The following is a 123,750-nucleotide window of genomic DNA, read 5'->3' as shown; positions in this document are numbered from 1 at the left end:
GCCCGAGCCTAATGGACCGTGGAGGAAGGATTGCGGGGAGAGGGGGGGAGCAATAGAAATAAAACATAAAATACAATAATCCCATAAAGTTTAAAATATGACAATGCACAAAGAAACAACGAAGGGCCCAAAACAAACTAAGATATGGCGGGTTTTTCAGATGTTTGCAAAATGAAAGCAGAAACGGGGCCATTTGTATCTCCTGAGTAAGGGATTGGGTGGGTGGGTGGATAGACAGAATATTCCGAATATTTGGAACTCCTGTGTTATAGTCACGGACCAATATCACAGGTAATAAATAGCCAAAAAAGGCAAGTGTTTGAGAAGACTAGCAAGGGTGATGAGGGGACTGGAGGCTAAAACATACTGTATGAAGAACGGTTGCAGGAACTGGGTATGTCTAGTCGTCTAATGAAAAGAAGGACTAGGGGAGACATGATAGCAGTCTTCCAATATCTCAGGGGCTGCCCCAAAGAAAAGGGAGTCAAGCTATTCTCCAAAACACATGAAAACAGGACAAGAAGCAACGGATGGACACTAATCAAGGAGAGAAGCAACTTAGAACTAAGGAGGAATTTCCTGACAGTTAAACAATTAATCAAGTGCTTTTAGAAGTCGTGGCTGCTCCATCACTGGAGGTTTTTAAGAAGAGAATGGACAACCATTTTTTCTGGAATGATATAGGTTCTCCTGCTTGAGCAAGGGGTTGGACTAGAAGACCTCCAAGGTCCCTTCCAACATTGTTATTCTGTCATTTGCACGGGGGGGATGGGGGGGAAGGGAAGGACCGTGTTTTTGTGTTTCCCCTCCCAAATTATACAAACAATGTTACCCATTTTACAAACTCAACCATATTTCCCAAACCTCAACCATTTTGAGAGGTGTTTGGACCTCAACTCTCAGAATCCCCCAGCTGGGCAAATATCTAGATAAATGGAAGCCCATCCATCTTAAAATGGCAAAGGTCAGTGTTCCAGAAAAACCCCACTCCGATTAAAAACTCCGAGACAGGCATTTTCTCAAAGTTTCCTTTTATTAGAGTAGTTATACTGGCACATCTGGGAAAACCTGAATCTGAAAGTTCCGGGTTTTTCCTCCAATAAGTAAAAAAAATTACAAATCCACCCCCTGCACCCATCATTCCATCACGTGCCCCAATCACCATCCGTTCCAACTTGAGACATTCCCCTCTACTACTTCTCAGCCAGGTGTAAAGATAACATGACCTTGACTTAGAAAAAGAATGTTATTATGTCTAACCACATACGCTCCATGAAATCCACCCCTCCCATTTTCCCAGGTTCAAGAATGTGGCAGCACAGAAGCTTCTGGTACTAATATGGCTTCCGAAGCTGACAGGCAAACCCAGAGAAATTCTGAACCAGAGTTTCGGGTGGATGAATCTTTTCAGAAAGCTCTCCCCCAACACCCACATCTATGCACAGGGCATGTGGTCAGAAAAGTCAAGATGGCAGCCAGCTGAAGCGCCCCCTGTGGGTCTTGATTTATTTCATTTCATTTATTTATTTATTTGTCAATAGCTTACAAGATAATAAACGTAAGTATAAATACAGGAAATGGGTACGAATAATTGGGGACAATAGGACTGGGACGATAGCAGAGGTGGGATTCAATTTTTTTTTACTACCGGTTCTGTGGGCATGGCATGGTGGGCATTGCAGGGGAAGGTTACTGCAAAATCCCCTTTCCCTCCCCACCCCACTAACCTGCTTTCCAGCTCCGTTCTCCTTTGCAGGGCAACCAAAGAAGACCCAGCCAATCAGCTGGGACTCGGGAGGCAGAGAATAGATGGGGGCGGGGCCAGTCAGAAGTGGGATTGGCCAGTTCTCTGAACTATTCAAAATTTCCGCTACCAGTTCTCCAGAATGGGTGCTGAATACCACCTCTGGACGGTAGGAATAATTGTGCGCTTATGCACGCCCCCTTACAGACCTCTTAGGAAGGGGGGTGAGGTCAATAGTGGTTAGTTTGAGGAAAAAAAGGAGTGGGCGTTTGGGGATGTGACAGTAGAGTCAGGTAGTGTGTTCCAGGCATTGACCACTCTTGCTGAAGTCATACTTTCCGCAATCAAGTTTGGAGAGGCGTACGTTAAGTTTATATCTATTGCGTGCTCTTGTATTGTTGCAGTTGAAGGTGAAAATGTCATTGATTGGTAGTACATTAAAGCAGATTATTTTATAAACCATGCTTAAGTCAAACCGTAGTGCGGCATAGTTCTAGGTTTTCCAAATTCAAAACCTCAAGCCTGGTGGTGTAGGGTATTCTGTTGCGAACAGAGGAGTGTAGTACTCTTCTTGTGAAATACTTCTGGACATGCTCAATTATATTAATGTCCGATATACAGTGTGGATTCCAGACAGCCGAGCTGTATTCAAGTATTGGTCTACCAAAGGTTTTGTGTGCCCTAGTTAGTAATTCAGTATTAACCAGAGGAGAAATTTCTTAAGATTAGATTTCCAACTCTTGAAGCTTTTTTGGCAATGTTGTTGCAGTGAGCTCTTGCGCATAGATGATGTGATTGTGATTGTCATCTTCGGATTTTTTTGGGGGGGGATGTTTGCAGATCCTGCAGCCCAGAGGACGGAAAATATTTAAGTCTCGCCCTGGCTGTGTAGCACCTGGCTCACCCATTCTTTTAGCAACTGTCACAACCAGCAAATTCTGCTCAAGTCTGGAAGTGGGAATCCTGCTGCTTCCTTACCATTCTGACTTAAAACTCTCACACACACAAACGTTATTTTGCAAATGTAAAACCAGCACTGCTATGAAAACAAATAATAATAGGCAACAGGGTTCCCTATTATTGATCACAACATGGGCTGTGTGTTCCTTTTGTCCATAGAGCAGGAATGGGCTGGCTTTTGTTTACAACTGATGTTACTGCTCTAATCTAGGATGAAAGAAAATAGTAAAACAGAAGGAAAAAATGCCAATGTACCTCGAAAATAAATAAACCCACCAACATAGAAGGAAAAAAACAAAATGCATAGGAATGAAACTGACATACTGATATTTCAAGGTAAGCACAGGACCACAATCGAGCCCCAAATTTCTGTTGCTAAGTGAGACATTTGTTAAGGGAGTTTAGCCCTGACCTTTTTTGCCACTGTTGTTAAGTGGATCACTGCAGTTGATAAATTAGTAACATGGTTGTCCCGTGAATCTGGTTTCCCCGTGGACTTTGCTTGTCAGAAGGTCGCAAAAGGAAACCACCTGTCTCAGGAACACGGCAATTGTCATAAATACCAGTCAGTTGCCAAGCATCTGAATGTTGATCACGTGATCATAAGTGTGAAAAAGGTCATAAGTGTGAAAGACGGTCATAAGTCACATTTTTCAGTGCCATGACAACTGAACCGTGGTAAGCCAAGAACTTCCTGGGTTTAGAGGCAAAAAAAAAAAAAGATTGGAAGCCTTTTCAGTATACATAACATTTTATCTTATTTTAAATGGAGTTGAAAACAGCTAATTTGGGGGGTGGGATGGATTGGAGGATAGGCTTTTAACTACCATCTTGGACAGAGCAGTCCTGGAAGCTATTTGTAAGATGCAAAATGGTTTTAAAAAAAAAAAAAAAAACCTGGTTTTTATTCTTTCTTTTTCTGCAATGTTCTTAACATCCTTCAACAATGAGAATGATAGCAAGAAATGTTCGGTATATAACTTGAAATCAAATTAAATCTTTATTACCGCCACTGTATGCAACGACTTCTTGTCTTTGTCCTTCCATCCCTTTAGAGTTGGGTCTAAATTATGTGTGCAAAAGGCCAGCACCAACACATAAATTGGAGCCCTTTGTAACTAGTAAACCTGCCATGAACATCAAATGATGCTTTCACCTGAAGTGGAATGACTCATGTTCTTTTAGCAAATAATATATAAATATATACTAATTCTGAATGTAGTGTATATGCATTCCTTACTTTTCCATTACCACCTGGGCATCTAGCCACACCTCTTTGGGAAGGGCAGGTAGGTGTTGGTTCATTTGCAGAAGGTTGAGTGGCCAGAGGTGACCACATACTGGTTTCCTGACATATAAAAGCTTGAATTTTCCTGGTGGTACCAGATTCGGTTTTGAACAAAAGAAGAGGAAAAATTGCCAGCCTCCCAGTGCAGAGAAAGCCACCTTGCTCAATGGACGGTGTACGCAGTAACCTTGGATGGAGAAGCTCCTGGTGGATGGTGCTTTGGGCAGGTATGGATGAGAACCTCGAGTAGCAAAGGCTGGATGTGATCTTTGGTGGAGGAATAAAATCCTCATTGTAATTCCTGGTGTATCTACAAGAGACAGAGACATAGAGAGAGAGAGAAAGAGAAAGACTGACACAGAGAGAGAGAAAGAGAGAGAGACAGAGACAAACAGAGACAGACAGAAAGAGAGAGAGACAGAGAGACAGACACACACAGAGAGAGAGAGAGACAGAGAGAGAGAGAGACAGAGAGAGAGACAGAGAGACAGAAAGAGACAGAGACAGAGAGAGAGAGAGACAGACAGACAGACAGTCAGACAGACAGTCTACATAAACAGTGTGTTGTCTGGGTGCAGTGAATTTTGAGAAATAGTAATGGTAATAATAACGATCTTCACAACATTTATAATAATCACATCATCATCATCATAGCATTTGCTTATCCATTTTACTAAACCTTTCTTATATAATTCATCATCCTCTTAAGCTTTTAAATTTCTAACTTCTGTTTGTTTGTTAGCCACTGGTAAAACACATCCCATGTTAAAAAGTATTCTGTTTCTTCCTTCGCCTTAATTTTAAGTGTTAATCTATCCATTTCTGCACATTCTAATGTTTTTTTAAATTACACTTTCATCTGTATCTCTTCATTTCATCTCTTCATTTTTCCACTGTTGTGCAAACAGTGTTGCCGATGATAATTATTATTGAGTCTCAAAATCCATGGAAGTGCCAAAGGTCTACTTTTCCATGTCTCAGAAAGCAATCAATGTTTTTTCTTCATTAACATTTAGCCGTTATAAGGTCCTCTGGTGTCATTAACCTGCTTTGCTAAGCATAGTTTGGGAATAGCAAGTCATGCGAACCAAGCATGGTGGTTTAACCCCAGTTAAACAAATTGCAAGGGTCACCAGATGTTGGGGTGTGTGGGTTAAATTCCTCCAAGTGTTAACCACATTGCTTTTTCGATTTTTTTTTTTTTAATTTGGTTGATATGGTGTTTTCTAATTTCTCCTGCAGGATAGCAAGGGTGGCTTTATTGATATGAAGATCTGTGATGGATCATGCAAAAGCATTGTGCAGAAACCTTTTCTGCAAATAAATTCTAGGAAGGGGTCTCCTTTACTTGATGAAATGTATTTTACTTAAGACTCTTTCGTTTCCCTCCCCCTATCTCTCTTTCTCCTTTCGACCTGCAGGCGCCGTCCTCCATTGTCGTTTTCACATGGCTCAGCCTCAACCTGAAGTGGTTCCTATTGAGGTTGATCCTCCAAATCCAACGGAGACAAAAGAGGTCCTGATGAGCCCACCAATTCCCTCAGATAAAATTAAGTTCTGCACCTGGTACCGTCAGCAAAAAGGGGGCGAATTGGAAGAAATCAAGACGGTGTATCCAAAAGGAGATGAAAACATACCTGAAGCAGGATTTGATGAGAGAATAACGGTCTACTCCAACTGCACCCTTCACATCAAGGAGTTAACAAAAGATGATAGTGCAGACTACGTGCTGGTAGAAGGAGGAGCTGGATTTTCTAATACGGGAAATGTCACCATAAAGGTTGGAGGTAAGACTTGCTAACCCTTCTTTGTTGTTGTTGTTTTTTTTTAATTTTGGGACAAGGTGGCCATTCAGAGTCCCCGTGTGTGGAGGCATCGGCTCAGCTACCAAGCTGGAAATGAGGACTTCTCTTCATCCATAAAGTCCTCCATGAATGAGGGCCTCCCTACCGGTGGTGGGATTCAAAAATTTGTACTACCGGTTCTGTGGGCGTAGCTTGGTGGGCGTGGCAGTGGAAGGATACTGCAAAATCCCCATTCCCTCCCCACCCTACTAACCTGCTTTCCAGCTCCGTTCTCCTGTACAGGGCAACCAAAGGAGACCCAGCCAATCAGCTGGGACTTGGGAGGCAGAGAATAGATGGGGGCGGGGCCAGTCAGAGGTGGGATTGGCCGGTTCTCCGAACTACTCAAAATTTCCCCTACCGGTTCTCTGGTTTCTACCACTGTGCAGTTTGCTGGTAATAATCATCTGTCTTCTGTCTGCAGATAATTTGCCGCCACCAAATGTGATCGTCAGGCCAGCCACTTTCCTGATGGAATCTCAGCCCGTTTGGTTATACTGCAATACAACCATCACTCAAGACGTTAGATGGTTTAAGGACAGCATTCTTCTCGACGAGGGCTACGATTTCACAGATTTCAACCGGAGCCTCCACATTGCCTCCGTAACCCAAGATAACACCGGGAAATACTGGTGCCAAATCTCCAATGGTATCATTACAGTGAAAAGTTATCCTGTATTCCTCAGTGTGATCTGTGAGTATTTGGTGTGCATCGCCTGCCGCTCAGTTTTACATGTCCCCTATAGAACTGTTATTTAAATTGCAAGGTCTCTTGTAGAGGACATGTTAAAATCCTTCTGACCCATGTAATGTCTTCTATCATAATGAAAACAAAACAAAAACCTATAGAGAGAATAAACTCTACTCTTTCAACAACAGCCTGGTCAAGGAAGGAAGGAAGGGAGGGAGGGAGGGAGGGAGGGAGGGAGGGAGGGAGGGAGGGAGAAAGGGAAGGAAGGAAGGAAGGAAGGAAGGAAGGAAGGAAGGAAGGAAGGAAGGAAGGAAGGAAGGAAGGAAGGAAGGAAGGAAAAAACTTGGCTTGAGGCTCATGGTTTAATTAGGGCAATCGTCAGAACATTGACAGAAGGAAGGAAGTGGATGGAGGGGGAAAGGAAAGGAAAGGAAAGGAAAGGAAAGGAAAAGAAAGGAAAAGGAAGGAAAGGAAGAGAGTAAGTGAGAGAGGAAGGAAGGAAGGAAGGAAGGAAGGAAGGAAGGAAGGAAGGAAGGAAGGAAGGAAGGAAGGAAGGAAGGAAGAGAAGGGGAAGGAAAGGGGGAGGGAAGGAAGAGAGTGAGTGAGTGAATGAGGGAGGGAGGGAGAGGATGGATGGAAAGAAGGAAGAGGATGGAGGGGGAAAGGAAAGGAAGAGAGTGAGTGAGTGAATGAAGGAGGGAGGGAGGATGGGAGTAAGGAAGGAAGGAAGAAAAAGGAGGGGGAAAGGAAAGGAAAAGAAAGGGAAGGGAAGAAAAGGGAAGGGACGGCAAGGAAGAGAGTGACGGAGTGAATGAGGGAGGGAGGATGGAAGGAAGGAAGGAAGGAAGAGGAGAGGGAAAGGGAAGGGAAGGAAGAGAGTGAGTGAGTGAGTGAGTGAAGAAGGGAGGGAGGAAGGAAGGAAGGAAAGATTCAAAGGAAGGAAGGAAGGAATATAAATGAAAGGAAGGGAGAAAAGATTATGGACGTGTGGTGAGCCCCAAAGAAAATTCTTTTCTCATCAAGGCTTTGGGCCCCTCAGAGGCGGTTTGTTTCCTTATTGCACCTGAGTAATTTGGTCCTGTCGTGGCACAAAAAGTGCTTCAACCTTAACTGGGGAAAAGGACATCCACAGTGGGAGTAAACATCCTCTGAACGTCAGAAGGGAGAGAATTTATGATGTTGGTAAATGCGGTGAGAAGAGTCGGCAACACCCAGCCTCTCGGAAGCTGGAGAAGGTGAGGAACAGGGCAGGGCGATCCAGCAGAAATCCAGGACCAAACGGAGCCCGTTCCCCTGGCCATAAAGAGAGGCAGCATTGCCTAGTAGCCAGTCCCTATCACCAACAGGGCTGGCCCAGTGGTGAGCCGCAACTGGTTCTGTGAGTGTGTGCAAAGTGCGCGCAGGATTTAAAAAAAACCCACCAATTTTAACTTCTACAGCTGACCTTCTAGGGCTAAGTAGAATAGCTGAGGTGCGGAAATCCATTGTGCCGTGCGGATCAGCTGAGCTGAAAAACACGGAAATATAGGATAGAATAGGGCGGGGCCAGCTGATCATCGGAACAACCGGTTCTCTATAACCGGTCCAAACCAGGAGCAACCCACCACTGGGCTGGCCCCAATGAGGACTTAGCTAGAGTTCCCAAAGGAGTCAGTTCTCTGCATTTCGGTTGAAACACAGCAGCTAAATTCATGATGGGCATAGGATGGTGGATGCTACCTTGCCCATAAGGAATTTTATTGATGAGGCAGCCCAATTCAGACATCCATTTGTGTCCTTAAAGATACGGAGGCTTCAAGGTGTGGAAGCTTCACAATGAATGTTGTCTGTGGAGATTATCAGTCATCCAGGTTGTGGTTATCCCAAAAGTACTTTTTTCAAGAAGCAACTGAACTTTCTTTGTTTTTCCTTGAAGACGTTTCGCTTCTCATCCAAGAAGCTTCTTTAGCTCTGACTGAATGGTGGAGGATGGAAGAAGGTATACTCCTTGCAGTCTTCTGGTTGTTAGTGCTCTTCCTGAGAGTGCAGGGTCAAAGAGGCCATACACATTAAGAATGAACAGCCCTCTCTCAAACAGAGGTGGAGGGATACAACACCACACATCTCCTGTTTACAACACGGCCCTTTCACCAGTTCCAAGAAGGCACCACACCCATTTGCACTATTCAGGTGACCCTGAGGGCACAGAGATAAACCTCCAAGTGGCCTCAACGACTCTCAGGAAGAGCACTAACGACCAGAGGACTGCAAGGAATATGAATCCTTTCATCCTCCACCATTCAATCAGAACTGAAGGAGCTTGCTGTCAGGGTTCCGGCGATTGCCCAATTAAATCATGAGCCTTGAGCCAAGCTTCAAAAGATTTATTAGGAGCGACATGTCGGCATTAACCTAAATGAAGCCAACTCTGGCATACGTAATTTACAGTCACCTGTGACCCTGTTCCCCCACCCCCGGTGTATCATAAATCAGATTCTTCAATGAAGCATGTTCATGGGCTGGGTGTCATCAATCACATTCTCCAATGAAGGATTTTCTCAGGCAGAAGACCTGGTAGCCTAGCTACAATCTTTGTTAGATAAGGGTGGAATGTTCTTCTGGTTTTAAACTGCCATAGTGCTCCTTCAGATTTTTCCACCCCCTTGTTTATGGCAACTCGAAAACAGCCATAGGGATGTTTTATGAGTTGACATTTCTTGGATGAGAAATGAAACTTTGTCAAGGAAAACGAAGGAAGTCCAGTTGCCTCTTGAAAAGGCACTTTTGGGACAATCAAGACCCTGGTTGCTCTTGCGTTTGAACGGCTGGAAGTATTCTGCCTAAGTTGCTCTGTTCAAATTCAAACTTTTCTGCCTTGCATCTTCATCCCTAGATGGTCCAGGAACACCTATCATCAGTCCAGTGGAGGTCTGCAATGAAGAACACATAAACATCATCCTCTCCTGTAAGGCTGATGCATTTCCCCATCCTCAGTATGCTTGGTACCGTGATGGTGTCTGGTTGGATGACGGGCACAAATTATTCATCCCAAACTTCTCTGAGAGTCAAGCCGGGGACTACGTCTGCGAAGCCACGAATGAGCTCCTTCACCAAAAGACGACAAGCGAAATTCAGCACATTCGCTTGAAGAAAAGTACGTAACTGCAGAGGGTTCAGCACTTGTGGCCCATTGTCACTCTGGGTCTGGTGTGTCTGAGCCCCCTTTCACCAGCATTGTTTTGTGGGACCTGCCACCAGGGGTGGGATTCTACCGGTTCGGTCCGGTTCTATAGAACCGGTAGCTCCAAAGAGCAGCTGACACAGAACTGGCTCTCTCCAAAGATCGTCTTTTCTTTGGTTGGGCCCACCTGCCTGCCAGTTGGGCCCACCTGCCTCTAGGCTGTCCTGTATTCTTACCTTAGTGGCTTTGCATGGCACAACTGAGTGCTGCGTGTCAGCAGGATATTTTATTTATTTATTTAGTCAAAAGCCTACCAATATAACAGAAACAAGAATAAACATAAGTTTAAATACAAGAAATAGGAACTGATAATTGGGGACAATAGGACAGGGACGGTAGGCACGATGGTGCGCTTATGCACGCCCCTTACAGACCTCTTAGGAATGGGGTGAGGTCGATAGAGGTTAGTTTGAGGGTAAAGGAGTGGGAGTTGGAGCAGGTGACCACAGAATCAGGTAGTGAGTTCCAGACATTGACTATTCTGTTGCTGATATCGTACTTCCTGCAATTGAGTTTGGAGAGGTTTATATTGAGTTTATATCTGTTGTGTGTTCTTGTGTTGTTGTTGTTAAAGCTACGTTAAACGATATGGTGATTGCTTGCAGGAGAAGTTGTTTGCAAGTACTGCACAAAAAGTGAACCGGTTGTTATGCCGGTAAGATCCCACCCCTGCCTGCCACAACTTAAATCTAGTGGCCCCCAATCTTTTGTGCACCAGGGACCAGTTCCGTGGCGAGAGGTTTTTTTGTGGACGAGTGGTTTCGTGCGCTGTCTGCATCCCACGGATGGGTTTCGCTTGCCCGGTTTCTGGCATGTCGTGGCCCAGTGCCAGTCCACGGACTGGGAGTTGGGGACCCCTGGCTTAAACCTCCAAATAGAAAGGATCCTTGGCTCCATTGGTTGAAAAAGGCGTTGTTTGTTAGAGATCAACTGTACAGGGAGTTGTTGACTTATGACCACAATCGAGTCCAAAATATCTGTTGCTGAGTGAGACAGTTGTTAGACAGTTGATCTTCTGAGAAGCAAAGTCAAGAGGGAAGCCAGATTCACTTAACAGCCATGTTACAAACTTAACAGCTGCAGTGATTCACTTAACAACTGTGGCAAGAAAGGTCAGAGAATGGGGCAAAATTCATTTAACAACTGTCTTGCTTAGCCGCAGAAACATTGGGCTCAGTTGTGGTTGTAAGTCAAGCAGTGCCTGTAATAAATACATGTATTTATTTGTTTGCTTGGATCTCGCCTGTATCGTTTTTACAAGGTGGGGAACATATCCAGCAACTCCTTCTTTTTCCTATTTTCCCCACAACAACAATCCTCCAAGCTCAGCCAACCATCTTTCATGCCTAAGGCAGGACTAGAACTCACCGTCTCCTGGTGATTGGCCCAAAGTCACTCAACTGGCTTTTATACCTAAGGCAGGACTAGAACTCACCGTCTGCTAGTGATTGGCCCAAGCAGGTCCCCCAACCATCTTTCGTGCCTAAGGTGGGACTAGAACGAATGGTCTCCAGCTTTCTAGCCTGGTGCCTCAACCACTAGACCAAACTGTCTCACCATTAACCCTCTCCATTCCTGCACTTTGCTTTTGTTGTGTGTCATTCCCAGGACCTTCTGCATCATCAACTCTTTTGCCCTCCTTGCAGGTTGTGTGAGCGGAGTGACCATCACTGGCCTACACGAAGGCACAGAGGGCAAAAACACCTCCTTGCACTGCACAGCCGAAGGTGACGATGTTGTGTATTCTTGGACCAAAGGAGACCAGCCCGTGAATGAAAATGAACATGTCAATTTGACACCTGACAACCAGACCCTCAATTTCAACCCATGTGATCGAAGCGATGCTGCTAAATATATGTGCCATGCTTCCAACAGCTTCTCTTCCAATGACAGCGATCCCTTTGACTTAGCTATCATATGTAAGTCTGACCTTCTTCTCTGGAGTCATGCCAAGGCAGCCAACGTGCCTCACTTTGTGTTTGGGTTAAGAGAGGAACAACCTCTTGTACGGAGGCTAAAAAAAGAAGGGTTGCAGGAATTGAGTATGTCTAGATTGATGAAAAGAAGGACTAGGGAGCGACATGACAGCAGTCTTCCAATACTTATGCGGTTGCCCCAAAGAAGAGGGAGTCAAACTATTTTCCAAAGTACCTGAAGGCAGGACAAGAAGCAAAGGATGGAAATTAAGCAAGGAGAGAGGCAACCTAGGAGAAATTTCCTGACAGTTGGAACAATTAATCAGTGGAACAACTTGCCTCCAGAAGTTGTAAATACTCCCACACTGGAGGTTTTTAAGAAGAAATTGGACAACCATATAGGGTTTCCTGCTTGAGTAGGGAGTTGGAGTAGTGGACTCCCAAGATCCCTTCCAACTGTTATTCTATTACTCTGTTATTCCTTCTTACTCCAGAACGGGGGGGGAAAACTAGGAAGTTAGGAAAAGGTCAGCAACTAGAAAATCCAGCCAGCCATGTGCAGCAGCAGCCCAAAAAGCCAATGCAATCCTAAATTGCATTAACAGAGGGATACAATCAAGATCAAGGGAGGTCCTAATACCACTCTATAAAGCCTTAGTAAGACGACACCAAGAGTACTGCATCCAGTTTTGGTCACCACATTATAAAAAAGATGTTGAGATTCTAGAAAGAGTGCAGAGACGAGCAACCAGGATGATTAGGGGACTAGAGGCTAAAACATACAATGAGTGGTTACAGGAACTGGGCCTGGTTAGTCTAGTGAAGAGAAGGACCAGGGAAGACATGATAGCAGTCTTCCAATATTTGAGGAGCTGCCACACAGAGCACAGAGAGGAGGAAGGGGTCAAGCTATTTTCCAAAGCACCCGAAGGCCAAACAAGGAATAATAGATGCAAACTGAACAAGGAGAGATTCAGCCTGGAAATAAGGAGGAACTGTCTGACAGTGAGAACAATCAACCGATGGAACAGAAGTTGCCTTCAGAAGTTGTGGGAGCTTCATCCCTGGAGGCTTTCAAGAAGAGACTGGACTGCCATCTGTCAGAAATGGTGTAGGGTCTCCTGCTTGGTGGGGAGTTGGACTAGATCAGAGGTCACCAACCAGTGGGCCAGGGAACATTTCCACGAGAAAATTTTGGAGGTCTGCAGAGAAATGTCACCCCCAAAGCAATTAATCCAGGCTGCGTGGGAACACAAGGCTGCGCTGGCCACATGGCCCACGGGAACGCAAGGCTTGCGTTGCTTGCATTGCGAACAACATCAGGTAGTGAGGGGAGGGGGGAAAGGGCAGAGGGGGAGAACTTGCCCATGCGCCCCACGTGCCCCACGTGCCCCACGTGCCCCACGCGCCTGGCCTAGCCACCAGGCTGCTTCTTTCTTCTGCTTTTGGCTGCACACAAGGAAAGCTGCAAGGCCTCCTGCTCCAAGGGGCTGCGCTGGCAAAGACTCCTTTCTGGAGGAGTTTGGGGGAGAGAAAGAAAGACTTCTGCTGCTTTCTTTGCATGAAGCCAAAAGTCTCTCTTTCTCTCTCTCTCTTCCCTCCCTGAGAACGGAGCAGGAGATGATATCCTGCGATCCCAAATAAAGAACGATAGATCGATAGGAAAACAGGGTGGGGAATGTTCCTGCAGACTTTTGGGGGGGATTTTCCCAGGGTCTCAGCCACTTTCTGCAGAGACCCTGGGAAAACGTCAGCAAGCCACCATCAGTCAAAATTCATATTAGTGGTCCGCGGGATTTAAAATTATTGAGTTTCGGGGTCCCTGAGATCCAAAAGGTTTGTGACTCCTGTTCTAGGTGACATTCTAGGACAGTCCCTTCCCCAGACCTATTACACAAAATGAAATGGGAGCATTTTCCTTTTTTTTCCCCCCAGAAGATCCCAAGGCCATAATGTTGAAAGATATTCTTCTTCCGTTAAAAAATGCACCTTTTTCTTGCAGATGGACCTGATCCTCCTTTTATCAATGAGACAATTGATCTCAATGACGAAACAATCAGCCTAACGTGCATAGCTGTTGCCTATCCTGCCACAACAAATGAGTGGTATTACAATGGACAGCTGGTTGAGAATAGCCCGGAGGTGCTCATTCGGAAAATCATCCCAGAGAATTCTGGGTATTATTCTTGTCGAGCAATGAATCCCACATCTAAGAAGACAGGCGAGACCACTCTGGAGGTTGACATGATAGGTGAGTAGAAGATAGGGAAACCCTAGGTAAAAAGCATGGCAAAAAAAAAATTGAGGGGTTCCTGCCTAGAGATGGAGGATGGACATACACCTAATATTACCTTGTGGTCTCTTTTTCTCTCATTAGGAAAACTAAGAAGCTTAAGACGCCGTTGAGGGACCTGTAAGTATGAGTTTTTCTCAGAAAATATTCAGGAATGGTTCATATTACCCTAGTTTTCCCAAGTGTTTTGATGTTTGCTAGACATCGGGGCAGGAATCCATGACTCTCATCTGGGATCTCCACAGAGTAGGTCAAGACAATCAAAATGGCAGCCACAGCGAGGAAGTGCCCCCTGGTTTTATCTGTGTAGCGTGTTCAATGCACATAAAAACTAGGTGGTGTAGGAAAAATGAGGACACCCACACACACCCCAGATGAAAATATAATTCGGAAAATATGAGGCTGTGCAGAGATGGTTAGATTGACATTAAAAAGAAAAGATAAAGAAGATACAGAATATTACTCAACATGGGATATGTTTTACCAGTGGTTAGATATAAGAGATAGAAATTAGAAGAAGAAAGGCTATTACTATGTGTAAGTAAAAGATGAGCTATTATGACTATGATTATAAATAAGTTAACATTATTATTATCATTATAATTACAACCTTCATTATTATTCTTATTATCAGAACATTTGTTATTTCTCTGTAAAACGAAACGGGCCCAGACAATGCACTGTTTTCAAAGTATCTATGCGTAATTAAAATATAAAATAAAAATAAAAGTCAGTGCTTTGATTACACCATTGAGGTTTTTTTGTAGTCCTTAACCAGGTAGTTGTTAAGTGAGTCATGCCAGTTTTTTTGCCATGGTTATTCAGTGAATCTCTGTAGTTGTTTAGCGAGTCCTTTGAATCATTTTCGTTTTCAAACAGGTCCCCAGAACCTGGAACAAAAACTGTGCTTTAACCGCCTGGTGTGTTCTTTCTTTCCTCTTTTAGGTTTCTACTCTCTGATTTCTGAAACAAGCTGAAGCTTCATCTGTTTTTACATCATTTTAAATTTTGATTTTTTTTTGAAAAAACTATCTACATTGAAGCCACCTTGTAGACTCCCTCGGGGCTCACCCCTGCCTCTCCATTACAAGAATGGATCATATCAACACCCATTTATCATTTGGCTTTCCCTAATGAAAGAATGTAGTGCAGTTCTTCAGATGGATTGAGAGCAGTAGAGAAATTAGCACTCAATAAATCATTCTCTTTGGCAATTGGCTTGCTTTGTTGTGGCGACTGTGTTGCTCTGTTGTTGTTCTTGTCAGCGTCCAAGTACAATATGGCGGACCTCTTGATTCTGTGGTGTCGGAGTCGGTTGTGTACACCAGCGTTATTAACTGGACTGGATTTTAAAAAAAAAATCTTTAGCAAGATAAAAAACAACCCTTAAGGCCCAAATTCACTTTCTTCTGCAGTGGTTCTTCTTTCCTAGCCTTTAAATCAGAGGTGGGCTGCTGGGGGTTCGCAGGGGTCCGGGAGAGCCCCTAGCTAAGATTCTGTGCAGTTCAGAAAGCCCCAAAATCCCACTCCTGGCTGGCCCCGACCACCCCTCCCCTCCTCTACCAGGAGTCCCCACATGACCCGTTTTGGATGCAGGTATGTGCAGGGTGCATTTGGAGGCTCGGGGAGGGCGAAAAACAGGCCTCCCAGAAGTTCAGGAAGGCCGGAAATAGGCCCGTTTCCAGCTTCCAGAGAGCCTCCGGAGTCTGGAAAGGCTGTTTTCACCCTCCTGGAGGCTCAAGGAAAGCCTCCGGAGCCCGGGGAGAGCAAAAACAACCCTCCCGCCGTGGTGCAGGTGACTGACTAGGCCACGCCCACCATGGCCACGCCCACACAGCAACCGGGCAGAAAACCCTTTGCAAAAAGTTTAAATGGTTTGAATGCCTTGGATTTTAACTCCACAGTCTATATATAATATCTAAATTATTGCTTGAAATTCTCATAAGGTGCCCATGTCGTACGCCTTTAAAAAAAAAAGGTCCATTATGACCTCATCTCCAAAACTTGGGAGATAATTTTAGGATTATCTGTAGGACCGGAAGGTTACTTGGAAGGAATTCTGCAGTGGCCCAGATAGTGTTGAATCGCACACCAATTTCACAAGGTCGATGTCAGAGTCCCAAGGAATACATTCATAATAAACAGAGCTCCGAGGCAGGTAGGTTCCTCAAAGAATTGGTTCGTTGGACATATCATATTGGCACAAACTGGTGAAAACCGACGCTGAATATTCCCGCAGTTTTCCCCTTATTAAAAACTAAACATTTCTCCCTTTTCCCAGTCAGTCAGTCACACGGTCCAATCAAGGTCCCATCCAGTTGCCAGGCGACGTGGCTCCTCGTCTGTACCAGCCACCGGTGGGAATGTCCTTGGTTCCCAGGAGAAAGTATTTTGTTTTGGTTACAAGCCCCTCTGTCTCTATTCCCCCTCAGCTGCACTGTGGCAACACTGAGCCTCAAAATGGTCAGGTCAGCTTCAGGGTTGACAGGCAACCCCCCACCCCCTTAATTGAAGAGGACTTCTTGCAAAGAAAAAAAGATTGCAGAGAGGTTACTCAATATTCACCTTAGCCTCTCCGCCCGTCCAACCCCAAGGGTCCCTTAAGCTTCTGGGGGTAGTTGTGGAACTGTTTAACCAACATGACTCCTTCACATCCCAGATTTTAACCCAAGTAGCCTGAGTCAGGTCAGCTTCAGGGTTGACAGTTATAACATCTCTACCCCAACATCATTCAATCTGCAACAAGACTTTGCATTAGTAGGGATCAACCACATTGGGTTATTTATTCTTTGCTTTATGGACATGTAGACCATTTCCCATTCTTAAAACCTTGAGGCAGTTTCCTCTGAGAAGAAATAGAAAACACAAAAAGTAAAGCAACTGAACATAACACAGGATAAACTGAACCACGCATGCAGAGTTCAGGATAACTATTTTACAGATACTCCGCGACTTATGACCACAAATGAGCCCAAAATTACTGTTGCTAAGCGAAACGGTTTTTAAGTGAGTTTCGCCCCATTCTACAACCTATCCTGCCACAGTTGTTAAATGGATCACTGCAGCGGTTAAGTTGTTAACACAATTGTTAAATGAATCTGGCTTCCCCATGGCCTTTGATGGACAGAAGGTCGCAAAAGGGAATCACATGACCCCAGGACACTACAACTGTTATAAATATGAACCAGTGGCCAAGCATCCAAATTTGGATCACGTGATCAGGGCAATGCTCCTTTGCAACAGTCATAAGTGTGAAAAACAGTCATAAATCTCTTTTTTCATTGCCGTTGTAACTTTGAACGGTCACTAAACAAATGGTTATAAGTTGAAGACTTCCTTTATTATGTTCTCCCAGCCAACTCTTGGTAACAATTAGATAAGGCTCCAAGGAACCTGGAGGTGTGGGGAACGGTCCTAGGACTTTTGTGATTGCGCAGTGACTCTAGACTAGGGGCATATTTGATCCCTCCTCCCTGCCAGACTGGGTGCTTCCCAACAGGGAAGTAAGCCAAAGTCCATTTTTCTCTTCCAAAAGACTTGCCAGAAAGTACCTGTAAGTTGGCATTCTGTGCTTCGTAACACACCCAGGGACCTCATCCTGGCCTTCTTAGCTGTCGGTCAACAACATGAGACATGATCAATCGGCTTTATTTCTAACTAGACAACCCTGTCAGAGGTGGTATTTAGCAGGTTCTGACCAGTTTTGGAGAACCGGTAGTGGAAATTTTGAGTAGTTTGGAGAACCAGCAAATACCGCCTCTGACTGGCCCCGCCCCATCTATTCTCTGTCTCCCGAGTTGCCCTGCACAAGGGAACGGAGCTGGAAAGCAGGTTAGTGGTGTGGGGAGGGAATGGAATTTTGCAGTAACCTTCCCTCAGGAGTGGGGAGGGTATGGAGATTTTCTAGTATCCTTCCCCTGCCAAGCCCACCAAGCCATGCCCACCAAGCCACGCCCACCAAGCCACGCCCACAGAACCGGTAATAAAAAAAAATTTTGAATCCCACCACTGCCGCAGACCCCTGGGGGGCTGTGATGTCATCATAGGGGGACCACGGAGGCTTGAAGAAGGAGCATCGCCCTGATCACGTGATCCAAATTGGGATGCTTGGCCACTGGTTCATATTTATAACAGTTGTAGTGTCCTGGGGTCATGTGATTCCCTTTTGCAACCTTGTGTCCACTCTGGACGATCCTGTGATGAGTTAAGAAAAGTATAGATCACAAATAGGAAAATAGTAGGAGTGGTAAATGCACTTCAGTAATAAATCAATATCTCCTTACCTGAACTGAGAAACAGAAAGACCACAGGTGGGGGAAAAAATAAATAAATCAATATCTCCTTACCTGAAAAAGTAATAAATCAATATCTCCTTACCTGAACTGAGAAACAGAAAGACCACAGGTGGGGGAAAAAAGCAGGTATGGGAGTGACTTCCGACTTCCTGTTGGCTTCCCCAAGGACTTGTGGGAAGCCATCAGGAAATGTCAGAAATCATGTTGTGCAATACCCACAACTTTGTGAATAAAGCTGATCTAAAATAGATCAGGAAATTGGAACAATTCTTCAAACCCATATATTGTCAACCAGTAGAAGATTGGGTGAGATGCTTCTAAAATACTCAGTCCAAGGCCAAATGATCACAAAACCTCATAAATGAAAAATGACATTGGACTTTGCATAGCCCTTTGTAATTAGTAAACTGTGTGACTCATGTTCTTTTAGCAAATAAATTTTTTACTGGTTCTAAATATACTGCATTATGGAGTTTTCATCCTTTCCCGTTACCGGATGTGAATCCAGCCACACCTCTTCGGTTTGTGAATCCAGCCACACCTCTTTGGTTAGCAATGAAGAAGTCAGAAGTCAAGAGGGTGTCCAGATCTGATTTGCCAAGCTCCTGTTGGATCAATCTTGGTCAGGATCTCTGATGGTTCCAGATTTGGGTTTTGAAACCACGAAGCCTGAAGATCTTCTGCTTATACAATGCAGACAAAGCCACCATACTTGATGAATGGAGTACATGGTATTCTTGGATGGAGAAGTTGGATGGTGCTTTGGACAGGTATGGATGAGAACCTCAAAAAAAAAAAAAAAATAGAGTCTCCAAGGATTGGATGAGATCTTGGTTGGAGGGTTGGGTCTTCATTAGAAATGTTGATGCATTTATCTGGGGTGTTGTTGTTTTTTGCAACATCTGAAGGGGCTGGATGTGCATGTAGGTGGACAGTTGGATCATCTCCAGTTTTAATGGCTGCTTAGTCCAACCTGTCTTGTTTAATTTATGTCCTTAATTGGTTTGATATAGTTTTATTTTTTGTAAGCTGCCTGGAGATCTGAATTGGCACCAGGCTTCAGTTGTTTTAACGTTTTAATCAGTTGAATGTTATAGTGTTCATAAGATGTGGAGCTGCCCAGAACTGGTTAAAAGACGAACAGTTGTTTTAATGTTGTAAATAAATAAATGAAATTAGAGTGGACTGCTACATTTAATCTAATTATTAATAATAATTCAAATTAGAATTGCTGAAGCTTCTACCAGGTTCCTTTTTTGCAGCTCTGCTCTATCGTTTTGACATTAATATTGGTCTTATATTGCAAAACAGGACTTTGGGGCCAATAATGGTTATGAATTGCATTCCAGTTAATAAACTTATGGATCCGGAGACTGAAATGGCTTGCTCGAACCTCATAGATATATAGCATTGAAAAAATAATAACAATTTGGATCATTTGAACTCCAATATTTTTACATACTCAAAGGTCCCATCAATTGTATATAAAGAAGATTGTCCTTTCAATGTTGTGGCACTCAAAGGTCTGGTGGGATGGTACCATCACAATTGCCTAGATGGCTACCTCTCAGCCAAGTGTGCAAAAAAGTTAAGAGAAATAAGACATTAGTGCTTTCGTGGGGTGTGGAGACAATAACTTGGTCCTCAACACCAATAAGACCAAGGAGCTTATAGTGGATTATAGAAGGAACAGATCAGACATCCAGCCCTTGCTTATCAATGGAGACTGAGTGGAGCAAGTGGCCAGTTTTAAGTTTCTGGGTGTTACCCTAAAAGAGGACCTGACCTGGGGTGCTCACATTGCAGCCATGGCCAAAAGGGCCCAGCATAGATTATACTACCTGAGACCTCTCAGAAAACAACAACTGAATGAAAAACTGCTGGTGATCTTCTACCGCTGCACCATAGAGAGTATCTTAGCTTACTGCACCTCTGTCTGGTTTGCCAATTGCACAATGGCAGATAGCATTGCCCAGAGGATCATGGGTTGCCCTCTCCCCTCTTTGGAAGAGCTTTATAGTTCTTGCTACCTTAAGAAACTTCAAAACATCCTCAAAGATCCAACTTATCCTGGGCTCCCTTTTTTTGAACTATTACCATCTGGCAGACGGTATAGGACAATAATAAAAACAAGGACAAATAGGCTGAAAAACAGCTTCTATCCCAGGGCAGGAGCTCTGTTGAATTCTACTATATGGTGCAATATTAATGCCATATCAGGGGTTTTCAATTCAATGTATAGAATGTGAAGGATGTGTGCTTTGTTTATTTTCATAGTTATAATGTACACTGAAGATGGTATTTAATTTCATTGTACCAGGTGCAAGGACAATAAAGTAAACTAAACTTTTAAAAAGTTACCATGATGCAGCTACCATGATGCAATTCGCACATTATATTCTATAATATAGCTTGTTCTATTTTGGTAGAGTACGCTTGGTGAACCCAGTCAACTATGCTGTATTGAATGAATTAAACTAAAATGTTCATTTAACATGATGTAGGCACCTGGTATTTCTGTGCTTTATATGCCTTCAGCTTTTTCTAAGCTGCTTTTTTATTAATCAGATTGATAGAGAGTTTCTAATTTTTCCTGAATATAGATTTGGTTTGGTTACAAGAATTCATTAAGTGACCATTAAAAGTTACGTCATCACTGAAAAATGTGACTTATGACCATTTTTAACCATTGCAGCTTCCCCATAGTCATGTAATCAAAATTCAGAGGCTTGCCAACTGACTCATATTTATGACGGTTGCAGTGTCCTGGGGTCAGGTGATCTCCTTTTGCCACCTTCTGACAAGCAAAGTCAATGGGGAAGCCAGATTCACCCATGTTACTAATTAATCAACCACAGTGATTCACTTAACAACGGTGCCAAAAAAAGGTCATAAAAATGGGGCAAAACTCTCTTAACAAATATCTGGCTTAGCAACATACATTTTGGGCTCAGTTGTGGTCGCAAGTCGAGGACTACCTGTATTGCATATCAAGCATGCAAGAATATTTGCCAACATTTGTTTCTATGCAAAAGGTAATTACAAATAGTCTGCACTTATGGCCACAACGGAGCCTCAAATTTTTGTTGCTAAGTGAGACATTTGTTAAGGGAGATCTGTCCCATTTTATGACCTTGCTTGCCACAGTTGTTAAGTGAATCGTAGCCGTTGTTAAATTAGTAACCCGGTTTGTTAAGTGAATCTGGCTTTCCCATTCAATTTGCTCATCACAAGGTCACAAAAAAGGATCATGGGATACTGCAACCGTCATAATTATGAGCCACTTGTCAAGTGTCTGAATTTTGATCAGGGGAACGCTGCAACAGTTGCGTGAAGAAAACAAAATCACTTTCACTACAGCTGCAAGGTTAGCTTATGCCCAAAGATGGAAAGCTAACGAAACGCTAGATGAGATGGAAATAATTAGGAAAATTTGGATGGGTGCCGAAATGGATAAATTAACTCAAGAATTAAAAAATAAGACCGATTCTGATTATTATAAAATTTGGAAGAAGTTTTACCACTGGTTGAAAAAAAGAAAAGTACAAGAATATACAAATGACAAAAGCTTATGTATATATGTAAATCCGTATTATTTTCTATATTTATTAATTAATGATGTAAGACAATCAGGTGTGTCAGGATGTATGCACCACGTTCATTGTTGTTTTTAAATGTCTTTTCTTTTCTGTATGTTTAATAAAATTTATTTTTAAAAAATCACTTTTCTTACTGCAATGGTAAGTTCAAACGGTCGCTAAATGGAATAGTTGTAAAGGGTTTCCTGTAATTCAATGGGCTTTTTGCTTAAAATTTATATTTGCTAAGAGCACGGGTGGTATTCAGCCGGTTCACACCGGTTCTATAGAACCGGTAGCAAACATTTTGACTGGTTTAGAGAACCGGCAAATGCCGCCTCTGGCTGGCCCCACCCCACCGCCACCGCTCTTACCTCTCCTATATTCTGTTATTTATTAGCTGAGCTGATTCATGCAGAGAGCGGATTGCCATGACTCAGCTGAGGTAAAAAAAAACAGCACAGCTCACCAGCATTGATACAGAAGGTGGTCTCTGAGCCCTTTTCACGCACATGCGAAACCTGCTGTCAGCGTTCCAGAAAACCAGCCAATAAATCCGAGACAGGCATCTTCTCAAAAGTTCTTTTTTATTTTGGATAGTAAACTGGCACAACTGGGGAATCCTGAATCTGAAAGTTTCGGGTTTCCTTGCAGTAAGTAAAAACTATGTTCGCAGATGATGCTACCATATTGGGTCTCATTACAGGTGGAGATGAAACAGCATACAGGGGGGAGGTTCAAAAATTATCCTCATGGTGCCTAGAAAACAACCTGAACCCTAAATATCAGCAAGACAGAGGAGATGGTGTTAGATTTCTGGAAGAAGAGAGAGGAACCCGCCCCACTTTACATTGTGGGGGGGGGCTGTGTGGAGAGTGTTTCCTTCTTTAAATTCCTGGGAGTCTACCTCCGCAAAGATCTCACCTGGAAAATCGACACAACTCAGGTGGCCAGAAAGGCCCAACAGAGACTCCATTTCCTGAGGGTCTTGCGAAAGAATAAAGTGGAATAACAACTGATGACCTTCTTTTACTGGTCCACAATAGAAAGCGTACTCACATATTGCATTACGATGTGGTATGCTGGCTTGACAGCCGTGGATGGAAAGACATTATAGAGGGTGGTGAGCACAGCACAAAACATCGAGGTCTGTTCCTGATACCACTAGATGACCTCACTAGGGCTCGCTGCCTTAGAAGAGTGAGGAAAATCCTCAGGGACGACTCACACCCCGGTCAGTACTTCTTCACTCTCCTACCATCAGGTAGGAGATAGAGAAGCAGAGCCAGCCGCGCCAACAGGCTGAAGAACAGTTTCTACCCGTGGGCTGTCAAGACTCCTGAACAGAAAATAACTTCATGTCAAGATAGTATGATAGACTTGCAGGTCCGGCACATTGTGCAATAAGGTCACATGGTGTAATAAGGTTGGGACTGGGTTAGGGACTTCTGTCCTCACTGTGAGTTGTGTTGGGTGTGTGTGTGTGCACAAAGGGAGGCTCAGCCAATCTCACTGTACACATGTACTCTGACAATAAAGGTAATAATAAAATAATAATACAAATCCATCCCCTGCACCCATCATCACATCACATGCCCCAATCACCATCCGTCCCAACTTGAGACTTCCCCTCACTTATGTGCAGAGATAACATGACCTTGACTTAGAAAAAGAATGTTATTAGGTCTAACTACATACGCTCCATGAAATTCCCCCCTCCCATGTTCCCAAGCTCAAAATATGGTAGCGTGGGAGCATCTGGTCTCAACATGTATTTGGGGGGTGCATGCACATTAGGTATGCCTGCACAGCTCATCAGCATTGATACAGAAGGCGGTGTTTGAGCACTGCACACACGCACACAAAGTGAAGCGAGCTTTCTGAACCGGTAGGAAAAAAAATTGAAACCCACCACTGGACTAAGAACCATTATTTTTCTCTCTCTTTCTCTTTCCTCCTCTACTGCAGCCACTGTCTTCCATTTGGCCGGAGCCGAAGACACAGTCCCTATTGTGTCAAATCTTCCAAATCCCATGGAGAAGCTTGACGTTATGTTGCATCCACCAAAACTTAGAGATGGGATTGTCTACTGCAGCTGGTCCAGGGGCCTGTCTCCAGAAACAATGCAGGAAATTGGAATAAGATTCCATCCCCCAATAAGTGGGTCCATGCAAGGACCGCAATATACAGGACGGGAGGACATTTTCCAAAATTGTTCCCTTTCCATCAGCAATTTAACCTTCCAAGATTCAGTAAACTACCTGTTGATAGAAGGAGGACCTGGACTCTTTATTGTAGGTTATGCAAACATAACTGTTGTAGGTATGTTTAATACCTTATTATTGCTGTTTCCTAAGATCTCGTGCAAATAACATGTGCCCATTTATGCAGGTGAAGGGCTTCTGCTCTGGCATCATAATACACATAATCCTTGGTTCTATAAAGCTTTTGTAAGACCACACCTAGAGTACTGTATCCAGTTTTGGTCACCACATTGTAAAAAAGATGTTGAGACTCTAGAAAGAGTGCAGAGAAGAGCAACCAGGATGATGAGGGGACTGGAGGCTAAAAGATACAATGAATGGTTGCAGGAACTGGGCATGGCTAGTCTAGCAAAGAGAAGGACCAGGGGAGACAGGATAGCAGCCTTCCAATATTTAAGGGGCTGCCACAGAGAGGAGGAAGGGGGTCAAGCTATTCTCTAGAGCACCTGAAGGCCAGACAAGGAACAATGGATGGAAACTGAACAAGGAGAGATTCAACCTGGAAATAAGGAGAAACTTTCTGACAGTGAGAACAATCAACCCATGGAACAGAAGTTGCCTTCAGAAGTTGTGGGAGCTCCATTACTGGAAGCTTTCAAGAAGAAACGGGACTGCCATTTGTCAGAAATGGTGTAGGGTCTCCTGCTTGGTAGGGGGTTGGACTAGATGACCTACAAGGTCCCTTCCAACTCTGATAATCTGTTAAATCTGATTCACAGCCAGTCATTTAGTGACCAGTGGAAGTTTCAACCGCAGTGGGGGGGGAAAGACTTATGACCCTTTTTCACACTTATGACTGTTGCAGCATCTGGACTATCTGGCTTACTCCAGTTTTACTCCAGTTTTATTCTATACCCCAAAAGAAACACTAGGGAAATTGCCTCCACAATTGATCCTCGTTTCCCTTAAATGTGATTTGTGCTGTACAGTTTTTCCCTTTTGATGATTTGGTTTTGGACAGTAAATTAATAAATGAGAAACTTTCTCTCCCTGTTAGGTTAAATAATTACAATTTCATAACACCGATAGAAGAGAATAACTCGGGATTGAACTGTGGGTTCCTTGGTGCCCTCTGAGCTTGGGTGTTTACTTGCAGACATTTCATTCCCCAACTAGGTAGTCATCAATGCTAACTAAGGAGTGGGATTTGTTCTCTGTTTATAAACCCCATTCTATTGTAGCACTGGTCACATTACTCAGTTGGGTAACAAAACATCTGCAAGAAAACTACCAAGCTTAGAGAACATTCAGGACACAATTTTTGTAATAGCTTCAGGAATTTCCAGAAGATACAATTAAAGCATGGCCATGGGGCTTTGGGTCGTGCACAAGGATTTCCCGCTAGAAAGGTCTAGAAACCAGGAGACTGGGAGTTCTAGTCCTGCCTTAGGCATAAAAGCTGTCTGGGTGACTTAGGACCAATTACCAGGAGACTGTGAATTCTAGTCCTGCCTTAGGCATGAAAGCCATCTAGGTGACTTTGGGCCACTGACCAGGAGACTGTGAATTCTAGTCCCGCCTTAGGCATAAAAGCTGTCTGGGTGACTTAGGACCAATTACCAGGAGACTGTGAATTCTAGTCCTGCCTTAGGCATGAAAGCCATCTAGGTGACTTTGGGCCACTGACCAGGAGACTGTGAATTCTAGTCCCGCCTTAGGCATAAAAGCTGTCTGGGTGACTTTGGGCCACTGACCAGGAGACTGTGAATTCTAGTCCCGCCTTAGGCATGAAAGCCAGTCGAGCGACTTTGAGCCAATCACTCTGTTTCAGCTCAACTTATCTCACAGGTTTTTTTGTTTTGGGGATTACAAGAGGAGAAAGTTGTATCGGATATGTTCACCACCGTGAGTTGTTTGTAAAAATAATAAAGGTGGGATTCAAATAAATAAATATATACACGTACATTTTAAAAAGCTGCTCGTAATAACACTCTTTCTCCTGTCTGCAGATTTTCTGCCCAAGCCAAATGTGACTGCAAAACCAAACAGCGCCATTGAGGAATTGCATCCAGTTCGTTTCTTCTGCAGTGCACCCAATGACCTAATGATTACGTGGTTTAAAGATGGAGAACTTTACACCAAGGAGTCCCATCTCTTGGACAATAATAAGACTCTTTTAATTCCATCTGTAACCAAGAGCGATGCTGGGGGATATCAGTGCCAAATTACCAACCACACCAGCACAAGAATCAGTGACATTCTCAACTTCAACGTTGTCTGTAAGTATTTGTCTTTCAAGATGTCTAGCTTGGTCTTAGCTCTCAAGTTCACCAGCTCTGAGTTGTTCTCCTACCCTCATCCCTCAGGGCCAGGGTGGGTGGGTGGGTAGGTGGCTTAGGGTTATGGAAACTCTACACCCCGTGGATTTCAGCTCCCAGAATTCCTGAGCCAGCATGGAATTCTGGAGGTAGACATCCATGGCCAATATGGAATTCTGGGAGTTGAAGTCCATAGACAGCATGGAATTCTGGGAATAGAAGTCCATGGCCAACATGGAATTCTAGGAGTTGAAGTCCATGGCCAACATGGAATTCTGGAAGTCCATAGACAGCATGGAATTCTGGGAATAGACATGGAATTCTGTGAATAGAAGTCCATGGCCAACATAGAATTCTGGGAATAGAAATCCATGGCCAACATGGAATTCTGGGAGTTGAAGTCCATGGCCAACATGGAATTCTGGGAGTTGAAGTCCACAGCCAACATGGAATTCTGGAAGTCCATAGGCAGCATGGAATTCTGGGAATAGACATGGAATTCTGTGAATAGAAGTCCATGGCCAACATGGAATTCTGGGAGTTGAAGTCCACTCCAACATGGAATTCTGGGAGTTGAAGTCCACAGATCGTAAAGTGGCCATAGTTGCTCTCCGCTGCCTCAGGAAGTCCTTGAGATGGGACCATTCTACTTGGACGCCAAGCATGGCAGTTGCCACAGGCAGGAAACCTTGGTGTTATATCAGAAAATGAAAGTATTTTTTATAAGAGTCACACAATTCTGTGCAGGGGGGAGAGAGATAATTTAAATTCTCTTTAAATGGGTAGGTGAGGGTTCTTATCAAGGGTTTTATGTCCTTTAATGAGGATTTGTTTCCCTTATTGCATATGAGTAATTTGGCCCTGCCTTGTCAAAAAGGGCTCTGCAAGTCACAAGGGAGAGAATTTATGATGTTGGTAAAAGTTGAGAAGAGAGGGCAACACCCAGCCACTTGGAAGAGCAGGTGGAGAAGGTGGGGAACAGGGCTGGGCGATCCTCCAGAACTCCATGACCAAACAGAGCCCATCCCTTTCCCATAAAGAGAGGCAGTGCTGCCTAGTAGTCATTTCCTAACCCGAACAAGGCTGGTCCCAGTGAGGACTTAGATACAATTCCCAAAGGAGTTTATTCTCTGTATTTGAGTTAAAACTAAATCTGGTGTATTGAGTTAAAATTCATCTTTAAGCTAAAGCATCAGGCTAGAAACTGGGAGATTGTGAGGGCATGATTTTGGGTCAATCATCAGGAGACAGGGAGTTCTAATCCTACCTTAGCCATGAAAACCAGCTGGATGATTTTGGGCTAATCACCAGGAGATGTTGAGTTCTAGTGTCGCCTTAGGCATGAAAGCCAACCGGGTGACTTTGAATCAATTACCAAGTGCTGTTCTGTATTTCTAGAGGCAACAATCTCTCATGTTTTCTTTAACTTCATTCATTTCTATGGGCACTGCAGACTGTCATATATATGCCCAAACATCCATGCATGGATGTAACCCCAAAATGACAGTGGGTAGAAATGACTGGCTTCCTAGTGGTGAGAACTAAGAATGGGAAGGGCCATCCTCAGAGTTGCGCACCTAGATTTTATGGGACACACCTCACTCCCACTGAGTTGCTGTTTCTGTTATTTTTTTTAATTACTTCAAATAATCATCCCTGTGTTCTATCTAATCCGGCATTTCCTAACTATGGCAACTGGATGAGTAGACTTCAACTCCTAGAATTCCCCAGCCTGCAAGTCTGGCTGGGGAATTCTGGGAATTGAAGTCCGCATATCTTCAAGTTGCCAAACACTGTTCTAATCTGTGAAAGGGTCTTTCAGACTGAAATAGTAAATGGAAGGTATGCAATTCATCTATATCTATATCTGTCTGTCTGTCTCTCTGTGTGTGTTAGAAATTCTGCTGATATATAGCACCACAGAGCAAACAAAGAACACAGTCACCATGTGCTTTACTGCTGAACTGTTCAACTGTAACAGGAAATAGGAAGCTATGCTTACTACAAAAGAACATAGAGTATATATCATAGATCCAAATTTGTAAGCACTGCCATTTACTGGCTGCATACTGCTGTAGTTGTTGCATTAAAAAATTCATCCCAACAATGAATTCCAACAATATATTTTCCCAAGATGGTCCAGATACACCTGCAATCCAGCCAACCCAACGATATTATAACGAACACATTAATGTTGTGCTCACCTGCAAAGCTGATTCATTTCCCCAGCCACGATATGTTTGGTTTCATAATGGAAAGAAAATAGACACCGGGCAAAAATTATTCCTCGAAGATTTCATGGAAGACAAAACGGGGAGCTATATCTGCCAGGCTGGAAATGATCTCCTTCAGACGAAAAGAAACAGCAGCAGCCTGGAGATTTACTTGGAAAAAAGTGAGTAACTAAGGTGCGGTTGAAAGTAGTTATCCATAGCCACTATAGGTAGTCCTTGACTTATGATCACAATTGGGACCAGGCTGTCAGGATTCCAGCAGTTACCCACAATTAAATCATGAGTCTCGAGCCAAACTTCCAAAACTTCAAAAGGATTTATTGGGAATTAACATACCCGGCACTGCCTGGGTGTAGCCGACTCTGAGACACATAGTTCACTGTCTCCCTTGACCCTGGTTTCCCCCCACCCCCTGGGTGTATCATAATTCATATTCTCCAATGGGACACATCCATAGCCAAGAGTCATCAATCAGGGTCTCCAGTTAGAATTTTGCATGGCAGAAACTTCAGTCACCTAGTTACTATCTTTGAAAAACTATTTGTGGAATGCACTTTTGATTTCCAGGCTGCCACACTGCTCCCCCCTCCCTTTCTGTTGGCAACTCTAAAAAGACCATAGAAATATTTTATGAGTTGACACAGACTTTCCGTTGCTATGTATGACAGTTGTTAAGTGAGCTGGATATGATTTTATGATTTTTCTTTTTGCTACGGTAGTTAAGGGAATTACTGCAGTTGTTAAGTGAAACATGCAGTCATTAAGTGAATTTCACCTTCCCCCCATTGACTTCACCAGGGGACGTGCAACTGTAATAAGTATCTGCCAGGTGCCAAGCACCCAAATTTTGATCACATGACCGTGGAGAGGCTGCAGTGGTTGTAAGGGTTGATGTGTCTGTGTTTTCCCTGGAAGAAGACAATCTTTTCCTTATGGAATACAGTTTGTCTTTGACTTATGAACAGAACTGATCCCAGAACCTCCATTGCTAAGCAAGGCAGTTGTTAGATGAGTTTTGTTCCATTTTATAACCTTTTTGTGCCACACTTGTTAAGTGAATTACTGCAGGTTGATAAGCAAATCTGGCTTCCCCTATTGGCTTTGTTTGTCAAAAGCCAGCTAGGAAGGTCATGAATAGCCATAGCAATAGCACTTAGGCTTATATACCGCTTCATATTGCTTTATAGCCCTCTCTAAGCAGTTTACAGAGTCAGCCTATTGCCCCCAATAATCCGGTCCTCATTTTACCAACCTCGGAAGGACGGAAGGCTGAGCCAACCTTGAACCAGTCAGGATTGAACTGATGGCAGTCGGCAGAGTTAGCCTGCAATACTGCATCCTAACCACTGGAGGGAGGGCAATAGCACTTAGGCTTATATACCGCTTCATATTGCTTTATAGACCTCTCTAAGCAGTTTACAGAGTCAGCCTATTGCCCCCAATAATCCGGTCCTCATTTTACCAACTTCAGAAGGAGGAAAGGCTGAGTCAAACTTGAACCAGTGTGTTGTGGCCTGTCAGCTGCCAGCCCCTCTAGCAACCAAATCAAAGGAGGAGGGGGTGTGGGAGTCAAGATCAGCATCAAGGCAATCTGAGAGTTCCAAGTGGGAAGAGGGAATAGAGCTGTCAGAGAGAGACAGAGACAGAGACAGAGACAGAGAGACAGAGACAGAGACAGAGACAGAGACAGAGACAGAGACGGAGACGGAGCCTGGGCTGTCTGTCAGCCCTCAGATGGAGAGTCAACAGCTTCCAGGTCTGAAGGTGGCTGATGAGGAAGAGGAGGAACAGCTGGGCCCAGTGCCTGGGGCATGGATGAGCAGAAGGCAGAGGAGAGGAGAGCAGTGGAAATCTATGGGCCGGTCCTTGGGACGGAAGAGCCACCGCTGCTAGCAAAGCCCCACACTAGCTCTGGGGATAAAAGGCAGGGGGCGGAGATGAATAGATGCGGCAGACACTGTTCATGTCCCCTGCTGGACAGACTTGTTAGCCTGAGGTGAAAGAGAAACTTTTTGACACGGCTGCTGGCGCTCCTAATAAAAGAATCATTGCTTCCGTTACGGGGGTTTGTCATGGTTGGGGAGCTGGGTCAGAACATGGTGAGGTTTGAACTGCTGAACTTCCGGCAGCCGGCAGTCAGCAGAAGTAGCCTGCAATACTGCATTCTGACCACTGCACCACCACGGCCCTTGTCGATCACATAACCCCCGGAAAGTGCAACTGTGATAAATCCACTTCAGTTGCCAAGCAGAAGAATGTTCATTGTAAGACTGTAGGGATGCTGCAGTGGCCATACGTGTGAGGACCAGTCATAAGTCCATGTTTTCAGTGCCCTTATAACTTCGAACAGTCACTAAATGAGGACTACCCGTAACTGTGTCCACGTTAGCTTCCCCGTCACTGATTTTCCCCGCATGACAACCGTTCGTCCTATCCACTCCTGAAATTTGCTTTTCATGTGCCGCTCCAGGCCTTCCTCCCCTGGTGAGACCTTCAACATTGGCGTTTTCCCCTTCCCACAGGTCGCGTGAGCAACGTTACCATCAAACATCCACCTGAGGCCATCGAGGGCAGGCTAATCTCCTTGCACTGCACGTCAAGAGGTGACAGTGTTTCATATTCCTGGACCAAAGGGGGCCAGGTGGTCCATGCAGATGGCCGCATCTCTTTGAAGAACAACAACCAGACCCTTGAGTTGAATCCAGGGTACCGAAATGATACTGCAGATTATATTTGCCATGGTAACAACAGCATCTCTTCCAACGAGAGCGAACCCTATCACTTGGACATTATCTGTAAGTCTAATCTTCTTGTCTTGAGTCATGGCATGCAGCCAGCGAGCTGTACATGATTCCTGAGTACTTAACCTTCTTCCTCGGTGGTCTGCCATTTTGTATAATCTCAATCCATTTGATTTGTGTGCGGGTCAGTTTAGGTCCCACAAACTGGGTTAATTCTGGGTTGTTTTTTTCTTCAGTTGGACTCAGTCAGTCTGGTTCAGTGTTTATCAAACTTGGCAAGTACATGGCTGGCTGGGGAATACTGGAAGATGAAAGCAACATGTGTTAAACTTGCCAAGATGGCTGGCTGGGGAATGCTGGGAGATGAAGTCCACATGTGTTAAACTTGCCAAGATGGCTGGCTGGGGAATGCTGGGAGATGAAGTCCACACATCTTCAATTTGCAAATATGGTGGCTAGGGATCTGGGTGGGAGCTGAAATCTTAAACTTGCCAAGTCTAGAAAGATTAGTCCAGTTGCTGACCACGGTAGTCCTTTTAACTGACACATTAAATAGAATAAAAAGAGAAGGTTCTTGCTACTTCAGAACGTTGCAAGGATGTTCTTTTGAAAATTGTTCCTCTGCTTAAAAATAATCCTAAATATGCTTGTCTCCTCCAGATGGACCTGACCCTCTGATTATCAATGAGACTATTGATGTCCCAAAAGCGCAGATCAAATTGACTTGCAAAGCTGTTGTGCATCCTCCTGCTGTTTATACTTGGTTTTATAATGGAACAGAATTGGATAATAGGATTTTGTTTCTGAAAATTAGCCCAGAGAATTCTGGAAATTATACTTGTAGTGTGATTAATCCAATCTCTTTCCTGAAGAGAAATACCACCTTGGAGATCAACATGAAAAGTGAGTAGTCAGAACAAGAAACTCCTGATCATTTGCCAAATACAATACATGCTGGCTGGAGAATTCTGGGAGTTGAAGTCCACAGTCTTAAAATTGCCAAGTTTGGAGAGCCCCCAGGCCAAACAGATTGAGGAGCCTGTGCCTTGGGACTGAAGATGTTTCCCCCTCCCCTCCCCCCAAGGTTGGAAGCACGTGGTCCCTTGGTGATACAAGGAAGGAAGAGGATTGCATTCCTTATAACATTGCTGAGGTCGCTTTCTCTTTTTCTCTTTTTAGGAAAGTTTAAAAGCCTAAAATAGAAATGAAGGATGGAAAGACAAGGGTGTAAGTATCAATTCTTCAGAAAATATTCAGGAATGATTCATTTGCTCTAGTTTCCCTAAGTTTTAGTTTTTCCTATCCATTTGGCTATCATCTATCCATCCATCCATCCAATTATCATCTACCTATCTATATCTTTCTCTTCATCTCTCCATCCATCTCTCCATCTATCTCCATCCAGCCATCTCTCTATCTATCCGTCATCTAACATTCTGTATCTATCTGTCTGACTATCTATCCATCCATCCATCCATCCATCCATCCATCCATCCATCCATCCATCTATCTATCTATCTATCTATCTATCTATCTATCTATCTATCTATCTATCTATCTATCTATCTATCTATCTATCATTCTATCTACCTACCTTTCATATCTATCTATCTATCATCTATCTACAGTATCTATTTATCCATTTGTCCATCTATCAATCAACTTTATATGGCCTCCCATCTCATAACAAGTGATTCTGGACAGCATATAGCAAAAAAATATAAAGTGATAAATCAAATTAAAAAGCTTTGCTTGCCAAAAAGGATTTTGAAGGTCAAAATCTTGAATTGAACCCAGGAGCAAAATGGGTAACTTAATAAAGTAACTAGTTTCATAAAACTCATAAAAACTTTCTTTGTAATGTCTTTCTTATATAAGAAATGATATGTTACTACAAAAGACAGCAACATGCTCCATTATTTCTTATTCAGTTGTAACTACTCCTCTTTTCTCTAATGCTAATCTTACTACAACTCAGGATACATAAAAGCACACCTGTAGTTAAAATCAAACTTTCCAGCGGAGAGTTTTAAAACCAAGATGTGGAATAAAAATTGTGCCTAATAGACTATTTTCCCTTTCAGCTTTCGTTCTCTGATTTCTGATGGAAAATTCCAAGGCAGAAAAATGTAAAAACAGCAGCCCGTTTGAGACTTCAGCTGCTTCAAAATCACTTCGATTTTTTGAAATCTGTACCTCCCTCTTTAAAGCCAAGTCCTTGGAGATCTTATCCATGCAAATATTAATTACCCTAAGTTAAAAACAAATCATGATCACTATGTATTAGGGTGGCAATTTTATTCTCAAAGGCATAGGATTCGGATCTTCTAATTACATTTTAAAAGTGCTTTGAATCATTGGTTATTCATACATGACAGAAGAATGTCCTTGCTTTGTTTACATTCTTATGAAAATGTATTCATTCCAATACTTGCCTATGATTTCTCATGTTCCCCTCTGGAAAGAAAATGTGTGCAGTTAATCACAAATGCACAGAGAAGCACGGAAAATTGTATTCAATAAATCTTTCCCATTGAGCTGTTGCCATTGTGCTGTATATGTTTACATTGTCATTGTTGTCGTGCTGTTGTTGTGGATCTCTTGCTGTTGGGGGGACAGTCACAAACACACTTTCAAATTAGCTAGGGCATATCCTATGAGCAATTACCCCACGGGATCAAAAACATCTTATAAGTTTAGAATAACAGAATTATTAGACGTCTTCTAGTAGTCCAACACCCTGCTTAGGAAGGAAACCCCTATACCATTCCAGACAAATAACTGTCCAATCTCTTCTTTAAAACTTCCAGGGTCAGAGAATTCACAACTTCTGGAGGCAAGTTATTTCACTGGTTAATTGTTCTAACTGTCTTCTTAGTTCTAGGTTGCTTCTCTCCATGATCACGAGTACCATTTTATAAAACTTTTGTAAGACCGCCCTTTGATAGAATACCGCATCCAATTTGGGTCACTACATTACAAAAAAAAGATGTTAAGATTTTGGAAAAAGTGAGATGATTAAAGGAAATGGCTATGGCTAGTCTAGAGAAAAGAAGAACTAGGGATGAAATGATAGCACACAGTTCCAATATTTGAGGGGCTGCCACAAAGATGAGGGGGACAAACTATTCACCAAACCATCAGAAGGCGGGACAAGAAGCCATGGATGGAAATTAACTAAGGAGAAAAGCAACCTAAAACTAAGGAGAAATTTCCTAAGAGTGAGAACAATTAACCAGTGGAACATCTTGCCCTTGGGCAGAATGAAAAAAAAAAAGGATAGTTTCCTTGCACAATTATTTGGACTCGTGTTCTTTTTGCAGATAAAATCCTCTCTGGTTCTAAATCTATTTGATTCTATTTCTTTTCCATTACTCTTTATGAAGATATAAGAAATATAAGGAAACATATGACAGAGCTTCCACCACTTGAATTCTTCACAGGGAAGAAGATTTCAGAAGAAGAAAAAGAAGTTTAAAAAAAACAAAACAAAACCACTCCAAATTTGATTGCAGAAAGGACGACTTCAGCAACAGAGTGGTCAATGCCTAGCAACAGACTACCTGACTCTGTTGTCATATCCCCAAACCCATACTCCTTTCCCCTCAAACTAACCACTATTGACCTCACCCCATTCCTAAGAGGTCCGTAAGGGGCGTGCATAAGTGCACAATCGTGCCTATCATCCCTGTCCTATTGTCCCCAATTATTCGTACCTACTTCCTATATTTATACTTATGCTTATTATCTTATCTTATTATAGTATATAAAATCATACATTGCAATGTCCTACCTGTCAACGAATACTTCAGCTTCAACCTTAACAATACAAGAGCACACAATAGAGACAAACTGAAGGTTAACCGCTCCAAATTCGATTGCAGGAAATACGACTTCAGCAACAGAGTGGTCAATGTCTGGAATACTCTACCTGACTCGGTGGTTTCTTCCCCAAACCCCAAAAACTTTAACCTTAGACTGTCTACTATTGACCTCACCCCTTTCCTAAGAGGTCTGTAGGGGGTGTGCATAAGCGCACCAATGTCCCCCCACCATCCCTGTCCTATTATTTCTTTTTATTTTTCTTATATGTATCCATTTCATGTATTCATAACTATGTTTATACTTACACCTATTATCTTGTAAGCGATTGACAAATTAAATAAATAAATAAATAAATAAGATTAATGTTGGGGCTATTGAAATCGCAGAAGGGAGAAGCGCTTTCCCAAGAAAAGGAAAAGAAATAAAGCAGATTTTGTGACGAAACAGACTTACCCTTAATTAAATAAAAGTATATCCTTGCCATAAATGTAACTAAATATCATTCTCTTTAAGGATGAGAACTTTTCCTTCCAATTTTTCTAGTTCATTTTTTGTTGCAAATACACATAAATCCGAACCGCAGCAGCTTCTGGAATTGACCGTTTCTGCAAATAGTAGGAAAGCTTCATTTTGATATGCCTTCTTGGCTTAATATACAACTCAGACAAGTAAGGTTTAAGGATTCCCGTGGGATTAACTGTGTTAATTTTAGATTTACTTACATATCTGCCAAAAAGAGTCTTTACTCTTTAGGAGAAATTTCTGTCTGTCCCTAAGCATCCGAATGATCCTTGTAGATATAGGCCATTGCGTAGGGGGTGTTGAGAACGGTCTGCTTGCTCTCTAAAGTTAATAGAAGTTCCCCATTTGAACAGTTATAGGAATGCTGGGCCTCTTTCCAACGCATTTGATTCATCTTCTTCATCATTTAATGAATATTTGGGTGTATTTCTGTGTACAAATATAGATATGCTTATAAACCTATATGTGCATGATTGGTGCAGTGGCTCAGAGTTGGAGCTCTCGCCTCACTATCGAGAGGCTGTGAGTTCGATCCTAGGTAGAGGCTGATATTTCTCTCCCTGGGCACGATGAGAATATACCTGCTGAATATAACCCCGCATTGGCAACAGGAAAGGCATCCGGCCAGTAAAAACTCAGCTCCATTCAGTTGCCCAAGACTCCACCCAACAAGGGATTATGGGCTCTTTAAAAGGAGATTATAAACATATATGTACATATTGCCACCTGTCTCACATACAGGCAGTCCTCTACCTACAACGGTTCAGTTAGTGACAACAGCACTGAAAAAATTGATGGATGACCGTATCCCCATGTGATCAAAATTCAGACACTTAGCAATTGACTTATATTTATGAGGGTTGCAATGTCCCAGGGTCATGTGATCCCATTCTGCGACCTTATGACGAGCAAAGTCAATGGTGAAGCCAGATTCCCTGCACAACCATGTCCCTAACTTAATAACCGCAGTGATTCACTTAACAGCTGTGTCAAGAAATGTCGTAAAATGAGCCAACACTCACTTAACAAATGCCTCAGTTTAGCAACTTGGGGCTCACTTGTGGTCATAAGTCGAAGTCATACTGAATACTGAATTCTTTATTGGCCAAGTGTGATTGGACACACAAGGAATTTGTCTTAGGTGCAAATGCCCTCAGTGTACATGAAAGAAAAGATACATGCATCAAGAGTCGAGAATCATAAGGTACAACACTTAATAATAGTCATAGGGTACAACAGAATAGAATAGAAAGCCAGCAGAGTTAGGGCCTCTCTGACCTTGGGAGGGGTGACGTCCAGAGGCCGGGCACCTTGGCAGGAATATCTCTCCATCTAAGCGTGCCACGTGACAAAATCCCAGCATATCCTCCAACTGGATTGGGGAAGACAGTGTCGGAGCATTTGCAGCGTGACTACTATTGTGAGACAACCCAGGAGCAAAACACAGCACACAGAGACTTTTGACATTTAACAGTGGTTTATCTACAGGACAGTTATATACAGAAATATACATGGTAGTCAAATATCTGACAAGCAATCAATCTTCTTAACTCTACACGGAGAACTCTGCAATGGATACAGGACACAAGGAGAGAAAACATGCCCTCTATAATGTCAGCCTTATATAAACACTTCTTAAAGGGGTAAAGACTTCTGAGAACTCATTCTTCATCTTAAAAGGGCAATACCAATGCTGATTCATCTTCAGTTGCATCAGCCTTACATTGCATCAGCCTTACAGCTATTAAATCCTATACCTTAACAGACAGGTAAAAAGAACCAGGAAAAAATGGCACCATAAATAACCCACTCCCAAGCCATTAAGGACTGTCAAGAGAGCCACTGATAGCCCTTGACTTACAACCAGTCATTTAGTGACATTTTGTATTGATTTCTGTGGAAAAGAATTTGAGGAAAGCTTCTTGCTATCTTGCATCAGAACCACTGATAATTTCACAGGAATTATATCCAAATATGACCTTTTCCTTTATGCCTGCTTGTAACCCAAGGCTAAATGACCTCTGCGATATGTACCGCAGATGCCATAAACCATAGACCAGTGGTCCCCAACCTTTTTTATGCCGCGGCCCGGTACCGGCATCAGCTGGGCGCCGCGGCCCGGTACGGCATCAGCTGGCGCCGCCATCTTGTTTTGATGAAAAAGTGCTTCCGGTGAGCTTTCTACCCGGAAAAGCTCACCGGAAGCACTTTTTCATCAAAACAAGATGGCGGCGCCAGCAAACCAGCGGCCCGGTAGGATTTGTTCCACGGACCGGTACCGGTCCGCAGACCGGTGGTTGGGGACCCCTGCCATAGACCTTTGTAACAAGTTACAAAGTTAGTTACCTGTAGGTGAGTTGGGCAGCATTTAAATTTGGTAAATCATTTTTTTAATGCTTTGAACTTGGTGGCCATGGTCCATTCTTTCAGTAATGACAAACTTTGTAGATTGGCTAGCACGTTTACACCTTCCTTGTTGTACATTAAAACTTTGTGAATCTTCCTACACCTGTTTGGAAAGAACAAGCTGGCTCTGTGTAATGATGTGGAGGCTGAGAGATAAGAAACAAACACCTCTCACCTGCCAGGTTCTTCAAGATAAAAGCTTGGTCAGTGGCCCTCCAGTTTCTGGAGCTTCTAGTGAGTTTCTAGTTTTCCAGTGCTGAGAAAGTCATCTTGCTCAATGGATAGTATATGCAGCATCCCTGGAGGGAAGCGTGCCTGGTGGATGGTGCTTTGGACAGGTATGAATAGGTATGAATAAATGGGAACAATAGGACAGGGACGGTAGGCACGATGGTGTACTTATGCACACTCCTTACAGATCTTAGGAATGAGGTGAGGTCAATAGTTGATAGTTTAAGGTTAAAGGAGTGGGGGGTTTGAGGATGTAACAACAGAGTCAGGTAGTGCCTTCCAGGCATTGACCACTCTGAAGCTCATATTTTCTGCAATCAAGTTTGGAGTGGTTTACATTGAGTTTGTATCTATTGTGTGCTCTTGTATTGTTGCAGTTGAAGCTGAAGTAGTCATTGACTGGTAGGACATTGTAGCAGATAATTTTGTGTACTACGCTTAAGTCCAACCATAGGCGGCGTAATTTTAGGTTGTCCAAGCACAAAAACTCAAGTCTGGTGGTGTAGGGTATTCTGCTGTGAGTTGTGAGTGGAGGACTCTTCTTGTGAAATATTTCTGGACTCGCTCAACTGTATTAATGTCCGATATACAGTGCAATATACAGTGTCCAATATACACTTGCTGGAAATTCATAGCATTTGGGGGGGGAAATAAGAACCTGAATCACTTGAACTTTCAGAAAAAAACTATCCTGTAATCTGCAACTCTTACACTGCAAAAACATATGGACGACACAACTCGACCAGGGCAAAGCAATAGACGCAATCTACATAGACTTCTGTAAAGCCTTTGATTCAGTGGTACACGACAAACTACTCCTAAAAATAAAATCCTATGGTATCTCTGGACAACTGAATAACTGGATAGAAGCATTCCTGTCAAACAGACAACAAATGGTCAAAATCGGGAGCGTACTATCAAATCCAGTATCTGTCAATAGTGGTGTTCCCCAAGGCAGTGTTCTAGGACCAACTCTCTTCATACTCTACATAAACGACCTGTGTGATCATATTAAGAGCAATTGCGTTCTCTTCGCTGATGATGTAAAGCTGTTCAATACCACAGACAATACTGCTACCCTACAAAAAGATCTTGACTATGTATCAGAGTGGTCAAACAAATGGCAACTTCAAATCTCAACAAATAAATGCTCTGTCTTACATATTGGCAAAAAAAATCAGAAAATAAAATACAAGCTGAATAGTCAAGATCTTGTTGATGACTCAAGCTCTGTAAAGGACCTTGGAATACTCCACCTCTAATGATCTAAGTGCTAGAGCCCACTGCAACTACATAGCCAAAAAGGCATTAAGAGTTGTTAACCTAACCCTACGTAGCTTTTCTCTGGTAATATCACACTACTAACCAGAGCATACAAAACATTTGCTAGACCAATACTCGAATACAGTTCATCAGTCTGGAACCCACACTACGTATCTGATATTAGCACAATTGAGAAAGTCCAGAAATATTTCACAAGAAGAGTTCTCCACTCCTCTACTCGTTGTAGAATACCTTATGCCACCAGACTTGAAATTCTAGAACTTGAAAACCTTGAATTACGCCGTCTTCGGTCTGACTTAAGCATGGTATACAAAATCATACATTGCAATGTCCTACCTGTCAATGAATACTTCAGCTTCAACCATAACAACACAAGAGCACACAATAGATACAAACTCAAAGTAAACCGCACCAAACTTGATTGCAGGAAATACGACTTCAGCAATAGAGTGGTCAATGTCTGGAATACTCTACCCGACTCTGTAGTTTCTTCCCCAAACCCCAAAAACTTTAACCTTAGACTGTCTACTATTGACCTCACCCCTTTCCTAAGAGGCCTGTAGGGGGCGTGCATAAGCGCACCAACGTGCCTACCGTCCCTGTCCTATTGTTTCTCTTATTCTTTTATTTTTCTTATATGTACCCATTTCATGTATTCACAACTATGTATACATTTATACTTATTATCTTGTAAACAATTGGCAAATCAAATAAATAAATAAATAAATAAACTCCAATAATTTAACATACTCCAAGGTCTCATCAATTGTTTATCAAGAAGGTTGCCCTCTTAATATTGTACACTCAAATCAACATGCAACAACATTTGCCAGAAAGGTTTGTTTCTGCAAAGAACAATTTAATTCAATGGGCTTCTTGCTTAAAAAATTTATTTGGCTCAGAATCATTTTTGTTTCCCCTCCCTCCCTCTCTCTCTCTTTCCTCCTCTACTACAGCCGCCATCTTCCATCTTGCAGGAGCGGGAGACTCAATCAATATTATGGCCGCTCCTCAAGAACCCATGATAACAACTCAGGGACTCTTGGTGCCCCCACTCCCCAGGGATGAGATTGTCTACTGCAAGTGGTCCAGGGGCATATCTCCAAGTACAATGCAGGAAATTGGAACTAGGTACCGGCGCCCAATATACGGGACCTCACAAGGACCACAGTATACAGGGCGGGAGTTCATTTACCAAAATTGTACTCTTCGTATCAAACAATTAAGAAGAGAAGATTCGAAATTGTACGAGTTGATAGAAGGAGCACCTGGAATTTATTCCGTAGGCTATGTGTGGCTATCGGTTACATCAGGTAGGCCTTAATATCGGTTTTTCCCCCCCTTGTGATTTCCTGAGGTGCAAATAATATGTTAAGAGGCTGGAGCCATTTACGCAGGTAAAGGGCTTTGTCAGCTGGTGCTCCATTCAAAATCCAAGAAAGAAATACTTAGACTCTTTTAATCAGAGAAAATATATCTTTTACTGGAAATCAAGTGGTAGCAACAAAAGAATTCTGAATCTGAGAAAATGGGCGCGTAAATCACATATACAAAGTAATGGCAACGTTCCCACCCCCAATAGTTCAATTGGCTCATCCAATTAAAAGTTGTGTATATCATCATATGTAAAATAAACAGTTTAGCCAACATTTTCACAGATGGGATTTTCGGACAAGGTATGAAATGTACCTGTTTGGAAAACAAATGGGTTACTACCCAAATAACTGTATTCCCCCCCACTTTCAGGTAATTCCACTATAAAATCCATAGAGATTTCCTTCCATGGAGCCGTTGGTCTAGCCACATTTTGTAGTAAGCCTGCTGGTTTACCAGGAGGCCGTTTGGCTGAGGCACAAATAGGACAACTAGCTACATAAGTCTCAATGTCCTTTTTCAAGGTAGGCCACCAAAATTGCCTTTTAACTAAGTGTAAGGTTTTCATGAATCCAAAATGACCAGCAGCTTTAGAGTCATGAGCTTGCTGTAATATTTGGTTTCTCAGCTTCGCTGGCACATATAATTTGGCCCCCACCCATGCCAATCCATCTCTAACTGTCCAGTTATTTGAGTGAGCAAGGAACCAATCATCAAGTTTTAGAGCATCTCTTAACTGTGCAGTCAAATCATTTGATAAATCAACCTCCTTTTTCTGGGCTCTGGTAACCACTGGAGCTGCCAACTGTTTCATTGGGACAATCAGCCGTACCACTTCTTGGCAAGCACTATTATATTGAGGTAATCTAGATAAAGCATCCACTATGAAGGTGTTCCCCCCTGGAATGTACTTCAATGAAAAATTAAAGCGCTTAAAGTACTGTGCCCAGCGAACTTGCTTGGGAGACAGCTTCCGAGGCATTTTCAAAGCCTCCAAATTTTTATGATCCGTCCACACCTCAAATGGATGTTTTGCCCCTTCTAAGAAATGCCTCCAGGTTAACAGAGCCCAATGAACTGCAAAAGCTTCTTTTTCCCAGATGGCCCATCTTCTTTCAATTTCCGTTAGTTTATGGGAAGTATATGCACACGGTTGCAGAGTCCCCGTCTCGTTTGCTTGTAGTAACATCTCCCCAACTGCTACGTCACTCGCATCGGCTTGGATTACAAAAGGAGCATCCATGTCTGGGTGCCTGAGTACTGGTTCAGCAGCAAACAGTCGTTTCAGCTTCTCAAAAGCGGCTTGACATTCCATGGACCACTCCAGGGGTTTACTAGGCTTCGGTTTCACCTCCCCTTTGGTTTTTAGGAAATTTGTGATAGGCATTGCAATCTTCGCAAAAGCAGGGATAAATTGACGGTAAAAATTAGCGAATCCCAAGAAACTTTGAAGTTGTTTCCTGGTGGGGGGAGGGGCCCATTCCAAAACGGCATGAACCTTTCCCGGATCCATTTCTATGCCATCATGTGAGATGCGATAACCTAAATAGTCAATATTTTCCTGGTGGAATTCACACTTGGACAACTTTGCATACAACTCAGCAGCTCGAAGTTTTTCCAGAACTGACCGCACTAATTTCACATGTTCATCAAGAGTTTCCGTGTAGATAAGAATATCATCAAGATAAACCAACACCCCTTTGTATAGATGTTCATGTAACACCTGATTGATCATTTGCATGAATACTGCAGGGCCCCCCTCTAGGCCAAATGGAAGAACGTTGAATTGGAAACAACCATTGGGCAGTTAAAAGCAGTTTTCCATTCATCCCCTTCCTTAATTAGAACCCGGTAGTATGCTTCTCTCAAGTCAAGTTTTGTAAAAAATGTCCCTTTGGCCAAGTGGGCCAACATATCCTTCATCAAGGGGAGGGGGTACACGTTCTCCACTGAAATAGCGTTCAGGTTTCTATAGTCAACACATAAACGAAGGCAGCCGTCTTTCTTTTCACAGAACAATACTGGGGCTGCTACCTGGGGTCTAGCAGGTTGGATGAAACCACGTTCCAAATTCTTATCGATAAATGACCTTAGCTCTTCTAGTTCCCACGGTGTCATCGAGTACAGTTTCGGTTTTGGGAGTTTCACCTCGGGTAGAATTTCAATACTGCAATCTGTTGAACGATGGGGGGGGGGGCTCATCCAAGGCCTTTTCACTGAATACCTCCTTTAAGTCCCAATATTCCTCCAGAATTTTCTCCTCCCCCTTCAAGTTCTCGGTGCCAGTGGAGGCCAGTTCAGTGGGATTCTTGAGTTTCGATTGAGATTGCCCCTCCCCTTCTGGGCACTGGTCAGTACATATGCGCAATGATCCTCTCCTCCAATCAACGTGGGGTTCCATTTCCAGAGCCAGGGCAACCCCAGTACTAGGGGCCGCTCCATCCCAGGAGCCACAATAAAACACAAAGTCTCTCTATGCTTCTCCATCGTCATTTCTATTGGTTCCGTTATGAAATGTGCAGGGCCGCCCCCAGCTGCCGATCCATCCAATTGGCAAAAGGCTATGGGCGTTTTTAAAGTCTTCAGCCTTAAGCCCATTTTCTCCACTACCTCCAAGCTGATTACACACCTTGTGCACCCAGAATCTAACAAGGCCAGCATTTCCCCTTTGGCTCCCAATGTGGGTACCCTTAATCTCGCTGGAATGGTCATAGGGCCCTTGTTTGGACTTACCAGTGAGTCGTCTTCCGATTCGGATTCACTCTCTTCAGAAGAGGTTGGAGTTCCCAGCTCCTCTCCTTTCGGAGGGGCGATCTCTACAACCTCCTCTGCTTTAAGCGCCGTTTCGCGAGGCTTTGCTGGGGTTTTTTCAGGTTTTCTTCCTCCTCCTGGCACCCCCTTTGGTTCTAGCTTGGCACGGCAATCTGCAGCCCGGTGACCTTCCTTCCCACATCGGAAGCAAGCAGTGGTCTTGGCTTTTGCCGCCATTCCTCCCTTTTGAGGTTTTAAGGCTTCTCGAGGGCTGGTGGGGCAGGATTTGCTCCAACCAACACCCCCCGGTGTCTGTTTCGGGTCAGATCAATTTCCACCTCTGCCGCCAGCACATACCACAGCTGTAGCTCACTGGGGTCTCTTCTAGCAATACAGCTTTGATATACATCTTCATTCAACCCATCTTTAAAAGCTTCTATCAGGGCTCCCTGGGACCAGCCTCAAATATGACACACCAGCTCTCTAAATTCCTGGGTGTAGTCGGCCACTGATCTCCGCCCCTGAATTATGGTCTTCATCCTAATCCTGGCCTTACGTTCAGCAAGTGGGTCTTTAAACCTGGCCCGCAGCACAATCATGAACAGGTCATAATTCATCAGCTGAGGGGCATTATCATTATGCAAAGTCACCATCCACTTCGCACCTGTTCCCTCCAGAGCCCTGGTAACACATCTAACTTTGGCTGCTTTTGAGGAAAAATCCCCTCCACATTCCTTCATATGGCTCCAGACTTGTGCCAGGAAAAATCCTAACTCCTTGGGATCCCTCCCATATTTTACTTCCAACGGGGGCACCTTTGGAGTTCTACGTCTTCTGGCAATTACTCCTCCCACTGGGGGCCCCTGGGCTGCTGCTGCCTGTTGCGCTAGCCTGGGTTGATTTATGGGGGTGGCTGCTCTGATTCTTCTGGCTGGGGCTGCCTCCCCCTCCTCTCCCTCATACCTTTGATCAGTTTGAGGTTCTCCGATAGCTTCATTTAGAAGATGCATGGCTTGAGTTAGTAAAAAATTATTTCTTTCCTTCTCCTGTCATGGCTCCTCTCTTCCACGCCGACGGGAAGTGGTCACTCCTGGAGGAGGCTTTTCCTCAGGATCCTTCCAGCCGACTCCCAGGGACCATTTGGGTTTTACAGCTGGTTTTTCCCCAAGATTTAGTTCTGCAAACAAGTCGGCTTCCCCTGCTTCCTCTAACAGCAGAGAATCTTGTCCTCCAGTCGCTCCCAGGTCTTCTTGGTCGCTGGCTGGATTTGGCATTGTGTTCAGACCCCCTCGGAAGAAAATTTATTAATTCTCCGGGTGGGCTGGTAATGTGGAGATTCAGAATAATGTCAGCTGATGCTCCATTCAAAATCCAGGAAAGAAATACTTAGACTCCTTTAATCAGAGAAAAGATATCTTTTACTGGAGATCAAGTGGTAGCAACAAAAGAATTCTGAATCTGAGAAAATGGGCACGTAAATCACATATACAAAGTAATGGCAACGTTCCCACCCCCAATAGTTCAATTGGCTCATCCTGTAGCAGGAAATCTTGCCTCCAAATCAAGACCACGAAAGATTGGAGAATATAGGTTTTTATTTGTGCACAAGGTTCAGAGCATTAGCATGACAGATTCTGAACCCCCGGCTCTTCCTGAGGCATCACTTTTATACATTTCATGGCCTCAGCCTAGCCCGGGACGTTTCTCTTATTAAACTATACCAAAAAAGGAGAATAACATATATGCCAAAAAGGAGAAGTACATTTAATTATTCATTTTATCTTACACCATCTGCTATTTTCCATATCCACCCTTGTTTACTGGAACATGGCTAGTTCCTTGGTTCAGTAACTTTGTGGTTTTACACAATATTGTATTAAGCAAAGCTTGGGGGCTTGGGGGCTTCTGCTAAATGTAAAAAAATACTTTATTTGTAATTTTCTACTGCTTCAATCCAATTAAAAGTTGTGTATATCATCATGTGGGCATCTCCAGGTGGTGATGAGGCTTCTGTCATAGTTCTTTGACATAGTTTGATAAAGGGTTGCAGCTGTGCATAGCATAGGATAGAAACCTAAGCAAGAATGTACCCCGCCCCCCAGCTTATACAGTTCTGGTTTGTAACACCTCCAGCTCACTTCCCATAATCATTCCCCCCTCCTCCCCCCGTTACTTATGACAGCCGAAAGAAGCAAAGCAAAGGGAGAAAAATCTTGAAGGCTGACAGGCTTCCACTCTGGCATAATAATACAGGTAGGCCTGGATTCCAGGGGTGGGCTTCAAAATTTTTAGCAACCGGTTCTCTGCCCGGTGGCTGGGTGGGCATGGCTATGGTGTGGGCGTGGCCTAGTCGGCCTCCTGCACCACGATGGGGTGGTGGTGGCGTTTTTGCCCTCCCCGGGTTCCTGAGGCTTCCCTCGAGCCTCAATGAGGGCGAAAATGGCCTCCCTGGGATCCGGAGGCTCTCTGTAAGCCAGAAACAGGCCCATTTCCGGCCTTCCTGAACTTCTGGGCGGCCCGTTTTTCACCCTCCCTGAGCCTCCACGTACGACCTGCACTTACCTGCATCCAAAATGAGCCACGTGGGGACACCTGGGAGGGGTGGGTGGGGCCAGCCAGGAATGGGATTTGGAGGTTCTCCAAACTGCACAGAATCTTAGCTAGGGACTCTCCCGAACCCCCAGCAGCCCACTCCTGCTTGATTCACAACTACTTGTTTAGTGACGGTTGGAAGTTACAACAGCAGTGGGGGCGGTAATGACTCGTGGCCGTTTTTCACACTTACAACTGTTGTTGCAGCATCTGGTCTCTCTTGCCTTAATCCAGTTTTACTCAAGTTTGATTCTCTATCCCAAGAGAAACTCTGGAGAAAATGATCACAGCCTCCACTTCTTTAATGCTATACCGTTTTTCCTTTTTGATGATTTTGAGCCGTAAATTAATAACTTATAAACGTTTCCCCTCTCTCTCAGGTTATATAAAATCATAATTTTGTGTCACCACTAGATGAGGATAGTTGTAGCTCAGGGTTGAACTGTTGGCTCCTTGGTGTTCTCTGAGCTTCGTGGGGTTGGTTTTTTTTTGCAAACGTTTCATTACCCAACTGGGTAATGTCATTAGTGTTAGACGGGAGAGGGGTTTGTTCTCTGTTTATAAACCCAACTCCCTTCTAGCATTGAACATGTTACCCAGTTGGGTACTGAAATGTCTGCAAGATGTTTCCCTCAGGACAGAGATGGACAACTATGGCAACTTTACGACCTGTAGACTTCAACTCCCAGAATTCCATGGAATTCTGGGAGTTGAAGTCTGTAGACTGGCATGGAATTCTGGGAGTTGAAGGCCACAGACCAGCATGGAATTTGGGGAGTTGAAGTCTGTAGACTGGCATGGAATTCTGGGAGTTGACTGGCATGGAATTCTGGGAGTCGAAGTCCATAGACTAGCATGGAATTCTGGGAGTTGAAGGCCACAGACTGGCATTAAATTCTGGGAGTCAAAGTCCACAAATCAGCATGAAATTCTGGGAGTCAAAGTCCATAGACTGGCATGGAATTCTGGGAATCGAAGTCCACAGACCAGCATGGAATTCTGGGAGTCGAAGTCCACCGAACATAGAGTTGCCATAGTTGGCCATCCCTATCTCAGTGTTCTGACCCATGCCCTTTTCCAACAAATCAAACACAATCCAAAAGGAACAGAAACCTTGGAACGCTTTTACAAAATAATTAGCTGTGATAAGCACAAGCCTTGCCAAACTGTGTGAGACTTGCCAAAAGATAACAGACAAGAAATAATTTGCAAAATAAGATACTTCAAATACAAACTCAGGATACTGGAATATCCACGAGGCTGGAGTTTCAAAACGTCTTTGCCTTCTGCAAAGAAGGTTAGTTTCACAGCTGGCTTTTGTCTTCTTGAAGGAGGGGCCATTACCTTGCAGCCTTACTCCCAAGTCGCCCGTGTTGTTGCAGCTGCTCTTTCCTATGAGCAATCCTGCGTGCACGCGCACTTGGCACAGGCTCCTCGGGAACCTCCTCAATGCTGCTGCCAGCCCCCACAATCTCTGAAGGCAGCAGTCCACTCCCTAATGCTCCTGGCCCCTCATCTGAGTCCTCACTCTCCTCAGCCGTCTGCACCTGCTGCCGGCTAACCACAACACTCAGGAAACCCTTGAAACAAGGCTACGGTTTTTCTAGTTCTGTTTCACAGAATCACAGAATCGTACATATTGTCCTCAACTTACAACAATTCATTTAGTGACTGTTTAAAGTTATAACGGCACGGTAAAAAGTGACTTATGACCATTTTTCACACTTATGACCGCTGCAGCACCTCCCTGGTCACATGATTTACATTTTACCAATGGGTTCTCTGTCCGGTTGCTGGGTGGGCGTGGCCATGGTGGAGGCTTTCCTTGAGCTTCCGGGAGGGTGAAAATGGCCTCCCTGGGGCTCCCAAGGCTCTCTAGAAGCCGGAAACGGGCCCATTTCTGGCCTTCCCAAACTTCCGCGAGGCCCGTTTTTCACCTTCCCTGAGCCTCTGTGCGCGCCCTGCACTTACCTGCATCCAAAATAGGCCACGTGGAGACTCTTCGGAGGTGTGAGGCGGGATGGGCGGGGCCAGCCAGGAGTGGGATTTGGGGGTTCTCCCAGGGGTGGGATGCAATTTTTTAAACAACCGGTTCTGTGGGTGTGGCTTAGGTGGTGGGCGTGGCTTAGGTGGTATGGTGGCATGGTGGTCATGTTATTGGCTGGGTGTGGCCAACTCAACATCACTCACATCGAGGCACGCATCTCCTCGCCTGGCCTCTCGTGACTGTGGGGCTGCTGCAACAGTCGTAAGTGTGAAAAATGGTCATAAGTCACTTTTTTCAGAGCCATTGTAACTTTGAATGGTCACTCCACACAAGCAAAGTACCAGCAAAGGAGGGGGGAAAAACTCCAGAGAAGTTCCAGAGACAGGAAGTCCAGTCCTGCCAAGAATGTAATAAGGCAGTTTCTGTAAGCAACACCAGAATGTTTCCTTCCTGCCTTCCTTACAGGATTAGGCCAGTAATTTCTTCTAACCACTGGTTCTCCGAGCTGCTCAGTATGTTAACAACCGGTTCTAGCGAATAGGTGCGAACTGGTAGAATCCCACCCTGGGTTCTCTGAACTGCACAAAATCTTAGTTAGGGGCTCTACCGAACCCCTGCAAACCCCCAGCCCCTCTGCCAAAGGGGGGAAGCCCCATTATTCCTTGCTATTTTCAAGTTGCAACTACATCTCTTCTTCTTAATGGTAAGCTTACTACAACTCAGGGTATGTAAACGTATTCAAAACCCCCACCTGTAGTTAAAACCAAACGTCCCAATGGAGAGTTTTCAAACAGGTGGAATAAAAGTTGTACCCCTAACCATCAGGTATTTTTCTCTTTCAGCTGCCACTCACTGAATTCGGATGAAAAATATCACGGGAGAAGAATGGAAGACCAGCTGTCTATTTGAGGAGGTTTCGTCTGCTTGTCCATGGAGATTCTCAATCACCTGAGCCCCAAAGGTGCTTTTTCTAAAAGGCAACTGGACTTTCTTTGTTTTGCCTTGAAGACGTTTCACTTCTCATCCAAGAAGCTTCTTTAGTCTTGAAGAAGTTTCTTGGGTGAGAAGAGAAATGTAACTCAAAATAAAAATACAAGAAAGCCCAGTTGCCTTTTGAAGAGGATCTTGGAGAGCTTCATCCGCTTCAAGATTATTTTGATATTATTATTTTTTGAAATCTGTAAATCCCTCTTTAAAGAAAATTATTTAATTTCAATTATGAAATTATGAAAATGGATTCATTTCGATACAAGTCGTCAATACAGTTAATCAAATAGCCCTAAGAAGTATGGAAATTTGTATTCAATAAATCTTTCTTATTGATCTGTTGGCATTGTGCTGTGTTTGTTGTCATTGTTGTCATGATGTTGTCGTGGATCTCTTGGTATTGGAGGGCAGTCTCTCTCTCACTCACTCTCTCACACACACACACCTGCAAATTAATATATATATATATATATATATATATATATATATATATATATATATATATATATATATATATATATATATATATATATATATATATATGTTTTCTGAGGTTCTCATGGTATTTGTATGTGGATCTTTGGTTATTCGGGTTTTCTCCCGCGTAAGATTGCACTGCTTGCACTGGCACTAAGCCGAAAGCACCAGCCTGAAGATGGCGAGTGGGACCTCGCCGAAACGTTGCCTAGATACTTTGAATCTTACGCGGGAGAAAACCCGAATAACCAAAGATCCATATATATATATATATATATATATATATATATATATATATATATATATATATATATATAAAAAGAAAAAAAGGATAGATAAGTAGAAATGAATAAAGGTGGGGAAGAGGAACAGCCATCAGGGGGCGGTAGAATGGCTCTGTTGGCTGTAGAGGAAACTGGGGAAGGGCAAAGCCAGGCTGGGCAGAGCTTGGAAGAGGGAGAGAGGGTTTAGATGAAGACCGAGGTCCACCTCCTCCTCATCCTAGGGCACGCAGGGAAGAACTTAGAAGAGAGCAATATAGGTTGCATGGCTTATGGGGGAGGGGAGGGCCCTGATTCCCTTCACAAGGCACACCTGGGGATGGAGTTTAAAGGAGAGGCAGTTGGGAGGGGCATTTGTCAGGAACAAACACTGAATTCATCTAGGGAGTGTTAGCCTGCATTCCTGGCATTCCTCCTGTCTGTGTGAATTATTGCCGTGCTTCTGTGTGTTTATCTGCCTTGCTGGAATTATTGGACTCATTATCTTGCCCTGCTGGAGTGATTGATTGCAGTCATTCGGCTTAGAGCATTTGGACTGGAGTATCTGCAGCCAGAGGCTGTTGTAGGTTCGTGGGAGAGCTTTTATCCAAGCCAGAGAGTAACCGGGACGTTGGGGGCAATGTTCCATAGGTTGAGATATTCTCACTGTCAGAAAGTTTCTCCTTATTTCCAGGTTAAATCTCTCCTTGTTCAGTTTCCATCCATTATTCCTTATCTGGCCTTCGGGTGTTTTAGAAAATAGCTTGACCCCTTCTCTCCTCTCTGTGGCAGCCCCTCAAACATTGGAAGACTGCTCTCCTGTCTCCCCTGGTCCTTCTCTTCACTAGATTAGCCAGGCCCAGTTCCTGTAACTGTTCTTCATAGTCTCCAGTCCCCTAATCATCCTGGTTGCTCTTCTCTGCACTTTTTCTAGAGTCTCAACATCTTTTTTTATAGTTTGGTGACCAAAACTGAATGCAGTACTCTAGTGTGGTCTTACTAAGGCTTTATAGAGTGGTATTAGTACCTCCCTTGATCTCAATTGTATCCCTCTGTTAATGCAATTTAGGATTGCATTGGCTTTTTACCACTGCTGGCTCATATTTAATTGATTGTCCACTAAGACTCCAAGATCCCTCTCACAGTTACTGCTATTAAGAAATCTGGTTTCACTAGTCTATATGTGTACTTTTGGTTTTTCTTGCCTAAGTGTAGGACTTAACTTTTCTCTACATTGAGTTTCATTTTGTTAGATCGGGCCCAGTATTGAAGTCTGTCAAGATTGAAGAGATAAGTAATGTATACAAAAACATATGACAGAAATTCTTCCTCATAAGATTGTGGTTTGAAAAGCTCTGAATAATTGAGAAGGAAAAGAAAGGAGGAGGTGTGGATTTGTTAGAACAAAGAGTGCCATCTGAGTTAAATTCAACTTGATTTTTTTTAAAGACTCTGTTTCGTAAAAATACAAGGAAAATTGATACAATAAAACAAGGGTTTTGGAAATTTGAAATATTGAAGTAAAGAAAGATACAGGAAAATTCTGCCCTTGGATTAATTGTTGCTTCTGTTATGGACTTGGTATTAGACTAGCAGAGGACCAAATTTGAGAGGAAGGAAACAAAGCGGACTGTTGGAAATTAACTTTAAAGACACTAACTGGATTAAATAGAGGATTGTAAAATGGCGATATCTTTTCAGGCACTAAAAATGGAACTTGGATACATTAAAGAAAATTTACAAGAAAAAAGTGAAACTTTGAGCTTCGTTTTTAAATTTTTTGAAGAGGCGATTGCAGAGTATGAACAACAAAGGCAAAGTACAGAAGAAGAGGTGGAGCAAATTTCAGAAGGGGCCATCTTTAATCACCATCAAGAACAAAGGAATCCAGAATTTGGACTGCCATTTGTCAGAAATGGTGTAGGGTCTCCTGCTTGGGCCGGGGGTTGGACTAGATGACCTACAAGGTCCCTTCCAACTCTGATTATCTGTATCTTTATCAGAAGGAAAGAGAAAAAGAATTGGGAATAAATATTGGAGGTCTGGGAAATTGAATAAAGAGGAAAATACCTGGAAATAAAAAAGGGGGAAAGAATCAGCAGAAATTTGAAGGGCGGAAGGTAGCTAAAAATAGAGAGGCAGTTAAACACTGGAGTGAAATAATAAATGGGGGAAACGTTAAGGAAAAGAAGGGAAAAGAAACAGGATTTGGGAACAAAGGAATATGGGAATTTTAAATAAAATGGGGGTAAATTTCTTACACAGAGATAATGGCTGAATGATACCGGGAGAGGGGATTCTGCAAGGTCTTGGAGAATAATATAGATAAATTTGTTATTGTGAAATGGAGACATATAAGATGGATAATAGAATTGTTATTTTTTGGCAATGCTCTCTTCCTTTATGTTTAAGAGGTAAATACAATAAATATATGGAATATGTTTATTAAATATATTGAAATACTTTGATTGGAATGCTGATTTTCTTTTTTATTTCTTTTGGTTTAAATATGAATGGAATAATTAATGGAATATGTGTAATATAAATAGATTGAAATAAATGGAATGATATAGGAGGAAAGCTGAAATGAAATTGGCATTAGGGTTTAGGATTAAATGAGTAGATAAATATGTCCTTTTTTTTCTATGAAACTGTAGATAAATTTTATGGAATTAAGAAGGGGAAACCATGCTGAACAAGGAGAGATTCAACCTAGAAATGAATGAATGAATGAATTCTTTATTGGCCAAGTGGGATTGGACACACAAGGAGTTGTCTTGGTGCAAACGCTCTCACTGTACATAAAAGAAAAGATACATTTGTCAAGAATCATAAGGTATAACACTTAGTAATAGTCATAGGGTACAATAAGCAATCAAATCATACTAAGAAACTATGTATTCTACCTACCTACCTAATCTATCTATATCTTTCCATCTATCACCTGTCCATCATCTATCCACCTACATACCTACCTATCCATCTATCTAGGTACCTACCTACACACCCACATACCCACACATTATTCATAGATAGAATGGAATAGAATACTTTATTGGCCAAGTGTGATTGGACACTCAAGGAATTTGTCTTCAGTGCGTAGGCTGAAAAGATACATTTGTCAAGAGTCAAGAATCATAAAGTACAACACTTAATAATAGTCATAGAGTACAATAAGCAATCAAATCATACTAGGAAACAGTCAATATAAATCATAAGGATACAAGTGACAAAGTTACAGTCATACAGTCACAAATGGGAGGAGATGGGTGATAGGAATGATGAGAAGATTAATATATACAGACCCCTCACATCCCGGACATAAACTGTTTCAACTATTACAAAGTCTGCACTACTATTACTGTTAATCTTCTGGTCACTCCTTATCACCCATCTCCTCCCAATTGTGACTGTATGACTATAACTTTGTCTCTTGTATCCTTACGATTTATATTGACTGTTTCCTAGTATGATTTGATTGCTGATTGTACCCTATGACTATCATTAAGTGTTGCACCTTATGATTCTTGATTCTTAATGAATGTATCTTTTCTTTTATGTATACTGAGAGTATTTACACAAAGACAAATTCCTTATGTGTCCAGTCACACTTGGCCAATAAAGAATTCTGTTCTATTCTATTCTATTCCTATTTCTATTCTGTTCTATAATAAATAAGGAGGAATTTTCTGACAGTGAGAACAATCAACCCATGGAACAGAAGTTGCTTTCGGAAGTTGTGGAAGCTTCATCATTGGAGGCTTTCAAGAAGAGATTGGACTCCCGTCTGTCAGAAATGGTGTAGGGTCTCCTGCTTGGGCAGGGGGTTGGACTAGATGACCTACAAGGTCCCTTCCATTAATCTGTAATTATTATCTCCCGCTGGGAACAAACGCCCCGCAACTTGGAATTTACGCGAACTTTCCGCGTACCGGCGGAGGACGAAACGCGGACTTTCCGCGCCCCGCAGACGGTCCGAAAGATGCGGGAGGGTCGGGCAAACACCTGGGAAGGGAGAGAGGCATCCTCCCCCCCCCGCTTCCCGAGGATTCTCTAGCTCCGGGTTAGAGAACGGGGTGGCCGTACCCATAATCCGCGGCGGGCAGGATCGGGCGATGCTTTCTCCAAGCGGTTGGGTTGGTCGGCTTGGAAGGCGAAAAGTGCGACGGGGTCTCCGCTGCTTGGCACCGCCTCGTTCCTGGAAATCCCCCTCCCATATAATCCCCCTCCATCCCCGTCCCTTCCTGGAATCGCGAAGCGGGGTTGCGTCAGCCTTGACGCCTTTTAGCGTCAAGTTTTAACTCAGCCCGGTCTTAAGCAAACCACGAATGACGGCTTGCGGGGAGACGGGGGGAGCAGTGAATGGCACAGGGGGAATTGCTCGAGGGTCGGTGCGGGGTCCTTTAAAAGCCTTGCAGGGGGGCTTGTTATAGAAATTGGCTAGTTAATAGGATTGTGTCAAAGTAAAAAAGTTGAGGCTTGAAGTTAATGCCTGATTCTAATTGCGCCAAAGGGAGTCGGAAGTCAATGCCTCTTTTTTTTTTCTCCTTTTCCTCCTTTTCTTTCTCTCGTTTTTCCTCTCCCTTTTCCCTTCCCTTTTTTCCCTGCTGTTTACTTTTTGTTTCTTTATTTTCTTTCTATGCTATATTATAAAGTAATTTTAAAAATCTATTCTATTAAAAAATAAAGAATTCTATTCTCTTCTAATTTTTAAAAAGTATTTACAGATTACAGATTAACAGAGTTGAAAGGAACCTTGTAGGTCATCTAGTCCAACCACCACCACCACCACCCATGCCCAAGCAGGAGACCTTACACCAAGGGTCTTCAAACTTGGCAAGCTTTAAGACTTGTGGACTTCAACTCCCAGAATTCCTAAGTCAGCGTGCCTCTACTTCATCTCCCAGAATTCCCCAGCTAACATGCCTTGAAGTACAACTCTCAGAATTCCCCGACCAGCATGCATGGACTTCAACTCCCAGAATTCCTAAGGCAGCATGTATGAACTTCAACTCCCATAATCCCCTATACATGGACCTCCGCTCCAGAATCCCCCAGCCAGCATGCGTGGACTTCAACTTGCAGAATTCCCCAGCCACTGTACTATCTAAGGCAAGGGTCTTCAACCTTGGCAAGTTTTAAGACTTGTGGACTTCAACTCCCAGAATTCCTCAGCTAACCTGACTGGAGGAGGAATTCTGGGAATTGAAGTCCGCAAGTCTTAAAGCTTGTGCCAAGTTGGAAGACCCTTGCCCTACACCAGGTGTGTCCAAACTTGACAACTTTAAGACTTGTGGACTTCAACTCCCAGAATTCCTCAGCCAGCTGGCTGAGGAATTCTGGGAATTGAAGTCCACAAGTCTTAAAGTTGCCAAGGTTGGACACCCTGCCCTATACCATTTCTGACATTTTAAAAAAGTCTTGGTGGGTGGGCAGCTACTAATCGGTGACGTTGCCACCTAGCGCTCCCCAGCTCACATTCAAACCGGGGTGGGTCGGTGGAAGGGGGGCTCATCCCTCGTTGCGCGCAAAAGCCCAAGCGGGGCTCGTCCCTCGGAGGTGACCCCGAGCCCCGCGTTTCCTTGCCCCCAAAATCAGCCTTAGCGCAAGGCGGGGTGGGAAGGGGGAAAGAGGGAGGGAGGGAGGGAGGGAGGGAGAGGAAGGGAGGGAGGGAGAGAGAGAGAGACTGAGTGTTACTTCTTGGCCAACTGCGCGTTTCCAAATCATCGGCCGAGCCAAGCTGGGCAGCCAGCGGAATCCCCGAGGGGAAACTGAGGCCCACAACCCCTGGCAACGGCGCTTCCCTTCGGCTCGCCCAGCCCAATGACCTCCCAAACCCCCAAGACCTCGGCGAGGCGGTGGTAAGGCAGAGAGAGCCCCGGAACGTCGCCGATGGGCTCTCGCGTCTTCCTCCTCTCTGCCCGGGATCCTATCCGAGCTGCGTTCCCCGGGCTGGCAAAGCGGACGGATCGGGTCCCCGTCGCTGGGGGCTCCGCCCCCCCGAAGGCGGGGCAAGCCGAGCTGGGTGGGGCTGGGCGCCCGTGGGTGCCTCTCTCTCGGCCGGCGGTGGGGGGCGCAGAAACCACTAGGCGCGGCTGCCGGCGGGTGGGTGGCAGGCAGGCAGGCGAGCAGCGCGGGTGGACGGCGGAGCGGAGGTTCAGCATGGAGTGGCAGGCAGAAGAGGGGCGCCGGCGCCTTCGGGACCCTCCCGGATGGACGCCACCCTGGCGGGCGGTGCTCCTGGCAGGTAAAAGGGTTGGAGAAGGTGTGTGGGCGGGGGGGTTCCCCGTCGGGTCGTCCCTTTGAAGTTGGAACTCCAGATGTTTTTTGGGGGGAGGGTTTCTTCTTCCCCGGAAAGGTCCCTGGGGAGCCTCGAGATTCCCGACAATCCTTGTTTTGCCGTGGAAACGCCGCCGCAGGTAACTGTGGTTTGTTCCAGGTCAGGTGCCTTCACCTCCCCACCCCCCCCCCACCCCCAAGCTGGAATCTGACCAACTTTCCGGAGCCTTAACCCAGATCCCCCATCGTTGGTTGTGCTGGCTGCCGATCCGTGAGAGTGGAGGGAGGGTCCCAAACATATCTGCAAAACAGCTGCCAGAGAGAGTATTCCTGTAATCTTCGCAGGAATCTTGAATTCCCATCCGGCCCAGACTTTCCCAGCAGAGTCTGCTGAGAAGGGAATCCTTCGGTTTTTCCTGGAAATTCTCTCTCCTCCCCGTTGCAAATTTAAGATTATGCAGCTGTTATTCCTTTTCTCTTACCTGTTGTCTGCGCTGGCACTGTGTTTATCTCTACAGCATTCTTCAATCCGTTTGTGCAAGAACAACCCCCAAAAATAGACAGAGCAGAATAGAAATTTGATTCAAAACCCAAACTTAACCCCTGGGGACCCTGTGCCCACCCTGTACCACAGTTTGGGGGAACAACCAAGTTTTTAATCCTTTCCGGAGCCCCACAAACAGTGGGGAGAAGCAGGGGTGCCATGACAGAGGGCATTCGGGCCTAAGACCTAACTCCTAGGCTCAGCTGAATAACAAAACATAGGTGCTAAATTCTCATGAAGTGCTGTGCCTGGATATATATAAATCAAAAGATGGCTTAAAGGCAACACCTGGTTCACCCAACCTGCTAAAATGTTGAACTAGGTGCCCACAAGATGCTGAAGGCTGCCAGCATAGTCAGGGCTAGAAATCAGACAGAGAGACAGAGAGAGGGGGGGGAGGGAGGGAGGGAGGGAGGGAGAGAGAGAGAGAGGGAGGGGAGGGAGGGAGAGAAAGAGACAGGGAGAGAAAGAGACAAGGAGAGAAAGAGAGAGAGAGAAAGAGAGGGAGAGAAAGAAAGAGCGAAAGAGAGAGAGAAAGAGAGGGAGAGAAAGACAGAGAAAGAAAGAGAAAAAGAAAAAAGAAAAAGAGAGAGAGAGAGAGAGAGAAAGAAAGAGCAAAAGAGAAAGAGACAGGGAGAGAAAGAGGGAGAGAAAGAGAGAAAAAGAAAAAAGAAAGAGAAAGAAAGAGAGAGAAAAAGAGAGAAAGAAAGAAAGAAAGAAAGAAAGAAAGAGAGAGAGAGAGAGAGAGAGAGAGAGAGAGAGAGAGAGAGAGAGAGAATTCTTACCCTGGTCTATTTGAAGCCAGCCATTCAAAGAATGAACCTAGCACCCATTTTTAGCCATTGTTCCTGAAGGCATTAAAAAAAAAGTATTAGCAAATCCAAAAGTATAGATTTTCTACTCCGTAGACGTGAGTATCTGTTAATTGTGTGTAGCAGAAAACCAACGTCATGGTTTTGTTTTCAAGCATCCGAGTGTTCTATCAAGGAAAATCCTGAACATTGTGGTTGTTTTTTTAATTTCAAAAGGTTTATCAGTTGATCAAAATATAAAACTCAGGAATACGAAGGAAAAATGAAAATAAAACGCTCAAATAAGGGAGGAAAGGGGGGAAGAGAGAAATGTGTAGGGAAGAGGGGGGAGAGAATTAAAAGGTATGGATTTCCAACTGATTTTTGTGCAGTAGAATATGGTAACAAATTTTTAAAAAATTTACTCTTATATAATATAATTATTACAATTAGTAATACAATTACAATTAGTAATACAATTGTACAATTAGTACAAGCCAATTTTATAACAACAAACATAGAAAATCCTGAACATTCAATGTAGAATCTTCTCCGCAAATTCTAATCCCAGATAAAATTTAGAACTAGATCTACTGATCTCTTTTCTAGGAAAAACCCCCTGTGTGAAAGTGAAACATTTGACTAGGCTTTCTTGAAAATAATTGTCAAAGATGGATACAGTATAAACAGGCTACAGTCTCATTTCCCCCCTGGTTCAATTTCCAGAAATCTTAGCCCTGGGAACGTGATGAGTTGCAGGAATTAAGTTCCACCATATTTGGAAACGACCAGGAGGAAGGAATCTATTGTGAAAAGAAGATTGGGGGTGGAGGGGAAATACACTGGATTTTAGATCCTTTCCCTCAACTATTTGATACACATTTGCTATGTCTTATGCACTATGTTGCATTTTGTTATACTGGGTGAAATAAATAAGCTCCCCTATCATTTTTTCTTATTTTTAATTTTTTTTTTTCAAATTTTTATATTTCATAATTTTCTAACGAATATTTAGAGAGATGGCTGCCTTCCTTCGCATCTTTATGGTGTTCCTCGCCGTGACTGTTAGGCTTAAATTTTGAAGATGTTTCGCTTCTCATCCAAGAAGCTTCTTCAGTGCTGAAGAACTCTTCTCTTCTGAAGAACTGAAGAAACTTCTCAGACGAGAAGCAAAACGTCTTCAAGGAGAAACATTCTTTTGAGGATATAACTGTGATGTGGACAAAATGGATCGTTTTGCTTGAAATGAGCTTTTTTTCCCCTCCTTTTTCCCCCCCTTCTACTTTCTAGCTTCCATCCTCAGTTCTTCCTTCCTGTTGGCTCAGGGCCAACTAAGTACCACAACCTTTTACAACATCTCGATCTCCAGGAATCCACCAGAGACATTAGAAGGGCAGACTGTCAATCTGACACTCGAATACCCCACCACCAACTTTGCTCTGTGCAACTGGTACCGAGAGATCGATACGAAAGAACACCTGATTGTTACTCTCTACCTACCGCCATTAGCTGGAAACACCACTGGGCCTTTCTACACCGGGCGTGAAGTTGGAGGCTTCGGCTGCTCTCTGCTCATTAAAAAATTACGTTTGGACGACACTGGAACCTACGTGGTCACCATGAATGGACCTTCGGTGGACGGAAAAGGGGATATAAAGATACAGGTCTTAGGTATGGTTTACCTTCTCTAGTTCGGTCAAAGCTGTTTCTGCTAAACCTTGAAAGAGCTGTCACCTGTCATTCCAAGTCCTGTTGGAATTCTTCTTCCAAACTACTCGAATCCTCTCATTCCTTATTCAGAATAACAGGGACCTTGGAGATCTTCTAGTCCAACCCCCTGCTCAAGCAGGATGCGATGACCCAAAGGGGCATGGCACAAAAGCAACGAAGTCACAAAAAGTAGGTCAAGGCCCTTTAATTCCTCCAACTTGGCCTCCAATGTTCAGTTATCATCGGCTGGAGAAAAAAAAAAATCTCCCAAGAACAGCTTTTAAAGGGAAGAAATTCGGTCTGAACCCAAAGTACATATAAATTATAAATAGAAACCAACACAAACCATGCTGCAGCAATTAATGAGACAGGGCAGGATAAGGAATTGCAGACTTCCAAAAGATAACGAAACACACACAGTTGCGAGGATGCCAGAACCCAGATAAGACTTGACAAAGATAATTCACGCTTTGCAAGGTGCTGTGTGCAAATGCCCTTTTTAAATCCTGTTTTCCCAGCTGCAGCTAATGAAGGGAATCAGGGCCCTTTTCTCCCCCATAACCCATGTAACTCACGTTGCTCCCTTCTCCATTCCTCCCTGTGTGCCCTAGGATGAAATGGTCCTGGGTCTTCCTCTGAATGCCCAGCCGGACTGTGCCCTTCCCCAGTTTCTTCCACAGCCACCGGAGCCACACTCCCAGTCAGCTGCTCAACCTCCCCCTCAGAATCAGATTCCAACAGGGGCATGAGACAGGAGATCCTATACCAGGGGGTCTTCAAACTTGACAGCTTTAAGACTTGTGGACGCCAAGTCCCAGAATTCCTCATCCAGTCATGTTAGCTCAGGAATTCTGGGCATTGAAGTCCACCCGTCTTAAACTTGCCATGTTGGAAGACCCTTGGCCGATATCATTTCAGACAAATGGTCAATCCAAATCTCTTCTTGAAAACCTCCAGGGATGAAGCTCCCACAACTTCTGGAGGCAAAGTGTTCCACTGGTTAATCGTCCTCGCTGGCAGGAAATTTCTCCTTAATTCCAGGTTGCTTCTCACCTTGATTAGTTTCCACCTGTTGCTTCTTGTCCTGCCTTCAGGTGTTTTCAAGAATAGGTTGCCCCCTCTTCTTTGTGGCAGTTCCTCAAATATTGGAATACTACTATCATGTCTTTTCATTAAACTAGACATCCCCAATTCCAGCAACTGTTCTTGATATGTTTTAGCCTCCAGTGCCCTAATCGTCTTTGTGGCTCTTCTTTGCACTCCCTGCATTCATCCAGAAATGGGCTAAATTAGCTTGGTTCCAAGACCTCGTGCCTGGTAGAGATATATGTCTTTTTCAAGATGTTTCTGCAATGGGTTCATCCTTCTCCCTGAGCCATATAAGGGCCTGCTTGATTTTTGATTTAGCATGGTAGGTGAAACCAGCCAAGCTATCATATGTAGTTTGTTAACAGACACAGTTGTTAACAGACACGGTTGGCTGGGTTTGTATGCTGTGCTAAGCCATCCACTCTCATTTACAATGACTTCCCATGACATACTACACCAGCTAAACTAAAGAGAAGGACTTGAAATGGTATAGGGTTTCTTTCCAGAGCAGGGGTTTGGACTTCAAGACCTCCAAAGTCCCTTTCAATTCTGCTATTCTGTTACCGTTTATTCTGTTATTACTCTGATGGCAGGTTTCCAGTACTTGAGCTGTTAACAAGGAAGAGAGGACTGACTTTTTCTCTACCACTGAGGGCACGTTAAGAAGTAATGAATGGAAGCTAGTTAAAGAGGGTCCCAACCTAGAATTAAGGAGTGTCATGCCCTTGTTGGAGTCTGATTCTGAGGGGGAGATTGAGCAGCTGACAGGGAGTGGGAGTGTGGCTCCGGTGGCTGTGGAAGAAACGAGGGAAGGGCACAGTCTGGCTGGGCCTTCAGAGGAAGACCCAGGGCCACCCCCTCTTCATCCTAGGGCACGCAGGGAGGAAGGAGAAGGGAGCAACATGGCTTTCGGGAGAGAAAAAGGCCCTGATCCCTTTCATTAGTTGCAGCTGGGAGAACAGGATATAAGAGGGGCGTTTGCACACAGCTCCTTGCTGGAAGCAAAGCTTGCATTATCTTTGTTGAGGCTTATCTGGGTTTTGGTGTCCTCCCAACTGTGGGTGTTGCGTTATCTTTTGGAAGTCTGCAATTTATCATCCTGGCCTGCCGTGTTAATGACTTCAGCATGGTTTGTGTTGTTTTTTTTTTATTTCTAATTATCTTTACTTTGGGTTCAGACTGCATTTCTTTCCTTCATAGACTGTTTTTTGGAAGAGTTTGATCTCCAGCCAAGGATAATTGGACATTGGGGGCCAAGTTGGAGGCATTCAAGGGAATTTGTTCTACTTTTGTGACTTTGTTATTTTTGTGTCACACCCCGGGGTCATCACAAGGAGACATTTCCTGACAGTATGAATACAAGTATGAATACATACAAGATCCACCATCAACATAGTATGAAACCAAGGCAGGCTTGGGGGAAATTGGACTTCTTGCTTTGGTTATTCAATAGTACTTGATTTCCCGCACGTGTGGGCGTCCACTGAAAAGTGTTGTGTTGGATGTGATTTAAGTGGGATACCAGACTTCTTTTCCAATCAGGTTCTTCATGCAAGGTGTTAATTTATGTTGCTGTCCTTCAATGCATGTGTGAAAGGACGGACAAACGCACCCCAAGATTGCGTGCTGCTTGAGCAGATTCTGTGGAGGTAGTTTGACTGGACCCGTTAAATTGTACTGGTGAAACCCCTGGTCGCTTCTCGGTTCTGTATTAAATGCTACCTTTGTTGCTCTGAGTTTTTTGAATCCACAAAAATGGTTCTTAAAACACTAGACTTTGGAAAAGGCCCCTTGGGATATTGAATCTGGCTTCCTGGTCAATACAGAAAGCCAACTTCAGATATCCTTAACAAATGGCTGTCTAGTCCAGCATTTTCCAATCATGGCAACCTTTAAGATATATGGACTTAGAATTCCCCAGCCAGCATGCTTGGACTTCAACTCCCAGAATTCCCCAGCCAGCATGCTTGGATTTCAACTCCCAGAATTCCCCAGCCAGCATGCTTGGACTTCAACTCCCAGAATTCCCTGGTCAGTATGCTTGGATTTCAACTCCCAGAATTTTCTTGCCAACAGCTGGGATTTCAACTCCCAGAATTCCCTAGCTACCCTGGCCATGGCTTAGCTTTCTTGGAGCTGAAGTCCACATTGGTCTGTTCCTTGCTGGAGCACATGAAGTGCAGGGGAGCTCCCCATTTTTGTAACTGGATCTGCCATCCACCTGTTTTGCTTGTTAGGCGGTTTTGCAGCATTTATGAGGTTGAGGTCCCCTCCAACCCCATGATAATATTTCACATCCAGTTTTAGCAGGAGAAAAAAAAATTATTTTAAAGAAACAAAGGAAGACTAAGGTTAGGTATTTGCCTCACCGAGCATTCTGCCAATTTTGAGGAAGGACAAACCCAAATATAATTGCCGCTGTTAGTTTTGGATTAATGTATAAATATTATTTCTTTATGATGGAGAGAGAGCTTGTTTGAATATTTCCGGATGGGTTGACAAGACCAGGAGATCCCTGCTGTCTAACACTAGATCGTGTTTCTTGAATTGTCTGCGTGCATTTGTGAAGTTGAAATCATCATCTTTTAATGACCCCATAATCCCTTGCGGGGTGGAATCTGAGCAACTGAATGGAGCTAGCAGGGTGTGTTTTAATGGCCGGATGCCCTTCCTGTCACCAAGGCAGAATTTTGTTGAGCAGAGGTATTCTCAGCGTGCCCAGAAAGAGAAATATCTGCCTCTACCTAGGATTGAACTCACAGCCTCCTGATGGTGAGGCGACAGCTCCACCTTTAGGCCACCGCACCCCTCATTGGTGAAGTTGAAATGTGAGTCGGTAACTCTTTTGAGTGGGGTTTCTTTAGCCAAGCCTGGTGCCCTGGATTCCCTAATGAACCTGGGTTTTTAAACTCTAAATGTCTCATCTGTGAATCTGACAAGAGCTAAAATGTTTGGAACTGCTCACGTGCAATTTAAAAGAGCCTGGAGTAATTCCTCTCTCTTTGGAAAGGCTTCTTCCTCTTTCCACGCGGCACCGCTAAGCTCTCTTCCTTACTGTCTTAATCAGAGGTGGGGAACTATGTCCCTTTTATGACCTATGGAGTCCACAAGTCATAAAAGGGACATAGTTTCCCAGCCTTGATCTACATTGTCTGTTGGCCTCCTGCTTCTTTTCCTCTTTGGCTTTGGCCATGGCGCTCCTGCCCGACTTCTTTCTTTCCTCTGCTTTTACAACACCCTCCATGCAAGGTCACCCATCCAACTTTCATGACAAAGGTGGAACTACTAGAGCAGGGTGTCCAACCTTGGCAACTTTAAGACTTGTGGACTTCAACTCCCAGAATTCCTCAGCCAGCTTTGCTGGCTGAGGAATTCTGGGAGTTGAAGTCCACAAGTCTTAAAGTTGCCAAGGTTGGACACCCCTATACTAGAGCTTGCTGTCTCCTGGTGTCTAGCCTGGTGCCTTAACCACTTGACCAAAGTTGTCCTCCTTCCATCTTCTTACTTTGCAGCACAAAATCCAGCCCTCCCCTGTCTATCATAAAGCTGTTTCAATTTCTACCAAGGATGGATAGCGAAGAGCAACAATGGAAGTGTGGGTGTACACGTTGGGTGCTGAGGGGTGTGTGTGTGTGTGAGAGAGAGAGAGAGAGAGAGAGATACAGAGAGAGATACAGAAAGAGAGGCAAACAGACAGAGAGATAAAGAGACACAAAGAGAGAGAGTCAGACAGAGATAAAGAGAGAGACAGAGACAGACAGACAGAGACAGAGACAGTGATACAGAGAGAGAGAGACAGAAAGAGAAGCAAACAGATACAGAGAAAGAGTTAAAGAGAGAGACAGAGACAGACAGAGAGAGACAGAGACAGTGATACAGAGAGAGAGAGAGAGAGAAAGAGAAGCAGACAGATAGATACAGAGACAGATAAAGAGAGACAGACAGAGAGACAGAGCGATACAGAGACAGAGACAGACAGAGATACAGCGAGAGAGAGAGAGACAGAGAGACAGAGGCAGATACACAGAGTGAGATACACAGAGACAGACAGAGAGATTTTATTTGTTGTATTAAATATTGTAACAGACCTTGAGTTAAACACACAGCTTTTTGGGTGACTTTGAGCCAGTCAGTTTTAAACCCAGCCGATGCTGCAAGCTTGTTTTGAAAAAACAAAGGAAGACCTTGGGTTTTCTCCTTTCAGATCTCAAGAAAAAGTGAGGGAATTGTGCAAAAACCCAACACTTTTATTGCCTGCTGCTTTAGATAAGGCAACCACCTCTTCAGCATATGCTCTTTTTAAACTTCCAATATGCTGAGCCCTTTAGTTCCATGGGCCTCACTAATGGAGTCCCCTTTTTTTCCTGCCTTGTGGCCTCTGTCCTTCCTGAGAGGGAATCTTCAACTGTTGTTTGGGCTGCCAGGCGCAATGTAAATATGAGAATTGTTTGGTTAAACAACTGATGTCCTTGAACCGACTTAATTTCCCTGTGGGAACATTCTGTCTCTTGTGAACCAAGGAAGAATGTTTGTAGATTTTTAGTTTTTCTTCCCAGCAACCCCAAGGTGTGAAGGCTGAGACCCACAATTTCATTGTACTTTTTCATTAGTTATTAAATTTATATGTGTCTGTCCAGTGGTGGGATTTAAATAACTTAACAACCGGTTCTCTGCCCCAATGATTTCTTCCAACAACCAGTTCACCAAACGGCTCAGAAAGTTTAACAACCGTTTCTCCTTGAAGTGGTGCGAACTAGCTGAATCCCACCACTGTGTCCGTCTCACTATCCAAAGCAACTCTTTTAATAGCAATAGGTAGCTTCTTACTGTGCATCAGCCTTTGCCGATTTGTCAGCCTCTGGGTGTGTTGAGTTCCAGTCCCGTAATCCTCACCCAGTGTTGCTTTTACGAAATTTTGTGTGGAAGTTCTGAAGGGTTGCATTGTTTCAAACTACTTCCGGTCTAAGGTCATGAAAGAGCCAATTTGGTCTAACGGTGAAGGTGATGGCCGAGAAACCAGGAGGCTGTTGAGTTCTAGTCCTGTTTCAAGCATGAAAGCCGACTGGGTGACTTTGGTACAATTACCAGGAGACTGGGAATTCTAGTCCCACCTTAGGCATGAAAGCCAGCTAAGGGATTTTGGGCCACTCACCAGGAGACAGTGAGTTCTAGACCCACCTGGGTGATTTGAGACAATCACCAACCCCTATCCCCACTTACTCCCACAGAGATGTTGTTACGGGAAAAATAGGAGGAGGAAAATGTATTAAGTATGTTTGCCATCTTGAATTATTTATGGAGGGAGGGAGGGAGGGAGGGAGGGAGGAAGGAAGGAAGGAAGGAAGAGGAAGTGTACGGACCCAGCAGTTTCCCTGAGCCACTGAGATGCCAAAAAATAGTGAAACTCAAAGACGAGGCTTGCAAAAGAAACAGATTTTATTTGTGTGGGTGTACTATATCCAAAACATGCCAATACGATGCATGTAAAGGGGAGACGCTCTGGCTCGCTTTTATACCCTGAAACCATCATTGTCTCATTCCCTAACTCTGGCCTCCTAACTTCCTACAAAAGGATGCCTTCAATGTTATCTTAAGCTTGGGGGGTTTCCTTGTTCTCCTAATTAGCCACTTTGGCCTCCTGGCCCTCCTGCTGCTACCTGGAACTAACACAGATGTGGATCGCCCTGATACACAGCCAGTTCCTGGATGAAACAAGAGTGAATGGAAAGGGATTTAGGGATTTTAGGATGGATTTGGAGAATGGAACCATTTGTCTGATATGCCTGGATACAGGAAGGATGCGAAAAGATTGCAGGCAATAATAGCAAATTGCACATAACAAATGTCAAGTAAATGCTTGAATAACAAAGCCCCCCACCCCCACACCAAAGCTATAATAGATTATACTTTTATTTATTATATCCTTATTGATATTTCCCTACAGGAGGGAGGAAGAGAGGGAAGGAAGGAGGGGGGAAGGAAGGAAGGAAAGAAGGAAGGAGACGAGAAGAGAGGAAGGAAGAAAGGAAAGGAAAGGAAAGGAAAGGAAAGGAAAGGAAAGAAAGAAAGAAAGAAAGAAAGAAAGAAAGAAAGAAAGAAAGAAAGAAAGAAAGAAAGAAAGAAAGAAAGAAAGAAAGAAAGAAAGCATTTTAAGTGCCCGAGGAAGCATTAGTGAAATAATAAAATCAATTTTGTTCCAGAGATATCTCCAGCTCCTTGAGAAAATGCCTCCTTGAGAATATGCCTCCTTGAGAATATGCCAATAACGATTGCACTCTTATTGAGTGAGCGAAGAAGACACCAACGGTTGCACTGAGAGAGTATTCATTAGTCTAGGTTTCTGAATTTGAGTCCATTAACCAACACATGGGTGAAGGAGGAGCAGCAGAACCTCTTGCTTCAGGAGTTGGTTGGACTAGTTTCCTGAGTACTTCAAGGCTTCTTGCCTTACTTCTCTTTTTCCTTCTTCTGTTCTCAAAGACAGATTCTGCAGAAACAATTAGTCAGAAGTGGGGTAGGCAGTTTCGGGAAATGGGAACTCTCCATGCAGTTTCACACAAAGGTTGGAGGTGCGAAAAGGACCTTCTCTTACAAAAGCCTACAGAGATTTCACGTTTCCCACCCACCCCTCCTCCCTTTGCAATGTCCTGCACTTTCCTTCTCTTTCCTTGTTTTTCATTAACCCAACAGCTATTTTCTTTCTTTCTTTTTAATTGGCTGGCACCAGGCCTAGATAAGACTGATGGCATCAGAAACATTTATTTCCCCGTACACAGACGGCAGCGTCCTCCTGTAGGAAAGATGACATTGGGCAGCCTTTAAAATCCAGAAGGAAAGGCGCCGTTTGCTTGGGTTGACGTTGGCAAGGGGGAAAATTGAGATTTATCCCAGGCCTGTGCGTTGGAAATGAAGCCATCAAGATACGCTCATCTATTATTTATTCAGAAATGGCCCTCCAGCAGCAATTTATTCCCCTTTCTTTGACTAAACAATAACTTTTTCCCTCTCTCGCCTGTTCGCCAAGCACTTTTTAAAAAGCTTTTAAAAGTGGAACCCATAGAATTGTCTGCAAATGTAAAAAGTCATTTATTTATTTTTGGCCTGAGTTTTCAGAGCCACCAGGGTTGGTCAACCAGGGCAAAAATTTAATCAGGGACCAAGGAGTTTATTGTCACCACGGAAGTGCAGTATCTGGCTGTGGAATTATAATTTTTAATCATGAAACGCGGAACTTGGCAAAGTGAACCAGGGTTTTTCTGGTAGTGATTGGAGCACATGTTGTATCCAAAAAAATGAATTGGTTTGCTCAATTGGCACGCCAGACAAAAATATATTGGCATACAGCTAGTCCTCAGATCATGGCCACAATTTCCGTCATGAAGCAAAGTGGTTGTTGAGTGAATTGTGCTTCATTTTACAACCTTGTTTTGCAATAGTTGTTAAGCCATTAAGTGAATCCAGCTTCCCCTGCTGACTTTGGTTGACTCAGCTGGAAATAGAATAGAATAGAATAGAATAGAATAGAATAGAATAGAATAGAATAGAATAGAATAGAATAGAATAGAATAGAATAGAATAGAATTCTTTATTGGCCAAGTATGATTAGACACACAAGGAATTTGTCTTGGTGCAAATGCTCTCAGTGTACATAAAAATAAAATATACATTTGTCAAGAGACAAGAATCATAAGGTATAACACTTAGTAATAGTCATAGGGTTATATAGTCATAGGGTTTATAGTATATAGAATATAGTCATAGGGTACAATAAGCAATCAAATCATACCAGGAAACCAGGGGTGGGATCTGACAGTTCTGTCATTTATGAGGTTCGGTGATTTACGATGTGCTTCCCTGCACACTGCCGGCCATGCCTGTAAATCGTCATCATGCTGCATGCAGAGAAGCAGCCTTTCAAAAAGCCCTTTTTTCCTGCTTTTTTAACTGCAGCTGTGCCTCGCACGGCAGCTGAAGTTGAAAATATCAGGAAATAAAGGTCACATAAGAGCCCGGGTAGGCAGGTGGGCAAAAACATCAGCAGACGTAGAACCGGTTCTATTTCTGCTGCTCTTCAGAGCTACCAGTTCTACAGAGGTGGACAGAACTGGAAGAACCCCCCCCCCCACCCTTTCAGGAAACAGTCAGTAAAAATCATTAGGATACAAACAACAAGGTTACAGTCATACAGTCATTAGTGGGAGAAGATGGGTGAAAGGAAGGATGGGAGGATTAATAGTAATAGTAATGCAGATTTAGTAAATAGTTGGACAGTGTTGAGGGGATTATTTGTTTAGCAGAGTGATGGCATTCGGGGGAAAACTGTCCTTGTGTGTAGTTGTTCTGATGTGCAGTGCCCTATAGCGTGGTTTTGAGGGTAGAAGTTGAAACAATTTATGTCCAGGATATGAGGGGTCTGTAGATATTTTCACAGCCCTCTTTTTGACTCATGCAGTATACAGGTCCTCAATGGAAGGCAGGTGGGTTGTAATTGTTTTTTTCTGTGGTCCTAATTACTCTCTGAAGTCTGTGTCTGTCTGGTTGGGCTGCAGGACCAAACCAGACAATTATAGAGGTGCAGATGACAGACTCAATCATTCCTCTGTAGAACTGGATCAGCAGTTCCTTGGGCAGTTTGAGCTTTCTGAGTTGGTGCAGAAAGAACATTCTTTGTTGTGCTTTTTTGATGACGTTTTTGATGTTAGGTGTCCATTTTAGGTCTTGTGATATGATAGAACCTAGAAATTGTATGAAACAGTCATACGGTCCCAAATGGGAGGGGATGGGTGATAAGGAGTGATGAGAAGATTAATAGTAATAGTAGTGCAGACTTAGTAAATAGTTGGACAGTGTTGTGGGAATGAGTTGTTTAGCAGAGTGATGGCTTTCGGGGGGGAAACGGTCCATGTGTCTAGTTGTTCTGGTGTGCAGGGCTCTGTAGTGTCGTTTTGAGGGTAGGAGTTGAAACAGTTTATGTTCAGGATGGATTCCCAGTGGGGGAATCCTGCCAGAGTCCTAAGTGAAAGGATCAGTTGTAAATCTCCTTTTCCCCCCACACTGTTGTAACTTTGAAAGCTGGTTAAACATATGGCCTGTCGGTTATGTTCATGATGAACACCTTCTCAATTTTCTGGGAAGGAAGGAATAAAGAAATATAAATGCCATCCTGGTTGGATATCTCAAGATTGGGTAGGCAATGTTAATGTGTGCCAAGAATTGTTTATAAAAAGATAAGATCTCTCTCTCTCTCTCTCTCACTAGTCAAGCTAACTTCCTGGGGACTTGTGGATACATCTGTGTTCTTTTCTTGGCCACCGTACAGAAAATAATGTGCCGTTGCCAACTTCCAAAACATTTTTCAACTTTCAGGCTGCTCTGTGGCTTTCCATCCAACTCTACAGGTTGTCTGAAACGGTAGAAAGCAGGGGTGTCAAACTCGATTTCATTGAGGGCCATATCAGGGTTGTGTTTGACCGGGGGGGGGGGCGGGGATGCATGGCCATGGTGAGCATGGACAGCTCGATGTCACTCATGTTGGGGGCACCTGTGGCGGCCCAAGCACTCTGCCAGAGAAAATTGGCTCCCGAGTTTCTCCGTTTCCGGCTGTAACGGCCTCCTGCAACCCTCTGCCAGTGAAAACGGAGCTCGGGAGGGCTGCCTTTCTGAGCTCCATTTTCGCTGGCAGAGGCACTGCGGATCGGTCCTTCACTGTTTCCAGGGCGGCTCCGCGGGCCAGATCTAAGCACCTAAGGATCTGACCTGCGGGCCTTGTTGTGGTTCTCCAGCAACCGGTGCAGACGGCAGCAGAATCGGACAGTGGGGAAGAAAGGGGACCAGTCAGGGAGTCTGGAGAGGACTCGGACGAGGGTCCTATGTCCAATGCAGGGATGGGGCCAGGACCATCTGGGAGTGGGGTGCTTTCTCCGGAGCCTTCAGAGTCTGGCAGCAGAGAGGCAGAGGACATAGGGGAGCCTGTTCCCAGTGTGTGTGTGTATGCACAGAGCTGCTAGAAGGCGAGAGCAGCTGAAACAAAAGGGGCAACTTGGAAGTAAGGCTGGGAGGTGATTGCCCCTCCCATAAGAGATAAAAGTCAGACCTAGATGACGAACGCTTTGCAGGAAGCAAAGTCGTTCGATCGGTTCCGAGTCCTCCTTGAAGTTCTGTGTACTTCGGTTGGTTTTTTCTTGTACTTCGGTTGGTTTCTTTTATAGTTCATTGGAAACTTCTGTTTTTGGCAGCACTCCACAAAACTGAAAGGTGGGTGCTTATCTTGGGGGATTGTTTAAGATTAGTTCTGGGAATGGAAACAATTGCTAGCATTGCAATAAAATAGGTTTTGCTTTTAAAACAAGTTTGTGAATTATTACGGTTTATGAAGCCTGGGTTAGAACAGGCCTTGAGTTTGACACTCCTGGTATAAGGGTTTCCAGCCTGAACAAGGGGTTGGACTAGAAGACCTCCAAGGTCCCTTCCAACTCTGTTTCGTGACCGAAGTTAGAACAGCACTGAAAAAAGTAACTTAACGATTGTTTTTCACACTTAACAACCGTGGCAGTATCTCTGTGAACACATGATCAAAATTTGCCACTTGGCAACTGGCATATATTCATGACCGTTTCACGTGGTCACCTGATCACCATTTCTTACCTTCCCAGCCAGCTTCCAACAAGCAAAGTCAATGGAGGAAGCCTGATCTGCTTAACGACTGCATGTTTCACTTATTGTTAAGTGGGGCAAAAGGTCCTGAAATGAGGCATGACTCATTTAACTACTGCCTCTCTTAGCCATGGGGATTTGGGGTTCGGTTGTTGTTGTAAGTCAAGAACTAGAATGAACTCCAATATTGCATCCATTTTTGATCACCATGCTATAAAAAAGGAGATGTGGAGACTTTAGAAAGAGTACAGAAAAGAGCAACAAAGATGATTAGGGGACTGGAAGCTAAAACATATGAAGAACGGTTACAGGAACTGGGCCTGGCTAGTCTAGTGAAGAGAAGGACCAGGGGAGACAGGATAGCAGTCTTCCAATATTTGAGGGGCTGCCCCAATGTAGACAGGATCAACCTATTCTCTAAAGCAGGGGTCGCCAACCTTTTGGACATCAGGGATCACCAAACTCATCATTTTAAATCCTGCGGACCACTAATATGAATTTTGACTGGCGGTGGTTTGCTGACGTTGGTGGGAAAGTCGGTCCCATATTCCACAGCTGCAGTAGTCACAGGACTGGCCCTTTGGTCATCCCAGAGCAGCTGCCCCTCCACCTGGGTGCACCGGCCTGCCATGGACTGGAGGAGCTGCTCCGGGATGACCAAAGGGCCAGTCCTGTGACTACTGCAGCTGTGGAACATGGGACCGACTTTCCCACCCACCTCAGCAAGCCACCCTGGAGCGGATTTCCCTCCCCCGTCGTTGGTCTTACCTTCCAGTTCCAGCTCGTGTGGCTCTACTCAAGGTAAGGTTTGCACTCGGCCAAAGGTGAGGGCCCACAGGCGGGCAGGGCATGTGGGCGGTGCAGCCTTGTGTTCCCACACAGCCTGGATTAATTGCTTTGGGGAGGAGTGCTTGGGGGGGGGGGAGCATTTCTCTGCAGACCACCAAAATTTTCTCGCAGACCACCAATGGTCTTCAGCCCACTGGTTGGCGACCACTGCTCTAAAGCACCTGAAGGCAGGACAAGAAGCAATGGATGGAAACTAATCAAGGAGAGAAGCAACCTAGAACTAAGGGTCGCATCACTGGAGGCTTTTAAGAAGAGACTGGATAGTCACTTGTCTGAAAAGGTATAGGGCCTCCTGCTTGAGCAGGGGGCTGGACTAGAAGTCCTCCAAGGTCCCTTCCAACTCTGTTATTCTGCGTACCTGTACTTAGCTTTTCTGAGCTGAAAGTTAGCTGAGTGCTACAGCTTCCTGCACCTTTCTTTTTCTTTTTAAGTTTTTTATTTCATTTTTACAAACATGCCATCTTTTCTTTATACATTGTGTCGTCTGGGTACAAATATCTTGTGCCATAGTATTTGTGGTTAATACAATTTTCTTACCATAACAACAATAGTTACATTACATTGTTATTTTGAACTAGTATGCATAATATATCTTATCGCTGTAACCATCCCCTTCTTAACTCCTTTCCGTACCTTTCTTCAATATGTTGCGGCACAAATCCTGCTGAGGCTGTTCATAATCTTCTAGATTCCCCAGAGATTAGGAGTGGTCCCAGGTGTGTTACTTTCTTTCATCACCTAACAAGACTTTGCAATTCCCTCGGGAAAGCAAGAAGTGCCTGAAAATGGTGCCGGCAGGACAAGAAGTCAAAACAAGAAGACAGCGTAGAAAATCCTTGATATGCAAAAATCATTGTGTGTTCTGGGCAGCTTTTCTGTAAAGGGTGAGGGGAAATCGGGAGCATCAGATCAAAGAGCTTGCATTGATGCAATTTCGGAGGTGGTCACGTTCACAGAAGCTGCTCAGAAGTTGCGAGAGGAGGCCACCCACGTAGCAATCTTACACAAGTTGTCTTTGACGTACAGCAGTTCATTTAGTGACCGATCAAAGTTAGAACAGTAATGACAAAAGCAACAGAATAGAGTAGGGTAGGGTAGGGTAGAGATAGAATAGAATAGGGTAGGGTAGGGTAGGGTAGGGTAGAGTAGAGTAGAGTAGAGTAGAGTAGAGTAGAGTTAGAATCGAATTGAATAGGGTAGAGTATAGTTAGAGTAGGGTAGGGTGGGTTGGGGTGCAGTAAAGATAGAATCAAATAGGGTAGGGTAAGGTAGGGATAGGATAGGATAGGATAGGATAGGATAGGATAGGATAGGATAGGATAGAATTCAGGATAGAATAGAATAGAAAACAGAATAGAAAATAGAATAGAAAATAGAAAAGAAAATAGAAAAGAAAATAGAACAGAATAGAGTAGAATAAGAATTAATAGAATAGAATGGAATGGAATGGAATGGAATAGAATAACGAATAAGGAAATAATAGAATAGAATAGAATAGAATAGAATAGAATAGAATAGAATAGAATAGAATAGAATAGAATAGAATAGAACAGAATCACCTGGGACCTTTTCTATCATCTGGGGATCTAGAATAGGAGAAGAAAGGAGATAGAAAGGAGATGGAAGGGACCTTTGAGGTCTTCTAGTCCAACCCCCTGCTCAGTCAGGAAACCCTAGACCATTTCAGACAAAGTTATGACCATTTTTCATGCTTACGACCGTTCTAGCATCCCCGCAGTCACGTGATCAGAATTCAGATTCTTGGCAACTGGTTCGTGTCTCATTCCAAGGATGTGTGATCCCCTTTTGCGACCGTCTGACAAGCAAAGTTGATGCGGGAAGCCAGATTCGCTTAGCAACCATGTTCCTCACTTAAACGGCCGCCGCGATTCACATAACAACATGTTAGCAAGGAAGGTCATAAAATGGAGGGGGGGAGAGAAACTCACTTAACAACCGCCTCGCTTAGCAGTGGAAATGCTGGGCTCAGTTACGGTGGGGGACTATGCTGTCTATCCGAAATAGAAAAGAGCACTTTAAGCCGAAATGATTAAAAAGCCGGATTTGGTTTCTCCCGAAAGAAACAGAAGCATTTTATAAGGTGTGCAAAACCAGCAAAGGTAGAGACTAGTGTTGGTTCCCAGCAGGCTCTAGTCAGGGAGTGTTAAAAGATTGCGCGTCACACAACCATCCCATCCAAGCTACATCAACAATGCCCATCCAAACCCCAGGAAAGGATTGAGATCAGGGGATTGCGACTGCAGACCGGGGGGTGGGATTCTACCGGTTCGACATGGTTCAGCCGAAGCGATAGCTCCGAGGATCAGCTGTGAGTGAACCTGTTCTCTCCAACGATCAGCTGTTGGGCCTACCTGCCTGCCCCAGCTCTAGTCTGCGCTTTAAATCCCGGTTGTCAAGCTCAGCCGATTCGCGGCACAGTCGATTGCCGCATGTCAGCTGTTCTGACACACAGAGATTGCTGGAGAAGGTCAGTAGCAAACTCTCTGTGCGTGTGCGTGCAGCATGCTCTCACTGAACCCGTTGTTACACCAGTTGGATCGCACCCCTCCTAACCGCAACCCTGGGTGGAAAAAGAAGTAGAAGGGTTGCACAGTAGTAAATCCAGATTGTATTATTTTAACGACAACTCGTAAAATGCCTATGTCTTGCATAAACACTGATGGTTAACTGGGGCCAAGGGCTGGAATGGTTGCCAGGTTTTCCATCCTTAGCTATAACTTGCCGAAGTCAGTTGGTCTGTTTTTGCTTTCACGGTTTCACTTTTGGTTCCTCTGTTTTAAGGTGCGCTTTATTGATCCGCTGCGTGTTTTACTGGGCCCATAAAAAATCTGAACAAACTGAACAATGACACACACACTCACATAAAAAAAAGGCATTTGGTAAAGGGCTTGTGGTATCTCTTTCGTGCGAATGTGCGAATTCTTGACATTTTCTCTGTGTTTGCTGGAACCTGTTGCCTTCTTCAGAGGTGTCCGTCTCGTGTTGCCCTCTCTGTCAATTTTTCAACGTCATTCTGACGACGTGGTTCCTTGGTTACTTTTTGCTCCTGTTTTTAAGTCCTTATGCAGGTAATCCTCGACTTACCATCGCAAAACATTTCCGCTGCTAAGCAAGACAGGGGTTAAGGGGAGTTTTGTTCCGTTTTACAACCTTTCTGGCCACTGTTGTTTAAGTGAATCACTTGGCAGTTGTTAAGTCGGGAACATGGTTGCTAAGTGAATCTGGCTTCCCCGTTGACTGTGCTGGTTGGAAGGTCAACGAACAGGAGCCTGGGAGACTGCAACCGTCATAAATATGAGTCGGTTGCCAAGCATCGGAATTTTGATCGCGTGACTACGGTCGTAAGTGTGGAAAAACAATCCCGAGTCACTTTTCTTTAGTGCCATTGTAACTTGGGTCATTAAACGAACTGTTGTAAGTCGAGGACCACCTGTATTTCTCTGTCTCCGGACTTCTGCAATGTGTTAACCACTGTCATCCTACAATGTGCTTCTCTGTGATGTTCACCAATTGATTGTCCTTGTGACCGTTGATATCTTTCTCTTTGTCAGAGGGGCCTTGATTCTTTTCCTGGATTTTGTGGTCTGCTAAAACTTGGTGGCGGGTTGGATGATTTGATTCCCTAGCCTTCTGGAGCCTCCTCTGCCCCTTTTCTATCCTCACAGGTGCTGTCCTTAAAGTCACCGTCACTGGGCCTTCTCATGTGGTAGAAAACCAACCTGTCACTTTTCATTGTTCCTCTTTGGGTTTCAATGTTTCCTACACCTGGTTGAAGGGAGGCCAACCGATTGAAGCAGGAGGGAAGGTCGTTTTGAAGAACAACAGCCAGACCCTCACGCTCCTTTCAACTTCTCGGAGTGATGCAGCCAGCTATACCTGTTCCGGGAAAAATAGCTTCTCGGCCAACAGCAGTGAGCCTCACCGGCTTGAAATCTTCTGTAAGTTTAGGCTGGAGGTGTCCCTTCCCATCCAGCCAATGGCTTACCAACAGTTCATCTTCTTTTAATGACCCCATAATCCCTTGCGGGGTGGAGACTGGGCAACCGAATGGGGCTAGCAGAATGTTTATTGGCCGGATGCCCTTCCTGTCACCAATACAGAGGTTTTCTTTTCAGCACATATATTCTCGTTGTGCCCAGAGAGAGAAATATCTGCCTCTACCTAGGATCGAACTCACGGCCTCCTGATTGTGTGAGGCAAGAGCTTCCACCTCTAGGCCACCATTCTAATGGCTCACCATCAGTTGCCCCCTTTTAATAGACCGTTGGGGAGGGGGGGAGTGCGATGGCTCAATGGTTAAAGACACTCAGCTTGTCAACTGGAAAGCTGACAACCTGGGTTAGATACCCGAGCGCCACGGGATGGGGTGAGCTCCCATTACTTGCTGCAGCTCCAGCCCATCTAGCTGTTTGAAAGCATGCAACTGCGAGTAGATAAATAGGTGCCACTTTGGGGGGGAAAGTCACAGCGTTCCATGTTTGATGTATAGCTATACTGGCCCCATGACCACAGAAAATCAAATCACAGAAATTGATCAAAAAATTATGATGATCACTACCCCCTAGTCAGACAAAACTGGACAGGGAAAACCTTTACTTTTAATACACTTTCAATACAGTGGTACCTGGGTACTCATCATTAATTGATTCTGGGGTGCATACCAAAGATGATGAGTACTAAACAATTTTTCCCCGTAAGGAATAATGTAAATAGGTTTAATTTGTTCCTGAACCAAAGACAATGCACATTTTTATGGCAATATGTAAAAAGATAGGGTCAGATGTTATTACTTTACATGAGAAATAAGCCTAAAAATTAAGGCATGCTTAGATTAGACAAGATAAAAACTTCACTTTGCCTGTACTGATGGATGAAAACAGTACAAAAATACACAAAAATGATCACAAAAGCTAGAATAAGACAGCAAAGGGATGTGTACAGGGCAAGAGCTACTGGGTGAAAGGGCAACTGAGAAGTTCCAGTTTGTATGTTTAGTACTGAACAAATAACAAGTACCGGGACAAAATTTTCTCATCGAGATGCATTGAGTACCAAATTCAATGTGTTTCAAGGTAGCTGGGTACTGAGATACCACTATAAATGCCTTTTGTCCCCTGGATAACTGAAGGAAGGAGAACCAACCTCAGATAAATTTGCTTAGCTTAGCCATGTACTTGGTTCTAGTTCTCTCTCTGTCTTTCCTTGGAATGGTTGATTTCTGGTTAATCTGCATCCAAGGAAGGATGAGACTTTGGCCCTTCTATTTAGTTTATTTTTTTTCCTTGCCCTGCCCTGGGTGGCCATTATTCTTTCAGCCCAGGGAGTTGAAAGACATTCAAGCTGAACCTGAAGGCATGATATGTTGTTGATTTGAATTCAGGATCCAGTCCTGTAATCATTTACTAGTGGCCAACAGGCATAAAGAGCCAGTTTGGTCTAGTGGTTAAGGCATCAGGCTAGAAAACATGAGACTGTGAGTTCAAGCACTGCCTTAGCCTTGAAAACCAGTTGGGTGATTTTGGCCTAGTATCTCTCCTTCAACCCAACCTCTCTCAAAGGACCATCTAACCAGCTCTTTGCTCCTCAAATAGATGCCAAATAAAAGCTCAACAATAGGAACCAGCTTCTTTGTTGAGCTTGAAACTAGCTTGAATTAAAGCTTTGAGCTTGAAAATGATCAAAAAATAGAAGTTATTGTTGTTCTTGGGTTTTATTCAGATGTTCTGGGATTTCTCCCTATAGAGCCAGCCTATGGTTACATCAAAAATGTAGATTGTACTTTCAGACAGGTTTCATACCTTGCCATGGCCAACTCACTGCAAGATAACTCTCTGTAGGACAATTCAATGCTGAATTAATTGTTTCAAGTACTTTTATTATTAGTGACTACATTTTCGTTGAAATTATTGTAACTCTTATTTATGGATTGACTTTCTTTATTTTATTATTATCGGCCACAGCCATGTCAACATTCATTTAACTTTTGTATTTGTTGAATTGTCCTGCAGTGAGCTTGTCCCATGGTGAATTGGCCGCGGGGAGTTGTTCTACTCCTTTTGCAAACATAATGCAATAATAACACCGGTAGTTTTCCTAAGCAGCATGATTTTTTCTCACCAACATATGACTTTCCTATGTTTGCTCCAGACGGGCCTGAACACCCCGTAATCAGCCCCTTACAACAAGTTTATAATGAACATTCCACTCTCAACCTCGTCTGCTCTGCCGTCTCTAATCCACCTGCAAAGTTTTCTTGGTATCTTAATGGAGAACTTCTGGAACATCAGAACGATTCTCACCTGGCCCAGCGTCTTACTCTGAAGAATGCTGGGAACTATACTTGCAAAGTTACCAATGTTGAAAGTGGACTTTCGAAAGCCACCGTCCTGGAGATCAGCATCCGGGGTGAGTAGCTTGGATGGCCAAGCTCACCCAAATCTTTTGGAGGACTTGCTGTGGGTGATTTTTTTTTTTTTCTGGGTATCTCTTTGGTGTGACTCTGTCTTCGCTTCCTGTCATCTTGGAACGTCCGTTTCAGAGCTCTGCATGGATTTGATTTTGGACCTTCCTGCATTTTTATTTGAGTTTTTTTCTTTCTTCTCATGGTACTCCATCCTGGGATTTTACCATGACTACCTCAACAGACTGTTCCTCTTTTATTTTGATTCCTTTTCTTATTCTGTATCTGTGATCTTGGTAGACTAGATTCCATCTGATTCCTCTAAGGACCGAATGTCATTCCAGTATAAATTAGATCCCTTCAACATGTTGCCTTCAAAAGTTCTCCTTTATGGTCACAGATGTTGGCCTATTTTGAGCCTGTTCTAATAGTCAGCCAAACTTAGTTCTTTGCCTTGTGTTTTCCAATACTGTGACCTTGTATTTTCTTTCCTCACCATGTGAGATCTCAAATAGTTAAAACAGCAACTTTTGTTAGTCTTTCTTCTTTGTACCTTCTCTTTAACCCTGTTTCATTTATATCTTTGGCACTGACAACTGGCCAGCTTCTGGCTAAGTTTTCAAGCCCACCCACTGATATTCACTCGGACTCTATAACTGTTCGATATTCTTTTCTTCCATTTATTTATCTGCCTCAAACTTGAGGTTTATCTCCACCAGTTTCCTTCTTGGTGGTTGTAGAATGTCTCAGAAGTGGAACAACAGTGAAACAACAGAGACGTTGTTCCTGAAAACATAAACCTCATATTTTCCTTTTTTTTTTTTAATTGCTAAGTTTTCAACGTAACCTCATTTTGGCCTCGCCTTCTCCCAACTTCCCATTTTAGTCATCGTTCTCTATGCAGCATGTGAGGTACCTTGACAAAATCTTGCAGTCCAGGAGAAGAGGATGTGTATCAAAGTTCTCCATCTTTTGTTGTTGTTGTTCTGTTGCTTCATACCTCACACCTGATAGTCCGACGTTTCTTAAACGCATTGAGGCTCACCTCTCTGCCACAGATCTGACTGCACAGCCCCTTCTGAATGGAAATTCAAGATTAAATCTTGAAGTCCTGCGTCAATGATCCATGATGAAGAGTCTGACAGTGACGTCAGGTGTTTGTCTTAAATAACAATGACGTCCCACCTGTTTTCTCTTCCTAACAGAGGCCATCAATCATATCTCCGTCAGAGACCCTGGCAAGATTGTCGAGAATAGCACCACATATCTCAACTGCACCGCCTCAGGCTTTAATGTTTCCTATTATTGGCTTAAGGGGAACCAGAGGCTGCAGGCGGGAGGCCACATATTTTTAAGCACCAATGGTCAAAACCTGATCTTGAGTCGAACACGCCGTCAGGACTCGGGCCTCTACACTTGTTGTGGGATTAACAGTTTCTCTAACAACTCCGCCAACTACAAACTGAATGTCTTTTGTAAGTCTGGTTTTGGCATGGGGCAGGGCGGGGGGGAGGGGTTTGTAGAGATTTGGGGATTTGGGGAACGAGTCCGCCCCCCACCCCCCAAGCAAGCTTGTGTAAGAGTCTTAACTTCTAAATTGGGGGTGTATGAGAGACGTTGAACAGATCCGTTCGAGGGATCCAGTGTTCGGAGTGCATTCCCTTGACCCGGTCACTTTTCTCCCCCTTGGCCACACACCAACCACCCTAGGTAGCCCTCAACTTACAACAGTTCGTTTAGTGACCGTTCAAACGTACAATGGCACTGGGGAGGAAAAGGGATTTATGACCGTTTTCCACAGTTACAACCTTCGCAGCAACCCCATGCTCGTGTGATCGAAATTCAGACACCTGATACTTGACTCGTATTTATGATGGTGGCAGCACCCCCGGGTCAGGTGATTCAACTTTTGCGACCTTCTGACAACGGGGGAAGCCAGTTTCGCTTAACAACCGAGTTACTAATTTATCAATGGTGCTGTGATTCACCTCACGACTGAGGCAAGAAAGGTCATAGAAGGAGGCAAGACTCACTTAATGAATATCTCCATTAACAATGGACATTTGGGGACTCCACTGTGGTCGTAACTCGAGGACTACCTGACCAGCTGTCCAAATCCCTTGAGTTACTGTTTAGATAGGTCGTTTTGCAAGATTCATTTTGATCTGGAGCCGTGTCGTGTGTATCTTAACAGGTCCATCAGTTTGGGAATTTGCATCACTCCCGAATATAATAATCTGACTAAACAGGAGAAAGCTATCATTAGACAGGATGACAGGATCACCTCGGGCTACATATAATAATATAATTGCAAACACAAATACTGAGCAAGCGTTAAGCGTCATCTGCCAGTTGTAGGTTGAATGGAGAAGGACACAGCTTCTTTGTGGGAAACTCAAAAAATCTCTATCCCTTGAACCAGAGGTGTGTATTCAGGAGGTTCTGACCAGTTCTGGAGAACCAGTAGCAGAAATTTTGAGTAGTTCAGAGAACCAGCAAATGCCACTTCTGACTGGCCCCACCCCCATCTCTTCTCCACCTCCCATTGAGTCCCAGCTGATCGGCTGGGTCTCCTTCTGTTGCCCTGCACAGGAGAATGGAGCTGGAAAGCAGGTTAGTGGGGTGGGGAGGGAATGGGGATTTTGCAGTATTCTTCCCCTGCCACACCCACCAAACCACGCCTACATAAGTAAAAAAAATCTGAATCCCACCACTGCTTTGAACCTCAAAGTTCTGGTTGAAACAGAGACAATCCAGGCATCATTATAGTATGAAACTCACCATCTGTTTTGGGCAGTTGGAATCTCTCCAGCAACCTGAACAAAAAACTCTTAAAATCCTTAAGTAGAGATCGGTCAGGCAGTCAATCCATCAGAATCAATCAATCCCTTCAAATTTTTCTTCCCTATCGTAGATTAGCATAAAACAGATGCCGGGGGGGGGGGGGATAAGAGGGTGGGGGGGAAACATAGTTATTCTAAAAACGTCTCAAAAAGGGTTAGAGTTAATACAGATAATCCCGCGGTCCAGGAAATAAAAACAGATTGATCCGATAATAACATTTGGTGATTAAAACAAGTCAGAATGAGCAGGATATTTAGTGCAGAGTGGAAATAATAATTCCTGGTGAGCCTCTGTGACGAGATGACAGTTGTCGGGACGTGTAACCAGGAACAGGAGTTGAGTTCAAAGCAGGGGTGGGATGCAAATATTTTTACTACTGGTTCTGTGGGCGTGGCTAGGTGGGCGTGGCTAGGTGGGAGTGGCCATGTGACTAGGTGGTATGGCTGCTTTTTTTTTTTTTTTTTGCAACACGCCCCACGTTTTGGGTTTTTTTGCCTCTTGGGCCTCAGGGAAGCCTTCGGGGGTGTTTTTGCTCCCAGGAGGCTTCCCTGAGGCCCAGGAAGACAAAAACGGAGTGGGGGGGGCACACAGGGGCACAATTTGCCGATTTTCCGAACCGCACAGAATTGTAACAACCAGTTCTATAGAAGCGGTCCGAAACAGTAAAATCCCACCCTTGGTTCAAAAGCCCTTCCAAGTTTATTACATGCTACCTATATGCAAGAATCTGGCCTACAGATGGCTGAGGCAGATAATTTGTGGGAGCGTAATGATTCCAAACTGCTGGTACATTTGACCCCGCCTTCTCGGTCATATCCTACAGCCATAGAGAATAACATGTTCCATCAATTTTTCCTCCACTGCAGAGACACAATCTCTCTTCAAAGGTTTTTTTTTTTTCCTCTTGAAGTAGATGTCAGTTGAGGAAATGTGAGTCCTTGTAAGCAAGCCCACACTTTACCGTGTTGTGAGGCATTCCATTCTGTACACCTTTTGCAACTTCCTAGATATGGCAGTATTTCTCCCTGCTACATGAAATAGGTAGCCCCCTTGCCAAAATGTTATTTTAGGAGTGGGGACATTTCTTCTTGTTTTAAACAAGTCCTTTCTGCTAAAACTGCTGCTTACAGTCTACACCCAAAGAACCAGAAGGAATGACTTCTGCATATTTAAAGGGCAGTTTCATTTTTCAGTTTCTTCAATGCCCCACCTGGGCTTATTATTATTTTCGAAATGCTGTTAAAGGCTTTCTGAGGGGAGAGGGGGGTTGGCTTACAGGCTACCTGTAACTTGAGAAACTAACATCAGGCTAATGAAACTAGCATGATAGTAAAACAGGAATTGGAAACACACAGACCCCCATCCATCCTTCTAGCTGGCGAGCTGGCTTAGCTGTCCATGTTAGCTTTCTTGTTTTTCTCCTCTCTCTGGACAGGCAGTGGTGGGATTCAAAAAATGCTACTACCGGTTCTGTGGGCATGGCTTTATGGGCGTGGCAGGGGAAGATTACTGCAAAATCCCATTCCCTCCCCACCCTACTAACCTGCTTTCCAGCTCCGTTCCCCTGTGCAGGGCAACCAAAGAAGACCCAGCCGATCAGCTGGGACTCGGGAGGCGGAGAATAGATGGGGGCAGGGCCAGTCAGAGGCTATATTTTCCAGTTCTCTGAACTACTCAAAATTTCCGCTACCGGTTTCCCAGAACTGGTCAGAACCTGCTGAATACCACCTCTGTGGCCAGGGTATCCCAAGGGAGGGTCCCTGGGCACCCTGAGAATGTTAAACCGTCTACATTAGATGCCCCCAAAGTTGAATTATAACAAGCCAAATCAGAGTCTTTCCACCTTCTCTCCTTTTTTTGCAAAATAATTTGTGGTTCTGAACTCTTGGTGGGCGTGAAACAGATTACATTTAGCCTCAGTGGCACAATGGTTAGAGTGCAGTACTGCAAGCTATTCCTACTGCAATTTGGCAGATCGAATCCCACCAGGCTCAAGGTTGACTCAGCCTTCTGTCCTTCCGAGGTGGGTAAAATGAGGACCCAAATTGTTGGGGACAATATGCTGATTCTGTAAACCGTAAAGCACTATAAAGTGGCATATAAGTCTTAAGTGCTATTGCTATTGCTACAAATGGATATTGAGACCTCCTCCAAGGTAGTCCCAGGTAGTCCTCAACTTACAGCCATTTGTTTAGCACCCATACTAAGTTGCAACAGCACTGGAGGAAAAAAGCGACTTGTGGCTGGTCCTCGAACTTACAACCGGCACAGCATCTGCACAGTCACGCCATCAAAATTCAGGAGCTCGGCAACGGACATGTATTTATGATGGCGGTAGCATCCTTGTCACACGATCATCTGACCCGGCTTCCAAAAAACAAAGTCAATGGGGAAGCTGGTTAACGACTGCATGCACTTAACGACTGCATGATTCTCTTAACAAGCACAGTGATTTGCTTAACTGTGGTGGAAAAGATGGTTAAAAATTGGATGTGGCTCGCTTAACAACCACAAATGGAAATGCTGGTCCCAATGGTGTTCGTAAGTTGAGGACTACTTGTATTGTTGAGGACTATTTGTATATGAGCCACAGTGGCGCAGTGGTTAGAGTGCAGTACTGCAGGCTACTTCTGCTGCCTGCCGGCTGCCTGAAATTTGGCAGTTCAAATCTCACCACGCTCAAGGTTGACTCAGCCTTCCATCCTTCCGAGGTGGGTAACATGAGGATCCAGATTGTTGGGGGCAACAGGCTGACTCTAAACCGCTTACAGAGGGCTGTGAAGCACTGTGCAGCCGTGTATAATTAAGTGCTATTGCTATTTAGGCTGATGAATTAAATAGCTCCTGGATATGAAGGACAAACTCAGTATGGGAGGGCAGCACTCCCCAATATAACAGGGGTCTCCAACCCTGGTAATTTCCACTGCCAAAATTCCTCAGCTGGCTGTGCTCAGGAATTCTGGGAGTTGAAGTCCACAAGTCATAAAATTGCCAGGGTTGGAGACCCCTGTTATATGATCACATGGATGCAAAGAAGAACATCGTGGCCCCATGCCAACCACACAGGCATGCGTCATTCCATCTCGTAGGTTTTTGATCGAATGTTGCTTCTGAAAACTCTCCTCCCCGAGTTCCCTGGCCTTCCTCAACCTGTAACTCTCCTATATTTGCTCCAGATGGGCCTGATGCCCCAGTCATCAGCCCCAGTGGGCAATTTTATGCAGAAGGCTCCAATCTCACCCTCTCCTGTCAAGCTGACTCCAACCCACCTGCTGAATATACATGGTCCTTCAAGAACTCTAGACATTCAGGGGGGATCTATCAACTCTTTCGTTTGTCTTCTGCCAACAATGGGACCTATACATGTGAGGCCTCCAACAACGAGACCAAACTTTCCCAGTCTAAAGTCCAGCCTATCTGTGTCCTGGGTGAGTATATTCATGGTTGTATGGACTTCTGGTCTCCATAGATGACTTCCGTTAAGTGGGTTGATCTATCTGAAGCTAGTAATTTATATACCTAAACCTGAGCAATTTGCCTCCAGAAGTTGTAGATGCTCCATCACTGGAGATTTGACATCCCTTTGTCCAAAATGGCACAGGGTCTTCTACCTGAGCTGTTATTCTTTATTCTGTATTTCCTATCTCCATGGGACTTGTCTGGATCATCCAGATCCAGTCCCAAAAGTCTCTTTTCCACGTAGCGTTCTATTTATTGTACATGTTTGGGTATTCTTGTCTCCTTGACAGCTCCTTCTCCTCCATCTACGACTCCTTTGGGTGTGTTGACAGGGGTTGTGTCCACAAACGATCCCGCGTGACTGGGTTGGATTTAAACCGCTAAAGCCTTACGACGAAATCTTCAAAAGTCAACATTTGGAACACCACTTTTCATTGGGTTGTGTTTTTCCCCCCCATGAATTCTTGTTGCTTTAGCCAACTCCTTGTATGTGTTTGTGTTTGTGACTCTTCTTCCTAAGATACGTCCTTGTGTCCTGTAACTGGATTTCAGGTTTTTTTTTTTTATGCAACTGTTGACTGTTTCTTTCAAAGGTTTGGAGTTCACCACCTTTCGCTGTCATTCTTGGTGGTTTTAAGATGATAATTGCGAAATTTGTACGGTGGACATTAGAAATTGACTTGTCTCCTGTCGCTTCAAACTTCTCCAATATTGTTGCATTTTTTTTCATTCTGAACTATCAATGTATATAGTCCTGTAATTTCTCTTACTTTTTTGTCTTTTTGTCCTTTTGGTCATCCTTAAATGATATTGAGGGAACTGAAGTTTAGAAAACCATCCATGCGGCGTCTTCTTCCTTTTCCCAACTGTTCATTTCTCTGACGGAGAAAATGTCTAACTTTATCACTGCGATTTTCCAACATTATCTTAATAGCAAACACCCACCAGGTTAGCAAGTCGTTAGGACTGGATACCTGCCCATCACTTTGGGAATATTCATCTTTAGAAAGTTTTATCTGTAATAAAATAGAATAATTCTGAAGGTTGAAAGTTGTGTCTGATCATTCCTTTCCTATTAGTCTTAGTTCTCGAAAGTCCTCGAAAGAGTGAATAAAGGTAAGATGCTATTCCCAAAAGACATGTATATAAGTTTTTTTTTTTATCAATTTCAAAATTACTGTCATAGGGTAATAAGGTTATGTAAATGCCAGTTAAGCTTTAGCAGAGTTCCTTCACATTAATAGTCAACCTCTTCTGAAGAACAGTTGCAGGAACTGGGTATGTCTAGTTTAATTAAAAGAAGGACCAGGAGTGACATGATAGCAGTATTCCAATATTTGAGGGGCCGCCACAGAGAAGAGGAGGTCAACCTATTCTCGAAAACACCTGAAGGCAGGACAAGAAGCAATGGATGGACACTAACCAAGGAGAGGAGCAATCTAGAACTAAGGAGAAATTTTGTTTCAGTGAGAACAATTAATCAGTGGAACAACTTGCTCTAGAAGTTGTGGGTGTTCTAACACTGGAGGTTTTCAAGGAGAGATTGGACAGCCATTTGTTTGAAATGGTATAGTGCAGTGGTGGCTAAACTTTTTGGGCTCCTGTGCCAAAAATTATGCGCGCGCTTGCACGCTCAGGTGCCAGCACCAGAAGGCAATGCGCACCCTCGACACCCCATACGTATGCGCGCACAATCCCCACCCATCCCCGTCGCCTTTTTACCTGCAAATGTGCCTCACGGCTGATTTTCAACTGATTTGAGGCCTTTTTCGGCCTTCCAGAGGCTTTAGGATGGGGAGGGCAAAAACGCCCCTATCCCCCACTTGGTGCAGGAGGCCGACTAGGCCATGCCCACCCATCAACTGGGCAGAGAACCCTTTGCTAAAATTTGTGAAGACCACCCCTGGGAAGCAATATGCTCCGTCCCATATTTGGGTAGACCAGGTTGCCCTGATTAAAAAAAACAACAACAACACTTAAATGGAGAAAGCTAAACATTTATAAAATCTGTAGAGCCCTGATAATTAAAAAAAAATTGTACAAGCACCTCCAATAATAACTAGACAAACAGCCTTTGCGGTTAGTTGCCAAGCTAATGGACCACAAGACCCTAGAAATATTTTTCTGGTTTCTGGTTTCCACCAACCTTTGGGAGCCAGGCTGATGCTTGGTGCTTTCTATTGTCCCTGGTGATTTTATAACATGCCTTCTAGGACTTTGTACCATTGTAAGATGGCTTCTTGGCAAGAGAAGCAAAACAGCAAATTAGACTGAAGGGAAAAAGCTAATTGGAGCGATGATATCTAAAGTTGATTCCTCCAAGGCTTTGGGTGCTCTTTTTTCTTTCCTGGCATCTGTAAATGGTTTCTTTGCTTTGAGGTTGACCTGATCCACCCTTTCATCTGTGTTTCACCCCCAGACCATCCCAGTGTCCCTAAAATGGCTATTGGGGGGGGGGTGTTGATTTTCCACAGTATCATAATTTGAATATCCAGACATACCCTGTTTCCCTGAAAATACGACCTATCCTGAAAGTAAGTCCTAGCTTGATTTTTACACCTGTGCCCCATATAAGCCCTACCCCACAAAATAAGCCCTAATTAAGATCCCGCTCACTCCAGGGTGCACAGGTAAAAATTAAGCTAAAGATGGGGGGTGGAGCTGCCCTACTGCTTACCAACTCAATCTGGAGCTCTGTTATCGGCTGCAGAGGCCTTCAGAAAAGCTTTGCCAACTGCAGAAGAAGTCCCTGAAGGCCTCTGACCGCGAAAAGGAGGCCAGGGGTGACACACGCAAGTGAGGTTAGTCAGTGGATGACATCCCCTGAAAATAAGACCTGGTGCTTTTTTTTGGTGGCAAAAAATATCTAAGATAAGGTCTTATTTTCGGGGAAACACAGTACATACCAGCAAAATAAGGCATCCTGAATAATATTGTAGCCCACGCTGCCATTTATATATCTATATTTTATTTTATTTTCCCTTCATTGGACTCATGAAATTCAATTACTAAAATAAGAGACAGTGTGATGTTCTCCAGAGCCACTAGGGAACATGCTGGCTAATGCAGACATATCTGGATGGAAGCCACTGTGTTTAATTGCACTCCTTTTTTTTAAAAGAAATCTGCTGATATTATGCCCTTTTAAGTTGGCAGCAATCCACATTGGCAATATATTGCAGTGATCACAGGAACTATCTCACCCCCAGTTTATGAAAAACAGTCGGATGGCAATGCTTACTAGAATTGTTATCTTTTACAAAAAGAAAATGAGGCATGGCGCTTGGCTAAAGGTATAGCTGCTGCTTGAGAAAATTCCTGTACGTGTCTTCCATGCAGAGAAATTTTATAAAACGAGGATTTTTTTTCTCTCCCTTGTAATAATATCCATGGCTTGTTATGTACTTGCTTTTCTTTCTCTCGTTCTTTCTTTCTTTTATGCTTGTTTTGAATGCGTTCAGCTCTTCAAGAAAACAAGAGCTGCGTAATTATTATTTATGTCTTCCATTGTCTCTTCCCCGTAGCAGAATAGTCTCTGGATCCTTTTTCTAAACAAAAGAAACACCCAGTAAAAGTTAGAAAGCAGGACATAGGAAAAGAGAATAAACTAGTGGATTACAACTTTCTTCTTTTTTTAAAAAAAGAACCCCTTTCTTCTGGGCTTTTAAAATTCTCCGTAAAGCGTGCAGTTTAAATTCTAAGACTGTAAAGGGACAAAAAAAAAGGTCAGTCAGTATCAGAGAGCTTGTTGATTTAACAATGGCCTTGTTTAGCAACAGAAATTCTGGTCCCAATTTTTGGTTGCAAGTAGAAGACTGCCTTTAAAGCCCAGTGGAGTGACTGGGTGTGTTGAACCCATAGATGGGAGGTTGAGTTGGTCGGTTTCAGGGCTGGGGTTCAAATTTCTTAACCGATTCTATGGGCGTGGCCTAATTTGTGGGTGTGGCTTGGTGGTCATGTGACTGGGTGGCGTGCTTTGCTGACTGGGCATGGCTTGTGTTATAAATTATACAAGCCACGGCCAGTATATATTGATAATATGCTATATTAAAACTATTTATGTACATATTTATTTTTTTATTTAAAAAAAAGATCTACTTTTACCCAAAATCAGGCAAAGCAGGAACGGAGTGTGTCCAGTCACACTTAGCCAATAAAGTATTCTATTCTATTCTATTCTATTCTATTCTATTCTATTCTATTCTATTCTATTCTATTCTGATTAAGTTGCTCACAGAATCACAGATTCACTTAGAGATCTGTGTTTCTGTAATCTTCTACCTGATTCTGTCACATAAAATTTGCTTGCAAGCAAACTAATAAAATCTTCTAGCAAGCAAACTCACAAAATTAACTCACAACACACCATGTATGTAAATATTGAATTTTTTTATTAAAAAAGAGCAACTTTTACCCAAAATCAGGCAAAGCAGGCAGGCAGATTGCGTTGCTCACAGAATCACAGATTCACTTAGAGATCTATGATTCTGCAATCTGCTACCTGAGTCTGCACTGAAAAATAGAAGCTTCAGTCCTAAGGAAGATTCAGCTCTGCTTTTAGATTAGCTAGAAAGCAAGGAATCCAACGATTTCCTGCTTTCTAGCTAATCTAAATCTCCCGGCACAGCAGAACAGCTGATAGTCGGGGAGGGGGGGGAAAGGGAAAAATAGCAACTTACCAAAAGCAGGTAAGTTTGATGGTGCACATGCCAGGTAAGGAGTGAGTGGGAGGGGCAGGGCAGGACTAGCCAATGGTGCGATTTGCCAGTTTTCCGAACTGGGTAGAATCTTAACAACCGGTTCTATAGAACCGGACCAACCAGGTAGGGTCCCATCCCTGGTCAGCTTCACTGGGCATCAGTCAATGCATGGATTTTGGGCTACAGCCCAGTTTTTTCCCAAGGAGACTACGGAGAAATATAGGTAATCTTTGATTTACAACAGTTCACTTTAGTGACTACTCAAAGCTACAACAGCAAGTGACTTATGACCCCTGGTCGCATGCTCAAAATTCAGACATTTGGCACATGACTCATATTTATGGCCGTCTTAGCATCCTGGGATCATGTGATCCCCGCTGGTAGCCTTCTTCTGGCAACCAAAGTCAAGATTCACTTCACAACAGAGGTGGTATTCAGCAGGTTCTGATCGGTTCTGGAGAACAGGCAGCGGAAATTTTGAGTAGTTTGGAGAACCGGCAAATAACACCTCTGACTGGCCCTGCCCCCATCTGTTCTCTGCCTCCCGAGTCCCAGCTGATTGGCTGGATCTTCCTTTGGTTGCCCTGCAGAGGAGAACGGAGCTGGAAAGCAGGTTAGTGGGTAGGGAAGGAATGGGGATTTTGCAGTATCCTTCCCCTGCCACGCCCACCAAGCCATACCCACCAAGCCACGCCCACAGAACCTGTAGTTAAAAAAGTTTGAATCCCACTACTGCTTCACAACTGCAGTGATTCACTTAACAACTGCGGCAAGAAAGGTTGTAAAACGGGGCAAAGCTCATTTAACAAATGTCCCACTTAACAACAGAAATGTGGGGCTCGAAATTTCAAAGCCGAGAGGTAAATTGGGATTTTAAAACGTAGGAAGCAGCCTCCCTTGTTTCCTTTTGGATCGAGGGGGGCTCTCGCCACAGCCAGTGGCAGCCATTTTGTGAGAGCTTTTTCCAGTAGTTGTCCAAATCCCAAAGAGGGGGGGGGGAGGTGCCTTCTCCCACCACCCACCCCGTTTTTGCCTGCTGCCACCATAAGGACGCCCAATGGCGACTAACCTGCCAATGAAGCAAGCTCAGAGATCAGCAAAAGTTCTGTCAACTGTCTTTGCCCATTTTATCTCCTCTTGCAACGCTGGGGCCAGCTGGACCCCCTTAAGAATGGCCAGTCTAGAAGCAGACCTGCTCTGAAGGAATCCCAGCCCACCCTTTTCTGCTGCCCGCTCCCCCGTGTCCTGCTTCATGTTAAAATAGGGAAGGGGGGGATGTCCAGCACCCTCCGTCAATCCTTGACCTTCCGTGTCCCTATCAAGAAAAGAAACCAGTCTCTTTGAACCAGTATAACATAGAATGGCCACCCTGTTCATTTAAAGAGAAGGAAAGAAACCATGAAAATTCCATTTTCTGAAAGCTCATGCTAAATGATTCCACTTAAGTGTTGTTTTCAATCAGGGGTGGTATTCTACCGGTTTGGCCCGGTTCAGCTGAACCAGTAGCTCCGAGGATCATCTGTGAGCAAACTGGTTTGCTCCGACAATCAGCTCCTGGGCCCATCTGCCAGCCCCAGCTCTAGTCTGACCTTTATTTCCTGGTTTTGAAGCTCAGCTGCTTCGCGCAGCACATCTGATTGCTGCACGTCAGCTGTTGAACACATAGAGAGAATGCAGGATTGCAGGAGAAGGTCAGTGTCAACCCTCTGCGCACGTGCAAAGTGCGCCCACCAAGCCATGCCCACAGAACTGGGGGGGGGGGGAGTTGAATCCCACCACTGGTTTCAATGCAGGTAGCATGAGCCATTCTCAACCCAAAGTCAGGATTCTGACAATACACCCCCATTCAAATCATAAGTCTCTAGCCGCATCTCTCAGAGTAAACAAAATTGATTTATTAGGAGTGACCATGTCAGTGTTACCTGGGTGCAGCTGACACTAAGACACATCATTCATTTCCCCCTTGACCCTGGTCTTCCCCCCACCCCCTGGATGTATATTCTCCAATGGGACACATCCATAGCCAAGAGTCATCAATCATGCTCTCCAGTAATAATCTTGCGCGCCATCAGCTTCAGCCACCTAGCAATTATCTGAAGCATTTAAGGAATGCGCTACTTTCCCCACTCCCTTTCTGCTGGCAACTAAAAAGACCAAAGAAATATTTTTTAGTTGACACCCAACCCAGTGTCTTCCTGGTGCATGGCTTACTTGTGGGCTCAAACCTAGGATTCTTGTAGGAACTTCTTAGCAGAAAGTTGTTGGTGGTGCTACTACCCATCTCCCTGACTTGGTCCATCGGCCATGTTGGCTTGAAGGGGAAGGAGGTAAGATACACACCCACTTTTTTTTTGTTTTTTTGAGGCACCTGTGTCTTTGTAAGTTTCTCCAAACAGAGGAGAGTGCTCCAAACTTCCCAACTCTGGTGATCCTAGATGATGACCTTGCAGGACAAGCCAAGTATTGGAAGCTGTAAGTACTCCGTAGATGACCCCTTATTGTGTTTTGTGTGCAGAAAACCTCTCAGAGCCAATCCTTTCGCCGTCGGAATCTTATGTGGCCGAGAAGAAACGTTTCACACTGAATTGTAGTACCATCAATAGTTCCACGGTCACCGTCACCTGGTCCAAAGACAGTAAACCTTTCCCAACAAATGTAAAATTTGACCATGAAAACCGAACCCTCACACTGCTTGAATTCCAACAACCGGATGCGGGGACCTATACATGTACGGCCCAGAACCCTTTCAGCAAAGCCACAAGCAACCCCAGCACACTTACACTGGCATGTAAGTAATCTCCTCTTTGACGGGGCCTTTCTTCCTGCTTCATGGTGGAGATATGGCTACCAGAGTTTTCTTTCCCATCTCTAAAATGAAAAATATGGGGATTCTTACTTGACGAGAGGTGAGCCCCCTTCCTCCAAACCTTCTTGGAAGACAGCTGAAGAAGAACTTGCAAGGTGGGAAGGACCTCTGCAGAAACTCAAGGCAACCTTCTCAGATGCTGAGATGGAACCCCACCACCAAAATTCATGTTGGAAATCACCATAAGCCCCATTCCTGACCCCCCCCCCAAGAGTGCCCTTGCTGATTTGTGGGGTGGGGGTACGTTCCTCCTGCTTCCCAGCTAGGCCTTCTTCTCTTCCACCCCTTTGCCTGATTCTGCCTCCTTTCCTTTCCAGACGGGCCCAAGTCTGTTCAGTTGAACCAGTCAGGAACCATAGAGCAGCCCCTGGGTTCCGAACTGGTTCTGCTGTGTTCTGCTGAATCCGTGCCTCCAGCCAAGTTTGAGTGGTTCTTCAATAACACGGTCAAGAATGGGATGGAGAACACACTCAATGTTCCCTTGAAGGATTGGGAGGATGAAGGCAATTACACCTGCCGGGCTACAAACCCCTTCACCAAACACACCACTTCGGCCGCTGTCTATGTGAAGTTGACAGGTGAGAAGTCCAGTTTCTTGGAATTGATCACCCGTCCATGATCCTTTCTGAAGTTCTTCACGCATCCGAGTTCCTCTTGGGTCAGATGATTTGGGGCTGGAGATTATATCCTGGGAAAGATAGTATAGCAGTGTGAATCCAGGTTTATATTTTCTATCGTTCCAGATAACCCTATAATGAACCGAGTACCTTTATGAACAGAAATCTTGGTGTGGAGAACGAGGCTCCACAAAGAGAATCCATTAATAAAATGTGTTTATAGTTTCAAGATGGGAGTCATTTGTTTCTATAGAGTCTAGACTGATATTTTTCAACCTTGGGCACTTTAAGTGGTGTCGACTTCAACTCCCAGAATTCAACTCCCAGAGTTAAAGTCCACACCGCTTAAAGTGCCTAAGGTTGAGAAAGACTGCTCTTAAGAGCAGGTTTTAGGACTGAATTAATTTTATATTGGCATGACATGGATTTTATATTTGGCTTTATTTTCTGTTTAATCTTTCCCTCCCTTAAGTTCAGCATGTTTTAATCACTGCAATGTATTGTTAAAGGAGATTCAGGATAGTCTCTGTTGCTAAAAAATCTGGAAGAATCCTTTTCCATCTAACCATTTTCAATGCAATAAAAGGCAGAAAGCCTTTTAAAAATGATATGTTGTATTTTTTAAAATGCATTCATCGGAAACGGTGCTACTAAACCCCTCCTGTAATATATGTAGTTTCTTTATTACGGTGTTATTGATGCTTTATTTTTGTTCTCTACACTTCACTGCATTGCAAATAATGTGCAATTCATGCTTTGCCCTTCAAACCTTCCCAGTTGACAAGAAACCGCATTTAGGGGACAATATGATAGGAAAAATTAATTGTCAGAAATTCCAGATGCAGTAATGGAACAAAACAGTGGGTGAGATAAACGTTTTTCATTTCTCTCTGCCAACCTCGGCAGGCTAGTTAAAGCAAAGAAGAACAAATAAGAAAAGCTAAGTAAATAAAATTGTGCTTGGATGGTTTTTGATTTGCAAAGCTACTCTGTCACTGCACACATCTTGCAACATAGCAAAATTAACCTTCTAATTCTCTGCGGGGGTCAGGAGTACCAATTCAAGGCCTTTATCTTTACTGCTGAATAAAATATTGGAACAACTTTCTCTCAAAATAAGTTTTTGCACCATGGGTTATGTTCTGAACTGGACTATAGGGAGTTTGTGGTGTGTTGTCAGGGAGAACTTTGGTTGAGAAGATGTGAGAAAGGTGTCTTTTGGGGTAATATGCATATAATTGGGGGACACGGTGACTCAGTGGCTAAGACGCTGAGGTTATCGACCAGAAAGGTCGGCAGTTTGGCGGTTCGAATCCCTAGCACCATATAATGGAGTGAGCTTCCATTACTTGTCCCAGCTTCTGCCAACCTAGCAGTTCGAAAGCATGTAAAAAATGCAAGTAGAAAAATAGGGACCCCTTTGGTGGGAAGGGAACAGCATTCCGTGCGACTTTGGTGTTTAGTCATGCCGGACACATGACCACGGAGACCACGGAGCGCTGGCTTTTCGGCTTTGTAACAGAGATGAGAAACAACTAGCACATATGTGCAAGGAGGGGAACCTTTACCTTTATGCATATAATACCTGTTATATTGCATATGTATTTGGGGTTCTCTGGGAGTTGGTTTTTTCCAATCAATCTTGCTGTGACTTTTAAGAATTGGGCTATCAGGAGCCACAGTGGTGCTGTGGAGGGGATAGAATCATAGAATCCTATGGCTGGAAGGACCTTGGAGGTCTTGTAGTCCAACCTCCTTCCCACGGCAGGAAACCATGGCAGGAGATGCTACCATGCTCTTCTTTTCTTCATCCTTTCCTAGGGTTTGTGATCTGCTTCCTAACAAGGGAACATCTATGGAGATTCTCAGTCATCCAAGTCGTGGTTGTCCCAAAGGTGCTTTTTCAAAAGGCAACTGGACTTGCGTCGTTTTTCCTTGAAGATCTTTCGCTTCTCATCTGAGAAGCTTCTTCAGTTCTTAAGAGGAAAAGCGAAACGTCTTCAAGGAAAAACAAAGTAAATAAGGAGAGTGATAGCAGCACCCAGCCAACCTTGGTTGATCTTGAAATGCTCAGCAAGGTTTTACCCGGTTACTAACAGAATAACAAAGTTGGAAAGGATCTTGGAAGTCTTCTAGTCAGGGGTCTTCAACTTTGGCAACTTTAAGACTTGTGGACTTCAACTCCCAGAATTCCTAGCCAGCTTTGCTTAAGTCTTGAAGTTGCCAAGGTTGGGGGCCCCTATTTTAGTCTGACTCCTTGCCCAAATGGGGGTTAAGATAAGAACCAAGTTTCAAGTCCATCTTGAACCTGAACACTCGGTGGGTGACTCTGGGCCATTTCCTCTCTTGGTAAAATTTACCTCACAGGACTGTTGTTGTGGGGATAATGTTAAAAGAGACTACACAATTTGCATCCTGCTAATTTATTCTTTCATAGATATTTCATTACTAACTTCCTCAGTATCTTCAACCTTGACAGAACTTCTGATGTACGATCTTTACTTGAATGGTTGTGATAGGTTCAGAGATGCATTTGCCTGGGAAAGAGCTAGTGTTGAATTGTATAGCACAGCGTCAGACCAGGAAATATTTTACGACACATTTGTATTAGGTGTCAGGCATGAAATATCTGATCTAGATGTGAAGGTCCAATTATACGGATGTTTTTACTAAACAGCTTATGCACATGAGTATTCTTAACTAAAGGTTAGCCTGATTTTGACATCAGATAAGGGTTAAAGGAATTCAAGAGAATTAGATCAGCCTATTTGTGGCTGCATAGAGATGCTAGGTTGATTCCTCTCTTGACTCCACCCCTTGGTTCTGCCACTTCTTCTCCTACCTTTTGTCATAAATTGTTTGGTGATCATTTTATGTTATAAAATATTTTATAAAATTTTAATACCATAAGAATCATGAGTTCCAAAGTTTGGATGTATTCTGTAAATGAGCTTATTTGAGGTAGCTTGAATCAAAACAACAGATTATACAGATTAACCGAGTTTGAAGGGACCTTGTAGGTCATCTAGCCCAACCCCCGTCCAAGCAGACACTACACCATTTTTGTTAGATGTCAGTCCAGTCTTTTCTTGAAATTCTCAAGTGATGAAGCTTCCACAACTTTCGAAGGCAAGCTGATTAGTTGATGGTTCTCACTGTGAGAAAATGTCTCCTTATTCCCAGGTTGAATCTCTCCTTGTTCAGTTTCCATCCATTATTTATTTGTCCTGTGATTTGCCCAGCTTTGCCCAGTTAAAGCTTACAGGAAAGGGAGCTTTAGTAGCATATAGATATTAAATGCTTTTTCACTTGCACCGTGGAAATCTTTGTTGTGTTGTTTTAGCACTACCAATTGATAAGCATTTGCGAATCTAGACTGTAAACTTTTATATAAGGTTGTCATGGCATTCCTTCTCTCCTCCATACCCAAGTGTTCACTGAGATTGTTTTGAGCACGTATGGCAAAAGCCATCATTCTCCACGTTATCCCCTGCGGTGTCACACCTTCTACTTGTGTGTCAGTGTTCAGAAGCTGAATCAGGTGTGGGAAGCTGAGGTGACAAGCTGTTTTTTTTGACACACGGGATTGTGTCAGCATCCACAGCTTTTGATATTATTCTTTCTCCTACCAAGGCAATGTTTCCCAACCTTGATCATTTCTGGAGAGGTCCACTTCAACTCTCAGAATTCCACTGCCAGCATGGCTGCTGATAAGAATTCTGGCAGTTGAAGTCCATATCCCTAAAAATAGCCAAGCTTGGGAAACAGTATACAGTACTAGGGAAATGTCTATTCTTAAAGGTGCAAAGGGCTACAGCTCCACTGAAATTTTCATGACAGTGAGAACAATTAACCAGGGGAGCAACTTGCCTTCAGAAGTTGTAGGTACTCCATCACTGGAGGTTTTTTAAGAAGAGATTGGACAACCATTTATCTGAAATGCTACAGGGCAGAGGTCTCCAAACTTGGCAACTTTAAGACTTGTGGCTGGAGAATCCTGGGAGTTGAATTCCACAAGACTTAAAGTGGTCAAGTTTGGAGACCTTTGATATAGGGTCTCCTGCTGGTTGGACTAGAAGACCTCCAAGGTCCTTCCCAACTCTTGTTATTCTGTTGGGTTCCCATCTTAGCTTCATGTTCAGAAGATACAAAATTGTACAGAGTAATATTTTACCTGTAAATGACTTTTCCTGTTTTAATTGCAATAATACATGTGCAAAACAACCATTTTAAACTCAGCGTAAACCATTCTAAACTTGACTGTAAAGAAATATGATTTTTGTAATAGATTTGTCAAAGTCTGGAATGCTCTACCTGATTCAGTTGTCTCAGCTACACGTTTTCACAGTTTTAGTCACAAATTGACATCCGTGGAGCTCACTTCATATCGTCCCTGTCATTTTATTTTTTATATTATTTGTGTTTTTGTTTCTGTTTGGCAAATTATAAATAAATAAAATCAATAGATAAAAAAATACCAGGCATAGGGTAGGACTTCCACTGAAATCGAACCCCCAACTTTCCCAACGCGAGGCGATTAGCTTCACCACGAGGCCACCACACCTATTTGCCTCAGATCTTGCTTAATGTCAGCTGGATTCAAAATCCAAGAAAGAAAACCTTAGACTTCATTTAAAATAGAGAAAAGTACTTTTACTGGCTATGAAGAGATAGCAGCAAAAGAAAGGCAAGATCTGAGGCAAATAGGCGCAGAAATTACATATTAAAAGTTATCCCAAGTCCCCTCCCCCAACAGTTCAAACTGGACATCCACTCTGAGGGTTGTATAATGTCAAGTGGGTGACATCTTCAGGTGGCGTCTCACACATCTGGTATGCCAAGACGGTTGGCCTTGGCCTAGGGAAGATAAGTGGCTGCATTTGCACAGAAAGCAGGAAAGCGTCACATCTTTTACAGTTCACACAACTTCAACCTCCAGCAGCCCTTTCCCCAAGAAGCCCAAATTATCCATCTCCCCATTTCCATGGCAGCCGGCAAGAGTCAAGCAGTAAAAGATGCCAGGAAGAATTCTTGGAGGCTGACATTCTGCCCTCCTGCAAAAGAGGCGTTAGACCTCGGAAAAGAGAAGATAGGAAAATAACAGGAAAATGAACATTCCAGATAAAGCTAAATATACAAAAGTACATCAAGGTTTGTCAGGATATTTAGAGCGAAAAGCTGGTACAAGTTTAGGGGCCCTGACATCACGGTCATTTACCCATTCCGACTGAGAAGGAGTAAAAATGTTTCCAAACAACTAAATATTGGAGTCTTCCTTTCTGTTTCCTTCACATGTCTTCTCTGACAGATGAGAGTTCGATACAGTCCCGTATGTCGCCTGCAGCCATTGCTGGAACAACTATCGGTACTGTGGCTGGCGTGGTGCTTTGCGTGATCGTTGTGTACTTCCTGTGCACCAAGGCTACCTGTTGGTAAGTCCCCCACCGAGTCGACGTTCCCAATTGGGTGCATCCTCTTATCGAACTTCTCTGGGTCCTTCTTCCTCTGGGTGCCCGGTTTCACTTAACTTTGGACTTGCACTCTAACGGTCTGGTGGCACCAATCTCACCAATGGTTGTTTTCTTTCCTCCTTCTTCACCTTGGATCAGAATCTCTCCCGGTACAATCTTTTGGAAGCTCTTAAGGGGGCAAATGGCAGGGCACAACAGTTCTAATATGCACTCACAGCCCACAATGAGTCCCAAACAGTTGATGAATAGCCCAAAAGAAGTCTGCCGCAGTCTTTCGGGATAAGGCTGATAAGCACTCACCTTTATCTCCCTTGAAATGCTGCCAATGACTAAATTGCCAATTAGCTGTACAAGGCGAAACGGAGCACAAAGTCAACACGAAGCTTCAGAGTTTAAACCGACTGGAATGAACAAAGTTGCTTCCTGCAAAGGCTCATGTCCCTTTGCTCCCCCTTGATGTCTTATGGGAGGGGCCAATTATCTCCAAGCCTTACTCCCGAGTCACCTCTTTTGTCTTAACTGTTCTTGCCTTCTGGCAGCTCTGTGCAAGCGTGCACTGGGAACAGGCTCCCTCTGTTCCTCTGCCTCGCTGATGTCAGATTCTGGAGGCTCTGGAGTCAGCCTATGACTCTCAGATGGCCCCATCTCTGTGTCAGATGCAAATCCCTTGTCTGAGCCCTCCCCAGACTCCAGGACTGGCCCATGCTCCACAGGCCACTGGCGGACCACAACCATGGGATCCACTAAGGAACAGAGCAGGTATCCACATCCCAGTATCCCTGGTAGATCTGGGATTAGATTCAGTGCCCATTGCTGGATCTAATACTTCTAACAGACCGGAGCACAATGGGCCATAAGAACAGACTAACCTCAACTGGACACATCAACGTTGCAATTTCTGAGGCCTTCCAGGTATGTGGAGCTATAATCCCCATGGATGAGCCAACAGGTGTGCTGGCTGGGGATGCTGGGAGTTATAGTCCCAGTTAATCTTTGGGAAAGACCAGAGTCTTTCCTGATGTCTTAACTATTATAAAAGGTCAAGACATTGGATTCCTGGGGAGTTAAGCAGTTTGCATAGAATTTATGAATCATGTTTTTTTAAAAAAATAATATTAGTAATTATAATATTTGAAAGAGCCTAACTGGAAAGAAAAGGCTTGAAGGTCAAATTAGGGGAGAAATATAAGGGAGGGTGCCAAAATGACCATTTGGGATATTGGCAAGGAAATAGCGACCAAACATTTTATTCACACCAATCTTCTGCCGTGCAGATAAGTAAAGGCTGGCTGTGAGGGCTGGGAATTATGGGAGTTGTAGTTACAGCACATCTGGAGGGCACCTAGGTGGGACCAGAATTCCCAACCCACATGGCCGTCCAACTTATCTGTCGTTTAAATATTGCATCCCATCGGTTTGAGCTTCAAACCAATGTCAGAGAAATTTCTTTGAAAAAAAAATTGGCCTTTCTCTGTAAGTTGCAGCCCACAATTCAGGTACTCCTCAATTTATTATCATTCATTTAGCATCTGTCCTCACACTTATGACCATCACAACGTCCCCGTAGCCATGTGTTCGAGATCTGTGGTCATGCGATCGATGGTGACAGCATCCAGGGGTCTTGTGACCATAATTTGCTACCTTCCCAGTTGGTTTCTGACAAGCAAAGTCGATGAGGAAGCTGGTAGGGAAGGTTGCAAATCACGATCACATGATGCCTCGCTTAATGACCGGAGGGGGCCAGTGGCCAACAGGGCAAAATGCAAGCTCAGTGTCTGCAGGGAAGCTTCAAACTGGCAAGATGGCAGAGGCATGCCCGTATACCAAAGCATCAGTTGTTCCATCACAATCCTGCTTCTGCCCTCTTGACCTTTTGGACTCCTTCCATGCAGAAGCTTCCTTTGCAAATACAGATGCCATAAAAGTAGGACAAAATGAAAAGTGGTGTAGATAAACAGCCAGGAAGGGTTGAATTTCTAAGAATTGGGGGAGGGACAGGGGTGGGATTCTACCAGTACGCACCTATTTGCTAGAACCGGTTGTTAACATTCTAAGCAGTTCGGAGAACCGGTTGTTAGAAGAAATTCCTGGTCTAATCCTGTAAGGAAGGCAGGAAGGAAACATTCTGATGTTGCTTACAGAAACTGCCTCTCAGTTAACCCTTATTACATTCTTGGCAGGACTAGACTTCCTGTCTCAGGAATGGAGTTTTTTTCCCTCCTTTGCTGGTACTTTGCTTGTGTGGAGTGACCATTCAAAGTTACGATGGCACTGAAAAAAGTGACTTATGACCATTTTTCACACTTACGACTGTTGCAGCATCCCCACAGTCATGAGAAGCCAGGCGAGGAGATGCATGCCTCGATGTGAGTGATGTTGAGTTGGCCATGCCCAGCCAATGACATGACCACCAAGCCACACCCACCACCTAAGCCACGCCCACAGAACCGGTTGTTAAAAATTTGAATCCCACCCCTGGGGAGGGAAGGTTAGTAGTGCAGGACCCCAAATAACTTGCTGCCTGTGTCGGGAAATGGATCCCCACTTCGTTTGGGGGTCACACATATCTGCTGTTTATTTAGGAAGAAGGAACAGCACGCATCCAATGGAAACATACCCTCGGCACCCGGCCACAGTAAGTATCAGCCCTTGGGCCGGGCCGGGATCTGTGTGACGCATGCCTGTATTTGTGATACGGTCTCCCCGCTACTAACACGTCGCCTCACGGTTTAGGAGAGCCTCTCTAACCCTGGAGAAAAGGTGGAGGAGATTTTCCTGCATTCTTTAGAGCAGGGGTCTCCAAGCTTGGCAACTTTAAGACTTGTGGACTTCAACTCCCAGAGTTCCTTCTGGGAGTTGAAGTCCACAAGTCTTAAAGTTGCCAGGGTTGGAGACCTCTGTTCTAGCCTGACTTCTTGCCCAAACAGGGGTTAAGATATGAACCAAGTTTCAAGTCCATCATGAACCTGAACACTTGGTGGGTGACTCTGGGTCATTTCCTCTCTTGGTCAAACTTACCTCACAGGACTGTTGTTGTGGGGGTAATGTTAAAAGAGAGGCTGGAGAATTCTGGGACTTGAAGTCCACAAGTCTTAAAGTTGCTAAGGTTGGAGACCCCTGGCTGGCTGGGGAATTCTGGGAGTTGACATCCACACCTCTTAAAATGCCAATGGTTGAGAAACACTCCTGTAGATTTGGAGCATAGAAGAACAGGTTTCTCCATCCACAGCCCCAATGCATCCTGGGGAAATTCCTGCATGACTGGGGGATTCTGGGAGTTGGAGTCCATGCGTTTTTAAATGGTGGCAGTTGAGAAATACTGCTTGAAAAGCCAGAGTGTAGGAACGTAGGTGTCTCCATCCACAGCCCAAATGCATCCTGGGAAATTACTGCATGTTCTTTAGGTACGGGGTGGGCTTTTTCCCAGCTGGTCTGGCTCCCATTTCCATCCCTGATTTTACTCCAGGCATCTTGGTTTCTGGAAAAAGCTACTGCTTTTCTTGAGGCTCAACTCTCTTCTTCTCCCCTGTCATTCTGTGGTTTTCCCTCTGTCCTCAATTAGCCCTAAAACCAGAATCACCTGGGATTTCTGCTGCTATATTACATTTAGCTTTCATGGGGGGCGGTGGGCTGAATGGGTGAAACCCCCATAGCTCCCCAGAGGTGGTGAGATTAGGCCAGATGGTCATTTGGAGAAATGGTTCTTCGTCTCCGTTGAGCTTCTGCTACATGGATACAAGCATGAAGAAGGCATGTGGGGTGGGGGGAAGCTGTTGGCCTCTTTGTTCTACCCCTGCATTGGCTTGGATGGTCCGGACCTGGATTCAGGTAGGAAGGGAAGGTAGGTGAGTTGAACCATGGGAGATTTCCCATTCTAGAAATCTCCAGTCCCTTTTGTCAAACCAACAATGATCTTCCGTTGATCTCCCATGATCTGGAAGTTCTTTTAAGAGTTTCATATGGAAGGACCATTCAACAGAAGCGAATCTGATGCTTGGGATTGAATGGTGGACTTCTCGATGCCCTCTGAGGTTGATGATCTTCTTGTTTCATGACCCAACTCTACCCAGGAACCACCAAGTTTAAGAGAGCATCAAGAACTCCACCAGAAGGGACTTGGACCATCATGGCTCTTCCTTCCCTGGCCTTTAGTTGGACATAATAATCCAGAAAACAAAATAAGAATTTAGTTGGAGATCACCTTGGCACGGAGAGGAGAAACTTGATGTTTTCCCCATGCCCTGCCATGTCCCTTAAATCAGGAGAGACTTCCTTGCCCAGCATGTGTGGTTTCAGACAAGAATCCACGCCTGTAGGTGTGTATTACGGGCATGGATGCAATTTTGTTTATTCCAGTTCCCTGATTGTTTTTCTCTCTGTGTGTCCTATTTGTCTCTGTCATTTCAGACCAGGCCACTGATACCAAGTCCAAACCGGTAAGAATGGAATACTTATAATTTCTATCATGTCCGGATTTCAAGGTGGAAAGAAGGTCAATTAGAAAACTGGAAATATTGGGATCTAACTTTAAAATCCATTTTCAATATTGAGAGAGAGTGAGAGTGAGAGAGGGAGAGAGAGAGAGAGAGAGAGAGAGATGAAGGGCCAGTTTAAGAATGGCCCACTATTTCATTCATGCTACCTTTCTTCCATGGCAGTTTGTTCTACAGACTTCAGCAAGAAATCATACAGGGAGTCCTCAAGTTATACCCATTTGTTTAACGATAGTTCAAAGTTACGACAACCTTGGAAAAAGTTAACGACCATCATAAAAATTATCATAAAATCCGGCCTGATTCAACTTAAAGACCACAATCACGACTGAAAGTCTAGGGATGGTCAAAGGATTGCCTGTGCATATCTCCAGATTATTTGAAAACCAAATAAAACAAAAGCCCAATAAGAACTTGCTGTATTCTGTAGACCAAGTTGCTACGAAGGGGCATCATATTATTGTATTATTATTATATCGTTAATATCAATTATTCCCTGGGTCATCATAACCTTCATGGATTCTAAAGACTCAGGAACCCAAGCAGTTCTCCCCAAGGTGAGTAAAGTATAGTGCCAGTTCAGACAATCAAGAGGGCCCTTTATTTTTTGACTCATGGGTAAGTTTGGGTAAGTTAAATATTTCTGTAGTATAGTCAGTTGTTGGCCACCAAGAAGAGTTTTAAGAAAACCAGATTCAGTTGTGAAACAAAACCCTTGCAGAGAATTTCCAAAGCTGTTGCAGGGAAAAAAAACTGTTAGGAAACTATATAGATATTTCTAGTGCCAGTTTTCTGGGCCCCTACAAGTGCAGGAAGAGTTGCCACTTTCTTTTTGGGTTCCAGTGCTTTTAACTTGGCACAAGTATTGGAGGCGTGATGATGCTTAAAATGAGCAGAATCCAAGCAGAACGACCATAACACCTCTAGAGAAAACAGGGGCAAGAGGCAAAAAGAATTCAAATAGAAAAGCATGAGTATTTAAATCATAGCTTGACAAATTACATGTTTTTGGGTGCGTATTCTAAAATGGACTTCTCGGGCTTCCCAAATCGTGTTGGAAGGGCGAAGTGGGTTTGCTGTGAAAACACTGAACTAACGTTTGCATGCCTTGTTTGGTATCTGTCTCCAAAGGCACATGTGGTTGTGTCATCGTTGCTATTCCTGTTTCTTGTTTCTTCCTTGGTGGAGAGCTGACGATGCAAGGCAGTTCTGCACAGATTTTCACCCTGAGGATTGAGAGAGAGAGAGAAAGAGGCAGAAACAGAGAGAGACAGAGAGGGGGAGGGAGAGGAAGAGAGACACAGAGAGAGAAAAATAGAGAGAAATGGGGAGAGGGAGAGAGAGAGAGACAGAGGAGGAAGAGAGACAGAGATACAGAGAGATACAGAAAGACAGACAGAGACAGAGACAGAGAGATACAGAGAAAGAGAGAGAGACAGAGAGTTAGTTGTCTGTGTCTCTATTGTTCTATGTCCTGCGTTCTAATCTTTCCTTCTCTTCCCCTTCCCATCCGCTGTCCTCTTTTACAGGGTGAAGAAGACATACAATATTCAACACTAGCTTTCAACACAAAAAACACTTCTCAGCCACTCTCAAAATCCCCCCGGCCTTTGGACAGCGGGATCATTTATTCTGAAATCAAGAAAAAATGATTGTGGATTGGTCTTTCTCTGGGAGAGGTTATTTAACCCAGAAGCTTTCCCTCCAACCCTTCTGCTTCCTTCCTCTTTCGGCTGGATTCCGGTGGCGAGCTTTTCTGGGGAAGAAGGGAAGGATAAAAAAGATCTTCTCCCAAAAGGAAGGGGAAGAAAACCCTTCCCACGTGATCCATTACTGTTCAGGTGCCACCCAGCCTCTCAAAAGTTGGGTGCAAAACAGCAACGACCACCGAGTTTCTCTCCAGGATGTAATGAAAGGGCTGGCAGCCTCGTGGGAGAGCCGGCGCATGCATTTTTATCATGTGTGCAGCAGGGAGACTGTTTCACCCCTCTGAACAGGGCAGGAGGTTGCATTTTCATTCTCATTGGCCTTCCCTCCCATTCTCGTCCTCTCTGTGATTCCTGAGTGTGCCAAAACGGTTCCTTCTTTTTTTTGTTTGTTGTTTTGTTTTGCAAACTTGAGTTTGGTGTTGCCAGCCAGCTGTGGCTCCTACCCTCCTGGGCTTTTCGTGCCACGTGGAAAACAAAAAAAATATTTTTTTTTTAAAGGTCTCGTTGCCTCGGGAAAGCATATGATGTGCTGCTGGTCTTCGCTGTTTTTTAGAAGCCAGAAGACCTGATTTTCCCCAGCCAGATCTCTGCTCCTTCTATCTAGATCCTCAAATATCCCTTTGCAATTTTTAAATCAATAGGTAGATCAATTGGGCCTCTGTTCCTGGAGGTTGCGGTGCGAGGTGGTAACGACAAAGGGCATTGTGATTTTCCTTCTGGAACCGTCCTTGTTTTTTTCCAGATCAGCTACACAAATCAGAAGACACAAACAAACGAAGAACAGTCAAAGAGCCAGAGAGTGACGTGAGCAATGAGGTCCCTGTTTGAAAAATTACTTTTCCCAGGTTTCTTTTTTTTCTCCAGCAAACTGGCATTTGCTGGGCAGGAGGGAAGGAAAAGGGTAAGCACCGGACAGAGGTTTAATTCTCCCAGTGAGGTTTTCCAGAACTCTTGAGCGCCAGATGAAAATGTCTTCGGGGGTTTGTTGACAATTCCAGAACTTTGGATGAACTTCCTGCAAAAAATCAAATCAAACGTTTATTGTCAATGCACTACACGTGTACAATGAACTTGAAAAACCTTGGAGCACCATCTCTTTGGGCCGGTCCCAGCTCTTCAGACAGACTTCTTCCCTCTTGGTAGGACAGTTTGGGATGTTGCATGGAGCTACCATGAGAAGAAGCTTTTCAAATGACCTGCCAGCGTAGGAGAATTGTAAATACAGGGCTCAAAAGTTTAGATTAACTTCCCCCACTGCCGAAAAAATGCTTGAGCTGGGCAGAAAGGAAGCCAGCCTCATTGAAGGCAACCAAGCATGGAGAGAAGGTGTGTTTAGCCAAGGGAGTCTCCTCATTTTGGAGAAAAAAGCAACTGCCTTTACTAACAGTTAAGCAGTCTGCCTGCTTCAATTAAATGGTATTAGAATTAGCCAGTCTGTCTTGCCTCCAAATGCAAAGCCATTTAAGTTCTGGAGCAGGAGAGAAGAAAAAATGTATTTTTTTTAATATCTGCTGCTTGGTGTTAGGACAGCCACTTCAGTCCCTCCACTCCTTCTGCCTTCCCTGTTTCTTTCCTCCCCCCATCAGCTTCTCCCTTCCTGGCACGGTAGCATCTCATACAGCCTAGGCCTCACAACTAATTGTCAGGTGTGGCTGCACAGCCTTGGAGCAAGAGGACAATGGCACAGTGTTTTGGACTAAGGACGTCGCGTTTAACGTTCCCCGGTCTCCAAACGGAACCATCTATCATCCTATTTTTCTGGAAAGAGAAGAAGCTGCAAAGGAATTCCCATCAAGAGTCCTCGTGTTAATTGTCGTATTTGGCTTGGCAGGTGGTTTCGCCGTGGTTTTAAGCTGATCTTTTTTTCAATGGATGTGTCTGGATATCTTTTTTTTTTTTAATTTAAATAAAAAATAAATAAAACGGGAAAAAGAGGTGAGTTTGTATGTCATCAGCCCTTAAAAGAAAAAGAAAAAAATCGGAATTGCTCTCTGTTACAGGGGAGCCAACAATTGTTCATATCAAGTTTGTTGTTGCCTTGTAGGATTTGGGAAGGAGGCAATAAAGGAGAATATTTGTCATTTAGGGTTGAAATGAGGGGGTCCTTGGTGCTCTCTGAGCTGGGTTGTTTTCCGGCAGACGTTTCATGACCCAGCTAGGTAACATCATCAGTGCTAGAAGGGAGTGGGGTTTGCAGAGAGGAGGAGGAGGAGGAGGAGGAGGAGGACTGTGGGTGCTCTCTGACCTTGGTGGTTTTCCGGCAGACGTTTCATGACCCAACTAGGTAACATCATCAGTGCTAGAAGGGAGTGGGGTTTGAGGGAGGAGGAGGAGGAGGACTGTGGGTGCTCTCTGACCTTTGGTTTTCCTGCAGACATTTTATGACCCAACTAGGTAACATCATCAGTGCTAGAAGGGAGTGGGGTTTGCAGAGAGGAGGAGGAGGAGGACTGTGGGTGCTCTCTGACCTTGGTGATTTTCCGGCAGACGTTTCATGACCCAACTAGGTAACATCATCAGTGCTAGAAGGGAGTGGGGTTTGAGAGAGGAGGAGGAGGAGGACTGTGGGTGCTCTCTGACCTTGGTGATTTTCCGGCAGACGTTTCATGACCCAACTAGATAACATCATCAGTGTTACGAGTAATGAAATGTCTGCAAGAGAACAACCAACCTCAGACAGCATCAAGGATCCCACAGATTGGGGGAGGGGGGGAGGGAAGATTCTATTTTTCCCGAAATGCATAGCTTCTTCCTCTCTTTGGATTGCATGCATGGGGTGGCTGCAAAAAACCGTTGCAAGGAGGAAATTGTTATCGGAGGTTACCAAGTGATCAGAAATGTTAATGTGTATATATAGTGGCTTGCATTCAACTTGGTAAGTCACAAATCTTTGAGGGTGGGTGATGGGAGACCGTTCTAGGCCTTCAGCAGGCACAAGTTCTGACAGGGTTATTTAAAAGGCCACGGTTCTTTCCGATAACAGTAACTCCTTACATACCTAAACACTTACACGGTACACCATAATTATCCTGCAGTGTATAATTAAGCAGTTTCTCTGCAGTCTGGGCGGTACACAGAATGTTTGTGATCCTTCCACATTTTGTTTATTTCTTTATTTGTATTTCATTTTTGTTAGTTTACAAATAATTCAAGGCAGCACATATATCCAACGTACCTCCCTCCTCCTATTTTCCCCACAAACAGCAACCCTGTGAGGTGGGCTGAGAGAAAGGCACTGGCCCAAAATCACCCGGCCGGCTTTCATGGCTAAGGTGGGACTAGAACTCACTGTCTCCTGGTGATTGGCTCAAAGTTATCCAGCTGACTTTCATGCCCAGTGCGGGACTAGAACTCCCCATCTCCGTGGGATTGGCCCAAAGTCATCAAGCCGGCTTTCATGGCTAAGGCGGGACTAGAACGCTCCATCTCCATGTGATTGGCCCAAAGCCACCCAGCCATCTTTCATGGTTTAAAAGAGACCAGAACTCCCTTTTCCAACTTTCTAGCCTCGTGTCTTAACCACTAGACCAAGATTATTCACATAAACCTTAATTAGCTGTGGGTCTTCCCATTCAATCAGGGCTTGATTCCTGAGATGGGGCTGCTTTGCTATATTTTACAACCATGTCCATATTTTCATGAGAATATTGTTGGATCAGATCCCCCAGGGCGGATGGCTGTGCAGAAAAAGAAAAGGGAGATAAATATAGATAAAGAAGAACCTCTGACTCTCTTCGGTACAGATATAAATATGAAAGACATGAATCTTTTGCTGTAAAACGAACCCTAACCCAGGTAGTCCTCAGCTTACAACCATTCATTTGATGATTATTGGGGTAACGCGGTGGTTCACGTGTTTGGACACCAGGTTGACAATCGGCAAGCCCGCGTTTGAGACCCAGTTGCTGCTGTGTGACGGGGCGAGTTCCTGTCATTCACTCCAGCTCCTGCCAACTCAACAGTTTGGAAAACAGGCGGCCGAAACTACATAGATGGATATCCCTTTTGGTAGGAAACCTAAGAGGGACATGAAACGAGCCCCCAACCGGGCATCCCCCTGGGCAACAGTGATGTCACCAGCTAATATTTTCACCCCATAAGTGCCTCGGTGCCTCCAACACCAAAGCCAGTATGACTCTTCAGAAGTTAGAACGGCACTGAAAAAAGCGGCTTAATGACCGGTTTTCACACTTATAACCATCAGGGGTGGGATTCTACCGGTTCGGAACGGTTCTATCGAACCGGTTGTTATGATTCAGTGCAGTTCAGAGAACTGGCAAACCGTGGCCCCTGGCTGGCCCCGCCCCTCTCCACCCACTTCTCGCCTCCCCGCCCAGTCAGTCCTTATCGTGCATGCGCAACATTGCGCACATGCCCGATATCGCTGACTGCGTTCTCCCGCGCCCAGTCACACACCTTAAGGTATTTGTTTTTTTCCCCTGACGATCAGCTGTTCCTATGATCAACTGTGCAGGGATTCCCTTCACTGTCTTACTGCTTCACCCAGGTGGCTTCCCTGAAGCCCAGGAGGGCAAAAAATGAAGGGGGGCACAGCACCCCCTGCCCCACCTCCATTTTTTGCCTTCCTGGGCCCCAGGGAAGCCTCCTGGGAGCAAAAATACCCCCCAGGAGACTCCCTTGAGGCACAGAAGGCCCCAAAAACAGAGTGCAGGAGGGGGTTGCTGCATGCCGTCCCCCCATGCTTAGTTGTTTTTTTTTTCCTTCCTGAGCCTCAGGGTAGCTTCCTGGGAGCAAAAACACCCCCACCAGGAGGCTTTCCTGAGGCCCAGAAGGCCCAAAAACGGGGAGGTGGGTGGATTGCTGCAAAAGAAGAGGAAGAAGCCATGCCCACCCAGTGTTCTGACCCACACCTTTTCCCAACAAATCAAACACCATCCAAAAGGAACAGAAACCTTGGAACGCTTTTACAAAATAATTAGCTGTGATAAGCACAAGCCTTGCCAAACTGTGCGAGACTTGCAAAAAAAAAGATAACAGGCAAGAAATAATTTGCAAAATAAGAATCTTCAAATACAAACTCAGGATACTGGAATATCCACGAGGCTGGAGTTTCAAAACGTCTTTGCCTTCTGCAAAGTACGTTCGTTTCACAGCTGGCTTTTATCTTCTTGAAGGAGGGGCCATTACCTTGCAGCCTTACTCCCAAGTCGCCCGTGTTGTTGCAGCTGCTCGTTCCTATGAGCAATCCTGTGTGCACGCGCACTTGGCACAGGCTCCTCGGGAACCTCCTCATCGCTGCTGCCAGCCCCCACAATCTCTGAAGGCAGCAGTACACTCCCTAATGGTCCTGGCCCCTCATCTGAGTCCTCGCTCTCCTCAGCTGTCCGCACCTGCTGCCGGCTAACCACAACACCCAGTTACATGGCCATGCCCACCTAACCACGCCCACCTAGCCACACCCACAGAACCGGTTGTTGCAAAATTTGAATTCCCCCCCAATAACCATTGCAGCATCTCCACGGTCCTGTGATCAAAATTCAGATCCTTGGCAACTGGCTCATATTTATGATGGTTGCAGTGCCCTAGAGTTGCAACCTTCTGACAAGCAAAGTGAATGGGGAAGCCAGTTCCACTTAACAACGTGTCACTAACACAGGCAGTGATTTGCATAACGAGCATGGCAGGAAAGATCCTAAAACGGGGCGAAGTTTACTTCACCGCTGTCTCGCTTAGGAACAGAAATCTGGGGCTCAAGGAACAGAAATCTATAACTCAAGGACTACCTGCACTAAGGACGGAGATATGTTGGACCCTGTTTGTGCCATCAGTATCAACAAGAGAAAGCCAGCAGAGGAAAATATTAAAATCTGGACAGCTAAACAGCAGTTTTAAAATGCTTCCATTGCAGGCTGGCGATGAGACGCAGGCCATTATCATCCAATCATGGTGCATAACACAGTTCATAGCCCATGTTCCTTGGAGCATTTTTAATCCCATGAATAAGTGAGGACAGTCAACCAGTGGAACAATGGAGCCTCCAGAATTTTTTGGGGTACTCCCATCACTGCAGGCTTTTAAGAAAAGACTGGACAGTCACTTGTCTGAGATTGTATAGGGCCTCCTGCTTGAGAAGGGGTTGGACTAGATGACCTCCAAGGTCCATTCCTGCTCTCTTCTGATTGATTGATTTCCTCACCACCACCACTACACACACACAAAATTAGGGAGATGTGAGAATTGACCCCTCTGCAACTTTTCGGAGATTTTTTTTCCACGCCTGGCCGAAGTTGGGAGAAAATGTTGCTGGCTGGGGACGATGGCAGTTGTAGTCCAACAGAGCTGACAGGGGCCTTTGATTAAAAAGGGAGAAGAGACAGGGATATTTTTGTCCCCAACATCACTAGGAAAAGAAAACCTTCCTGCCATAAATATCCCATCGTTAAAAAACAACAACAACGGAATAATGGTTGGAAACGGAACAAGGAGAGTTTCAATCTGGAAATAAGAAATTTTTTGATAGAAGTTGGCTTCGGAAGTTGCGGGAGCTTCATCCCTGGAAGCTTTCAAGAGGAGACTGGACTGCCCTGTCAGAAATGGTGTAGGGTCTCCTGCTTGGGGGCAGGAGGGTTGGACTAAATGACCTACAAGGTCCCTTCCAACTCTGTCCATCTGTAAATCTGTAAAACATTGTCTCTACCAACATGATGTGCAAAGCAGCAGGTTGCTCGTGGCACCGTGGCTTCTGCAAATAACGGCGGCAATGCCTCCCACTTGGAAATTTAATTTCTGGATGGACCCCCCTACACACACACACACACACAGCCAAGGAATCTGAACTCACACTAGGAAACCCTTAACGTTAAGACTTTGCAAGGCAATCGAACCAAGCGGGGGGGAGGGGGCGATGAGAAAATGGAAGCTCTCCTTGATAAATTGGGACAAGGAAGCATATGCATACTTCCCCCCCCCTCCCTGTTTTTGGGGAGAGTGGGTTTGGGGGCAGCACACTTTGGATTTCTAAAATAGGTTAGCTCTGAAGGCGGCCTCTGCTGTTGAATGTAAAGAGAAGAAGGAGGTAATTTTAGAAAGTGCTAGTTGACCTCCGGCCCCTCCATCTGTCGTGTTGGAAGGACCTATTTAAAGAGAGGGTGGGCAGGCTTCGGGCTTTGGGGTCGGCTTTGGTGGGGGTGTTTTATTAAGGGACCCACCCACCCCAAATCCCAAAAAAGAGGCACGAAAAAGAGACGTGTTTTAGACGAACACGAGGGCCATGACAAACATCTGTCTCTTGAGTGCTGGATTTGTCATAGTCTCCTCAAAAAAATCTGCTCCGGAGTTACAGATAATCCTTGACTGACAACCCAAATTCCCGTTGCTAAACGATTGTTAAGTGAGTCACACCCAATTTTATGGGGGGAAAAGAGAGAGAGAGAGAGAGAGAGAGAGAGAGAAAGAAAGAGAAAGAAAGAAAGAAAGAAAAAGAAAGAAAGAAAAAGAAAGAAAGAAAGAAAGAAAGAAAGAAAGAAAGAAAGAAAGAAAGAAAGAAAGAAAGAAAGAAAGAAAGAAAGATTAAAGTGGCTCTCAACACAAGTTGCCTTCAGAAGTTGTAGGAGCTTCATCCCTGGAAGCTTTCAAGAAGAGACCAAGACCACCACCTATCAGAAATGGTGTAGTGTCTCCTGCTGGGGGTGGGGGGTTGGACTGGATGACCTACAAGGTCCCTTCCAACTCTGTGAATCTGCTAAAGCAGTGATCCCCAACCTTTTGACGCCGCGCCCGGTACCGGCATCAGCTGGGCGCCGCCATCTTTTTGATGAAAAAGTGCTTCCGGTGACCTCACCGGAAGCACGTTTTCATCAAAAAAGATGGTGGCGCATGCGCTCGGTGAGCTTTTCCGGGTAGAAATGGCTTTCTACCCAGAAAAGCTCACCAGAAGCGCTGCGCCGCCATCTTTTTGATGAAAGCGTGCTTCCGGTGAGCTTTCCCGGAAAAGCTCACCGGAAGCACTTTTTCATGAAAAAAATGGCGGCGCCTGCAAGCCGCGACCGGTAGGAGTTGTTCCGCGGACCGGTACCGGTCCGCGGACCGGTGGTTGGGGACCCCTGTGCTAAAGAACCCAGTTAGGGGGAACCAATGCGCCAGGCGACAAAAATATATTTTGATGTGGTTGCTAGGAGTCCAAAAAATCCCTTGATGATGACGCATCCCCCTACCCAGTTAAATCTTGGGAAGTAACTCTGGCACCGCTTTTAAGAGACAAGTCGCAGGACAAGGAAGAGATTTACAATGTTTGTCCAAGGCAGGCCATCGCTTTATCATCCCTATGAATTCGGGGCGTTCTTCATTGCCGTGTTAAAAACAGTAGTAAAGCAGTAATAAAGCCAAACACCCCCACCCCTATTTGTTGAGGAAAAGGACCTTTACGGGAGCTTTGGAACAGAGACAACGTACAAAGGGTAGCAATTCTGTTCTTCTTCTTCTTTTTCCCCCCCTTCTAAGCAACGCCCTAAGCATCTCCCACTGGGGGTGCTGGCTTTTTCCTTCTCCTCCCCTGCCCCTCTTCCTTTGGTGGGGGGTCTTTCTCGACTCATCAGCCTGCAGAGAGAGAAAGAGACCTTAAACCTCAGCGCTTTTTGAAGCTTCTGAGAACTGTGTTGGCTACAAGAGCCGCGGCCTCATTCCAGGCTGGGAAGGCCACAGGTTGCAAGGGTAGCTGATTATGCATTAACCTGACCTTGTGGGTGAAGCGCCCTGTGTGGAAAAAGCAAGCGCATAAATTCCTTTTTCTCCTTCACTTGTTCCTTCCTAAGGCTAATTCAACAGCAATTCCTCTTCTCTTCTCCTCTTCTTCTTTTCTCTTCTCTTCTCCTCTCCTCTTTTTCTTTTCTCTTCTCCTCTCCCCTCTTCTTTTCTCCTCTCTTCTCTTCTTTCTTCCTCTCCTCTCCCCTCCCTTCTTCTCTTTTCTTCTTTTCTCTTCTTTTCTCTTCCCTCCCCTCGCCTCCTCTTGTCTTCTCTTCCTTTCTCTCCTCCTGTCCTCTCCTTTTCTCCTCTCTTCTCCCCTCCCTTCTCCTTTTCTCTTCTCTTCTTTCTTCCTCTCTTCTCCCTTTCCGTCTTCTCTTTTCTCTCCTCTCTCCTGTCCCCACCCTCGCCTCTTATCTTCTCCTCTCTTCTTTCTCTTCCCCTCTCTTCTCTTTTCTCCTCTCTTCTCTTCTTTCTTCCTCTCCTCTCCCCTCCCTTCTTTTCTTCTTTTCTCTTCTTTTCTCTTCTCCTCTTCCCTCCCCTCGCCTCCTCTTGTCTTCTCTTCCTTTCTCTTCTCCTGTCCTCTCCTTCTTTTCTCCTCTCCTCTCTTCTCCCCTCCCTTCTTCTTTTCTTCTTTTGTTTTCTCTTCTTTCTTCCTCTCTTCTCCCTTCCCCTCTTCTCTTTTCTCTCCTCTCCTCTCCTCTCTCCTGTCCCCATCCCTCACCTCTTATCTTCTCCTCTCTTCTTTTCTCTTCCCCTCTCTTCTCTTCTTTCTCCTCTCTTCCCTTCCCTTCCTCTCCCCTACTTTTCTCTTTGTCGTCTCTTCTCTTCTTTCTCCTCTCCTTTTCTCTTTCTTGTTTCTTCTTAGAACCAAGGAGAAACTCCCTGACACTTAAAACAATTAACCCGTGGAACAACTTGCCTCCAGAAGTTGTAAACGCTCCAACACTGGAGGTTTTTAAGAAGAGGTTGGATGACCATTGGTCTGAAATGGCAGGGGGGTCTCCTGCCTAGGCAGGAGGTTGGACTAGAAGACCTCCAAGGTCCCTCCCAACTCTGTTATTCTAAATTCTAAATTCTTCTCTTCCTCTTCTCTTTTTCTTCTTCTCTTTTTCTTGCCTCCTTTTCCCTCTTCTCTTCCTCTCCCCTTCCCCACCTTCTCACCTGGTTTCAGTTTCTGCCTAGTTCTACATAGCAAGGAACTGATTTCACCAACCTGGCTATTTTTAGAACAGACAATGAATATCGTTGGTCATAAAAGCCCACGAGGAAATGTATCCACAGTCATGAACTCTGGCTCTACCGGTGTCCTCACACCCTGCAAATATTTTATTTGAATCATGGGATCTAAAGGATTCCAAAGGTGCCAGTTTTTTGTGATTCATGTTTTCTGCATGCAATACAAAGAAGGATTGTTGTTGGGTTTTGTTTTGTTTTTTCAGATGGTCTCATCTGGCTAAATTAAAACACTCTAAGCTAGAAGGTTTAAGTTTAAGATTACGATTTAAAGACCCAGTCTGAAGTAGCAATGAAGGGACAAGCCTGGAAACCGGGGGATGGTGAGTTCTAGTCCCACCTCAGCCATGAAAGCCACCTGAGGGACTTTGGGCCCATCACCTGGGAGTTCTAGTCCCACCTCAGCCATGAAAGCCACCTGAGGGACTTTGGGCCCATCACCTGGGAGTTCTAGTCCCACCTCAGCCATGAAAGCCACCTGAGGGACTTTGGGCCCATCACCTGGGAGTTCTTGTCCCACCTCAGCCATGAAAGCCACCTGAGGGACTTTGGGCCCATCACCTGGGAGTTCTAGTCCCACCTCAGCCATGAAAGCCACCTTTGGGCCCATCACCTGGGAGTTCTAGTCCCACCTCAGCCATGAAAGCCACCTGAGGGGCTTTGGGCCCATCACCTGGGAGTTCTAGTCCCACCTCAGCCATGAAAGCCACCTGAGGGGCTTTGGGCCCATCACCTGGGAGTTCTAGTCCCACCTCTGCCATGAAAGCCACCTGAGGGACTTTGGGCCCATCACCTGGGAGTTCTAGTCCCACCTCAGCCATGAAAGCCACCTGAGGGACTTTGGGCCCATCACCTGGGAGTTCTAGTCCCACCTCAGCCATGAAAGCCACCTGAGGGACTTTGGGCCCATCACCTGGGAGTTCTAGTCCCACCTCAGCCATGAAAGCCACCTGAGGGGCTTTGGGCCCATCACCTGGGAGTTCTTGTCCCACCTCAGCCATGAAAGCCGGCTGGGTGACTTTGGGCCAGTCCCTCTCTCTCAGTCTAACCCACTTCACAGGGTTGTTGTGTTGGGGGAAAAATAGGAAAAAAGGTGTGTTTGGGTATGTTCACCACCTTGAGTAATTTATAAAAATAATAAAGGTGAGATACAAATAATGGATAATTAAATAAGGCAGAGCAAGGCCCTTCAAGGATAAGAGCCCAACCTTCGCAAATCTGTCCTTTCCAATTACTGTACATAAATTTTAGGGCTGTTTAGAAGGGGAAGGAATGGAGAAATTGGTGGCCTTGAAGCCAAGAGAAATGTCCCTATTTTTTTCGGGAATATCACACCCATCATTTCCACCCATCATTTTCCATTGACGTTGATGGTTTCCTTTGGTACGATGAATCAGTAAATTTTGATCCAAACTATTCACTCTTGTTTCTTTGCAGGTGAAGGATGACAGGGTGTGTTCTACCTTTATGATAATCTTTATTTTTCCCCTCAGCTTCCTGTTTCCCTCTCTCTCCTGTTCCCGGAATGGGGCAAGGATTCGGTGTTCTGTGCTTCCATCCTGGCGAATTTCTTTAGTGGCCCATTTTGTAGAACTTTTAACTTCCTTTGATTCCAAGTTTTGGTCGCCACGTTTTGGTCGCCGCGATGTAAAAAAGATGTTGAGACTCAGGAAAGAGTACAGAAAAGAGCAACGAAGAAGATTAGGGGACTGGAGGCTAAAACATACAACAAACGGTTGCAGGAACTGGGCTTGGCTAGTCTAGTAAAGAGAAGGACCAGGGGAGACATGATAGCGGTCTTCCAGTATTTGAGGGGCTGCCACAGGGAGGAGGAAGGGGTCAAGCTATTCTCCAAGGCACTTGAAGGCCAGACAAGGAATAATGGATGGAAACTGAACAAGGAGAGATTCAACTTTCTGACAGGGAGAACAATCAACCAATGGAACAGAATTTCCCTTCGGAAGTTGTGGGAGCGCCATCACTTGAGACTTTCAAGGAGAGACTGGACTGCCATTTGTCAGAAATGGTGTAGGGTCTCCCGCTTGGGCGGGGGGTTGGACTAGATGACCTACAAGGTCCCTTCCAACTCTGATTATCTGTTATCTGTTACATGACCCCGGGACACTGCAACTGTCATAAATGTGAGTCAGTGGCCCATTTTTCCCTTAAATTGAGCTGCAGAGTTGTAACTTTCCTGCTTCAAAAGGAGGAGTGATGGTCCCACCAGTTTCCTGGGTTTATGATCAAAGCCCAACTTTGCACAGCTCCGGTCTAGCTAAATTCCCACCTGACCACGCAAACACTTTTCTGAATCCATTTGGCATCTGGATTCAGCCAGGTTTGGTGTTTCCAACTAACTTGATACAGAACATAATTGCAAATTAACTTCCCGGTCATTAAACAAGCCAGAGACCCACATGAAGTAAGCGGATCCCATCGTTAGAAGCCAACTCAATAGAGCATTCTCTCCATTTACGGAATTGTTTTAGCAACGGGGTGTATTTTATGGCCCTCTGAATAAGAGCTAAAAAAAATAACATGCCACTCCTCTGGGCAATTATGGAGGGATGCCATGGGGAAAAAAAGGCAGTCCACTGATTGTGTAGTGTTTTACCTATATGGAATGCAAGCTGGTTTTTTTTTAAAGGGACAATCCAAACCAGCAGGTTTCTAGATCTCATGGGTCCAAGGAAAAAGGGTGAGGACAATATATACCGTTTTCCTGAAAATACAACCTATCCTGAAAGTCCTAGCTTGATTTTTACTTGTGTGCCCATTATAAGCCCTACCCCCCCAAAAAATAAGCCCTAATTAAGATCCCGCCCACTCCAGACTGCACGGGTAAAAATTAAGCTAGGGTAGGGATGTGTGGGGTGGAACTGCCCTACTACTTACCTTTGGACAGTTGCGCGCATAGTCAGTGGATAACATCCTCCAAAAATAAGACCTGGTGCCTTTTTTGTGGCAAAAAAAATATAAGACAGGGTCTTATTTTCGGGGACACATGGTATTTGCAGTGCAGGTTGCATCCTTCGAACAAAACAATAAGTCTCTGCTTATTATGTAGAATTGGTCCCACTCTCTCTAGCTTTTACCCTACAGGTAGTCCTTGGCTTATGACAATTGAGCTCAAAATTTACATCATTAAGTGAGTTTTGGCCCATTTTACGATTTTTCTTGCCACAGATCTTCTCGTGAAGTGAATCATTGCAGTGGCTAAGTTAGCAACACGGTTATTAAGTGGACCTGACTTTGATTGTGAGAAGGTCGCAGAAGGGGATCGTATGACTTCGGGACGCTGCAACCATCATAAATATGAGACAGTCGCCAAGTATCTGAATTTTGATCACATGGCCACGGGGATGCTGCTATGGTCGTGTGAAAATTGGTCATAAGCCAATTTTGGGGGGGCCATTGTAACTTGCAACGGTCATAAACTGTTTAAAATCAAGGACTACAGATAGTTGCCGTAACCATTGGTAGATTTGATTTTTTTAAAAAAAAATCTGGATTTGAACAAAACTGTCTTGACCAAGGCTGGGAACAATCTCCACTAAGTTTTATGTGTAGGTCTTGATGGATTTTCAGATTTGTTACAGGTCTCTAAATTTATGGACAGACATGTTTGGGGATTAGGAATTAGGTGTCCCTTTAAATCAAGGACATAGAAATATAGAAATAATCCGCATATTTTTGTATGTGATGTTAGTCTGCCTCCTAGTGGACATATCTGGACCTGCAGTCTAAAAAAAACCCTTCCTTCAGGTTTTTGGGTTTTTTTTTTTTGCTTTTCAGTTCAAAATAAGTCATTCTAAAACTCCCTTTTTTAGGACCCTGTGTAATCCCTTAATCTGAGGAGAAAGAGAGAGCTTTGGCCCAAAGTCCATCAGCCAGTTTTCATATCTTAAGGTGGGACTCACTATCTCCTGATGATTGGCCTAAAATATACAAAACCTTTGCCAGACCAATTCTCGAATACAGCTCATCCACCTAGAATCCACACTGTATAACAGACATTAATACAACTGAGCAGTCCGGAGATATTTCATGAGACGAGTACTCCACTCCTCTGCTCGCAATATGCTACCAGGCTTGAAATTTCGGACCTGGACAACCTAGAACTTCGCCGCCTACGGTCTGACCTAAGCTTAGTACACAAAATTGTCTGCTACAACGTCCTACCTATCAACGACGACTTCAGCTTCCACCACAACAATACACGGGCAAACAATCGATACAACTCAAAGTAAACCGCTCCAAACTCGACTGCAGAAAATATTATTTCAGCAACAGAGCGGTCAATGCCTGGAACTCACTCCCTGACTCTATAGTTACATCCTCAAACCCCCAAAACTTTAACATTAAACTGTCCACTGTGGACCTCACTCCATTCCTAAGAGGTCTATAAGGGGGCGTGCCTAAGTGCACCAGTGTGCCTACCGTCCCTGTCCTACTCTTCCCATTTATCCATTTATTCATATTCATTTATTATGTATATACTTACACCCGTTTATGCTTACATGTTTATATGTTATGTTCATACTTATACATGTTTTCTCATACATGCTTGACAAACAAAATAAATAAATAAATAAAAGTTGGGCCTCAAATTTTTGGGGATGCTGGAAAGGTCGTAACTGTGAAAAAAGGTCATAAATAACCAAAAACACTCCGTTTTTTAAAACATCAAGAAATGCCATTTTTAAGCATGACATTCCACCCCGAATCTCATCCCAGCATCCATTTTGGCATTCGGGTTAAAAAAAAAAATATGACTCCCAATCATTCATTTTTCTGATCGCGGCAGAACGGTTTTTCCTCTGCAAGCACCAAAAACGCTCCAATTGTAAAAACTGCAGGAAACACCATTTTTAGGCATGAAATTCCACCCTGAATCTCATCCCAGCATCCAATTTGGCATTTAGGTTTAAAAAAAAAAATTGGCTCCTGTCACCCAATTTTCTGAACCGTGGCAGTCACTAAACGAACTGTTGGACATCAAGGAACTATCTTGTACAGCTCTTAAGGCAGGGCCTGTCTTATTCACCAACTATTTCTTCGGGCTAAAGTATGGCAATAAAAAGGCATCCGATAAAGAAATAATTATATGCTGAGGAAAATAAAATCTGGCATTGCTGTGGATAAAAATTGGGGGCTTCTGGCAGAGACAAACTTAGCAGAAGGAGGGAGTGGGTTTATTTGCTCTGTTTTAAAGTCAGACACACATACACACACACACACACACACACAAAAACACACAGAGACTGAGACGGTAGTGAGTCACAGTAATCTTAGCAGCAGCTATCAATAGCTTTGCAATGCGAAAAGTATGCGGTGTACCTGAGCCCACTTCTACAGTTTTTTTTTGGGGGGGGGGGGGTTTAAGAAAAGAGGATCTCTCCTGATCGATTTATCTGATTTTTCGGTTTGTTTGTTTTAGTGCTTGGTTGTTGCTGTTTTTTTTTCTCCCTGTGGATATTCTGGGTTTGAAGCCAGAGGAGCGCTGTTCACAAAAACATATGCCGCATTGTGCCATGATATATTTTGGAAATCAAATGTAGCTGCGCTATTGTGTTGCCATAGCTGCAACCCATTGATTAGACCAGTGGAAACGGTGGGAAAGCCATGCTGGGATTTAAGTTTGCAGTCCCTTCTTTGCCAAACGAGGTTGACTGAGGGTGGAAAAGAGAAGAAGGGGAAACCACTTCATGCACAATAGGCTATTTGGTACTAAGGCAGGACAGAAAAACATATTAATTTTAGAGAAATAATGATACAAGTTTTATAGGTAGTGAAATAGGTGGTATTAGCAAGAGAAAGAACAAGGAACTGTGAAATGCCAAGCCACAAGGACCATCTATCGGCCACAAAGTCCTATTTGCCAAGATACCTTGTCTCGCTTGTAACAAAACCACAAGCTAGGGAGTTTAGCAAGATGGGTTTGTGACATCCAGCCATCCTAGCCTAGCAACAGGGGAGGGGGGAAAGCTGTGTTTCAAGTAACCAATGAATAACTGGTGTGTTTTTCCCCTTCTGAAGAAGTATATAGGCATGTGCTGTTCAATAAGAAAGTTGTTCAGAAGTGACTCTCACTAAAATACTCTGAACCTGTTTGCGCAAATAAAACCAACTTATTTTTTGGATTCCAAGGTCTGAATCTCATAATTTCCTGCAACAGTACAGTCACCCGATATCCATCCTTTCAACAACGACCACCCCAAACCTACTGCTGAAGTTCCACTTGTGTTTTGAGTGTGCACAAGGATGTTTTCATTTTGAGGAAAGTGTGTGTGCTTTTTGTTCAAGAGGCCACATCCGCTTTGGCCCATTCAGTTTCCCACAAAAGAGCATCCTACCCTTGCCAAAAGCAAGCTGGGTGGCTTTTGGCCAATCACCAGGACATTGGTGAATTCTAGTCTCGCCTTATGGCATGAAAGCTGGCTGGGTGAATTTGGGCTGATCACCAGGAGACTGGGAGTTCTAGTCCCACCTTAGGCATGAAAGCTGGTTGGGTGAATTTGAGCCAATCACCAGGAGACTGGGAGTTCTAGTCCCACCTTAGGCATGAAAGCTGGCTGGGTGAATTTGAGCCAATCACCAGGAGACTGGGAGTTCTGGTCCCACCTTAGGTGTAAAAGCTGGTTGGGTGAATTTGAGCCAATCACCAGGAGACTGGGAGTTCTGGTCCCACCTTAGGCATGAAAGCTGGCTGGGTGAATTTGAGCCAATCACCAGGAGACTGGGAGTTCTGGTCCCACCTTAGGCGTGAAAGCTGGTTGGGTGAATTTGAGCCAATCACCAGGAGACTGGGAGTTCTGGTCCCACCTTAGGCGTGAAAGCTGTTTGGGTGAATTTGAGCCAATCACCAGGAAACTGGGAGTTCTAGTCCCACCTTAGGCATGAAAGCTGGTTGGGTGAATTTGAGCAAATCACCAGGAGACTGGGAGTTCTGGTCCCACCTTAGGTGTGAAAGCTGGCTGGGTGACTTTGGGCTGATCACCAGGAGACTGGGAGTTTTAGTCCCACCTTAGGCGTGAAAGCTGGTTGGGTGAATTTGAGCAAATCACCAGGAGACTGGGAGTTCTAGTCCCACCTTAGGCATGAAAGCTGGCTGGGTGACTTTGGGCTGATCACCAGGAGACTGGGAGTTCTGGTCCCACCTTAGGCATGAAAGCTGGTTGGGTGAATTTGAGCCAATCACCAGGAGACTGGGAGTTCTAGTCCCACCTTAGGCATGAAAGCTGGTTGGGTGAATTTGAGCCAATCACCAGGAGACTGGGAGTTCTGGTCCCACCTTAGGCATGAAAGCTGGTTGGGTGAATTTGAGCCAATCACCAGGAGACTGGGAGTTCTAGTCCCACCTTAGGCATGAAAGCTGGTTGGGTGAATTTGAGCAAATCACCAGGAGACTGGGAGTTCTAGTCCCACCTTAGGCATGGAAGCTGGTTGGGTGAATTTGAGCAAATCACCAGGAGACTGGGAGTTCTGGTCCCACCTTAGGTGTGAAAGCTGGCTGGGTGACTTTGGGCTGATCACCAGGAGACTGGGAGTTTTAGTCCCACCTTAGGCGTGAAAGCTGGTTGGGTGAATTTGAGCAAATCACCAGGAGACTGGGAGTTCTAGTCCCACCTTAGGCATGAAAGCTGGCTGGGTGACTTTGGGCTGATCACCAGGAGACTGGGAGTTCTGGTCCCACCTTAGGCATGAAAGCTGGTTGGGTGAATTTGAGCCAATCACCAGGAGACTGGGAGTTCTAGTCCCACCTTAGGCATGAAAGCTGGTTGGGTGAATTTGAGCAAATCACCAGGAGACTGGGAGTTCTAGTCCCACCTTAGGCATGGAAGCTGGTTGGGTGAATTTGAGCCAATCACCAGGAGACTGGGAGTTCTGGTCCCACCTTAGGCGTGAAAGCTGTTTGGGTGAATTTGAGCCAATCACCAGGAAACTGGGAGTTCTAGTCCCACCTTAGGCATGAAAGCTGGTTGGGTGAATTTGAGCAAATCACCAGGAGACTGGGAGTTCTGGTCCCACCTTAGGTGTGAAAGCTGGCTGGGTGACTTTGGGCTGATCACCAGGAGACTGGGAGTTTTAGTCCCACCTTAGGCGTGAAAGCTGGTTGGGTGAATTTGAGCAAATCACCAGGAGACTGGGAGTTCTAGTCCCACCTTAGGCATGAAAGCTGGCTGGGTGACTTTGGGCTGATCACCAGGAGACTGGGAGTTCTGGTCCCACCTTAGGCATGAAAGCTGGTTGGGTGAATTTGAGCCAATCACCAGGAGACTGGGAGTTCTAGTCCCACCTTAGGCATGAAAGCTGGTTGGGTGAATTTGAGCCAATCACCAGGAGACTGGGAGTTCTGGTCCCACCTTAGGCATGAAAGCTGGTTGGGTGAATTTGAGCCAATCACCAGGAGACTGGGAGTTCTAGTCCCACCTTAGGCATGAAAGCTGGTTGGGTGAATTTGAGCAAATCACCAGGAGACTGGGAGTTCTAGTCCCACCTTAGGCATGGAAGCTGGTTGGGTGAATTTGAGCAAATCACCAGGAGACTGGGAGTTCTGGTCCCACCTTAGGTGTGAAAGCTGGCTGGGTGACTTTGGGCTGATCACCAGGAGACTGGGAGTTTTAGTCCCACCTTAGGCGTGAAAGCTGGTTGGGTGAATTTGAGCAAATCACCAGGAGACTGGGAGTTCTAGTCCCACCTTAGGCATGAAAGCTGGCTGGGTGACTTTGGGCTGATCACCAGGAGACTGGGAGTTCTGGTCCCACCTTAGGCATGAAAGCTGGTTGGGTGAATTTGAGCCAATCACCAGGAGACTGGGAGTTCTAGTCCCACCTTAGGCATGAAAGCTGGTTGGGTGAATTTGAGCAAATCACCAGGAGACTGGGAGTTCTAGTCCCACCTTAGGCATGGAAGCTGGTTGGGTGAATTTGAGCCAATCACCAGGAGACTGGGAGTTCTGGTCCCACCTTAGGCGTGAAAGCTGTTTGGGTGAATTTGAGCCAATCACCAGGAAACTGGGAGTTCTAGTCCCACCTTAGGCATGAAAGCTGGTTGGGTGAATTTGAGCAAATCACCAGGAGACTGGGAGTTCTGGTCCCACCTTAGGTGTGAAAGCTGGCTGGGTGACTTTGGGCTGATCACCAGGAGACTGGGAGTTTTAGTCCCACCTTAGGCGTGAAAGCTGGTTGGGTGAATTTGAGCAAATCACCAGGAGACTGGGAGTTCTAGTCCCACCTTAGGCATGAAAGCTGGCTGGGTGACTTTGGGCTGATCACCAGGAGACTGGGAGTTCTG

At 44.4% G+C, this 123,750-nt stretch overlaps 3 protein-coding genes across 6 annotated transcripts; all 3 read left to right on the top strand.

Annotated features, from left to right (window-relative positions):
* The first annotated feature begins 4,027 nt into the window (after nt 1-4,027).
* On the top strand, nt 4,028-15,174 carry LOC113421154 (cell adhesion molecule CEACAM5-like). Its single transcript, XM_087971165.1, has 8 exons — nt 4,028-4,219; nt 5,414-5,779; nt 6,261-6,530; nt 9,400-9,660; nt 11,394-11,666; nt 13,666-13,914; nt 14,041-14,076; nt 14,902-15,174. Exons 1-7 carry the CDS (start codon nt 4,159-4,161, stop codon nt 14,067-14,069), a joined length of 1,509 nt encoding a protein of 502 aa, XP_087827291.1. The 5' UTR covers nt 4,028-4,158; the 3' UTR covers nt 14,070-14,076; nt 14,902-15,174.
* Nucleotides 15,175-18,839: 3,665 nt separating this feature from the next.
* Nucleotides 18,840-33,747, top strand: LOC113421200 (pregnancy-specific beta-1-glycoprotein 6-like). The gene is made up of 8 exons (XM_087970409.1): nt 18,840-19,021; nt 23,798-24,151; nt 26,043-26,312; nt 28,645-28,746; nt 31,108-31,380; nt 31,987-32,229; nt 32,506-32,553; nt 33,411-33,747. Exons 1-7 carry the CDS (start codon nt 18,943-18,945, stop codon nt 32,526-32,528), a joined length of 1,344 nt encoding a protein of 447 aa, XP_087826535.1. The 5' UTR covers nt 18,840-18,942; the 3' UTR covers nt 32,529-32,553; nt 33,411-33,747.
* A 22,330-nt stretch (nt 33,748-56,077) lies between these two features.
* Nucleotides 56,078-106,449, top strand: LOC113421149 (cell adhesion molecule CEACAM5-like). Of its 4 annotated transcripts, XM_087971150.1 has the most exons (12): nt 56,080-56,269; nt 58,927-59,307; nt 75,624-75,896; nt 78,106-78,363; nt 79,564-79,833; nt 84,379-84,630; nt 91,877-92,149; nt 92,545-92,805; nt 98,153-98,276; nt 100,898-100,950; nt 102,723-102,751; nt 104,338-106,449. In XM_087971150.1, the coding sequence occupies exons 1-12, from the start codon at nt 56,185-56,187 to the stop codon at nt 104,458-104,460; spliced, it is 2,382 nt and encodes a 793-aa protein (XP_087827276.1). In that variant the 5' UTR covers nt 56,080-56,184; the 3' UTR covers nt 104,461-106,449. The 4 variants fall into 4 exon arrangements, with proteins under 4 accessions (XP_087827277.1, XP_087827279.1, XP_087827276.1 ...); XM_087971153.1 differs by lacking the exon at nt 100,898-100,950 and having other exon boundaries at nt 56,079-56,269; XM_087971151.1 differs by lacking the exons at nt 100,898-100,950; nt 102,723-102,751 and having other exon boundaries at nt 56,078-56,269.
* The last annotated feature ends 17,301 nt before the right edge of the window (nt 106,450-123,750 follow it).

Source organism: Notechis scutatus, chromosome 8 (genome assembly GCF_049901735.1).
Source record: "Notechis scutatus isolate UNSWTSFEM ecotype Mainland chromosome 8, rNotScu1.2, whole genome shotgun sequence".
NCBI lineage: Eukaryota > Metazoa > Chordata > Lepidosauria > Squamata > Elapidae > Notechis > Notechis scutatus.
This window is presented reverse-complemented; position numbering and strand designations above follow the sequence as displayed.

Excerpts from the sequence above, each read along its gene's own strand:
- LOC113421149 (XM_087971150.1), top strand. The coding sequence starts at position 56,185 with ATGGAGTGGCAGGCAGAAGAGGGGCGCCGGCGCCTTCGGGACCCTCCC. Across the intron at positions 56,270-58,926 it reads GCGGGCGGTGCTCCTGGCAG|CTTCCATCCTCAGTTCTTCC; the intron begins GTAAAAGGGTTG and ends TCTACTTTCTAG. Across the intron at positions 84,631-91,876 it reads CCAGCCTATCTGTGTCCTGG|AAAACCTCTCAGAGCCAATC; the intron begins GTGAGTATATTC and ends TTTTGTGTGCAG.
- LOC113421154 (XM_087971165.1), top strand. The coding sequence starts at position 4,159 with ATGGACGGTGTACGCAGTAACCTTGGATGGAGAAGCTCCTGGTGGATG. Across the intron at positions 6,531-9,399 it reads TGTATTCCTCAGTGTGATCT|ATGGTCCAGGAACACCTATC; the intron begins GTGAGTATTTGG and ends CTTCATCCCTAG. Across the intron at positions 11,667-13,665 it reads CTTTGACTTAGCTATCATAT|ATGGACCTGATCCTCCTTTT; the intron begins GTAAGTCTGACC and ends TTTTTCTTGCAG.
- LOC113421200 (XM_087970409.1), top strand. The coding sequence starts at position 18,943 with ATGCAGACAAAGCCACCATACTTGATGAATGGAGTACATGGTATTCTT. Across the intron at positions 19,022-23,797 it reads TTGGATGGTGCTTTGGACAG|CCACTGTCTTCCATTTGGCC; the intron begins GTATGGATGAGA and ends CCTCTACTGCAG. Across the intron at positions 24,152-26,042 it reads TGCAAACATAACTGTTGTAG|ATTTTCTGCCCAAGCCAAAT; the intron begins GTATGTTTAATA and ends TCCTGTCTGCAG.